The sequence below is a fragment of the Podarcis gaigeae genome (genome assembly GCF_964106915.1).
Source record: "Podarcis gaigeae genome assembly, chromosome: 1".
Taxonomy (NCBI): domain Eukaryota; kingdom Metazoa; phylum Chordata; class Lepidosauria; order Squamata; family Lacertidae; genus Podarcis; species Podarcis gaigeae.
In genome coordinates this window covers 14,580,066-14,689,927 of record NC_139678.1, presented here as the reverse complement: position 1 = coordinate 14,689,927, position 109,862 = coordinate 14,580,066, and the positions used below count along the sequence as shown (strand labels likewise).

General features: G+C 45.7%; 2 protein-coding genes across 4 annotated transcripts; one reads left to right on the top strand and one right to left on the bottom strand.

Annotated features, from left to right (window-relative positions):
* Positions 1-10,940: 10,940 nt before the first annotated feature.
* CKB (creatine kinase B) lies at positions 10,941-30,128 on the bottom strand. 3 transcript variants are annotated; one of them, XM_083737303.1, is made up of 8 exons: positions 29,973-30,128; positions 28,006-28,215; positions 25,389-25,543; positions 22,005-22,137; positions 20,378-20,549; positions 17,925-18,048; positions 16,461-16,650; positions 10,941-11,346 (listed from the first exon to the last, which is right to left on the bottom strand). In XM_083737303.1, exons 2-8 carry the CDS (start codon positions 28,196-28,198, stop codon positions 11,168-11,170), a joined length of 1,146 nt encoding a protein of 381 aa, XP_083593429.1. In that variant the 5' UTR covers positions 28,199-28,215; positions 29,973-30,128; the 3' UTR covers positions 10,941-11,167. The 3 variants fall into 3 exon arrangements, with proteins under 3 accessions (XP_083593429.1, XP_083593431.1, XP_083593430.1); XM_083737305.1 differs by lacking the exon at positions 28,006-28,215 and adding an exon at positions 27,323-27,510 and having other exon boundaries at positions 29,973-30,119; XM_083737304.1 differs by having other exon boundaries at positions 28,006-28,211; positions 29,973-30,094.
* A 13,566-nt stretch (positions 30,129-43,694) lies between these two features.
* TRMT61A (tRNA methyltransferase 61A) lies at positions 43,695-109,430 on the top strand. Its single transcript, XM_083737648.1, has 6 exons — positions 43,695-43,869; positions 48,706-49,070; positions 68,525-68,791; positions 99,628-101,885; positions 102,238-102,961; positions 104,537-109,430. The coding sequence occupies exons 2-4, from the start codon at positions 48,740-48,742 to the stop codon at positions 99,954-99,956; spliced, it is 927 nt and encodes a 308-aa protein (XP_083593774.1). The 5' UTR covers positions 43,695-43,869; positions 48,706-48,739; the 3' UTR covers positions 99,957-101,885; positions 102,238-102,961; positions 104,537-109,430.
* Positions 109,431-109,862: the final 432 nt, after the last annotated feature.

The following is a 109,862-nucleotide window of genomic DNA, read 5'->3' as shown; positions in this document are numbered from 1 at the left end:
GACCCCTGTTTAGTTCACAGAATTGTACAGCTGAAACAGACTCCAAGGATCATCTAGTCCAACTCCTTGCAATTCAGAGAACACAGCTAAATAATTACCGATAGATGGCCATCCAATCTCTGTTTAAAAACCTCCAATGCAGGGGAGTCCGCCATATGCAATTCTTTTCACCAGTGAAACCCTTAAAGCAGATCTAGGTAAAGCAACATCTCCCCCTGCTGGCAGTAAAGGGGGAAACTACTGTCAAATGCTCTCCATTTACGTAAACAGACATGTGTGAAGCTGCAGAGATCGCAGAGCAATGTAGTTGCTTTGCCTCTGTGTTTTCCAGTGGTGTGAATCACTGTGGGTTTCGATGTTCATCGCAAGTGGGGGGAAGTCACTGCGCCCAAGAGGCCTCCTGCATTATTGGTGCCCCCATTAGTTTTAATTTAGTCCTGATTAATTTCATATGTGAACTCAAGCATTATTATTTTTCCCTCAGTGGGTTAGAAAGACAAGAAGGAACATGTTGAGAATTAGCAAAGGAGGGATTATGAGCCAAGATCAAAGCACAGCTGCAGCCACCTAGCAAGGAAAGCTCTCAGTTGTGCCAAATGTCCCATAGCTGGGAATCAAGAGGCAATAAAGATTTCTGAGTATGTTTTGAAAGCTAGATAAGCTGGGCAAAAATAGTACTTTCATTCCAGAGTGGAGCATGCCTTATCTATTCCAAGTCATCGTTTGTTTCATGTAGTCAACACGTATCCTTTACTTTCTTGTGGTGGGAAACCCGGACAGTGTCCTTCAGAGTACAGCCATACCTTGGTTTTCAAACAGCTTAGTTCTCAAACGTTTTGGCTCCCGAACGCCGCAAACCCAGAAGTGACTGTTCCGGTTTGTGAACTATTTTTGTTTTTTTTTTTAAACTTTTTTTATTGCTTTTTAGAGATACAGAAATACAGAAAAAAGAATAAAGAGTGGTTATAAGAAAAAGGATATAAATAGCAAATTTCCATATTCTTTTTCCATCTAATCTATAGGACTTCCCCACATCCTCCGAACCCTGCGTTCTCTGTCTTATAAAACATCAGCAATTTGTTAACTTATTTCAAAACTTATTGTAACTTCCATTTTATCATGTTCCCTATTTTCCATTTTACTATAACCCAATTCTTGTATGCTTTGTATTAAACACAATAAAGTTATTTCATTATTTTACCTCTGAATTCTTGTGTCTTAATTTTCATTTCATTAACTTACATTTGCTGAAGCTAGGATTTCCTGAAAGGTGCATTTTTTAACATTCATACAGCTTATAATGTTTTTTCAAATAATCCTTAAACTTTTCCCAGTCCTCCTCAGTTGTTTCTTCTCCCACGTCTCGGATTCTGCCAGTCATTTCAGCCAGTTCCATGTAGTCCATCAACTGCGATTGCCATTCCTCCAGTGTGGGTAAATCTTGTGTCTTCCAATATTTTGCAATCAGGATCCTTGCTGCTGTGGTAGCATACATGAAAAAGGTTCTGTCCTTCTTAAGCACTCTCTGGTCCACCATACCCAGAAGGAAGGCCTCTGGTTTTTTAGGTAAGGTAAATCTCAGTACCTTTTTTATTTCATTATGGATCATTTCCCAGAAGGCCTTCACTTTCGGGCAGGTCCACCAGAGATGAAAGAATGTCCCTTCCGCCTCTCCACATTTCCAACATTTGTTGTCAGACAGATGATATATCTTGGCTAACTTGACTGGGGTCATGTACCACCGGTATACCATTTTCATAATATTTTCCTTCAAGGCAGTACATGCCGTGAATTTCAAACCGGTGTTCCATAACCTTTCCCAGTCTGCAAACATAATGTTATGCCCCACATCCTGAGCCCATTTTATCATAGCGGATTTGACTGTCTCATCCTGTGTATTCCACTTAAGCAGCAAGTTATACATTCTCGAAAGTAGCTTACTTTTTGGCTCTAACAGTTCAGTCTCTAGTTTCGATTTTTCCACCTGGAATCCAACTTTTTTATCTATTTTAAATACCTCTTGAATTTGCGCATAGTGCAGCCAATCTCGTACCTTAGTTTTCAATTTCTCCAAGCTTAGCAGCCTCCAATTGTCTCCAATTTTTTCAATTATTTCCCAATATTTAGGCCAATGGGCCTCCATGTTGGGTCTCTTACGTGCCTTGGCCTCCACCGGTGAGAGCCACCTCGGAGTTTTACTCTCCAATAAGTCTTTGTATTTTGTCCAGACCCTCCAAATTGCTCTTCTGACAATATGGTTTTTAAACAATTTGTGCACTTTAGCCTTGTCATACCACAAATATGCATGCCACCCAAACGCATTGTCAAACCCTTCCAGATCCAGGACGTCAGTGTTCTCCAATAAAATCCAATCTTTCAACCAGCAGAAGGCTGCAGATTCATAATATAACCTCAAGTCTGGCAGAGCAAATCCCCCTCTTTCTTTCGCATCAGTTAATATTTTAAACTTTATTCGGGGCTTTTTGCCCTGCCAAACAAACTTAGAAATATCCTTCTGCCACTTTCCAAAACATTCCACCTTGTCCACGATCTGTAGGGCCTGAAACAAAAATAACATTTTCGGCAATACATTCATCTTTACAGCAGCTATTCGGCCTAACAAGGAAAGTTTCAATCTTGACCATATTTCCAAGTCTCTTTTGATTTCTGACCAACATTTCTCATAGTTATCTTTAAACAAATTCAAATTTTTGGAGGTCAAGTACACTCCTAGGTATTTTACTTTTTTAACCACATTCAGCTCCGTTTCTTTGGTGAACTCATCTGTTTCTGTAACTGTCAAATTTTTTGCTAAAACCTTGGTTTTTTGCTTATTTAACTTAAACCCCGCCACCCGACCAAAATCAGAAATTAATTCTAACACTCTTTTAGTACTGGAGACTGGTTCCTGAAGTGTTAATACCAAGTCATCTGCAAATGCTTTCAATTTGTATTGTTTCACTCCGACCTCGATTCCCTGAACCAACCGGTCCTTTCTAATCATATTTAGCAACACCTCCAGAACTGAAATGAACAATAGGGGGGATAGAGGGCACCCCTGGCGTGTCCCTTTTTCAATTTTAAACTCCTCTGTCACCACATTGTTTACTATCAATTTAGCTTTTTGTTCTGTATAGATTGCTTCTATACCATTTTCGAACCCCCGCCCCACTCCCATCCCTTCCAAATTTTTCTTCATGAACATCCAAGAAATATTATCAAAGGCCTTCTCTGCGTCAACAAAAATCAAAACCGCTCTGGTGTTCAGATTTGTTTGTAAAAGTTCCAAAATGTCAATAATGTTTCTTGTGTTGTCAAACAAATGCCTACCAGGGAGAAAGCCAGCCTGGTCCTTGTGAATCACTTCATTTAGTACTTTTTTAAGTCTATTTGCCAAAATATCAGCAAAAATTTTATAATCCACATTTAGGAGTGAAATGGGGCGGTAGTTCTTAAGTTGGGTCTTTTCAGTCTCTGATTTAGGTATCAATGTGATGAAAGCTTCTTTCCATGTTTCCGGTGCCTTCCTTCCCTCCATTATCTGGTTACAAACCTCCATCAAAGGTTGTATCAAATAGTCCTTTAAAACTTTATAGTATTTGGAGGTTAGGCCGTCCGGGCCTGGGGACTTGCCAAGTTGAAGATTTTGAATGGCACTTTCAATTTCTTGCTGTGTAATGTTACAGTTCAGGTTTGTTCTCATTTCCAGGGGTATTTTTTGTAATCCATTAGTTTTAAGAAATTGATCCACCTCTGAGGCTTTTTGCGGCCCTTGTGTATAAAGTTCTTTGAAGTACCTCTGGAAGCACTTTCTGATTTCCTCGGGTTTCTGAACCATTCTCCCTTCGATCTCTAGATTTGTAACCGTATTAAGCTTTTGTCTCTTTTTCAACTGCCAAGCTAGCAGTTTCCCACACTTATTCGCCGATTCGAAGGATCTTTGTTTCATTTGTTTAATTTTCCATTCCACCTCTTGGTTTATCAGTTTTAAATATTGCGCCTGGAAAAATTTCACTTCTCTTAACACATCCTTCGACTTAGGCCTAGATCTTAATTTTTTCTCTCCTTCTCTTATTCTCTCCAATATCTTCTCCTTCTTTTCATTCCAGAGCCTTTTCTTAATCGTGTTTTGTTGTATTAGAAACCCTCTCATGACTGCCTTACTTGCGTCCCAGATTGTTCTTTTTTCCACAGTAGTATTCAAATTTATCTCAAAATAGTCCTTTAAAGTTTTTTGGGCCTTCTTCACAATCTCCTGATCTCTTAATAAAGTGTCATTCATTTTCCATCTCGGTTTGTGAACTATTTTTGGAAGCTGAACGTCCGACGGGGCATCCACAGCTTCCGATTGGCTACAGGAGCTTCCTGCAGCCAATCAGAAGTCACGCTTTGGTTTCCGAACATTTTGGAAGTCGAACGGACTTCCAGAATGGATTCCATTTGACTTCAAAGGTACAACTATAAGTTGTGGGTTTTTTCAGGGAGTAGGAACAGGAGAATCTGTCAATTTTCGTTTCTCTCTATTTTTAATTTCCCAGTCTTAAGTTCAGGTCTTCACATTTCCACACTGGTTTGTGATCCACCACCCCCACCCCCCGCATAAAGGTCCTCATGAAAATTAATCAGTATTTTAGTGCAAAATTCTCCTAATGCACACAATTTTCTATTTTGCCAGATATACACATTTTGGTGAAACTTCTCCTTACTGAATGCATTGTGTATGTTGTTATAATATATAACATAATGCGCAAGTATGTTATTTTCACTAATGTATTCATTTTTGTGCACATTAACCTACCCGGTGAACTGCATTTCAAGAAGTGCACATTTTGAAGATTGGCGTATTTCAATTCTCGTATTGTTCCTGAAAGGGGTGGATTAAGTAAATTCCCCTTGAAATGGCAACTGAATCGAATCTCTCTCCCCAACCCTAGCAGGCAGTCAATGCACATTATTTATTCCACTAAAAAAAAAACCCATGATTGCCATACCCAGAGCCAAGTAAGTGTGTGTGTGTACACACCCCCAATAATTATATGATTACATCTGGCTTTGGCTACTGCACATCAGATTTCTAATTTAAAGCACAGCTCTCATAAGCCTGAAGTCTGCCGACCCTGGCTTAATGCATTCAGCAACAAATTGCACTCCCTGACATCTATGTACGTCATTTATAAGACCTTCCTCCACACACACACTGTGACAAAGATTTTGCTAGCATCGCAATAATACAGAGTAAGAATAATTGCTCGTGTCAGAACACCTCGATTTATTCTTAGCGGCCTCCATGTTCTGTTCTGTTCTGCACTTTCATAATTCCATATATATATATATATATATATATATATATATATATGATCTAAATCAATTTAGGGTATGTATCTACTTTGTAGTAGGGAACACTCATCACTCCTATTTAGTATACACCCGTTTGATATTTCTCCTTCGTGGAAGCAAGGTAAGGTTGAATCATGTTTGCCAAAGCCACTCACCGAAGCAAGAGGATTTCTTGTCTTAACAAGCTGCCTAGACTTCATTCTCTGGGCAATTGTTGCATCTGCGGGGTCCTTACAAAATGTACAACCTAAAACTGATAAGCCAGGAATAGAAAAGCAAATGCAGCAGGAATTTGGGGGGCATCAGACACATCATTCGTCCCAAGACCCTTAGGTGGTCCTAAGTTGTTCAGAATGCTGCACTAACTTCAGCATCACAAGGAAAGCCTCAGGTAGAGAGTATTAGAGTGGTCCTGTTGTGAGGTCACCAGCCTATGAAGCATCAATGTCCAGGAAAGGGCACAGTTTGTCCCATTATCAACCCAAGCTGATAATAGGTGTTCCTTTCCACAGAGGTCACCTGAGCCTCTGGTGACAAAGGTGGCTCTGACAGCATCCCCCAAACTACAGTGGTACCTCGGGTTAAGTACTTAATTTGTTCTGGAGGTCTGTTCTTAACCTGAAACTGTTCTTAAACTGAAGCACCACTTTAGCTAATGGTGCCTCCCGTTGTTGCTGCGCCGCCGGAGCACGATTTCTGTTCTCATCCTGAAGCAAAGTTCTTAACCTGAGGTAATATTTCTGGGTTAGCGGAGTCTGTAACCTGAAGTGTGTGTAACCTGAAGCGTATGTAACTCGAGGTACCACTGTACAAGCTTGTTCCTGCAGAGGGAGTGTGACGCTGCCCAGAACCGTTGAACTCCCTGACTTCCAGACCTGGGAACCACTCACCTACAGAATCTCCACTTTACCAGGATTCAGTTTGTTGGCCTTCATCCATAAGAACACAAGAAGAGCTTGCTGGATGAGGCCAATGGCCCACCTACTGGGAGCCAGTGTGGTGTAGTGGTTAGGAGCGGTAGTCTCGTAATCTGGGGAACCAGGTTCGCGTCTCCGCTCCTCCACATGCAGCTGCTGGGTGACCTTGGGCCAGTCACACTTCTCTGAAGTCTCTCAGCCTCACTCACCTCACAGAGTGTTTGTTGTGGGGGAGGAAGGGAAAGGAGAATGTTACCCGCTTTGAGACTCCTGAAGGGGAGTGAAAGGTGGGATATCAAATCCAAACTCTTCTTCTTCTACTTCAGCCTCCTTTTCTCACGGTGGCCAGCCAGATGCCTGTGGCAAACTCACAAGCAGGATTCAAGCACAAGAGCACGATCCACTCCTATAGTTTCTGGCAGCCGGTGTCTAGAAGCATCGCTTGCCTCCACCACTACGTCCAGGTAAAGGCTTAAGCCAGTCTCACAGTCTCTCCTGATTCAGACATAACTGAGAAATAGAGCTGGGTGTCAACAGCAGGAGTGCCAACTTGGCCCTGGGTACCTGAGGCCGTGGGTGCCCCGCAGCGTGCATGGCCCTGACACTGAAATTTGTGGGGGATTTTGTGGGTGCTCAGGCACCCAGTGCCCCAGGAAGTTGGCACCTATGGCCCCAAATCTCCTTTTGAAATGTGGAACAGGTCTCGATTCTCCTGGTTTACCTGCAAAGCACATATCACACTGAGGGGAAGAAAAATATTCTCTGCTTTCGAATTGATAGAGATAAGCATCAACGGTATGTTTGCAGTCTCAACGAGCCGTGTGTAGAATCAGTCCCCAGACCCCCATTAGACTTCTGAATATAATTCTCAAGGTGTGCGGTGTTTGTAAATGAAAGAACATCCAGCTCTCTCTCAGGCGCAAGTATAGTTATGGGCGAATAGCTTACTTACTGAGGCCACACCTGCAGCATACATTTAAAGCACTTTTGTCCTACTTTAACAGTCATGGCTTCCCACAAAGAATCCTGGGCAGTGCGGTTCATTAAGGGTGCTGAGGAGGTCTCCTGTAAACTCTTGACAAACTACAGTTCCCAGAATTCTTTGCAGGGAAGCCATGACAGTCATGAAATGTATGATGCAGATGTGGTCCAAGTGAAAACAGCATGGTGGTTGTGAAATCACTCAGCAAGGCGGTTGTTTGAGTGCTCAGTGTAGGCTAGCCATCTGTGCCATCCTCCTGACAAGTGGGCAACAGGGTCAGTGTTGTGCAGTGGTTAGAGCAGAAGCATTTCAGCCTTCTTGGTAGTGGCACCTGCCCTGTGGAACGCCCTCCCAGCAGATGTCATGGCAATAAACAACTATTTTACTTTTAAAAGATAACTGAAGACAACTTCCCTGTTTAGGGAAGTTTTTTATGTCTGATGCTATATTGTTTTTAATATACGGTTGGAAGCCACACAGAGTGGCTGGGGAAACCCAGCCAGATGGGCGGGATATAAATACTATTATTATTATTATTATTATTATTATTATTATTATTATTATGTGCAACAGCAAGGTCAGCCCTTTCTAGATTTTGAAACTTTACCTTCATATTATAGTCTTTGGGAACAATAAACCCTTTCTTACCGCACGGAGTTGTTGCAGAAGAAGTGTACCAGATGACCTAGCACAATTTTGTCGAAAGAGAAGTTATAAATGGAGTTATAAATGGAGTCTACAGCTGTGAAAAATTCTCCCTTTCATTCTGATGAAGCATCAGTTGGGATGCAGCCCAGGAGATCTTGATATAATAATTTGAAGTGCTTGGAGAATTTGTTGTAACTGTTACACTCATATATATATATATATATATATATATATATATAATCTGTATGTTCATTTGACACTCAATCTTGTTTTGTATACCTGAAGGTCACTTGCAGGATTGTAGAGTTAAAAGAAGATCTTATAGTCTAACCCTCCTGCTGAATGTAGGATGCAACTTTAGCATATGCCCAACTTCTACCTAAATGCCTGTTTAGGTAGGAGAGCATGGCCCAAGGCAATCTGTTCCACTGTTTAAAAAGCTTCTCCAATGTCCTTGCAATTTCCACCCATTAGTTTTAGACCTCTGGAACCACAGGAGAACAAGCCTGACAGGCCCTTCAGGTATTTCAAGACACATGAACCCTCAAAGCCACTGTAGTCCACTCCTTACAGCATTGGGACCAACACGGTAGAAACACAATGCTGAAATATCTATGTAGCCATAGATTTGGGTGGTTTGCAGCCTGTTGCTACCCCTCAACTCAATCTACCTCAAAGGGCTGTTGTATGAATAAAATGGCATGATGAAGACCCTGCATGAAGGCAGAAGAAGAGACCATGAAAACCCTGGGCTTTTGGTCTCTGTCTGCATTTCTTAGCCATACCACACTGCCTTTGTGAAAGAGGAGATCGCAAAATGTGGTTTGAAGCTCAACATCAAAAAAGCGAAGATCATGGCCACTGGTCCCATCACCTCCTGGCAAATAGAAGGGGAAGAAATGGAGGCAGTGAGAGTTTTTACTTTCTTGGGCTCCATGATCACTGCAGATGGTGACAGCAGCCATGAAATTAAAAGACGCCTGCTTCTTGGGAGAAAAGCAAGGACAAACCTAGATAGCATCTTAAAAAGCAGAGACATCACCTTGCCAACAAAGGTCCGTATAGTTAGAGCTATGGTTTTCCCAGTAGTGATGTATGGAAGTGAGATCTGGAAAATAAAGAAGGCTGGTCGCCAAAGAATTGATGCTTTTGAATTATGGTGCTGGAGGAGACTCTTGAGAGTCCCATGGACTGCAAGAAGATCAAACCTCTCCATTCTGAAGGAAATCAGCCCTGAGTGCTCACTGGAAGGACAAATCCTGAAGCTGAGGCTCCAGTACTTTGGCCACCTCATGAGAAGAGAAGACTCCCTGGAAAAGACCCTGATGTTGGGAAAGATGGAGGGCACAAGGAGAAGGGGGTGACAGAGGACGAGATGGCTGGACAGTGTTCTCGAAGCTACCAGCATGAGTTTGACCAAACTGTGGGAGGCAGTGAAAGACAGGAGTGCCTGGCGTGCTCTGGTCCATGGGATCACGAAGAGTCGGACACGACTAAACGACTAAACAACAAAAACAAAGAAAGGCCACTGGACTTTGCAGCCATGAAATGCAGCGGCTGTTTTGATCCAGAGGAGGGATGTCCAGAGCTGTGACTTGGAACTCCTACAAAGCAGGAGCAGCAGTGCAGAAAGATGCTGCCACACATCTGGCACCACTGTTGCACACCTGTGCAATGCAGGGACAGGGCAAAGGTCCAGGGTTGTAAAGACTGCAGAGAGAATAATTGGGTGCACTCTTCCAGCCTTGGATCAAATCTATGCTTCCAGGTGTCATAAGAAAGCTGCAAGGATAGTGCGCACCCCGGAAATAATCTCTTTCAGCTTCTGCCTTCCGGAAGAAGGTACAGGGTTATAAAGACTGGGACTAGCTGCCTGAGAAACAGTTTCTATCCAAATGAGATTTTTGTTTTAAACGCAGTGTAAGGTAGTCTCTATGGGAGTACAGTGGTACCTCGGGTTAAGAACTTAATTCGTTCTGGAGGTCCATTCTTAACCTGAGGTACCACTTTAGCTAATGGGGCCTCCCGCTGCCGCCGCGACACAATTTCTATTCTCATCCTGAAGCAAAGTTCTTAACCTGAGGTAATATTTCTGGGTTAGCGGAGTCTGTAACCTGAAGCGTCTGTAACCTGAAGCATCTGTAACCCGAGGTACCACTGTATAGCTCATCTGGGGCTGCCTGCCATTCCTCATGCTGCAGTCTGTCTCCTTGACCATAGGGAACCAACTCCTAGGGGCTGTGGTGCTTTGACCCCCCCACAATAAAATATTTGAGGGGACTGGGGCCCCACAAAGTTGATGGGCATTCCCATTCAAATGGTGTGTGCACTTCATCATGTGATCGATTATGCAGGGTGGGGCTTACATAGGCCCCCACAATATTTTATTCAAGTTGGCACCCCTTCCCTTGACATCTGATGGCAGGGTGTTCAACTGGGAGGCATGCAAATCTTACATGTTTCTTTATATAGGAAGATACATAAATATAGAGGGGGGGGGGAGAGTGTTCTGGGTACCGTAGTTTTCGCTCTATAACATGCACTAGACCATAACACGCACATAGTTTTTAGAGGAGGAAAACAAGAAAAAAAATATTCTAAACGAAATAGTGGATATATGATTTTTGTGGTTCATGCTGTGGCCACAGACATGTGATCTGACTGTGAGTTTGGAGTAGCCCAATGCAAAAATCCTGAGGATCCATGTGGAGCCATGCTTTGTAACCACAGAGGAAGGAAGGAAGGGGAACCATGGATCCTCTGCTCACGACTGCAGCAGATGCACCACCCGCAGGCATTCGCTCCATAACATGCACAGACATTTCCCCTTAGTTTCTAGGAGGAAAAAAGTGAGTGTTATGGTGCAAAAAATACGGTATATATCAATTCAGGATTTCATAATGGCCCTAGAATGATGTTGGTGAAGTAAGCTAGAGTCAAAGGATAAATTATCTTGTAATCTTAGTTCATCCCCAATTCCTAGTACCCCCTGAGGAGCCAGAAGCCTTGCTTAGCCACTAAATGCCCTTGAAAAACAGAAGGCAACAAATCAATCATTTGTCAGGCCAAACAATGGTTTTTATTATTTCATTTTCTCCGTGACATTTCAGCCATCAAAAAAATAAATTCTAACACATATGGATGGAAGACTTTCTACAAGTGTTACTAAGTGGGAATTTCTCTTTCGACTCCAGGATTTTGATTGGAGCATCATTTTTTTTTAATTCATTATCCAATAAGTTAGGAAGAAGCATGGGGGAGAGCTGGGGTGTTAAAGTGCTTTTCATTTCTGAGCTGGGATGAGGTCGTCAATACACTGGCCTTTCTCAAGGCGCTTCTCCATTTCGATCAGGAGCTTCACTCCATCCACCACCATCTGTACGAGCTCCACCTCAGAGAACCCAAGGCGGTCGGCGTTGGAGACATCAAACACGCCTCCCACCGCAGCCGTGTCAACTCCACCTGAGGAAAACCAAACAGGAAAAGGGGATCAAATTGAGGATCATCTACTTGACCATAGGGAGCCAACAACTCTGCATAAAACCCAAGTTGGCCTTGCAGATAATAATAATAATTTATTATTTGTACTCCGTGCCCATCTGACCGGCTTGTCCCAGCCACTCTGGGTGGCTTCCAACATACCGTATCTTTCTATGTATAAGATGACCCCTATTTTTTGAGCCCAAAATTAATAATTGCAACATTCCTTGCATAAGACAACCCCCAATTCTAAACTTTAAAAAATGGGGGGAAATATAGTCTTATACAGGCGTCCCCAAACAAAGGCCTGCAGGCTGGATAAGGCCCGAGGGACTCATTTATCTGGCCCACAGTGACTCCCGCCGCCCGCTCTTACCGGCGCAGCTGCCCACTTCTGGGTTGGAGGAGCACCGGAAAAAAGCTTGTGTGCACAATAACACAAGCTATTTCCGGTGCTCATCCGACCCGGAGGTGTGCTGGAAATAGCGTGTGCACACGCGTATGGGCATGCGCTCCCCTGCCCTCCAGCCTGCCGCACGATCGGTGCTGGAGACACCGGGCCGAGGCACAGTAAGTTTGCTGACCCCTGGTCTTATACATGGGAAAATACAGTGTATAAAAAGATAACCTGAGGTACAACTGTACAGGGCTGCCTTCAAATGTCTTCTAGAGGTTATCTAGTTCCTCATCTCCTTGACCATAGGAAGCCAACTCCTAGGGGCTGTGGGAGCTCTGGCACCCACAATAAAATATTTGAGGGGGGTTGGGCCCCCACAAAGTTGATGGGCATTCCCATTCAAATGGTGTGTGTGCACTTCATCATGTGATCAATTATGCAGGGCGGGGCTTACATAGGCCACCACAATATTTTATTCAAGTTGGCACCCCTGCCCTTGACATCTGATGGGAGGTTGCTCAACGGGGCAGGTGCCGCTACCGAGAAGACCCTGTTGCCTGGTTCCCCGTAGCTTCGCTTCCCACAATGAGGGGGCTGCTAGAAGGCGCACAGAGCTGGACCCACCACTCTCTAGGCTCTGGTTCCTTCAACCTTTTCTCGCAGAATTTCTTTCCCATATGGCTGGCAGCCATCTTTGTTTCCCTCCTTTGCTACTGATCCAGCAAGGAGGAGTGAAGTCAATGAAGCATCAAAGTCCTTGTATTGATTTATAAAGCCCTGAACAACTTGGGTCCAGGGTAGCTCATGGAGCACCTGAACCCTAATATCCAGCTCGGTCTCCCGAAACAGTCGGCAGGAGCCTTGCTGCCCATCTCCTGAGTTGGCGAGGGCCCTCTGACAGCAACAAGAAACTGGGCCTTTAGTGTCACTGCTTCGCCCCTGTGGAGTTTTCCCAAAAGAGATTCAGCAGGTGCCTTCTAATTGCACCTTCAAACACCTTCTGAAAATGTTTACATGCTGCCAAAATTATGCCAACAATTAAGAAAATATCCTTCTGTAACTGCCGAACTCTGATTTAAATATTTTATATTGTTTCTACTGTATGGGTTTTTTATGTACGATTGTTGTCAGCTGCTCTGATATTTATGAATTGTGGGATATATATATACACACACACACACACACACACACACACACACACACACACACACACAGTGGTACCTCGGGTTACAGACACTTCAGGTTACATACGCTTCAGGTTACAGACTCCGCTAACTCAGAAATAGTACCTCGGGTTAAGAACTTTGCTTCAGGATGAGAACAGAAACTGTGCGGCGGTGGCGCAGCGGCAGCAGGAGGCCCCATTAGCTAAAGTGGTGCTTCAGGTTAAGAACAGTTTCAGGTTAAGAACGGACCTCCGGAATGAATTAAGTACTTAACCTGAGGTACCAGTGTGTGTGTGTGTGTGTGTGTGTGTGTGTGTGTGTATTCCTAAATAAGCATGGTCTCCCTTCTCCCAACAGTCTCTCCAGAAAGAAACCATCATCTATGGTGATGAATGACAGGGAGACGCTAATGAGAATCGATAGATGATCTCTAGCCTCTTTCTCCTAATAAAAGTCAAGCGCCTCAGTAATGGTTGTTTTAGTACCATAACCAGGCCTGAAGCTAGACAGAAATGGGTCTGTTTTTAACTATTTAATATTTTTTTGTTATATGTTTTTATGTGTTGTTGTAAACCACTTTGATATTTTAATATATTAGCAGCACATAAAGGTTAGCCTGAAGGGATGAAAGACGTTCCCCACAGCCAGGCTAGTACAATAAAGCGAACAATGGGATCCAAATTTATGACTTATTTTATTGCACCAGAGGTTGTATTGCTGTGTTATTTCTAATTATTTTGACTTATGAGGCTGGCTTTGGGGTGGTCCTTCAAATAAGGAGATATAAATTCTGAAACATGAGTAGCATGCTGCAGCTCTAAGAAATTTAGGAATACAGAGTCCATCTATGCCAGGCATGGCCAAACTTAGCCCTCCAGATGTTTTGGGACTACAATTCCCATCATCCCTGACCACCGATCCTGTTAGCTAGGGGTGATGGGAGTTGTAGTCCCAAAACATCTGGAGGGCCAGGTTTGGCCATGCCTGATCTATGCCTTCCTGCACCGAATCCTAAAACAGATTTTTCTCCACTACCTTGGTCTTTAGAAATCAGCCTCTTAGGTTTACAGGATGCCATTTGCAAATGGCTAACTAACATCACACGTTTATCTCAACTTAATAACTGTTTTCTAGCGTTGCCATGCGTCCGAGAATACCAGGACATGACCTCTTTTTGGGAGCCAACATGCTCATCCAGGCAGATTTTTTACATTTTAAAGGAAATGTCTGGATTTGGGGGGGTTCCTTAAATATTGGGGGGAGGCTGGGGGTCATGCACATGCTTTGGAGGGCGCTGTGCCCTGGAAGTGGAAGCACCACCACAGAGTGAGGCCGTCATAGCAAATATCAGGTAGGAGCTGGGATCCTGCGTATGCTCAGGCTGGCAGCAGCTCAGGCTTGCTCTGCACAACATGGCCACTGCCAACCCAAGCTGGGGAAAGAGGTGCATGAGTGTGGCTACGACCCCATGCACCTCTTTCTCGGGCTGGCAGCAACTCAAGCTCTCCTATTTTTTGCCCTTCAAGATATGGCAACCCTAGTGTTGTCCTGAGGAATTTCAAAGGGTGCCCCACCTTGGCTTCACTGCCTAATAGGCACCACTGCCTGACTATATACTTTTTTTTAGCACTATCAAGAGCAGAGGTGGGGAAGGCCAGATGCAGCCTCCCTTCCACTGACTTGTCTGTCAACCAATGTTGCATTGCACCAGGTACTTTCAACTTCAAAGGTGCATGCCTGAATTCTTCCTTTCCATCGTTCTGCCCTGACACTGAGGTCCAGCGCCGAGGGCCTTCTGGCGGTTCCTTCACTGTGAGAAGCTAAGCTACAGGGAACCAGGCAGAGGGCCTTTTCAGTAGTGGCGCCTGCCCTGTGGAACGCCCTCCCAGCAGATGTCAAGGAAGTAAACAACTACCTGACATTTAGAAGACATCTGAAGGCAGCCCTGTTCAGGGAAGTTTTTAATGTGTGACATTTTAATGTATTTTTAATCTTTGTTGGAAGCCACCCAGAGCGGCTGGGGAAACCCAGCCAGATGGGCAGGCTACAAATAATAAATTATTATTATTATTATTATTATTAAAACCATGGCTGGAAAGATTCCTGCGGAAAGCAAGAAGAGTGATGAACAGCAGGAATTGGCTACACTCAAGAGCTCCTGAGTAACACCAATCACAGCAGGGCTCGCTTTTGGTGCTGAAGGCAAAGCCCTGCTTGCAAAGGAATCAGGAATGGACTCCAAGGTCCCTTTGCAGCCACAGCTTTGCCATATGTTGAGGGTTTACAGGCCGATTCAGCACCCCAGCAAGCATAATTTGCCTGAAAGTTCCCTGTGCCTGATCTAGAGCCTAACAGCTTGACCTGCAGGCTGGGCATAAACCTAAAGCAGCAAGAAGCTGCGTCATTATTATTTTTTCCAAATACGGGACTACATCCAAGGGAACAGCAGTACATGGAGCACTCGGTTTGTAAGCAGAAGGTTCCAGGTTTGATCCCGGGCATCTCCAGGTAGCTCAGGAAAAGAGTGCTGCCTGAAATCCTAGAGAGCAGCTGCCAGCCAGTGCATGTAATATGAAGCCAAATGAATCAGTTTTCTGACTTGATATAGAGCCACTTCCAATGTTTCGCTGCACCTGCGGTTTTCGCTGTAGGGTAAAGCTTTTGCCTGGTTTTTACCGATTCGTACTGAGTGTTATAATTGGGCTATTATTGGGAAATAGTGGAAACCTAATAAAATTTATTTGTGGGAGGAAACTAATAGAAAGCTTTGTCTTGTCCCAATGTTTGTGCTGAAGAACACCGCTCCTTTTGGGCACCTGGTGAAAAAGTGTCCGCTGCCCTGACCTGCCCTTATTGGTTTCTCTTATGGTTGTTAACACTGGATCACAGACTGAATTGAGGCGACCCAGTCCAGGGCTGTTGGTGGGGGGGCACCAACAGTGGGGTGCCTGCATGCATCTGAGAGGGAAGAGCTGAGGGCCTTCTTGGTAGTGGCACCCACCCTGTGGAATGCCCTCCTATTAGATCTCAAGGAAATAAACACCTATCTGATTTTCAGAAGACACCAGTACAGGGAGGTTAGAAATGTTTGAGGGTTTTTTGTGTTTTAATATTTTGTTGGAAGCCACCCAGAGTGGCTGAAGCAACATGGTCAGATGGGTGGCATATAAATAAAGTTATTATCGTCACCTTATCTTCCCCCTTTATGCTTAATCAGGGCTCTCCCCCCTCAAAAAAAACCCCTGCGCATGGTTCCCCAGCTCCAACTGCATGAAGTGGGTTCAGTGCTTTGTCTGGCTGCCCTCAGGGTTATATAAGGGCCATTCCAAAGTGCTGGATCCGGCCACTAAATCAAGAGAATAGCCATGCACAGCCCTAATTTTCAATGTTCATTTTTTAAAATGCCTGCTGTAATCATTTCGCATATTTTTACGGCTTGGTCTGCGGGACAGCCGGAGTACCACTTGCTCTTGCCAAAAGAGCAAGGAGTAAATTTGATATAAAGCCCCAAATCCAGGCTTTGGGTTCCTCACCTGTGCCCCGTTTCTGCAGCCTCAGCTTCTTGAGGATGTCGCCAAATTTCTCGTGCTTGCCAAGGTGGGGTAGCTTAATGTGCACTCCGGCACGGAGCCCTGTCCCGAGGTTGGATGGACAGGTCAGGATGTAGCCCAGGTGAGGGTTCCACATGAATTCGTAGTTTTTGGATTTGAAGAGGTTTTCAATCTAGGTGGGAAAATAGACAGGCCGTTATGAAGTAACGCCTTCCTCTCTCAAGATTAAGGAGCTACAAGGCCTCTTCATGACTATAATTGCAGTGTGGTAGAAGTCAGTCGGCTGCAGCAGTTAAGAGTATTGGGCTAGGGACCTGTGAGATCAGGGTTCAAATCCTCACTCAGCCAGGAAGCCAGCCACAGTCTCTCAACCTGACCTAATGGTCTGTGTAGTTGGTGATGATAAAAGGGAGATGAAACCAGGAGCTTATGCAGTGGGCTGGGCCCAAAGCTCACCCAGTGAGCTTCATGGCTAAGTGGGGTTTTGAACCCTGGTCTCCTAGCACTCTAATCACTACACCACATGGCCTCACAGCCTTGAGGCTTAATGCAGCCCTTCGAGAATACAGTATGTCCTCAAAAGGCAAAAAAATGCCTCTTGCCTGCCAGGATGAAGAGATGGAAGAGCATGAAAACTTCTGCCTTTGATACTGCAAACTGCACCTGTTTCCCTGCCAACTTTTGCAGCTGGCTCCATTCACCACAAGCGTGTGGCCCCTGGTAGGTTGATTGTGAAGGAAAGTGGCCCTCAGGCTGAGACAGGTTCCCCATTCAATATGTAGCTACTGCCTCACACTTGACTAACTCTTTTCTTAGAGGCAGGGCCCAAATACCCAGATGATTAATGCAAGATTTGGAAACACAGAAGAGAAGCCTGCCCTCTTACCCCTTTCAGAGGGGTACATATAGGGAACAGATTACAAAAGCCTTCCACTATGGATGTGCCTTAGAGCATCTATTCAAGCCTACCAGGTTGCTGCGTACATGCAGGCAACCTCTAAGAGCACTGTGTTTCCATCTATAGAGGACGACAGCTTTAAGCATGCAATGTTGCCTGCGTTCCAGCGCTCTCCAGAAATTTCAGAGACAGGCCTTCCCCCTGGGAGCACATGGCCAAGGTCAATTGCCTGAGACCTCTTATTCCTCCGGATACGAAGGTAAGAAGCACTCCAGCACAGGCACAGGGGCTCTGTTGCCAGGACGCAGCTGCATTCTCTTCTCACTGCGCCACCACCTCTGCCTGAACTGGGAATTCGCAAAGCCACACTCTGCTGCATTGAGTTTAGAGCAGACACTTAGGTCAGCACTTTTGAGCTCTGCAGAGAAGATTGCACCACATCAAAACACAAATACACACACACACAGGGAGGGAGGGAGGGAGGGAGGGAGGGAGGGAGGGAGGGAGGAAGGGGACTTCCACTTGCTTCTACACACACTTATATTTACCTGCGTTAGCCCAGTACAGAAGCGGGTGAAAACTTCCTTCATATTTCCACCTTTCTGCATAGAAATAACTCTAAGGTGATCTTCCTCATTGATCCACACAAGGAATGTCTTGTTGTCATTGTGCCTGAAGGACACAAAGCAGGGACGGCGTTGAGAGTTGTTCCTTTAACCTTTCCTCAAGCCATAGATCTAAGTTAAGCTAGCCACATTTTTAAACCTTGCTCCATCAGTAGTTGTAGCTTTTGAGATATCTTCCACAGACGCTTTCTTTGCCCACGGTGACTTTGCAGAAGCCCACCCCCCTCTTAGATGGCCATCAAAACTACCCCAGAGCGTTTTGAGCTTTCTGCCTTCAACCAAATGTTATGCAGACCGCAGATTGACTGTTTTAGCTTTCAGCTGAACAAGAAAACCTTGGAAATGTAGGGATCCATCTGGTAAAGACTTTTGGGTTTCTAAAACAGCAACAACTCAGGGTCGTGCAGTGGGTAACACAATGCACTCAAAACCTGGAGATCTGCATTCGGATCCCAAGTAGGGAGCCCTGGCAAATTGCCATTTCTCACCCTATTCTACTTCGGTTTGTTGGAAAGATAAAATGGGATTGGACCGAGATCCTGAGTTTGATCCCATTGGCAGGTGGATCCCACAACTGGAATTCTGCTAAGTTATCATTCCCACCAGTAGAAGACTGTGGGGGGAAGCAACTATCAAGATCTCCCCTTGTCCCTAGAGTTTATTGTGTGTCCCACCCCCCAAAAAACCCTGCTCTAGAGATTTGGGGGCACAGCATGAGCTGCAGTGCAGTGAGGTAAATTAGTGGAAATTCTGCCAGTAGGAACATTTACTGGATTTATCTTTTTTCTTAATTCATTTCTTTTTTTACTACTTTAATATTTTTATCTCTAATTCCCCCCCCCCTTTGTTTTTGCTGCTACTTTACTCTGTTTCTTTGTGTTGTTGTTTTGTTATTGTCTCCTCAGTGTTTAAGGGACGTGGGTGGCGCTGTGGGTTAAACAACAGAGCCTAGGACTTGCCAATCAGAAGGTCAGCAGTTCGAATCCCCGCCACAGTGTGAGCTCCCATTGCTCGGTCCCTGCTCCTGCCAACCTAGCAGTTCGAAAGCATGTCAAAGTGCAAGTAGATAAATAGGTGCCACTCCCGCGGGAAGGTAAACGGCGTTTCCATAAGCTGCTCTGATACGCCAGAAGCGGCTTAGTCATGCTGGCCACATGACCCGGAAGCTGTACACCGGCTCCCTTGGCCAATAAAGCGAGATGAGCGCTGCAACCCCAGAGTCAGTCACAACTGGACCTAATGGTCAGGGGTCCCTTTACCTTTACTCAGTATTTATGAGAAGTTTTGCATACAGATGAAGGTGAGGGACGCTTGGAGAAGGACCCTGTGTGAGAGGCAGGTGAAAGGGAAGCTCACAGGTGAGAGCTGGGAGGGTTCACCATATTCAGTGTGGGACAAGTTAAGATATACCTGTGAGACTTTGCATACTTCTCCGTCTCTCGTTTAGATCAGTTGGTTTTTTACTGTATTGTATTATGAAAGGTTGTAATAAAATCTTACTGAAAGATTTTCAGTACCTGCAATAGTCACTGGCATTCTGCTTTTAAAATCCTCAATTCCTAGCTCTGATCTTCACTTTGGGACAAGTTCAGACTACCATATATTCTTGCCAAGACATGGCTGTGCCATTTAAAGCTCTCATCCTCTTATGTATAGCAACCCTAAATCATACTGGAGGGGGATGCCCACGTCTATAATCCAGGCTACTTGGAGAAGTGAGCAATGCTGGATTTATTTGCATAGAAGGGATTCATTCCCATCCCAGAACCGGCACTCCCTGGCGCATGACTTGGCTTGCTCCCAAGACAAAATTCACACACTACAACTGAATATCAGAGCAATCTAGGGAACGCTTCACATTGCCTTTATTCTTTGAGGCCAAGCTAAGATCCTGGAAGAGGATATCATTGCTTTGGGAACAGCTGCGCGATCATAGGTCGTGAAACTGTTTTATCAGAAGAGCAGTCGATATCAACACCTCCCTTGGAATCAGCCTCATGGCTCCAGGTGAGTTTAGTTAGAGCAGGATGGTGGCTAACCTGTGGCCCTCTAGAAGTTGCTAAAATTCCCATCAGCCCTGGTCAGCATACCAAGTGGTCAGAGTTGTTGTCCAAAACATCTGGAGGAACCAGATTGACAAAGGCTGCCCCCTAAGGCCATTTTACACTGGAAGCAATTGCTTTTTAATCATGGCTCAAAAGGTCTTAATTCTCCTATTTACTGACCAGGGCTTGTTCTTCCTGTCTGTTGAAGACATGCAAGACCAGAATCTACCGACACATATTAGGTGCTGCCAGCCAAGTCAATATTGGCATCCCCCATTTCCTTCCTTCCGTCGTTTTTTTAAAGGGTTGCCTCTACTGGGCGTTACTCACCAGATGCCCCGGCCATCAGGCCAGTCGCGTGCCATTCCGGAGGCTAAGAGCAGAGGAGAGACCGGCTTATCAAAGAGGAAGTGGTCATCAATGAGCTGCTGCTGTTCCGCATCCGTCATGTTTTTCAGAGCATAGTACCTCCCGTTCAGGTCCCCTTCCAGGCTAGCCAAAGCTGGAAAAAGCAAGAGAGGCTTGCAGAATTACTACTGGTGTTTTTTTGTGTGTTTTTTTAAAAAATGAGTTAACACATTGTTAAGTTGTGGGTGAACATATCAGACAATATAGCGATTCTTCAAACAGCTCTTGTTTCTTCACAGGCCAGAACAGAACTGAACTGAAGGGTTCAGTCAGCCTGCTTATATAGAGCTCCACTACAACGCAACAGTAACAACTTTCTGTAACTATCCAATCACTGAACGTCACTTTCGATCCCTTATTTGCACATGTGGACCTGAACTATCTACAGTATCCCCCTGCTGGCCCAGGGTGAGAACTTCAGTACATAACACACGTCACAATCTCTAAGGGAATTCAAACAACGTTCTTATTTCGATTATACAAGTGCGCATCATAAAGGAAGCTAGGACTCAAGTCAATGGCTTCAATTTACAAAAAAAGAGATCCCAAATAAACATCAGGAAGAACTTTCTGATAGTAGGAGCTGTTCGATAGCGGAACAGTCTCCCTTGGGAGGTTGCAGACTCTCCTTCCTTGGAGGTTTTAAAGCAGAGGTTGGATGGCCATCTGTTGTGAATGCTTTAGCCAAGATTCTTGCATTGCAGGGGGTTGGTCTAGATGACCCTTGGGTCCCAAAGCTAAGATTCGATTCGTGTGGCTCCCCTCCCCCATCCTGCAAACTGCTGTTTGTCGAAGGTGCTGATCATTGTAGCTCCGCTAAACTGCAATTCCGAGGATTCTTTGAGTGAAGTCATGTGCTTCAAATGCATGCCGCAGACATGACCTCAGCATACCAAGATGGCAGCAAATCCAAGCTTAGCATGGCAACTCAGGTGTGCTTATATATAATTTTTTAATTCTCCACCGGCTTAGCTGGCAATTTCCCCAGGTAGTCGGGGATGGGGGAACAGAAAAAGAGGAATCCGAGCCCACTATTCTTCACCCTTTTGTTGCGCTATTAAGTTGTCAGACACCAAGAAGCAACGCTTGCTTATCTGCGCTCAGGTATGCTGTTCCATACCTGGGAGGAGCTAAGGCTTATTATGCAAGCATGGGAAAGAACACAGAACTCCTCCAGCTTCCTACCGCAGGTGTGGCTTGTCTGGCTGTGTGCCTTTATTGCACAATAAACTTCCTCTTCCACATTTCACCTTTTGGAGACAACAATGCAGTCCTTTTTGTCTTTTAAAGAGGTGCTATGGAACAGAGGTGTCAGCTTCCTAAATGTTGCCAAGAACCTAAACTGGGGGGGGGGGGGCGCACCCAGAGAGGATTCAGTCCCAAGCGCCTTGTTTAACTGGAACTCGCATGTCATCGTATACAAGGCTTGAATGATTCATGCGTTTTGCATTCTTCCTCGGCCCACGTGATCAGGTTACGTTCAGGGCTATGGGTTAGAGTCTCCGCTCGCTGCTTCTTTTTGCAGCATGCAAATGCCAGAACCTTTTACCTTCCACGGACAGCTTCTCGATAGCACGCCTCTCTCCTCGGCTGCAATGAGGCGGCAGGCAGAAGCCACGGATGCTCCTACCAGTTCGGACACGTGAGCTCAGGACGTAGTTGGGATCCAGGTCGTCACCACCCTGCAAGATACAGGAAGGAACGTCTTAGAACCAACCCCGGCGCAACCGCAGATGATCTATCAGGCTGTCCTGCCCAGCATTTAATGAGTGCAACAACCCGGGAATTAAAACACTAGTCATTCGGCGAAGCTTCTGCACTGAAACTTTAATGGCCTGCCTCACAGCCATGCATTATAGATGGTGCAGATGCATTTCCCAGCCAGCAGATCACAAGTTCTCAGCTGCCACAATATATATATATATATATTGTAGAGTTGGAAGGGACGCTGAGGATCATTCTAGTCTAACCCCCTGCAATGCAGGAACAAAGACGCAATTGTCCCATGTGGGGATCAAACCTGCAACCTTGGCATTATCAGCACCATGCTCTAGCCCAGTGTTTCCCAACCTTGTGCCTCCAGATGTTTTTGGCCTACAACTCCCATCATCCCTAGCTAGCAAGACCAGTGGTCAGGGATGATGGGAGTTGTAGGCCAAAAACATCTGGAGGCACAAGGTTGGGAAACACTGCTCTAGCCAACTGAGCTATCCAGACGATGGTGCAGCCAATTTATGATAAGGTCCTATTTCTCCTGTTAAGCTTTCCCTTCAGACATTTCAAGCACAGACAGCGTCTAGATCAGGGTTTCCCAAACTTGAGTCTCCAGCTGTTTTGGGACTACACTTCCCATCATCCCCCACCACTGGGTCCTGCTAGCTAGGGATGATGGGAGTTGTAGTCCCACAACAGCTAGAAACCCAAGTTTGGGAAACCCTGATCTAAATTAAAAGCGCTGGTCCTAGAGTTCTGCAGAAAGCAGCATTTTGTCATCCACACGCAGAGAAGTGCAACGTAATCCCTGAAGGGGAGAAGTCATAGTTACATGGCTCGTGTCCATATTAAGAGACAGGACTTTGGCCATAAATGGCAGACTTGCTAAAGAGAATGCTCTTGGGGTTACTATATTAATAAGGCAGTTTGCTGCTATGATGATGATGATGATGATGATGATGATACACAAGATCACAGGGTGGTTCACATGATAATATACAGTTTCAGTTCCATCGTTGGTATTGTTGACACACCTGACAGAAATTCCAGGTTTTGAGATCTCTCCCAGCCCTACCTAGAGGTGCTGGGGATTCCACCTGGGGCCTTCTGCATTCCAGGCAGGTGTCCTGTCCCTGCTCCACAGCCCTCCCGATTGTTGGATGCGGTCAAGGAGGAAAAGCGGCAAGATTCAGTTTGTCCGTGAGACCAGACCACCTAGCAATCCTGGGTTAAACTAAACAAGCTCCGGCAACATCGACACCATCCCTTCCAAGCAAATTCATCCCACTTCAACAGCCATGGTTTCCCCTCTTCAACCTCAAGAACCCTTGGAATTGCCATTTATTACTCACAGAGTAACAATTCTCAGCACCTTTAACAAACCCAGTTCCCTGGATTCGTTGGGGGAAAGCCCTGACTGTTGAAGTGGTATAAATGTGTTTTTTATATATATGGTGTGGACAGGACCATAGATTTAGTGTGCAGGTGTTTATGTGCGCACACAGAACATTAAACAGGAAAGAAGTTACCTTCCAAACACACAGAAAGACTGCTTGCTGGTCAAATCCAGCCAGTAGCTCACTCAGGTTAGGACTTGGGGGCTGAGATCCCAGGCCCCACACAGCAGAATGAGACCCCCAGCACAGCAAGTCAAGCCTACCGCATTCGGAAGTAACACAGCTTACCAGAGGGGGGCCCCATAAGCTCATTACATCTAAAAGTCCAAGATTACCTAATGGCACCACTAAAACCAACAGCCATCAACGTGATCTAGGGCTCATTCAATCCCAGTATCTCTGGCTGTGTGAATGGATCAGTGCTACTCAACATGTGTGGGGGAGGAAGATCCAAGGACAATCTATTATATTTTGGGAATGATTCCTAATCATACATAGCCGCATTGTTTTATACTTCCTGGATGTCCTGTAACCATGTTATAAAATAGTTGTGTTCCGTGCCATAAATCAAGCACTGCTAAGAGTTGTTCCTTTTCGTTTTCCAACAAAAATAATAATGGTGTGGCATGAGCAAATTTTTCTTCTGAAAGTGTGGCCCAGAGAAAAAAGTCTGAGAACCACAGGTATAGACAGATCGGTTTTCTCAGCCACATGTAGCAATATCAGTTTTATGCAGACGATCAAAATATTGCTGACTACTCTATTCCTTTCTTAGGGATTGTTCTTCCTTCCAAACTTCACACTGGGGTGAGTGGGGCACAGAGGGAGGAGGGGTTAACTTTGCAGAAGCAGCAGAGAAGCAAAGGGGAGAGAGTAATCCTGCACCAACCTCATTCAGAGGCACCATAGGCCTCCTTTAAGAGGAACATGTCTCACCAGAATTGCTCCAAGAAGCACTAGCCACCAGGCACTCACAATAAGTACCAATCTACAAATGGCGTTTGCCCCCCTACACACAACCAAGCCTAATAAATTCTCATTATCTATGTCTGCATATATGCCTAGACAGCCATTATTAGGGCTTTTTAAATGGAAAGAATCACCTCTTTTACGAAATACGGGTTTGGATCCGTCTCAGAGGCTGTGCTAACAAGCTCTTTGGGGGAGTTTATTACTTTCTCCCACCAGCCTTATGAGGAAGGGTTGAGGGAGTTGAGCATGTTGAGCCTAGAAAAGAGGGGATATAATTGCCATCTTCAAATATCTCAAGGGTTGTCATGTGGAAGAGGGAGCAAGCTTGTTTCCTCCTGCTCTAAGAAGGTAGGATTCGACCAGTGGCTTCAAGTTTCAAGGAGATTCCAACTAAGCATCAGGAAGAATTTTCTGGTGGAAAGAGCTCTTTGACATTGGAACTGTCTCCCTTGGGAGGTGATGGACTCTCCTTCCTTGGGGGTTTGTAAGCAGAGGTTGGATGGACATCTGTCATGGATGCTTTCGTTAAAATCCCTCCATTGCAGGAGGTTGGCCCCCGGTGTCCCTTCCCCAACTCTACAAGTCTGAGTCTACTATTCTTCCAGCAGGAGCAGTTGTCCTAGTCAACCCATGGAAATATCAAGGTCAAACTAAAGATGCCTTCAAGGAAGCCTGTTTCGCTTTTGCAAGAGGCGGCACCTAGGCAGGGTGTAACATTTGTCAAGTACCTATGATATTGTCCCAGGCCAAGGGAGCTTTTGCCTCTCCCCTCCAGATGTACTGAAGTCCTGTCAGCCCTGTAAGGTCAATTTAAAATGCATTTCCAACAAACCTAAAGAGGTTTTTCCTACCTGCAAGTTATCGGCATTCAGGTCCGTCTTGTGCTGGTCTGTAGGCTTGTAGCCTCCATGTCGGTCTTCAATAATGGGGTCAAAGAGTTCCTTATACACGTCGTAGCAATCCTCATCACCGGCTACACATCCTACTGTCATAATGTAGGGGTGCCCTACAGAGGTCAAGAAGCCAGAAAAGCCAATGTTTGGGTGGTGCTCGAGTCTAGTTCCAAGATACCAACAGCTTCATGCACTCAAGTCATCAGGAAGAACAAAAACAGATTTTGCATGCCATTCACTTTATAAGGTAAAAGTAATGCATGTTTCACTGTGGTGTAAAAGCCGAAGCCCAATTCAATCAATTTTGCAGTTTGCAGACAAATGCATATGACCATCCGGAACACCAGCTTACAACAACAACAAAAACGCAATATTTTTAGAAAGCTAGTTTAAGCAAAGGTGCCTGGATCACTGTCCCCATTCAACATTATGAAATACCGAAACTAGACTTGGACGGTCACAATTAACTGGTTTTTGTTCACTGATATTACAAAGGGTTTCTAGCTTTGGGGCACTGCCTAGTATGGAGAAAGAGCCTGGCAGATTACTGACAATGGGCAATTATCCATCGTCATTCATATTCTGAGTAGACCCATTGAAACTAAAGGGCTAAAGTTGATTGATTTCAATTGCATCTATTCCACCTACGAATATAATCACCCAGTGGAAGGTTACAGCTTGGCAAGCCCCATACTGGCCTCTTCAAAGAGTCTGGCCACCATTTCTCATTTACAGGGCTTTGTATTTTCAGCATCAACATTAAAATTCTGACCCAGTTAATCAAGATTCTGAAGCTAGTACGCATGATGCAATTTGAGGGGGAGGGAGAACCGTCTTCCTGCATAACTCTAGTTATTTTTTCATTTCCTTTTTGCACCATTTAATATTGCAGGAACAAGGAGTTATGAAGAAGCTTCACACTCAAACCTCTGGAATTTTATCAAGAGAATCCTTTGGCTTCTGAAGTTTCAGCAGTTAAGGACTGCAAACATTTTCTCTCCATCAGCCAGCCAAGTTTCCCAGGAAACCAAGTTCTGCACCCAGTGCTAAATCCTGTGATTCACATAATCATGACATACATTCTAGCTTCATGCTGTGTGTGTTTATGCTGTCTGGGGGTGTGCCATCCTTTAAGGAACTAGTTTCCAATGGAGCTAACCAAAGTATGTATTGCCTGGAACCAATATAGGACCATGAAGGCCAAAAAAACCTTGTTCGGAAATGTCATACTGCTTAGATGATGCAATCGCTATTATACAAAGCTGCACACAGTTCAGGAGCCTGTCCAGTTGTTAACACAGATCCCCCCCCCCCAAAAAATGGCAAAGCTAGAGGCCACCTAGTCTAGCATCCTGTCTCCAACCTAGGTGCCCAGACATCCGAGAAACTTACAAGCAGGACGTCAAGAGAGACGGCAGCCCTCGGACAAATGTCTGGTACTCCAAGGTATACCTTGGGCGGGGAGGGTGAGTTTTTAAGGGAAACCCAAAAGCACGAGAGCAACATTGCTCTCCTGCTGCCATTCCCCAGCAACCAATATTCAGAGAACTCCAGCTCTGATCCTGTACATATAGATATCGTGACTAGTAACCACGTTCCTGTCTTTTCCTAATCTCCTTTTAAAGCCATTAAGGTTAATGGCACAGGGCACTGTTTCCAAATTAGGAAGTGGGGGGTGGGGGGAAAAGCAAGCCTTAAGAAACTCCATCACAAATTATGAGCTCGGCTCAGTTGCGTAACTTGTTTCATTGGAACCACACTTCTCGTAAAATTGCTGGAACGTTTCCGCAATCACAGCTATGGCTTCAGACACAAACACACACACAGGGGTCAATGCCAGCCTAAGCAAAAAGCCACCGGTCCAGAGAAGAATCTCAATCAAGGCTTTTTACCAGGATTATCAACCCCAGTCTGAATGACATCATCCACGGTGCAGCCGCTAGAGGTTACTTTTTCTCTCAGTTTCTGGTACAATTCCGGGGTTAGGACCTTGGCCATATGATTGTTGTGGACGCTCAGGTCTGGGTATTCCTCATCCGCAGGCAGCTTCTGGTTATTAAAGAGGGCCATTTTATCCTTGCTAGAGAGAGAATGTGTGACAAAAACAAAACAAAACGCAAACACGGCAGCATTAAGACAGACAGCAAAAAAGGTCACCAAGATCTGCTCCCCTTTTATTTGCCAAAGAAGTGCCACGGAAGACAACCAAGGAAGGGAATTTTTTAATATATATATATAACACAGCCTCAGTTTTAAGAACTTGGGTTAAAAAGAAAAATTCTTCTTGTGCAGCAGTTTGCATATTTAGCAGGGTATTTACATAGGGATTTGCTGGGAGACCGTGGAGGCCATTGCATGTAATGACTGGATTTATATTCCTTGAATAAAGCCACCTTCAAGGTTTTGGGTGGTCAAGGGCTTTTGCACCAATACGCAAGGCTTTTTAAAGTAGCCAGGCCTTTTGGAGGCTTCAAGGTTGAATCCCCTTCCAGATGCCATTTCAAAGCAGCACTTCCTCGATAACGGAGGGAGAACAGATCCGGATCAAAGCAGGTGTCCATTATTATTTTTTTACCTGGGTTGTCCACCCCAGTTTGAATCACATCATCCACGGTGCAGCCGCTAGCAGTCTTTTTGTCCCTCAGCTTGGCATACAATTCCAAGGTCAACACTTTAGCCATATGGTTGTTGTGGACACTCAGATCGGGATATTCATCCTCCGCAGAGTACTTGCACTTCAGGAGGTTGTGGCTGTTTGAGAATGGCATGGCTGGCACCTGACTGGCTAGGGGAGAAGAAGAAGAGAGCGTGTTGCCGTCACCTCGCCTCTTCCCGCAGGCCACTGGCTTAGCAGTCGCTCTCCGGAAGGAGGCTGGGCCACGGAGCAAGGTCACCTTGCCGCCTGCCCTACCTGCCCATTCAAACACCCTGCCTGCCTGGCACCTGCCCTCCTGGAGGAATGCCAGGGACTTGGCAAACATGGCTCAGTCCGTCCCCCCGTCCCCGGCTCCCTCTCCTACTGGCACAGGGCGCCTCCGGGGCCAGCGCAAGAGAGGGGAAGCCGTCGCTAAGAGATTTGCCCAAGGTCAAGGCGCTGCATCGGTGGCAGCGCCAGGAATAGAAAACAAGCCGCCCAAGCGCTTCCTCCAGGAGCTTTTAAAGAGCTTGGCTACCGAGCGCCTCCCTTCCTTTCCTCGGTCCCAAGGGGTGACCTTCAAGGCCCGGGAGGAGGAGATTTCTTTTGCAGCGAGGCAGAAGAGGCAAGCTCCACGCCAGCAAAATTACGCGCGCACTAATAAAGGGTGCCTAGTTTTGCTTGCAGAGAGAGAGGGAGAGACTTGCAAAGCGAGTGAGAGCAGCCCAGCCTCTCCGTGCGCCCCAGGCCCCGGCTCGCCTCTCTTTTGCAAGAGTAGAAAAGCCGGTCCGGGATGCGCAGCGTTTGGCGCACGGCAAGCCAGCAAGGCGGGAAAGGGGGCGAGGAAGCTGGAAATCCGGCCGACGCTTCTCGGCCGCGCGCTAGGAAGCGCTTTGGCGAGGAGCAGGTGGCACGGACTGCCTGCGGCTGGTGCATCTCGGAGGGCGCAGGGAAGCCGAGCAGGCAGGGCGCGGGCTCGAGGCGCCCAGAGCGCACGGCCGCGCTCTCGCCGCCCCGCCCCGCCCCGCCCGCCGCGATGCACCCGGCTCCTTCTGCCTTGCTCGAAGCTCGAGGGCAGCCCGGAGAACCGCGGACCCAAGGCGAGCCGAGACCCGCGTTTTGGAGAGGGGCGGCTGGCTGGCTGCAGCTCGTAAGTCGGCAGCGCCACGGCTCGCGGGAGGAAGACGCGGCCAGCGCGCCCAGATTCCCTGGGGCTTCTCCGCAGCGCCTCTTTCTCTCTCTCCACTCTCAAGGGGGGGCAGTTCTGCTCCGCAGGACCGATCCGGATATTTTCTAATATCCCCCTTTAAAAAAAAAGTCCTCATTCGCTACAAGGGCTCTTTTTCTTCTCCTCTCGATCGCTTAACTCGGGAGGAAAATAAAGGAAAATGAAACAGTCCCCATTATATAACGCATTCCTCTGCCTGCTTTGGAGACCTCGGCGAGGGATGAATGGATGCGAACACCCTGCTAAATATCAGCTGAGCCGGACTGAGGCGTCCTAGCAATAGACCTGCAGCAGAAGAATTTTTATTTTAAGCGAGGCATCCAATGTTTGAAGCATCTCTCTGTTTCTTGGTTATGGTGGACGCATTCCTAGCTCTGAACTGCGTCCTCTCCCCCACCCCGCGCCTTGGAATAAAATCTAGCATCTTCGTTCCCTTCCAAGCCCAAGAAGCGTACAAACGCGCATCTTTTGGCAACCCCACCCCCCGCCAAAAAAAGGGGGGAAAGCTCTCTTTATCCCTATGCAATTTCTTGGCTGCTTTTCCCTAAAAAGGAAAACAGCCGCCGCCGCCACCACCCGATCTCCTTTTCCTCCCAGCCTGCATCTCTAATCGGAGTCTCATTCCATTGGTAAAGAGGACCGCAGCTGCTGCTGCTCCGCCTGGTCTCCAAAAACTTACCGAGGGCTTCAAAGACGAGAAAAGGCAAAGCGCTTGTTCCCTTTGCCTCTTACAACCCTACAGCTCTCCCAGAAAGACCTGCCGGGAATGGAACCTGGCCCCCACCTTCCCATCACTTTTATAGATACCCAGAGCACGCTGCCTATTGGCTAGTATTTATATTCCATTCATTCCATTGGATCCCGGCTCTCGAGGAGGGGTGAGCTCACTCCGTCTTTTCTTGCCTATTATCGCTCCCCAGTTTGCTGTCCAGCCTCCCCAGTCAGATTGGGGAGGCGGGGGGGGGGAGGGGCGGAGGTTGAAAGAGAAAGTGATGGAGCCCCGGACTTTAAAACTCTCTGACAGGCTAAAGCAAAAGACCTTCAGAGCAAAGGAAAGTTCCTCGGGGACATGGGCTGAGGATATGGGATTCAGGCTGCAGTCCTATATGCCCTTGACTTTGGAGGACGCCGTCCCCGTCCCCACCCGAAAAGCAGGGCGGAAAAAAAAGATGTAAATAAAGTTTAATGCATCATTGAGAGTAAGCCCAGCTGAATGCAATGGGACTTGCATCTGAGTAAACTTGCAGCATCATTGGACGTCACAAATGTATTTTCTTAATACTGCTTAATATTCTGTTGCCAGGTACATTCGCTACAAGGGCTCTCTTTCTGTGCCAAGGTTTTCAAATTCCCAGCTCTTTGGGGGAACGTGACGACATATATATTTTTAATGCACTGAAATACAAACAAGATCTGTCAGGTATCTGTTGCGGGCCAGACCTGAGAGTCATGTGAGCAATTTGCTGCCTTTCTCTGTAAACTTCTCAGAAGTTACCGAGAATGCTCTGGGCTGCAAACCCGACTGCATTGTGCCTCTGCCTGGCATTTGCAGGCTAAGCCTGCATAAGTCTACTTAGGAGTAAGTGCCACACCAATTTCCATAGGGATTATGACCAGGACAGTCCTTATGCACAGGACTGCAGCTTTTAAATATACCAAAGAAAGAAGTTTTTTTTAATTTACTTTTTTTTACAATATGATTCAAAAGCTGGTTTAATTTTTTATTTGTTGCTGCTCATCACAGAATTGCGTGAGAAATGCAGAAATGCATCTTTTTTTGTGTTCTCTTTCGGTTCTGGTGTGGTGTGTGAGCCGATGAGACATTTCCTGTGTCTTTAAGGGTTTGGACAGAAAGTGAAATTCCCCCAGATGCAGCAAGATGTGGTTGAGGACTCCGATCTTGAAGGGCAGAAAGAATTTCAGCAGGTGCAGCTGAGGCCTGGTCAGCAAATAATCTTTAACAGGAGCCTTATTGGGAAAGGACTCATTAAGACAAAGGATTTTTTTAACCCCTTCCATTCTGTGTGAAAAGCAACCTTCAGTAGGAATCTTCCTTTCTCTACATCAACTGACAATATTTCTTTTGCAGCTTCTCCAATGGGAGAAGAGTTGGCAGTCCCTTTTCCCATAACTCTGAGGCCTGGTCATAAGATGAGCCCTCCTGGACAATGTTCCATATATATTGAGAGACAGTAAGGTGTAGTGGTTAGAGTGTTGGACTAGGACTTGGGAAACCAGGGTTCTAAATCCCCATTCAGCCATAACGTTTGCTGGGTGACCTTGGGCCAGTCACAGTCTCTCTGCTTGTCTTACCTCACAGGGTCGTTGTGAGGATAAAATGGAGAGAGGGAGAACTATGTAGGTCACCTTGAGCTCCTTGGAGAAAAAGATGGGATATAAATGTAAGATAATTATTATTATTATTATTTTAATCTATCCCAGGATCCTGTTCCAGCCAGCTGCCTATAGGACATGAGTGTTTCAGCACACCCAGCTCCACATCCCTTGTGTTGCCAGTCAACACATATAAGTGAAATGGAGGTATAAAAATGGGCTCAGGGGCCGGTCCTAACATTGGGTAGAGTGAGGTGGGGCAAGGAGTTTTGGAAGCAAAGTTTTGGAAGGCAAACCTTTGTGTGCCTTGCGGCAGTCCTTGTGTACGCAACCCCTCCCCAAGCTAGCCTGCTGCTCTGGACTCAGTCAATGAAAATGTCCCGCTGCCAGTGTTGCAGTAAGATTCAATTTGACTTCTCCATGGCATGAGAAACAGTGCCGCCTAGTCCCCCTCCACAAGCAACAAAATACTGCATCTCAGGCCAGCCCTGGGTACCTCTTCAAATTGCAAGTAGCAGGTCACATTTTTAAATTTCTTTTGCGTGTGGGGAGGGAGCAGAGCAGGTAGAAATCTAGCACAACAGGAAGCAAGCTAGACTAGACCCAGTTTCTCACTGACGTTGTACGTTTTTTACTGCAGGGAGATGTGTTATTGTTTAATAGGGGAAGGTGGTGTGTGTGTGTGTGTGTCTTTAAATGCCATCCCCACCTACAATCTTAAATTGACCACTCCGCTTCAGCCACCTTGCGATTCTACCACCTCACTCAGTTACATGGGTAGACCCGCTCTCCCAGTGAGAATATTATAATGCTTTTGCGCAGGGGAAAGAAGCTGAGCTGCATACAAGCTAGGCTTTATTTAATAGCCACACGGTCTGTGGGACCTTGGAAGAGAGCAGCTTTATTTCTGCACTGTGAAAAGCTCTACCTGCTAATTGCTCCAGATTAAGGCACAGCTACATGAGACGGTTGAAAAGTTGGCAAGCCTATTTTCGCAGGCTGCATTGAGCTCTGAGCAAGCTGCTCCCTTTTTCTAAGCTAGGGTCATAGAAGGGACCCTGGGAATCATCTAGTCCAACCCCCTGCAATGCAGGAATATGCAGCTGTCCATTATGAGGATCGAACCTGCAACCTTGGCTCACTCTAACCAGATGTAAAGGATAGTAAAGAGCCTGGTTAGCCTAGTCAACAGAATGCTTCACCCTGGACTAGTGGCAATCAAATCCCTGTTCAGCCATGGAAGTCAGTGGGTAATCTTGGGCCAGGTGCTTTTTCATGACTTAACCCACCTCACAGGGCCGTTGTGGCTAGTGCTTTTTCCTGAAGGTACTCAAAGGGTAGCCAGTGCCTGCAGCTTTCCCCACCCGCAGTGTTAAAAGTGTGGCAATTACTATATCAACTTCATGGTGCATATTAGCACCTTATTTTATTATTATTAACAACAACAACATTAGTTGTGGGGATAAAAGTTAGGGGGAAGAACTGTGTGTACCAACCGGAACTCCTTGGGGAAAATGTGAGATTTGGAATGTCTTCAAGGAACAGAAGCAATTGTGTAAAGATGACATTTTTGCTTGTGTAATACATTTTCTGCCAAAATTTCCTCTACGACTGTTAAAGGCACAGCATCCCAGTCACCCTAAAATGCATCTTCTTTAAGCGTGATGGGAAACCACACCTGACAACATTCTCACTTCTGCACAAATGTCAGGGCACTTCCAGACTGTGGCTACCGAGCAAGTGAGATGTGCATTCTGCAAACTCAGGTTGTGTAGTTTGCAGAGGATACGGTGCTGTTCCACAACAAACCCGTTTCTAAAACCGCCCAGACTTTTTGTGGTCAGAAAGATGCTCTGCGAAGTGTGGAGATAACAGTTGCTTGACGCTGTGTCATGCAACTTCCCTGCAAATAGCTCAGAATGAGTGCTCAGTAAAACAGGTCAGCTGGGAGTGACCTTGAAAAGTGCAGAAGTTCTGTTGATGTTCCTTCATAGCTCTCTCTCTCTCCAGTCTTGAGCTGTGATTTCTATCAGAGTTTCGGGAAAGGTGATACCAATTTGTATGAGAAAGCTAGTGATGGATCTATGTATATGTTGCCTGCTGTAGGAGTGCCAATTTACTTCCAGTATGATCTGCTTGTATATTTGCAAATAAAACAAATATTATGACAATGCTGTAAGTTCCACTGTGATATATGTTCCTGGAACTTCCCATAATTTTGAGGAAGCGGGGAACATGTGCACAGGGTATTTTCTTTCTTTTTTTCAGATTTTTTTTTATTGGTTTTCACACTATTATAAACAAACAAACACATAAGACAAGCAAACATAAATCATAGCCTTATTAAAAATTACACTTACGTATTAACATTGTTAAGTGACTTCCTCGCATCCCCTTGGTTGAATTTCATTGCATATCCTTTTAAAGGTTTTCCAAATCACGGTTCTTATAAAATTTAACTTAAACATTAACATCCTTAAATCTTCAGATTATGAAATTTAACATATTAATTCATCACTTAACATAAATAAAATCCTAAGCCAATTTAGTATCTGCAAGTTGTTTTCAGTTAATTTAACTTTGGGTATTTTCTTTCCTGATAAGAAATACGCCTCTTTAATAGTGGTGGAAGTTAGTTAGTTGCAGTTATATTCCACCTTTTTTTCTCCAAGGAGCTCAAGGTCTTGCCATGATTCTTCATTTAAACCCCCACGACAACCCTGTGAGGTAGGTTAGGCTGACAGGCAGTATGACTGGCCCAAGGTCACCCAGTGAGTTTTATGATTCAGTGGGGATTTGGATGCTGGCCTGCCAAGTCCTAGCCTAACACTGTAACCACTACACCATGCTGCTGTTGTGTTTTCAACAGGTGTCGCTTTCCACAGAACTGCAGCTCATCTTGGTGATTTTTTGCCTGTTGTGCAATCATTTGGGACAGAGGTCCCCGGCCAGTGTATTTAATCTGATCCTGGATCTAGTCTCCTAGGTGAACTCCAACAGAAATTGTTTGTGCTCTGCCCGTCTGGAGAACTTCATGTTTGAGAACCCTGCAAAGCTCCATTAACTTATATACGGCTATAAAGTGCTGAATGTTTGTGGAACTGGTTCCTTGGCCAAGATTTACACAGGGATATAACAATATGCTTTGTCAACAGTACCAATTAATCATTTCCTACCAGTTGCGTCTAATGTTACACGGAAACACAAGCCTAAGTCGGGTGAGATTGCAGATAAGTACGGCTTCAAGACTTCAGCAGAATCAGGCCCAACAGCTTCATGTTACTCCAGACCTGGTTTTCAGAAGTGAAATCAAATTGCACACAGTGTTTCTAGTCTGGTTACTTTATATTTCAAAGAGAATCTGGACTTTCAGGTCTGTAGAGGCTCCTGTTTTCACTCTTTAAAAGTGTTTTGGTTTTTTTTAAAGCACTGATAGTTTTGCTTGGTAGTAAAGGTAAAAGGTAAAGGGACGTCTGAAAATTAGGTCCAGTTGTGACCGACTCTGGGGTTGTGGTGCTCATCTTGCTTTATTGGCCAAGGGAGCCGGCGTACAGCTTCCGGGTCATGTGGCCAGCATGACTAGAACCAGAGCAGCGCACAGAAATGCCGTTTACCTTCCCGCTGGTGTGGTACCTATTTATCTACTTGCACTTTGATGTGCTGTTGAACTGCTAGGTTGGCAGGAGCAGGGACCAAGCAACGGGAGCTCACCCTGTCGCGGGGATTCGAACCGCCGACCTTCTGATTGGCAAGTCCTATGCTCTGTGGTTTAGACCACAGCACCACCCATGTCCCTTTTGCCTGGTAGTGAATCCATGAACAAATCAATTAATGGGATTAGTGAGGCTGTATGGAGCTATAATGTTGATACTGCTATCATAAGACACACAGCTCTTCTTTACCACCACCCCATTCTGAGGAGCTAGGAGAAAGCCATATACTTTGGAATTGATTTGTGGAATATTCGCCAACAAAGGTTGTCAGCTGCTGCTAACCGTATATCTGGAGGCATTAGCAAGAGATAAGGCTTATCTTGAGGACTGGAGAGAGCCAGGATCAAATCCCTCCTCAGCCACAGAGAGCTCCCCAGATGACTCTGGGCTGCTGCATATCGCCACACTGAGAAGCATAGAGGAAGGAGAATATGGGAAAAAAGTGATTTTTAAGACATTGTTGTCTGAAAATAATAATTGTGCTCACTGCTAAGGTATATTGGTTCTAAACCTAAGTACTAGCAGCCTATTCAAACCATGGAAGCTATCTTAATGCATACCACTGGAATCAGCCCTACCACACAGCTAATAAAAGGTATAAGAGACCCATCTTGTTTTCAACCTGGCCACCCTAATTAAAGCCAAAACGAAATAATAACAGCTGAATGCTTAAACGCACACCCTTTATATACCACTCGAAGTCTTGAAGCCTCATAGCCAGTGTTGCTCAGTGCCATTTTGAAAGGTTCAGTCGGCCATTTTTATTCAAAACAGCCTCCGACTTAGACAAAAACATCATGCAAAATCGACTTACGATATCTCAAGGGGTTTCCAAACAGACAAAACAACTTTCCAACTATATATGGTAGATAGATAAAACAACAGAAGTCCAACGCTAGGACAAAATGGCAGAGGCAGGACCATATGTGTTTGAATACAAATTGCCGCCCCCTCCCTCCCCCATGAGGGTTGTAACCCTATTCTGTGGACAGGCGGAAATGTCAGAACTTTACAGTCTTCCTTTGCACAGCCTTCCCCAACTGAGTGCCCTCTAGATGTCTTAGACAACAACTCCCAACAGCCCCAACCAGCTCAGCAATTTGGGGAAGGTTGCCTTAGTGCAGGGGTCAGCACTGGGCCGTGGGCCGGTCCACCGTCCTTCAGACCATGTGGTGGGCCAGACTATATTTTGGGAGAAAAAATGAACGAATTCCTATGCCCCACAAATAACCCAGAGATGCGTTTTAAATAAAAGCACACATTCTACTCGTGTAAAAACACGCTGATTTCCGGACCGTCTGCGGGCCGGATTGAGAAGGCGATTGGGCCGCATTTGGCCCACGGGCCTTAGGTTGCCTACCCCTTCCTTAGTGCATTTTTATGCTGATGGGAAAAGTTGCCATTCAGCCCCTTATACAGCAGTCAAAGGGAGGTTGGAGAAGCTTTGTTCCCTCAAGAGGTTGCTAGACTCCACTTTTCATCATCTGGGGTGGGGGCACAGGTTCCCCACCCCCAAACTAAAGAAGCCTTTCCACTGAAATGTTTTTAAAGGTGTTAATCCCTCATCCAAATAACTGTGTACAAGAATTGCAATGTTTTTTAATGACTTCAGAGCAGGTTCCGATTTCTTCCCTCAATTCTTAGGCCGTAAAGGGGAAGCCAAGCATCCCTGCTGTCTTCTTAGCACAGCTCCAGCTGAGATAATTCCTCTTAATGCCAGACTTAGAGTTCCCAGTGGGTTATCTTAGGTTACATTTGGCTTATTCTAGAATAAAGCATCGCAAGCAAGACACCACCGTTGTCGTCGGGTGACCTCTCCATTTCTTGCTTTCATTTTGCCAGCCTTCATCCCCCACCCCAGCCAATGAGCTCACTTTGGTCTCTGATTCTAGATTGTTAACTTTTGTCCTGCAAATGCCTTTTCATGACTACTCAAAGCTATCTCTCCACTTTCCTTGCTTCGGTGTCCTTAGCACAAAATAATATTTTTGTGTTTTTATCCCGTAATCCATCCTGTGATCCTTGGATGAAGGATGGTATATAAATTTAATAAATAAATAATAATAATATTAAATTATTGCCAGCACTTATATCCATGCAGGTTAAAAGTTCATCACCTGCTCAATTTCTGGATTTGAGGTTGCTGTTAAACTTACAGTTTATTTAATATAAATAACTTATTTATTATTTAGGGAAGCTTTTAATATCTGAAGGACTGTTGTATTTTAATATTTTGTTGGAAGCCGCCCAGAGTGGCTGGGGAAACCCAGCCAGATGGGCAGGGTATAAATAATAAGTTATTGTTATTGTTATTACAGAGTCAGTGTGCAGAAAATCACAAGGATATACCGTATTTTTCACTCTATAAGACACACTTTTCCCCTCCTAAAAAGTAAAGGGAAATGTGTGTGCGTCTTATGGAGCGAATGCAGGCTGCGCAGCTATCCCAGAAGCCAGAACAGCAAGAGGGATCACTGCTTTCACTGCGCAGTGATTCCTCTTGCTGTTCTGGCTTCTGGGATTCAGAATATTTTTTTTCTTGTTTTCCTCCTCCAAAAACTAGGTGCGTCTTATGGTCTGGTGCATCTTATAGAGCGAAAAATACGGTACTTGTTCCAAGCAGTAGTAATGTTATGTTTTACAGTGACACGTGAAACAAGCAGCCACAGAGAGCTACAATAATCCAAGGCCTACCCTCAAAACTCCACTTGCCAGGACTGCTGCTGAGCCCAAGCCACACCAGGGACTAGCACCTTGCAAAATAAACACAAATAGTTCATATTTGCTTATTTGTTTGCTTGTTTACATACCACTCTTCAAGGATCACAGTTAAAGCTGCCTGGCATGTAGGGGCTGCTGTGGTTTTCTTACTGGATTATCTGTGGGTTGGGGGAAATCCAAATGAGGGGGGGGAGGGTGCAAGCTGTCATTTTACAGATTCATAGAATTGTACATTTGGAAGGGACCACAAGGGCCATCTAGTCCAGCCCCCTGCAATGCAGGAATCCTTTTGGCTTGAGCCCATGACTCAATGAGATTAAGAGTCTCACGCTCTCCTGTCAACAACATTGTGTGGATCCTGCAAAAGAGTGAGAGAAGCAGTTTCAAATCCGCATTAAACATCAGTGTGGACAGGCCCTTAGCTTAATTTCTGACTTACAGCTGTTAGGCAGAGTGTCCTACTAGCTAGTAGGGACGCGGGTGGTGCTGTGGGTAAACCTCAGCGTCTAGGACTTGCCGATCGCATGGTCGGCGGTTCGAATCCCCGCGGCGGGGTGCGCTCCCGTCGTTCGGTCCCAGCGCCTGCCAACCTAGCAGTTCGAAAGCACCTCTGGGTGCAAGTAGATAAATAGGGACCGCTTACCAGCGGGAAGGTAAACGGCGTTTCCGTGTGCTGCACTGGCTCGCCAGATGCAGCTTGTCACGCTGGCCACGTGACCCGGAAGTGTTTGCGGACAGCGCTGGCTCCCGGCCTCTAGAGTGAGATGAGCGCACAACCCTAGAGTCTGGCAAGACTGGCCCGTACGGGCAGGGGTACCTTTACCCTACTAGCTAATGGCCTATAGATATAGCAGCTGGCAGAGTTTTCCTGCCCTAGTATCTTAAAAGATGCTAAAGGTCCACCTGTAACAAAAACCAGCCACCATGCAGCATCTTCAAGGAACCTGTAGCTAGAGAATACCTGCCTGCTTTCTCTTTCATCAGCCTTTCCCAGCTTCCCCTGCGGGTTAATTATCATTGTTGTGCATTAGAGTTCTGTGTTTCAAAAAACAAATAGATTTGGGGGGTTGGGCCTGAAAGCCTTGCTGAATTGGGACATTGTTTCCCCCCCACAAAAAAAACTTCCCAGTGTGTTGATAACCGCTCCGGGATAGAAGGTGGCATTAGATATTTCCTCGACTGACCGTATAAGTATCTTGTTGAATTATACAGCAGATGGGTCTGAATTATAGAGCAGGAAGCATGTTTGCAATCAAATACGGAGCCCTCAGATAATTGCTCCAAAGATTTCTAATACGTAGATGGGGGAGAAGCAGAGAAGTTTCTTGGGGGCTGTGCTATTCATTTCCCCCAGAGGCTTAATTATAAATGTTATGCAGCGTGTGCTGTAGGGAAACTGCTTACGTCTCTGAAATGGTGCAGGAGAAACTAAGCACCCTATATCTCAGTGCAGTCCTCGATATGTCTACTCAGGAGTAAATTCCACCAGGGCTTTCTACCTAGCTTAAGTGTGCACAAAATTGCAATTTACCTAACGCCACTTTAGTTACAAAGAAGTGAGGTTTGCTACATACGTTGCGGTTTATTTCTTTTGCATTTTTTGGGAAGGTTTGTAATTTTCACGTTGCAGCTATCTGAAGTAGGGCAGTTGTTCTTTACACTCCCCGCCCTCCCAAAAAAGGGGGAGAGAGAGGAATTGCACCCCATTGGGCGGAAGAGTCCTGCATTGCAGGAGGCTGGACTAAATGGCCCTTGTGGTCCCCATTAGCTGTATAATTCTATGGTCTTTATAATCACCCGATGCAATATTTAGATCCCGGAATCCGTGAACAAGCCCTCAGATGTCTAAACTAATCCTCCCCTCTGATACTGTGTCCTTTTGGTGACCTTACAGTCAAATTCTTTCAGACAAATTATTGCCTTGCACTCACATGTGAAAGAACAGACGCTGTTTTCCTGAATGTGGAGATTAGTATTTTTGAAAACCTCTAGGATTAGAAAATAGCGTAATTAGAAGCAACTTTGTTCCCCGTGTTTCCTGGGGACTGTTAAAGCCCAAGGATGGGAGATGTTTCTCTCTGAACTTAAAGGGCAGTTTTCACTGGATTAACCCGTATTAGTGTATGAAATATTTGGCCCAATAAATATTAAGAGGTTGCCTGCCCACAAAATGATGAAATCGTTTGCATCTGAGCATTTTCTGTGTTCTTCTAAAATTGCAAATACTTCTAAAATTACCTTTGAGTGCTGTCAGAAAGGTGAATTGCTCCTTTGTAGGCCTAACTAGTATATGGCTGCTTCCTTTAAATAAATTTTTAAAAATCTGGCTCTGCTCTTATGCCTTTAACAGCAGTCTGACATACAGAAATTCAACAGGTGATGCTTTTCCTGGCTCGGAGAGAACATAATGGTAAAAGCTCCACCTGGTTAATTCCTGCATATCTGGTAACTGTTAAAGTCCCAGAGCATACCCTCCGTAATAATAATAATAAAATAATAATAATAATAATAATATTTATACCCGGCCCATCTGACTGGGTTGCCCCAGCCTCTCTGGGTGGCTTCCAACACATATAAAAACACAATAAAACATTAAACATTTTAAAAAAGCTTCCCTATACAGGGCTGCCTTCAAATGTCTTCCAAAGGCTGTACAGCTACTTATTTCCTTGGCTCAGGGGTTGCACAACTCCATACCTTCCAATATTTCTCTGATGAAAATAGAGATGTCGTAAGGAAAAGCAGGACATCCCAGGATCAAATCAGAAACCAAGATATCTTCTGTAAATCCGGGACTGTCCCTGGAAATTAGAGACACTTGGGGGGGGGGGAGAGCAATGTTTGCCAACAGCAGCACCCAAGGGCTCAAGTATGTCAGCCAGTACCTTCTATGGCACCCATGAAAGTTGTCAATAAATATCCCCTCAAAAATCCTCAAGCTATGAGAATCTGTTTGCTCTTCCTGCTCAGTTCCTGTTTGCACTGATTCAGCCTTTCCTGCACTGAGAACCCACCTCCTTTAGTAGTAGTAGTGGTAGTAATGGGATTTTTATTAGGAGTGCATTTGTTCCTCCTTTCCCACCTCCTGTATCCACAAGGGTGATGGGATGCTATGATTCTACATATGACTGTGGCCTGATGGGAAGTCTTGCACATGACTATGGCCTGATGGGAAGTCTTGCACATGACTGTGGCCTGATGGGAAGTCTTGCTCCTAAGCTTCGCTTCTGTACATAATGCTGCACAAACCATTCTAATACTAAGACATTCACTCACCACCTTAGAATGTTCAGTTCACATTGAGTTCAGGAAAACATTGTACCTGGCCCGTTCTTAATGCATAGTTGACCACTTCTACGGATGAATGCTATATCAATCACTAGTAAAAGTTTAATAAGGAGGTTTTCACGCCTGTTCAATTCTGTGTTCCCTTTCCAACCCTTTAATCTATTGGTGATTAATGCTTATATGCAACCCTTGTATTGTATTTGTGTTAACCAATCAGCAACAAGCACATACGCGGCAATGCTGTAATATTCAATAAAAGGGACTCCCCGAGACATGCTCGAGAGGTGCCTCCCAGATGACGCTCACTACCTGTCTGTCGTTATTTCAACCCAACACAAGGGCAATTTTTATTTTTAATGCAGCTGTTTTGTGCAATTGCAGATCAGCTCAAAAGAGCTTTTAAAAAAACTCAAAAACCTTCAGAAATAACCAGTGGGAAAAGGGCCGGCTGCATGCTTTCCTTTGGGCTGATGTCGGAAACAAAATGGAAGTAGGGTGTGTGTGACAATAGATGCCACCCAGGGACGTGTCACCACAGATATCAAAGAAAAAGCCACACACACAATGCATTTCAGAGCATCCAGTATTGGGTAACAGGCAATTTTATACTGGGTTTTCTTCCACTGTCAGATCAGTAAAATCTGAATTTATTTGCAGGGGACGGGTGGGAGACAGCGTAGATTGCCGTATGGATAAGGATATGTGGGCACCCTGAAAACAAACAAATACAGTTCACACCAGCAGCATTATGCTCCAAGCCCTGAGGGTTTGAGGTCTCTACCCACATGTGAGATTTAGCCTCTGGCAGCCAGTTGCCTAATTGTTTATAAGCTAAATCCCATCTAAGTAGTAAAAGCCAAGTGACACATTTAGATAGGAGTGCTGTGCCTGGGGGTGCAAGGCTTCAGTTCAAAGCTCGCTCTGAAACTTTGGCCAGGATGCTTTCTGGGAAGCAACCATGTGAGAAAAATGTATGTTGCAACATGTCCTACAGTCCCTGGGATTTTTATTTTTATATTATTTTTTGTCTTCTTCAAATGGACTCATTCTCAGCCTGACTCAGTAGCTTCAAGAATTCTATCGGTATAATGGAATGATTGTGAAACAGGAAGTGAGATTCCTGCCGGCCCGCCCCCCCCTGCCATAGAGTGTGAGTGATTAAGCAAAGGGGAAGAAGAGTCAACTTGCATATTTCACTGTAGGCAGTATGGAGTAGTGGTTAGACTTAGGACCAGTTTACCAACAAGATCTGTATAGTTCAAGCTATGGTTTTCCCAGCAGTGATGTATGGAAGTGAGAGCTGGACCACAAAGAAGGCTTGTTGATTGGAAGGCCGGTGGTTCGAATCCCTGCAATGGGGTGAGCTCCTGTTGCTCTATCCCAGCTCCTGCCAACCTAGCAGTTCAAAAGTACACCAATGCGAGTAGATAAATAGGTACCGCTGCAGCGGGAAGGTAAATGGCATTTTAATGCGCTTTGGCACTCGTCACGGTCCTCTGTGTGCCAGAAGTGGCTTAGTCATGCTGGCCACATGTCCCGGAAAAACTGTCTGCGGACAAACGCTGGCTCCCTTGGCCTGTAAAGCGAGATGAGCAACCCCAGAGTTGTCTGCCTAATAGGTATCTAAAGCCATTTGCACATAACAAAATATAATAATAATAATAATAATAATAATAATAATAATAATAATACCCTGGGCTCAGGGTGGCTAACACCAGTAAAACTACAATAAAAACATAATGGGGGACAGAGAAAAAAACCAATTTAAAATACAGGTTAAAATACAATTTAAAATGTATTTTATCATAGTAATTGTTGAACTGAAATACAGTTAAGAAGCATATTAACAGTGAAATACAATTAAGAAGAAGTATATTAATCGTGAAATAATTATTAAGCTCCAACTTAAAATGGTTTCTTTATTCATAACAAACATTTTGGAAATGTACATCCAGGCGTCCCCCCCCTTAATTTTTTTGGGGGGCCCCAAGAGTGCGGGGCCCTAAGCTATAGCTTTGTTTAGTTTATACGTAAATCCGGCACTGTGTGTATGATCATAGCTGTCAACTTTTCCCTTTTCTTGCGAGGAATCCTATTCAGAACAAGAAAATTTCCCTTAAAAAAAGGGAAAAAGTTGACAGATATATGTATGCTTTAAAGCCTTGCGCGCGGGCGCCTTCGCTTCCTCTCATTCTCCTTTAGACAAAGTGCAATGAAAATTTAAAAAAAGCAAAAATGCTGAGGAGGAAGCGAAGCCGCTCGCCGCCTTCAAACCGGGAACTAGGCAAGCTTTTCCCTGGCAGGGAGCCATCGAGGGCGGGGAAGCCGAGGAGCGTCAGCAGCCTGCGACAGCCCGAGAGAAGGGAGAAGAAAGCGGAAAGAGCGACAATAAAAGAAAGGAGGGAGAGAGAGAAAAAACCACCCCACGTGCGCGCATGAGTGAGGTTGTTTATCTGCTCTGATCCTATGCACCCTCCCCGCCTCCTTCTTCCTGTGCGCCCACGTGGGAAGCCGGCAAAGGTAAGGATCTATAAATACTCCTGCTGAGATCCTAAAAGGAGCTGGTCGCTGGAAGACTCCGAGCAACAGGAAAAGCGCTTTTTCCACCCCCGTCCACTTCTTGGTTGACTTTCAAAGGGGACCGGGCACATTTTCATGGAGGATGAACTTAGTGGCAGGATGGCCATTCTGCCCTGCGCCTCTGCAGTTGGAGGAAGCAATACTCCAGAACACCAGTTGCTGGAAACCAGAGAGGGTTGCTCCTGTCCTGGGGTCCTGCTCGCTGGGGTTTTCCCCTCACACGCAGCGGTTCTCAACCTGTGGGTCCCCAGATGTTGTTGGACCACAACTCCCATCATCCCTGAGCTCTGGCCTTGCTAGCTAGGGGTGATGGGAGTTGTAGTTCAGCAACATCTGGGGACCAACAGGTTGAGAAAGGCACGTGGTCGGTCTTTTGAGAACAGGATGCGAAGCCAGATGGGCTACTACAAGCCTGTTTTCTTGTGGTGTTCGTGGAGGGGAAACAAACAAGAGCTCTGAGTTAAGGGATTGCAAGCCCTTTGCACCCTTCGCCTGGGAGGTGATCCCCATTTGAAGGAAATGAGGGCTGGCGGAGGCTTCCTCCTGTGCTCAGAGTTGGCTGTTTGCACAGTACATTTAAAGCGTGATGATAGCGCTCTAAACAGGCCGGCCGGCCCCCCAAAGAATTATGGGAGCTGTAGTTTGCATACCCTCCCACCATTTGTCCGATAAAAACAGGGACGTCCTGTTCCATCTTCATCATCAGTTTCATATTTATACCCCACCCATCTGACTGGGATTCCCCGCTAAAGTATAACTCCATACCCTCCAACATTTTTCCAATGAAATTTGGGACGTCCTAAGGAAAAGTGGGACATTCCAGGATCAGATCAGAAACCGGGCTGGCTTCTGTAAGTCCGGGACTGTCCCTGGAAAATAGGGACACTTGGAGGGTCTGAGTTTGTTGTAGGCCAATAATAATAATAATAATAATAAATTTTTACTTATACCCCGCTCTCCCCAGCCAAGGCGGCTAACAACCAATAATAAAAACAAGTTGATTAAAATACAAATTAAAAAGATTAAAATACCACATTAAAACATTAGGATGCAGCCTCTTCACAGGAGGAGAAAGGAAAAAGAAAGAGGTGGAGGGAATCAAACTGATTCTATGCCAAATGCCAGATGGAACAACTCTGTCTTACAGGCCCCGCGGAAATAAATCAGATCCTGCAGGGCCCTGGTCTTATGAGGCAGAGCGTTCCACCAGGCTGGAGCCAGTGTTGAAAAGGCCCTGGCTCTGGTTGAGGCTAATCTGACTTCCTTAGGGCCCGGGACCACTAGGGTGTTGCTATTTATGGACCTTAAGGTCCTCCATGGGGCATACCAGGAGGAGGAGGGAACAGCCTGGTGCAATTGCCCTGGGCCTCAGAGGCCTAAGCCAGTCAAGGACCGTTGCCAGACTTGTGCACCTTAAAGATTTTTGCTTTTCCACCCTCTTTACTGCAGTGCAGAGCTGTTACCTTTGGAAGGAAAGAAATGGAAAAAAACCTCAGCCCTGCACCCATTTCTTTTACAGCAGTCCCCAAAATCTAGTAGGCAAAGTGTTTTCTGCCACCTGTTTCCATGCATGAAAAAGCTTCACCTATATCTCTCTGATTCTGCTTCTCTTAATCATACAGGAGCAAAGCTGTTTTTAAAAACTGTATTTATGCAATTAACAATTCCAGCCCAAAGGTTTCTTCTTGCCACCTGCTTGTCATTTTGTCCTCTCTTTTTTGCATTTTTTCTTTTCCTCTCTTTAAAATCCCATTAGCTTGTAAATTGCAAATGGAAGTTAATCAAATCAGAAGGCAGGATCGCAGCACTTAATTAGCGTTTTGGAATTAACTGCACTTGCCTCTCAATTGCTTTCTAATAGCACAGTGTGTTGGGAGCACAGGATGGGGGGAAAGGATGATGTGTCCCTCCTTATAATGCAAAGATCAAATTTGCATTGAATGTAATCTTATTAATTATTAGGCAGAGAACTGGATGCAGAGTGATATTTTGAGTGTTAAGTTCTCAGAATGCTTTTCTGAGCCTGTTCCTCAGAGTTTAAGGTGGTCTTGAGAGTATCCTGTCTACTAATAATAAGCACATTCTCTAAACACCTATCCTTTGGTTTGCTAAAACTATACCATCCATGCATGAGAGGGAGGAATTAGCAGAGCTGGGTGAACTCCCGTGTTTTCAGGTCATGGAACAGGGCTTTGGGGAGGCAGAAAACCAAGGAGGGATGGGGAAATGGAATGGAAAAGGGCCTGGCCAGCCAGCTGGCTAAAACCTTGGAACAGCATTCCACATCACAGAAACCTGTTGCAGATTCCATCTGTACAGGATCTAATGATGATGATACCGAGAGTGCAAAGGGATTTTCCTGAACACTTAATTGACAGCAGCTTTCATTGCATCTTGGAGTAGGTGTCATGTTTTCTGGGTCATGCAAGCAAGAACTGAGTTGGGGCTTTCCAGTCTTGGGTCTCCAGCTGTTTTTTGGACTACAACTCCCATCATCCCTAGCTAGCAGGGCCAGAGGTCAGGGATGATGGGAACTGTAGTCCAAAAACAGCTGGAGACCCAAGTTTGAAAAAGCCCTGAACTAAATGATGCATAAAGGACGCGGGTGGCACTGTGGGTTAAACCACAGAGCCTAGGACTTGCTGATCAGAAGGTCAGCAGTTTGAATCCCTGCGAATGGGTGAGCTCCCGTTGCTCGGTCCCTGCTCCTGCCAACCTAGCAGTTCAAAAGCACGTCAAAGTGCAAGTAGATAAATAGGTACCGCTCCAGCAGTAAGTTAAACGGTGTTTCCGTGCGCTGCTCTGGTTTGCCAGAAGTGGCTTGGTCATACTGGCCACATGACCTGGAAGCTGTACACCGACTCCCTCGGCCAATAAAGTGAGATGAGCGCCGCAACCCCAGAGTTGTCCGCAACTGGACCTAATGGTCAAGGTTCCGTTTACCTTTAGGTGATGCATATTGGGGCAAAAATAAATAAATCTTAACTTTACAGTTGACTACTGTGAGAACAGGTTGCTGGGCTCAACAAGCTTATGGCCTGATCCAACAGCGCTCCTCTTACAGGGTAGGCAGGTTCAATATACATTGTTGTTGTTACTGTTATTGGGAAATGGTAGACTCTCCCTCCTTGAAGGTTTTTAAGCAGGGCCCGGATGGCCATCTTTCATGGATGCTTTAGCTGAGATTCCTGCATTGCAGGGGGCCAGAGGATGACCCTTGGGTCCCTTCCAATTCTAAGATCCTATTATTATTATTATTATTATTATTATTATTATTATTATTATTATTATTATTCTATACCATCCTTCACCTTGTGATCACAAGGTGGCTTATAGGATAAATCTAAATGCATACGTAATAAGTTTTTTTTATAAAAAAATAAGCACTGTCATTTGGATCAAGACATGCTGCAGGTCTGAAAGCTTGTGATATGCTTTGCAATGAGGTATTTTGTTAAGCCTGTGTTATAAATCCGTTAGTACTTGGAATGCTTACCTGTCCAGTGTGTGTGTGTGTGTGTGTGTGTGTGTGTGTGTGTGTGTGTTGAGAAGGAGCTTCTCAGCCCTTCTAATCCATGAGGGATGTGCATTGTGGTTTATTTATATTCTGCCCACTTAGAACTCATATCCCTGTCGGATGAGAGTTGCTATGTTCCCTGTCCTTTCGAGATCTGTGCTCCTCTGGGATACATTCAAAGTTGCCCACTTAACTGTGAGCCTAGGAATCGGTTAACTCCTATTTCCTAGAGTGATAAATGGGGGGGGGGGACTGTGCTTTGAGCAGAACTGGTTGCCCAAGATTGCTGCTTGTGAGAACCATGCCCATTCCTCATATTTGGAATCACAGCTGCGATGAAGGGAGACTGGGATTTAATTAGGGTGGCGCTGTGGGTTAAACCACAGAGCCTAGGCCTTGCTGATCAGAAGGTCGGTGGTTTGAATCCCTGCGACGGGGTTTGCTCCCATTGCTCGGTCCCTGCTCCTGCCAACTTAACAGTTTGAAAGCACGGCAAAGTGCAAGTAGATAAATAGATACTGCACCAGCGGGAAGGTAAACGGCGTTTCCGTGCGCTGCTCTGGTTTGCCAGAAGCGGCTTAGTCATGCTGGCCACATGACCCGGAAGCTGTACGCCGGCTCCCTTGGCCAATAAAGCGAGATGAGCGCCGCAACCCCAGAGTCGGCCACGACTGGACCTAATGGTCAGGGGTCCCTTTACCTTTTAGGATGGTATTTATAGGGTGGTACTGTTGGAAACCGCCCCCCCCCCCACCCTGGGAAGGCTGCCAACTTCCCAGTTCAAACCTCTGGTTACCTTTCTTCCATGGTACTAGAGCTTTTGCTCTACCTTGGTGTTGACTCTTGCAACCTTCAGGTGTGGGTTTGTCTCTCCTGTGGACAAACCATGTACTTCACTCAAGACCTCAGTGTCTGATACCTGGTTTGAGCTGCTAGCCACAGCTATATATGCAACAGCTGTGTTAGCAAACTCCCGAGAGTACCTCTTGGGTGGCAGTCCCTTTGTGACTCTCTCAAATCTACGTATCCAGGGAAGCAAAAGGCATTATCTGATTTCAGGGACACGTTCCAGCCAGGCAAAACCAATCAGGGTGCAAAACAGGAACAGAGAGCGGATGTGGCCCGGGGGCCGGGTTCCCAGTCCTGGAAGGACGCATTTGCCCCCTGATCCTTGCCACCCCCCGAAGTATAGATCTTGGAGGAAGGAATGGGCACAGAGGGGGGGAAATAAACAATCTGTGTGTTCCCTTCTTCTTTAGCTCCAGCTAACCTGCCGGCCACAAGAGTATCGCGATGAGTTTTATTGACTACAGAGAGACGATAAAGGAAGGGGACACGGCGATTGTCTTCTTGGGCCACGAGTCCATGTTTCCGGTGAAGGTGCAGCATGGTGGTAAGACCCAGACGAAGTATGGCGTCATCAGGCATTCCAGCGACCTGATAGGCAAGCAGTATGGCTCCAAGGTGACCTGCAGCAAAGGAGGCTGGGTGTATATTCTTCATCCGACTCCTGAGCTGTGGACTCTGAACCTCCCCCACCGGACGCAGATCCTGTATTCGACAGACATCTCTCTCATCACAATGATGCTCGAGCTGAAGCCGGGGTCCATTGTCTGTGAATCAGGTAAAGGTTCTTGTTGCATGGCATTTGGGAATACTTTCTCGGGGGTATTGTTATTGCTATTTCCATTGCATGGCCTTAAAATTACTCATTTTATCACTGCTGTTTTCACTGGGGAAATTCCTCTTACACCTATTGTTATTCCCGGTACTTCTACTGTGTCTGTAGCACGGTTGTTAAAAAAAGCTTCTCATTCAGAAGGAATCGTAGAGTTGGAGGAGACCCCGAGGGACATGCCAGCCTGGTTTTTGAAAGGGACTTTTCATTTTTGGGTGCGGGGGACGACCTCACACACTTTGACAGGTGCATTTCTTCCTGTCCGGCTTGGAATCTAGCATGTTGCTATCCTGATCTTCATGGTTTGAGGGACACTCAAAGGAGCAGGACACCCAAATCCTTCTCCTCCGCCCAAGCACCCTCTCTTTGCTGCAGTGGTGTGCAGTGCAGCTGTGGGAAGATTGGGAAGACTGAACTAGCCGAGGAAGATAGCTGCCCTCCATCTCAGTGTGCCAAAGGGTCCACTGAGCTGAGCTATCTCTGCATGTGTGCATTGCGGCGATCAGATGCCCTGTGCTGAAATAACGTCATAATAGGCGCCATGGTATGGAATGAATGAATACAGTGGTACCTCTGGATGCGAATGGGATCCGTTCCAGAGCAACGTCCTGAAGCAAACACAACCTGTGTCCGCACGTCTGCGCGTGTGCAGGTCGCGATTCACCACTTCCGCACATGGACGTGATGTCATTTTGAGCGTCTGCGCATGCGCGAGCGGTGATACCCAGAAGTAACGCGCTCCGTTACTTCCAGGTCACCACGGAGCGCAGCCCGAACATATTCATCCCAAAGCATATTTAAGCCGAGGTAGGACTGTAAATGGGACGCAGGTGGCGCTGTGGGTTAAAGCCTCAGTGCCTAGGACTTGCCGATCGAAAGGTCGGCGGTTCGAATCCCTGTGGCGGGGTGCGCTCCCGCTGCTCGGTCCCAGCGCCTGCCAACCTAGCAGTTCGAAAGCACCGTCGGGTGCAAGTAGATAAATAGGGACCGCTTACCAGCGGGAAGGTAAACGGCGTTTCCGTGTGCGGCTCTGGCTCGCCAGAGCAGCGATGTCACGCTGGCCACGTGACCCGGAAGTGTCTCCGGACAGCGCTGGCCCCTGGCCTCTTGAGTGAGATGGGCGCACAACCCCAGAGTCTGGCAAGACTGGCCCGTACGGGCAGGGGTACCTTTACCTTTACCTTAGGACTGTAAATAAATAGCTTAAGTCGATGTGGGTATGCATTTAATAGCATGTCTGGTCTTCAAGACTCAGGACAATGGATTCTAAGAATAAGCACTAGAATAGCATTCAAATCAAATTCGTTGAAATTTTGCTGTTCTTTTGCAACTTGGCTTTTCAGCCCCCAAAGGCTTACAAGTGTATCTTGCAGGTGCTCAGGGTTGGTCTTTGGCAGGCCCTCTGTGGGAGAGAATTCCACCCAGGGGAGGGCGGCCCCTGAGAACACCCCTCCCCACACTCTCGCTGCCCAATGTGCTCACGTCCCATGCACCATGATGTCAGAAAACAAGCCCATGACTCTTGAGTGAAAGCAGTATTGTTGTGATTGCACAAGCTTTTGGCAGGCGTCTGGGCATGACAGTATCTTTCTTGGACGGCCGAAATGCCATCTGTCATCCTGTTTCCTTATTCAGCAGGATGTTTCTCCCCGCTTCCATGTGGGAAACTTGCACTGCCGGTAAACAGCTCCAAGGACTGAGTTGATGCTTTGAACTTTGCACTAGAAATTGCTAGGATTCTTTCAGTCATGCTTCAGTCTTATTAGCCTCTCCAGGTAAGGTCCCACCTGCAATCTGTGTTTAAAGCAGCATGGTGCCACATTAAATAGTCATGGCATCCCTCCAAAAATCTTGGCAACTTTAGTTTAAGGGTGGTGGAAGTGGTTGGGAGGTCTACTGTTCCCCTCACAGAGCTGCATTTCCCAGCATTCCCTGGGAAGAGGAAATGACTGCTCAACCATTTTGAGAATTTTAGAGAGGAATAGGGGTGCCCTAGCAACTCTCAGCACCCTTAACAAACTGCAGCCCCCAGAATTCTTTGGGGAAAACCATGGAAGAAACCTAAGATGGCAGGATACTGCTTTCAGTGTATACTGCAGATGGAGCTTAAGTTTATGGATGGGAAATCCAAGATGGCAGCTTCAGTAGCACAGAGAGCCAGGCTAGACTGTACATTTGGGATTGTAAATAGGCGCTCTATTGGTAGGCCTGTGGCGATGAAGAATCCTCCTGCACAGTACATTTAAAGCAGAATTATACCACGTTAAACTATCATTAGCTTTATTAGAACAACAAAAATGATGTTGGTTGGGCTTGGCGATACCTGGTTTTCAACACCACGATATATCACCAGCTAAACATTGTGATGTACCGTTATATCGCGATGTCTGAAATAAGGATGGAACTCTGTAGAGGCGAACACATGGTGGCTTTCCTCAGCTCTCCAAAATGTGGCACTTGCAGGGTGTACCTCAAAATTATTACTCCAGCAGTTAGTGCCTTCATCTCTTTCAACAGCTGCTGGATTTTTGCCTGATCCCGAACACTAGCTTTAAAGAGTGGATAGCCAGATCCCATGGGTACTCGCTAGTTCCTGCAGGAAGCAAGATGGAGCCACGGGTGGTCCGAGGAGGCGGTGAACCTTGGCAACCAATTCTTGTTGTATTATCCTTGCTTTGAAGATAGGGAAGCTGCCTTATACCAAGTTGAATCATTTGTCCCATCTGTTTTAGTGTTGTCTACACTGATTCTGATTGGCCGGACGCGGGTGGCACTGTGGGTTAAACCACAGAGCCTAGGGCTTGCCGATCAGAAGGTCAGCGGTTCGAATCCCCGCAACGGGATGAGCTCCCATTGCTCAGTCCCAGCTCCTGCCAACCTAGCAGTTCGAAAGCACATCAAAGTGCAAGTAGATAGATAGGTACCGCTCTGGCGGGAAGGTAAATGGCGTTTCCGTGTGCTGCTCTGGTTCACCAGAAGTGGCTTAGTCATGCTGGCCACATGACCCGGAAGCTGTACGCCGGCTCCCTCGGCCAGTAAAGTGAGATGAGCGCCACAACCCCAGAGTTGGCCACAACTGGACCTAGAATCATAGAATCATAGAGTTGGAAGAGACCACAAGGGCCATCGAGTCCAACCCCCTGCCAAGCAGGGGTCCCTTTACCTTTACCTTACACAGGTTGGCAGCAGTTCTCCAGGGTTTCTGGCAGGGGACATTACCAGCCTCGCCCGGGAGTTGAATCCGAGGCCTTCTGCATTCAAAGCAGATGATCTCTTTGCCTGGGATTGTGGTTACAGCAGAGAGCACATGGGAGAAGCTTTGCTGTGTTTGCTCCTGACTACTGCGGGCCTAGAGGGCAAGTGGCCTTCATTTCAACCTCTGCTAATGAATTGTGCCATAACGAAATAAAGAAAAAGGTCAGCCATCACTTACGCAGTATCCTCCTTGGTTTCATGGAATGTTAGCTGGCATGCATGTGCATGCTAGGGGAAGGGGCTACAGCTTTTGCTTTGCATGCATAAAGTCTTGAGTTCAATTCCGAGCAACTCCAGCTAAGGCTGGGAGTAGACGCTTGTCCGAACCCTAGAGAGCCACTGCTAGTTAGTGTACCCCTTACTGACCAATGGTCTGACCTGTAACTTCCAGTGTTGCATGGAACATACTACCTTATAAGGCAGGGGACTCTCCTCCATTAGAGGTTTCTAAGCAGAGGCTGAATGGCTGCTTAGTTGGGGCAGTGAGAGCAGAGGATTTCCTGCATCAAAGCAGCGTTGACTTTTCCAACTCCTTTGAGATTCTGCAAGAAAGCAATGCACTTGCCATTGGAGAGCGACATGCCTGTGGAGAGATTTTCATGCTCACACCTGTTTCCATATCATTCAGTAGAACTTTGTGTGTGAGTCAGGGCTCTACCCTTGCTGGGGGGCACCAGTTACGTGTGGGAAAATCTTATGTCTTCGGTTCATATGGCAATTCGTACTGAATGAGGAAACCCATCATGTGTGTGGCAATTCTCACCGTCTTAATTAACTGTGACCTTGTTTTCTGGATTCTTTAGGTTGCTTTAGGTAGGCTGGTGTTTGGAAGATGGGTCTGTCCTTTTGGGCAAGGGGTTATTCTGTGTTATCCTTCACCAGCCTGGACTTTAATTCCCATCAGCCCCAGCTAGCATGGCCAGTGGTAAAAGATGATGGGAGTTGTAGTCTCAACAACATCTGAGGCTGGTCCAGTGTGCCTCTTGGTTGCTTCAACTCAGTCTTCCTGTAATACATCCCAAAACATTAGGCTGGGGATTGGCACCTTGAAGCTAGCATGGAGTTAGCTCAGTGCGTAGAGCATGAGACTCTTAATCTCAGAGTCGTGGGTTTGTGTCCCACATTGGGTGAGATTCTTGCATTGCAGGAAATCTCAGCTAAAGCATCCATGACAGATGGCCATTCAACCTCTGCTTGAAAACCTCCAAGGAAGGAGAGTTCACAGCCTCCCGAGGGAGATCGTTCCACTGTTGAACAGCTGTTACTGCCAGAAAATTGTTTCTGATGTTGAGTCGGAATCTCCTTTCTTGTAATTTGAAGCCATTGGTTCAAGTCCTACCCTCAAGAGCAGGAGAAAACAAGCTTTCTCCATCTTCCATGTGACAGCCCTTCAGATATTTGAAGATGGCCATCATATCTCCTCTCAGTCGCCTCTTCTCCAGGCTAAACATACCAGCTCCTTCAACCGTTCCTCATAAGGTTTGGTTTCCAGACCCTTGATCATCTTGGTCTCCCTCCTCTGCACATGTTCTAGCTTGTCAATATCCTTCTTAAATAGTGGTGCCCAGAACTGGACACAGTATTCCAGGTGTGGTCTGACCAAGGCAGAATAGAGCAATACAATTACTTCCCTTGATGTGGTTGCTATACTTCTGTTGATGCAACCTAGAATTGCACTAGCTTTTTTCAGCTCTACAATTCTATGATTCTGTGTATAGTCTACGTCTACAGTAGCACTGAGAATTGCTGGTGGTTTGCCATTTTGGGAATGAGGATGAGACTTTGGTCATCTACCTCCATAGCCTTCTTGCAAAATTATTTACTGACCATGTGCTTGCTTGTTGTGAAATCTGTGGCTGTTCAGATGTTGTTGGACTTCCAGCTCCCATCAGGCCTAGCCAGCACAGCCGATGCTTAGGGATGTGTGTGCTGGGCCATATTTCCCCCATCTTTCTGCTAGGCCAAAGGTGAAGGAGAGATGTTTCGCGTTCCTGCTGTCGTTGAATGAAGCGATACTGCAAACGAGTTCCTGTGTGGTTGTGCAAGGAACTTGGGGCGTTGGAGTTGGCTTAATGCTGAAATTAATTGCCAACTTGATGGGCAGGATTTTTAATCTTATGCCGTCGAGTCTTGCATACATCATGTTGGGTTTTTCTTTTTTTAAGTGGGTTACTGGCAGATGAGGTGAACGTATTGCTCCGACTTGTTTTGCATTCCTGCTTTTATGTTTCAAATCGTTTGACAGCACATATTGTCAAGTAGAGGTAGGCAATTTGCCCTGTGAAAAGGACCACATTGAAATACAGACACAAACACACACACGAGCCCTGTGGGAAATAACTCATTTACACATTTTCAGTAGGATGTAATATAATCCTCATAACATTTTGCATATGTGGAGGATGCCAAGTTACAACTGAAGGACGTGTTGCTGTCATCTTGTGCTGGCAAATTATCGGACTGGTATTTTGTACCGGCCAGGCTTTTAAGTTAAGCCCTTTGCAAATCTTGAGAGGGTGATAAATGTCATGGGAAGGATCCAGAAATGTAGGGAGAGGAGCTTCTGGCGGTGGCACTGTTCCTGATGAGCTGTTATACAAGGGCTAGTGGGAGATGTGTGTGACATTGTACAAGAATTTGTGCGAAACCTCGTGCTGGCTTCCATCTTGAGATCTTGCACAAGAGGCTGTGTGTCACCTTGGACAGGGGGGTCAGATCCTGATGGGAGCAGCTCAGAAAGTTGGAGCTGTGCAACCCTGGGGAGGTTCATAGTAGGATGGGAGAAAGGGCTGGAGGAACCCAATAGATGTCTGAGCCTGGAGAGAGGACCAGAGGTTTGTGGGATGGAGAACTCTGTCCAGGGGAGGGATGAAGTGGGTGGACAAAGAGTGTTCTGCCCCCATGACACCAGACACTCCATGTCAGATACCTCCTGATGAGGAACTGCCTGCAGCACCACCTACTATCGGTGTAGAGCCTCCTACAAAGGAACGTAACTTGGGATGAGCCTTGACTTGAGTCTTGGCTTGAGTCTACTGCAAGCAGCCTGGTTGATGAGTCTTGACACCAGCATTGGCACGAAGAAACTTCACAGGCTCAGCCCACTCGAAGGAATGCTTGTTTACTCACCCCGTCCTAGAACTCCAGCTGCTATTAAGCGTTGTGCATGCCTCACTCTTCAAAGGGAAGGTGCATAGCCAATGATCAGAGATGATGGGAGCTGGAACATCAGGAGGGCCAGAGGTTCCCCACACCTGAATTTTAGGCTAAATCATGGTGTTTGAGCTACTTGTGGCTCCCAAGCAATTGACCTGTAGATCTTAAGCAGCTGGAAAATTATAAAATTTTATTAAAATGGAGGACGGTAGATTAGTGAATGTGCGCTTTGTCTGGTAATTGCAGCATGAATAATCATTGCAAATTGCTTGAATTGGCAGACAGAACCATTGAAAGCCAGTAGCTGTTTAAGATATGAGATAACGATTTAGTTAAATTCCCTGAGATTAAAAATTCTTATAATAAGGCACTGTTTAATAAGAGAAACATGGCTTTAGTTGTTAGATATTCTGCAGTGGAACATCCAGTTGAATGCAAAATGAAGTTTGTTTTTTTAAAGTATTGTGCTTCCTTGAATACATGGCAAATATTTATGCTTCCCCCCCCCTTCTTTTTCTTTTTCTATCCCACTATAATTTTTTTTAAAGCGTCAGTATGAATTTATAAGTATATGTACACCCAGAATACTGAAATCTCCTTACCTGCAGCATACACACGTAATATCTGCAACAAAACAGGAATACTGTATGAGAAGAGCCCTGCAGGATCAGGCCCGCAGCAAGGGGCCAACCAGACGCCTATGAGAAGCCCACGAGCAGATCATGAGTGCGACAGCCACCTCCCTGCTTGAGTGCCATGGACTGGTTGGAGGAATGGTGGGAGAAACCAGCAGGGGAACCCCCAAGGGAAGAAAACTCAGAGCCCGGGGATTGGTGGTGGGATGACAATGAGCGGTCAGAGGGAGAAGATGAGGAGGAGAAGCCATTGGCAGCCCTTTCCTCTGTGAAAAGAGTTGCAGCATGGCATGCTTTTGCTCAGAATGTAAGCCCTGCCTCCTCCAGCAGTGGCTACGCTTCTCAGAGTGGCTTAACAACCAACCCCTCTTCAAAGAGAACCCTGGAAATTCTAGCTCTGGGCGGGGAAGAGGGGTCTTTCATCAGCCAGGTGTCCTGGCCAAAGCTTTCTTTACTTTTAGGCATGGGTAGGCAAACTAAGGCTCGGGGGCCAGATCTGGCCCAATTGCCTTCTAAATCTGGCCAGCGGACAGTCCGGGAATCAGCATGTTTTTACATGAGTAGAATGTGTGCTTTTATTTAAAATGCATCTCTGGGTTATTTGTGGGGCATAGGAATTCATTCATTCCCCCCCCCCCTTCAGAATATAGTCCAGCCTCCCACAAGGTCTGAGGGACAGTGGACCGGTCCCCTGCTGAAAAAGTTTGCTGATCCCTGCTTTTAGGGTTGGAGGCAAGTGGCCAAACCCTGCAACTTTCATGCGATGTTTTACTTCAGAGGTTATTTGCAGCCTTCTCCTGTTGCAGGTTCTGCTTTCCGATTGGATTCTCTTAGCCGCTTTTGTCTGTCGGTGGACCCTGGCTGACCTCCTTCCTTGCTTTTTCCTGCAACTGGCCTTCCCTCTGAATTTGCCCTAATCCAGGCACCCCCAAACTCGGCCCTCCAGATGTTTTAGGACTACAGTTCCCATCATCCCTGACCACTTGTCCTGTTAGCTAGGGATGATGGGAGTTGTAGTCCCAAAACATATGGAGGGCTGAGTTTGGGGATACCTACCCTTTGGGGGCGCAGGTGGCGCTGCGGGTTAAAGCCTCAGCGCCTAGGACTTGCCGATCGAAAGGTCGGCGGTTCGAATCCCTGCGGCGGGGTGCGCTCCCGCTGCTCGGTCCCAGCGCCTGCCAACCTAGCAGTTCGAAAGCACCTCCGGGTGCAAGTAGATAAATAGGGACCGCTTACTAGCGGGAAGGTAAACGGCGTTTCCGTGTGCGGCTCTGGCTCACCAGAGCAGCGATGTCACGCTGGCCACGTGACCCGGAAGTGTCTTCGGACAGCGCTGGCCCCTGGCCTCTTGAGTGAGATGGGCGCACAACCCCAGAGTCTGTCAAGACTGGCCCGTACGGGCAGGGGTACCTTTACCTTTACCTTTACCCTAATCCATGTTTCCTGAGGCCTGCTAATGGGCTCGTTCTGTTTGGATCCACAAGGTCACAAAGGGTGATGCTTCATTCCCCCCCGCTAGAATCTGCAAAAATAATCACACCCCTTCCACCCTTCTCTATCCTCTCTGCTCTCCTGAAAACCAATACTGCTTCAATTTAGTAGATATCTGGAATGCTTGGGTGTGTGTGTGCTTGTGAGTGTGTTTCTTGCTGAGCAGGTGGACATGGTAGGTGATGAGTCACCCTTTGCCGTTCCTGGAAACCAAGCCACAGCTCTGGATTCGGGCCTTGAGAGTGCACAAGGCATTTATTTGTGAGCAGGTGGAATCCCCCCAGCTCCCGGTGCAAGTCGAACCATGAAGCCGAGCTATGGTAATGCAGTTTTGCTTGTGTGCAAGGCTGTGGAATTATGATCAAATATTTGATCTGCTTTGCTGCAGCAAGAGCCCTGGCGGTGGGTCTAGGCGGCCTGCGGACGGCATTTGTATGCATGGCTGATTCCCGAAGCAGCAACTGAGGCAGCTGAGGGCAGCTCTGAAGAGCGGCGGTGTGAAGTAACCTAGATTCTGCTCTCATTTGTACACCGAGCACATGCATGATTAATGCGCTCCAGTTGAGTGCAAGAGCAAACGACCTTTTTTAAAAAAAGAGACTTTCAGCAGGGCAGCCTTGCAAGGGGCTGGGTCTTCTTCCTGTCTCTTAGGAGCCTGGCATTCCAACGGCAGAGTGAAGGGAGATGGCTCTGGGATTTGGGGACACGCTTTTCATTCCATCACTTTTATTTGGGAGTTGGCAGGATATGGGGCAGAGAGTCGATGACTGGCGTGTGCATAGAATAACGCCCTGGGTATAGTTGGGAGCACCAGGCAGTGGCAGAACTCAAGGAAGGGAATTCTTTCCACGGAAGCAAATTTATTTACCTTATTATGAAATTTCAGAGCAGCGTGCAGAAAGCCCAACCGTAAATTATGCACTGAAAACAGCACAGCTAAAATTCACGGTGCCGTCACAAAAGATGATTGGTAGACTAGAGCTGAAAATCTCATTCAGGAAACGCTTGGATAAATAAAACGGTCTTAAGCACATCTCTGAAATAGGGGGGGGGGGGGGACAGACAGTGCCTGACCTCAGGGAGCTTTGTGGATGAGGTTCACCTTTGGCAACTTTCTACTAACCCAGGCCTTTTAAACAACTTGCCTTTCGTAGCCTGGGCTTCTCAGAATTCTAATTGTGTTTTCATTGGTTAAGAGCCTGGTGTTGATACAGCCAAGATTGAGGGTTCGATTCCTGTAAGTGTCAGCTGCATATTCCTGCTTTGCCGGGTTAGGGTTTCCCAAACGTGGCTCTGCAATTGCTTTGGGACTATGATTCCCATCATCCCTGACCACTGGTCCTACTAGCTAGGGATGATGGGAGTTGTAGTCCAAAAACAGCTAAAGCCCCAAGTTTGGGAAACCCTGGGCTAGATGATTATTCCAACTCTGTGTTCTTTTTCAAGCGGGTTGCTGTTTTGCCTTCTGAGCCTGCTACAGAACTTTTCCTGTGGAGCTGCAATGTAAATGCAGGACATTAAATAATGAATAAGGCGTTTGAGTATCATTACCTCTTCGTTGCAGAGGGCAGACCTGAGAGTGACTTGACTCTTCTCAGGCCCTCAAATGAGTTTATGGGAGAGGTGAGCTTTGAACCCAGGAGTTTCTGTTTCATGTTCTATTCTTCCTCTGTCTCTACCAGGCAGGATGTTGTGCAAGGAGGATTGGCTCATGGCGACCTCTAGCCAGTCTAACTGGCTCAGAGTAGACCCATTAAACTCATTAATCGTGCCTGATTGCGGTTCCCTGATTTCAGTATGTCTGCTCTGAGTGGGACTAAGTTGGATTAAGACTTGTGGCTCCCAAGACTGTTGAGACAAAAAAAATTCCTTCCAGTAGCACCTTAAAGACCAACTAAGTTAGTTCTTGGTATGAGCTTTCGTGTGCATGCACACTTCTTCAGATTCTTCAGTGTGTATCTGAAGAAGGGTGCATGCACACGAAAGCTCATACCAAGAACTAACTTAGTTGGTCTTTAAGGTGCTACTGGAAGGAATTTTTTTTGTTTTGGCTATGGCAGACCAACACGGCTACCTATCTGTAACTAAGACTGTTGAGGTTAGTTTGACACCTCGGACCAAATGAAAGTCCCACAAGCACCTCCCTGGTGATGGCACCACCACCACCACCAACAAATACATAAATGTTAAAAGTTTGTCATTTGCTGTCTTTTCCGCAACACTCAAAATCACCTGTCTGAGGTAGCCACCCCACTGCCTAATGGTAGGCCTAGCTCTGGTCTCTCCCAGGAATCTCATAACTGCTGCTCATGAGCTTGTAAGGATGTGAATCTTAAAATCACAGAATTGTAGAGTTGAAAGGGACCACGAGTGTCATCTAATCCAACCCTGTGCAATGTTGAAATATTTTGCCGAACGTGGGGATTGAACCCAAAACCCTGAGATTAAGAGTCTCATGCTCTACCCACTGAACTGTTCCACCTCTTAAGGAGGCAAAAGCCTAGGGCACCTGGTATTTCCAGGTGGTCTCCCATCCAAGTACTAGCCAGACCTGACCCTGCTTAGCTTCTGAGATCAGGCAGGTTCAGGGTAGTATGGTCTCTCTCTTTAGAGCTGGAAGCAGGTTGCAACTGTGAGACCTCCTAGCCCGATGGCATATTCAGGACAGTATTATTCTGCTAGCTGGTGTGAGACTGGCTGGCTTTGTGTAGCCCTCACACCAAGCCTCGTTATCTCTGGTGCCTTTCAGGAATACTAATTTATACACGGTTGTGCACTTCAGATATTTTGTTCTCATAACAACGGGAACATTGGCAGGAACAATGGCAGATCTTGGGAGGCAGAGCTGTCTGAAAACGCCTGCCAGAAAAGAGCATTAGTGGCCTAAGTAGAGGAACTATGGGGTTGCATTCTGCATTCTCCGCATAGCAATTAGCAGCTAAGAACAATGTGGGCGTGAAGCCCACACGCGGCCTCAAGTGCTTTCATGTGGCTTCCAGACTTTTCCCATGCTCTCCATGAGCCTTGAGAATTTTGCTCCGTTGTTGCTGCTGCTCTTTTTCTCTTCGGGGCAAGTTCCTAGTCCTCATGAGGACAAAGAACCGAAAGGAGCAGCGAAATTCAAATGTGTTGTTCTTGAACATCCCACAGTAGCAAAGGCCATCTCATGCGTTCTCTCTCTCTGTCTCTCTTTCTCTTGGGATTAACTGTGCAAGGGGACATTTTTGCTCCAGCAGGTATATCTGGGCCAAGGAGATGAGAAACCATTTCTGCAGCATGCCTTTTCTAGGCTGGTTTTAACATGTCACGGATTGTGTTATTTTTATTATTTATTTTGTCTTGTTATATTGTGATTTTATGTTGTAACCACCCTCAGACCTTCAGGTATAGGGTGGTACAAATTGAATGAATGAATTATGGTAATTTGTTAATGGGCAGTTTTGTTGTTGGTTGTACTTGGTTGCTGTATTTTTGTTGTTGTTGTCCGTTGCCCCAAACCTGCAGTTTTACCTCAGGACTTCTTATTTTTCTGTTAGGGAGTTTCTCTGAGGCCATTGTTTTCCCCGCAAATATGGCAGGCTACCTGATTCGTATCTCTGCCTTCCCTGACAGATCATTTTAAAAAATGGACATTGACTTTACAAATACATGCAAGGCTTGGTTAACCATCTGCCCTGAGGCAGCTGGGCTGTTCAGACTGACATGTGCCCCCCATCATCACCACCTGCCACCCCCCCCACCCCCATGTTGAGGGGATGAGGAGACATTCACCTGCCAGCTTTTTGCACACAAACACACACACACACACGGCCTTGCATTTGGCAGAAGTGTGAGAGGGGTCTCCTAGGCACCTCGCCCCCTCAATATGGGAGAGTGTCAATTTGAGCATCCTTAATATTCGGCACCATAAACTTCCCTAACAGATATCCACTCATCTTGTCTAAAGAACCTCCAGTGATTGAGGAGGCCAGAAGGGTTCATATCCATCTTAACTGGCTTATAGTACCCATCCAATGGTTTATTAAGATGAACTGCGTTGAACTGCTTGTCTAGCCATTGCCTGCTTGAAATGGATCAAAACTGGTTGGGGGGGGGGGGACGACATCAAATTATGCCTCAATAAATGGCAAGATAGAAACAGGGCAGCTACTGTATGGACTGTGGCCAATGTCACGTGTACGCAGCTTCCGAAACCAGTGATGGGAGTGCACAGAATGTGGAGTAAATGCAGAGTGTGTACATAGAAAATTTACCTCACAGATTGCCTTACCTTGTATGTCCCAACCAATTACAGTACCAATATCATTTGGGGGAAGCACTATTAGTGGTCCCCCTTGGACCAGAAGCACAACTCAGGCCAGCAAGGAGTTGTGCCTCCAGTTTCAGTGGGCCTGTGGAACTCCCTTCCACAAGAAATCAGTCAGGCACAGTTCCTCCTAAGTATCAGATGCCAGGTTAAAACGGTTTTATTCCAGGAGGCTTTTTGTGCCGTTACGGAAATCCTGATGCTTTAACCTTTGATGTTGAAATTACGCTCTGAATTTTACACATTGTGTGTGTGTGTGTGTGTGTGTGTGTGTGTTTAATTGTAAGTCGCTTCGGGGCCCTGATGGTGACTTGTGGGGTATACATTTTAAAAACATGAATAAATGACGCTTTGCAGAGGAGCTACGTCTATCAGTGGTTATTAGCTTTCGTAGGTAAATGAAGTATCCATAGTCTGAATCAGTTTATCTCTGAGTGCAAGATACAGGGGACAGGCAGCAGGGCAGAGCTATTGTGAGCTCCCCAGATGCTTCCAGCTGGTTGCAGAACTAGCCAGACCCTTGAGTCGAATCAGTGGGGCTCCTACAACAGTCCTTTCCTCCCCAAGCGAAATATATTTCCAAGTACATTTGGGTGTCGATTGAGCAAATTTCCTCCCTCTCTACCGCAGGGGGTGTTGCCTTGTTGGTAAGATCCACCATTCTTCCTGCCATTAAACAGCAACCACCACCCAATAGCATCAGATTCCAGGCTTGGCATAAACGGGCTTGCGATGAATCCCAAGAGCCCAGGAGCTGAGCCAAGACCAACTTTAATTGGGGGGGGGGGGGGAGTTTCCTAGAAAGGGAAGGAGAACAGTCCTCTTCCCTGGTGGTTCAGGAGCAGGTTTTTAAAAGCCAGATAATTAAAAATGTAGAAGCAGAATATCAAGTGGGAAACCGAGAGCGAGAGACATTTGCCAAGCTGCCTCCTGTGCTTCTCCCTACCACTGCTGTGTTGACATCCCTTCTGTTTGCTTCCGGAGATGAATGGGGAGGAACCTGGGGTGAGGGCAATGGTTAACCCTCTAGGGGGGCAGAAATCATTACACTCCCTGGGTTGCCCCAAATTCCCCACCCAGTCGTGCAAGCGTGCCTTCTGGCAAGAGGCTTCACGCGGCTGTTGTCACGCAAAGCAATCGATGGGCAGGCCTGTTTGCCTGCGAAATTTAGCATGGGGCTTGCGGTTCCCCCAGAAGTAAATAAAGATGCTTTGAGGGTGGGGCATTGTGCTGTGGAGCACAGCAAGGCTCTCTTAAGAGCTCTTGGCATGGGAGGAAGGTGGGCTTGAGAGATAGGGTCGTGGAAAAGAGAGAATTGGACCAGACCCCCGAGGGTCATGGAGTCCAACCCTACAATTCAAGAACCTCAGCAGGTGGCCATCCAACCTCTGTTAAAAAAACCTCCAAGGAAAGAGAGTCCGCAACCTCCTGAGGGAGACTGTTCTTATTGTCAGAAAGTTGTTGTAATCTCCTTTTATTGTAACTTGAAGCCATGGTTCAGGTAGGTAGCCGTGTTGGTCTGACACAGTCGAAATAAATAAATAAAAATGTCCAGTAGCACCTTAGAGACCAACTATGTTAGTTCTGGGTATAAGCTTTCGTGTGCATTCATACTTCTTCAGATACACTGAAACAGAAGTCACCAGACCCTTATATATAGTGGGGATGGGGTTTTCTCAGGAGGGCAGTAGGAGATGGGTGATTGACTCAATGGGTGTGGTATACCTGTTAACGAAAGCTTATACCCAGAACTAACTTAGTTGGTCTCTAAGTTGCTACTGGACATTTTTATTTATTTATTTGAAGCCATGGGTTTGGGTTGTAATAAACAAAATCTGCCCTTATTCCCTTATGGGGGACACAAGAGTCCTTAGAGAGTCCAGAGAATATTGAGAAGCAAAGCAGCTAGTAAGCCTGATCTTTATTGAACTGTTGTGTGGCAACAGGGTGCTCCCCTCACACGCAGGAGAGCAGAGGGGGAGCCAGAACCCAGGTGTGCCCACCCTTATATAGACATCTTAAATTCCCTGCCCTGGAGCTCAACACCACCCCTCCATACATCATACATACATCACATAAGGGGTGTAACCCAAGACCACCCCCCACAAACATCATACCTACACCACAGAAGAGATGGTTTACAACAGAAATTTGAATATTTTTTTCTTCCTGTCTGCCCGGTTATCTGATAATGCCTTATCTGATTGCCTCTCCTGGTAGTCTGCCCATTCCTTTGAGATGGTGATTACCCAATTCCTGAGACAATGGGAAGGTTCCCTCACCCCCTCCCTCCTTGCAGAGAAAACATTTGGTCAGTTTGGGAGTCAAAATGGGTTTCAGGGCGGTCTTCCTGCGCTGCTCCAGACATGTGGTCCACATACCTATGTACGTGCTTGGTTGGTACATTTATGAACATTTAATATATATATATATATAAGCCCTTAAATTTTATATTTCAGGGGCCTACCCTCCATAGCGGGGGGGGGGGACAAGCACGCTATAATTCCAATAGACTTGCAGCCAACTAGAAACCCATGTTTGGAATACAAAATTTAAGTGCGGAAGACGCTGCATAATGACTCCGCATTTGCACCTTGCATTTAAAGCACTATGATACCACTTTGAACAGTCATGGCTTCCCTCAAAGAATCATGGGAAGATAGTTTGTAGAGGGTGCTGAAAATTGTTAGGCGACCCTCTTCTTCCCCTCCCAGAGCTACAGTTTCCAGGTTTCCCTGTGAAGAGGGACTGATTGATAACTTACTCTGGGAACTGTAGGTGCTACCAAGAGGAGGTATGGGTATTTGGACCAAGAGCATGCCCTGCTCCACAAGATATAGGACATAACATACAATCTGAGGACTGGGAAAAGTTGTGGAAGGTAGATTTGAAATTTACAGATTGTTCCCTTTTGAAAGGAAATTATATGAAAATGATGTACAGATGGTATATCACACCAGTAAAAATGGCAAAAATGTATAAAACCAGGTCGAATACATGTTGGAAATGTAAAGAAAAAGAAGGTACTTTGTATCATATGTGGTGGGAATGTAGAGAAGTTAAAAAAAATAATGGGAGATGATATATAATGAATTGGAAAAAATGTTCAAAATGACATTTGTAAAAAAAAAACAGAAGCATTTTTGTTAGGGATTTTAGGACAAGACCTGCCAAGGAAAACAAAGAACTTATTTGTGTATGCTACAACAGCGCCAAAAGTCTTTTTAGCACAAGGATGGAAGAATGAGGAAACCCCAACGAAAGAACAATGGCAAGAAAAACTGATGGGTTATGTGGAGTTGGCAAAGTTAACACATACATTGTGTGAGAATGACAATCATGACTTTAAGGAAGAATGGGAATTATTTACAAACTATTTAAAAAGACAACAAAAGGATTTGGATCCTTAGCAGGTTTTGAATAAACATCCACAAATTTATTGGTAAAACATATGACAGATAAGGGGACGCGGATGGCGCTGTGGGTTAAACCACAGACCCCAGGACTTGCCGATCAGAAGGTCGGCGGTTCGAATCCCCGCGACGGGGTGAGCTCCCGTTGCTCGTTCCTTGCTCCTGCCCACCAAGCAGTTCGAAAGCAAATCAAAGTGCAAGTAGCAGTGCAAAGTGCCGCTCCGGCGGGAAGGTAAATGGTGTTTCCATGCGCTGCTCTGGTTCGCCAGAAGTGGCTTAGTCATGCTGGCCATATGACCCGGAAGCTGTACACCGGCTCCCTCGGCCAATAAAGCGAGATGAGCGCCACAACCCCAGAGTCATCTGTGACTGGACCTAATGGTCAGGGGTCCCTTTACCTTTACCTATGGCAGATAAGGCAATAATATGTACAACTTTACAACATCCAGAGAATAATATGTATAAACAAATCAGAAAGGGGAGCTGAGGGAAGTGGGTAAGAGAGGGAGGGAAGGGGGGGAATGTAAGTGGTTATATTGATTTATAATTTGATTTGTTAAATTTGCTCAATTTAAAAAAAAGAGCATGCCCTGCTGCAACATTTTCACAGAATGGAGGGCTATCAATGGCTACTAGCCATGTTCCTGCCTCCTCTGTCGCAGGCAGTATGCCTCTGAATGCAAGTATCTATTGCACTCATGTTTGTAGGCTTCCCATAGGCTTTTGGTTGGCCTCTGTGAGAACAGGATGCTGGGCTGATCCTTCAGATCACTTCTTACATTCCTATTTTGTTGCGGGTTTTCCTTGTATATGCTGCAAGTAGGAAGATTTCAGTATTCACGGCATATAGCGAGTTAGGCATAGACATAAACGTATAAATTCATACTGACGCATAAAAAAACAAATAGTGGGGAAGTGAAAAAGAGAGCATAAATATTTTGCCCTGTATTCAAATAGCATGCTTTTTTTTTTTAAGAAAACATCATTTTGCATTCAACTGGCTGTTCTGCTGCAGGACACCTAACAACTAATGCGGTGTTTCTTTTTATTAACGGTGCCTAATTATAAGAAATTTTAATCTCAGGGAATTTAACTAAATCGTATCCCATATCTTAAACAACTACCCGCTTTCAACTGTTCTGTCTGCCACTTCCAGCCATTTGCAAAGATTATTCATGCTGCAATTAACAGACAAAGTGCACATTCTTTAATCTACCATCCGTACAATTTTTCATTTACTTAAGATCTAAAACATCTGTTGCTTGGGAGCCACAAGTAGCTCAAACCCCATGATTTAGCCCACAATCCAGGTGTGGGAAACCTCTGGCCCTTCTGATTTTACCACTTCCATCTTCCCTGATCGTTGGCTATGTACCTTCCTTTGACAAGTGGGGCTGGCACAGCTAATTATAGCACTGTGCAGAGAACCAGAGTCTCTGAACAACTCTCAGCTCCTTGAACAATCTGCAACACCCAGGATTCCTAGGAGAAAGCCCCATGGCTAGGATAGCTCAGTTGGTAGAGCACCGGACTCTTAATCTCAGGGTTGTGGGTTCCAGCCCCATGTTGGGCAAAACATTCATGCATTGCTGGCAGTTGGATGAGATGAGCTTCGTGGTCCTTTCCAATTCTACAAGTCTATGATTCAAGTGGGTCACTAACTCTTCTGCCACAGCCTTTTCAGATCGCTTCCTTTTGCTATGTCTGACCCTGCAGCGAACGTTGTTTCTGGAACTGTTGATTCCCATAGCTATTGCATCTATTAGAAGTGAACCTGGATATTGCCCAATAGATATTGGTCATAATATAGACATGGAAGCATGCAAGCGATTGTGGAATCTGGATATAAAATTTACAGCATGTTATGGTTTAGAAGAAAATTATATGAAAATGATATATCAATGGTATCTTACACCAAGTAAATTGGCAAAAATGTATGAATCTAAATCAAGTAAGTGTTGGAAATGTAAAGGGAAAGAAGGTTCTTTTAATCATATGTGGTGGTCTTGTACAATGAGGGGGGAAAGTATTTGGTCCCCTGCTAAATTTGCCCGTTTGCCCTCTGATGAAGAAATGACCAGTCCATAATTTTAATGGTAGGTTTATTGTAGCTGTGAGAGACAGAATAACAACAAGAAGGTTAAAGCTTACTGGGAAATGATATATAATGAATTGAAAAGGATGTTTAAAATAACCTTTGTAAAAACAACAACCCAGAAGCTTTTCTTTTTGGAATTTTAGGGACAGAACTACCTAAAATGTATAGAAGCTTATTCATGTATGTGACTACAGCAGCAAGAATGTTACTTGCCCCAAAATGGAAAGAAGCAGAAGTCCCAGCAAAGGAAGAATGGATACAAAAACTTATGGAATATTTAGAAATGGCAAAACTTACAAGAAGAATAAGAAATCAAGATAACAAACTTTTTATAAAAGAATGGAGATCGTTTATTGAATATTTACAGATAAACTGTAAACAGATAAGAACACTGGCAGGATTCTTGTAATAACCTGCAGTTTCATAAGGGTTTATACTTAAATAAATGAGCATATTATGTTAATTTGGATGTGCAGAAGATATTAAAAACAAATTTAAGGAACCGCAGAAAGAGGGGGGGGAGGAAGTCAGGTTTTGAAATGTCAAAATGATTGCGAAATTAGTGAAGAAGCGAATCTGGATATGGTGCACAGTACACGACTAGGTGGCCGTGATCTGACTTCTTCAAGATCTTGTTGCAAATTCTTCTTCCATCTCTGTTCCCTTATGTTCCCTTATGTATATTCCAAACATACAAATTCCCTACAAGCAAAAGTCTTGTTAGCTACTGTGTAGCAGAAGGCAACCTCCCACTAGGCAGATGGGACAGAGACAGCCTCTCAGCTCTGTGCTTTTCTCCCCATTAGCAAAGTAGGTGATCAGAATCCTCTACCGTGGATGATATTAAATTGGTCAGATCTCTAGTTGTGGGGCAGTGTCGAATAGTGGTTAGAGGGTGGGGTTTAGGAGCAGGGAGACCCGGTTTTGAATGCCTGTTTGACCTTGAACCCTTGCTAGATCCTCTTAACACAAGGGCATAAAGAGGGAATCCTTCTCTTGTAAGAAATGCTTTCTCAAAGGCTGCAATTCCTTCCCCTTCCTTCTAGGTACTGGAAGTGGCTCCCTGTCTCATGCAATTATCAGGACAATTGCTCCAACAGGGCATCTGTATACAGTGGAGTTCCACCAACAGAGAGCTGAGAAAGCCATTGAGGAGTTTGAAGAGCACAAGGTGGGCCATTTGGTGACGGTGAAGAACCAAGATGTCTGCAAAAACGGCTTTGGCATCACTCACCTTGCAGACGCCGTCTTCCTGGACATTCCGTCGCCGTGGGAAGCCATAGGGCACGCCAAATCCGCCCTAAAGCGTGAAGGTATGTTACCTATTTTGTGGTTTATCCATCTGGGGTCTGAGATGGGCATGGGGGTAGAGAGTGTGTACCAACAGAGGCCTCCAAATTCCTCACTTGAAGACATAATCCTCAAATGATATTATTGGAATACAGTGGTACCTCGGGTTAAGCACTTAATTCGTTTCAGAGGTCCGTTCTTAACCTGAAACTGTTCTTAACCTGAAGCACCACTTTAGCTAATGGGGCCTCCTGCTGCCATGCGATTTCTGTTCTCATCCTGAAGCAAAGTTCTTAACCCGAGGTACTATTTCTGGGTTAGCGGAGTCTGTAACCTGAAGTATCTGTAACCTGAGGTACCACTGAATAAGATGTTAGCATGTGAAATACAGATTTTATTTTGCGGTCACGGACCAGCTATGCACTGTGAATGGGTTCACTTAAAAAAACAAGAAACCCAAAAAAGGTGGGTACCTTGAAAGGTGATGCAAAATCTCTTTGGGAAGTTTTGGAACTCTGAGGGAAATGCGGGTGACTCAGAGTAGGCAGCGGCTAGGGAAGCGCCTGGGATTGTGGCCACCGCCTCTCTTTGGACAAGAAAAGGAAAGGTCGTGACTAGGGCTGGGTGGTATCTGGTTTTCAATATCATGATATACCAGCCGAACATCTCAGTATAACAATATATCACGATGTCTGAAATAAGAATGGAACTATGTAGAGGCGAACAGTAGGGCTGGCCAATACAGTGGTACCTTGGTTTAAGAACAGCTTAGTTTATGAACAACTTGGATTAAGAACGCTGCAAACCCGGAAGTAGGTGTTTTGGTTTGTGAACTTTGCCTTGGAAGCAGAACATGTTCCGCTTCCTGTTGAGTGTGTTCCATTTGTAAATTGAGTCCCCCGCTGCTATGAGAAAGTACGCCTTGGTTTATGAACGCTTTGGTTTAAGAGTGGACTTCTGGAATGGATTAAGTTCGTAAACCAAGGTATCTGGTTTTCAACACTAACTAAACTTTGCAATATACTGATATATCACAATGCCCGAAATATGGATGGAGCTATGTAGAGGCATTGGTTTCACGGTTTTTCCTGCATTGTGATTTCTGCATCACGCACGCACACACTATGATTCTCAATATATTGCCAGGTCAAAAATTATGAATCTGATACCACAATATGGACTTCAAACTGCTTTTGGGTGATATATCAATACATCACCCAGCCCTAGTAGTGACCTGTGAGTTGTAGCATTTTTATCCTTGTGTTCCTGCCAAGGAATTGCAGATGTGTTCCTTTTCCTGCCACAATAACTGAGGTAGGTGGAAGTGAGAGAGAGAGAGCGACGGGCAGTGTTTGAAACTCCCATTGTTCTAGGCGCATTTTGCGAGAGGGAATTTCATTAGCGTGAGCAGTTTTTGAACTCTGGGCGCAAATTTCAGATGGGGGGGGTAGACAGGGGAAAGATAATAAGACCAAAAATACACTAATATGTCATACACTAAAAACTTCCCTGTGGGCTGCCTTCAGATGTCTTCTGAATGTCAGGTAGTTGTTTATCGCTTTGATATCTGCTGGAAGGGCGTTCCACAGGGCGGGCGCCACTACAGAGAAGGCCCTCTGCCTGGTTCCCTGTAATAATAATAATAATAATTTATTATTTATACCCCACCCATCTGGCTGGGCCTACCCAGCCACTCTGGGCGGCTTCCTGTAGCTTTGCTTCTCACAATGAGGGAACCACCAGAAGGCCCTTGGCACTGGACCTCAGCGTCTGGGATGAACAATGAGGGTAGAGACGCTCCTTCAAGTATATAATGCATGCAAAGCTCTGTGAACACTTGAAAGTGATATATACTTGCTCAGTCTTTTATTTTATGCTATTGCCGGGCTGTGCATGGAGCAAAAATGGCAAAATTATTATTATTATTATTATTATTATTATTATTATTATTATTATTATTATTTCTTCCTACTTCTGTCTGTGTTTCTGCAAGGAATAATGTTGCTGTGTGGACTGGATCCTGACCTTTAAGCTCTGCAGCCCTTGTCTTGAAACGCTCGGCTTGTTGCTAAGATCCATTTAGATCTTTTTACTTAAAAGCAATTAAAAATAAGAGCTTCAGGTTTTTGCAGCAAGAGGCAGAGATCTGAAAGGAGAAAAACAACTTTTCTCCCACTGTTCTCCCCCCCCCCCACTTTGATTGCACAGTAATTGGCATGTGAATAATATAAGAAGCTCTTGAACTTCTAGCTGAGCTGCGAGTGAGTGGGAAGGCATAGTAACAAAGCTTGATGAAAGCAAATTCTCTGCAACATGTTGATGAGTGTGTGTGATATAGATTTTTATTTTTATTTTAAATCCTGCTAATGACCAGGGTGGTTGAATGAAAGATTGGGAAAGCCATCTCTTAGGGCTTTGAGTCAAGAACAGTACACATTTCATACGCTTGGGGGCTGGGTCACTCGTGTGCAGTTATCCCTTGATGACAGCAGCATCGAGTGATGGAGGGGGGCTTTCTTGGACTTGAGAAAGCTTAGGGCCCCAGTGTCATGGTCCAGTCTATGGGCAATCAAAGTCCCATCTGAGGACGTTGGGACCAGGGGCAAGATGGCAGGGTGGGAGCAGGAACGAGAGTCCAGAAGCCAGGGGTCCGGGGGTCAGGAAGCAGGGAGTCACGAAGTCAAGGGTCCGAGGGTCGAGGAGAAAGGAGTCACGAAGTCAAGGGTCCGAGGGTCAAGGAGAAAGGAGTCAAGAAGCTGAGGTCTGAGGATCAGGAAGCAAGAAGCCAAACGCAGCAAGGAAGGAAACAAGTTGCTGTGGCAAAGAGCCGAAAGGAAATGCTGACCTTATATGCCTTCCCGACTCTTGCCACCAGGTGCATTGAGTTACCAAGTGGTCTCACCTGTGCGGCTGTGCCTTGCCTCTCCAGAACAAACTTAGGAAGGGCCCAGTCCTGCAAAGTCCTATCTGTCACAGGGCCTGACTCCTGCACACACTTCTGACACCCAGGTATCTGAAGAAGTGTGCATGCACACGAAAGCTCATACCAAGAACTAACTTAGTTGGTCTTTAAGGTGCTACTGGAAGGAATTTTTTTTGTTTTGACTATGGCAGACCAACACGGCTACCTATCTGTATCAGGTATATCAGTTAGGGGCCCAATGGCTCCTTAAACTAGGGTAAGAGTCGCTGTAACGAAATGTCTAGTTGCCGTTTCGGGGCCAGACGGCTCAAAAGTCGTGTTTTTCAGTATGACTTTTTGGTTCCTGAAGTTCATTCTGATTGGGCAGATAAAACGGATAGAATTCTACAGGATGTGTTGTTAGTGTGTGAAAACGAGCAAGAGCCAAGGATACCCAGGCATGCACCTCTCGATGGTGGAGACATCAGACGCTGTCCTGGCCCCCCAGGCATCTTCACTATGTTGCCAGTGGTTGATAGCTACTGGCAAATTTTGAACGCGGAGTTCGAGAAGGGTGGGAGATGTAAGCTCGAAAGCATTTCAAGGGAGACCTGGAGCTCCCATCCCTGCTGTAAGAAGGAGGTCCTATAGAAATCATTCTGCTTATGTTTCTGCATATTTTTCTGATGCCTCCTAGCACGAAGTCTAAAATTGCCCTGCAGTTTGCCGAAGATTCCTTTTGTATGCTGAAGGACAGAGCATGTCTGGATCCAAACCAGGACTTCTCAGTGTGGTTGGATTCCAACTTCAGCTACCTGGATCAAGTGCAGAGGCAACAGGTTATGGACATCAGTGGTGAACTGGGGCTTCGTTTCCCAGAGGAGAATTGATTGCCCCGTGCCAAATTGGAAACAGGGATTAAGCACTTTGTTGTTGTTTAGTCGTTTAGTTGTGTCCAACTCTTCGTGACCCCATGGATCAGAGCACACCAGGCACTCCTGTCTTCCACTGCCTCCTGCGGTTTGGTCAAACTCATGCTGGTAGCTTCGAGAACACTGTCCAACCATCTCGTCCTCTGTCGTCCCCTTCTCCTTGTGCCCTCCATCTTTCCCAACATCAGGGCCTTTTCCAGGGAGTCTTCTTTTCTCATGAGGTGGCCAAAGTATTGGAGTCTCAGCTTCAGGATCTGTCCTTCCAGTGAGCACTCAGGGCTGATTTCCTTCAGAATGGAGAGGTTTGATCTTCTTGCAGTCCATGGGACTCTCAAGAGTCTCCTCCAGCACCATAATTCAAAAGCATCAATTCTTCGGCGACCAGCCTTCTTTATGGTCCAGCTCTCGCTATCCGCCACCAAAGGCTTCAGATTCAATCCATGTTATACATGATTAAAGCATTGCTTCAAACTCAGCCGGCTCCTAAGCTGCAGTCCCGTCCTTGCTTACCTAGGAGCAAGCCCCATTGAACTCAACAAGGCTTACTTTTGAATAGACACGCACAGGACTGCACTTCCGGAGTCCATCTTTGGGCGTTCTCAACTCGCAATCACTTCTGTTCCCACGGCACAGCATCGCCTCTGCTCATAAACTGGAGACTAGTAAATTGCATTGACCTTATATCTGGAATAAATTTAGGCGAAAAATGCAGCGTGACAAGATGCCAGAAGAACATTCCCATAGTCCCATGGGTGTTGCTGTTAAAGCTCAGTTAGGGTTCCAGTTCAGGTCAAATGCCAACATTTTCAGTTATGCATGCACAAAATACTTGCAGAATCATGGCTGTTGTGCTCCACTGTATAAACAACTCAAACCACCAACAGTTTGGGGTGATGCTATTTCCCCCTCCAGCTTTGTCCTTGAAAAGATGATGGTGTCACGATTTGTGTCTGTCGCCATCAAGACCCAAAAATTCCATTGGAAGAGTTTCAGGCACTTACAAGAGTGCAGGAAGCTAACTTGCATTGGGCCAGGCCATTTGCCTACCTATCTCAGTATTGCCTGTCTCAAGCACCTAGCTCAGTGTTGGAAATTAATCATAGAATTGTAGATTTGGGAAGGACCCCAAGGATAATCTAGTCAGGGGTCAGCAAACTTTTTCGGCAGGGGGCCAGTCGACTGTCCCTCAGACCTTGTGGGGGGCCGGACTATATTTTGAAAACAAAACACAAACAAATTCCTATGTCCCACAAATAACCCAGAGATGCATTTTAAATGCATTTTAAATACCCCAGAGATGCTGTCACCATCTGCAATGATCATGGAGCCCAAGAAAGTAAAATCTCTCACCTTCTCCATTTCTTCCCCTTCTATTTGCCAATAAAACTGCAGGTTATTACAATAATCCTGCCAATGTTCTTATCTGTTTACAATTTGTCTGTAAATATTCAATAAACCATTTCCACTCTTTTATAAAAAGTTTGTTGTTTTAATTTCTTATTCCTCCACCATTTCTGCATACAGTATTCCACAAGTTTTTGTATCCATTCTTCCTTTGCTGGGGCTTCTGCTTCTTTCCATTTTGGGGCGAGTAGCATTCTTGCCTCCTTAGTACATGAATAAGTTTCTATACAGTTTAGTTCCCGAAAGAAAAGCATCTGGTTGGTTTGCTTTACAAACATTATTTTAAACATCCTTTTCAATTCATAATCGTTTCCCAGGGAGCTTTTGCCAGCTACGAAAATGTCTTGAAGTGACCTACAATTATGAAAGCATGCAGAATACAAAAATTTTAACTGGCATCAAAATTACCGTATTTTTTGCTCTATAAGACTCACTTTTACCCTCCTAAAAAGTAAAGGGAAATGTGTGTGTGTCTTATGGAGCGAATGCATGCTGCGCAGCTATCCCAGAAGCCAGAACAACAAGAACAGCTTTCACTGCGCAGTGATCCCTCTTGCTGTTCTGGCTTCTGAGATTCAGAATTTTTTTTCTCCTTGTTTTCCTCCTCCAAAAACTAGGTGCGTCTTGTGGTCTGGTGGGTCTTATAGGGCAAAAAATACGGTAATTAAAAAAGCATAAAAATCCAAAAGTGCTCATCTTGCAATAACGGAAAAAGGAAAGACCCTACCCCACCCTCTTGAAGACGGACACCAGTACAGGCTTTGGGTATAGTCATACCCTATGATCCAGTTATGACCTAAATGCTTGGGTGAACAGAAGCATCTTTATCTGGCACCTAAAGGTTGGCAGTAACGGGGCCTGACATAAGTCTCTGGGAGAGCATTCCGCAGTCAGGGAGCCACTACTAAAAAGGCCCGTTCTCTTGTTGCCACCTTCCACATCTCCTTCAGATGGGGGCCACACAACGAAGGGCCTCAGGGGATGAATGCAAGGTCTTGGTAGGTGAGATGTGGTCCCCAGATGCACCTGGCCCCCAAGTCGTGCAGGGCTTAATATTAGCATCCTGAGTTGGCCTCAGTAATATTTGAAGCTGGGCATGTTGTTCCTTTCCTATTGCCAAGTGGGCAAACAATCAATTCACGCACCCTTGCCTTAGCCTGACGTTCCACTCTACCGGCCGTATAGCTTATCTGATTTCTCAGATGAGCAAACCGCACTGTACTTAATTATTTTAGGGTGAATAATTCAGTAGCATTTCCAAGGCTAGCTGCTTTCTGCTGGTTCTCTGGTAATTCCCTGCTGTGTGTCTGGGAACTTGGGCATCCTAGCAATGTGTTCAGCAGTGATGACTGGAGTGAAAATACATCACGGGCGAAAATGAAAGTTGCATTTCGCATCTGCATGCCATCTGCATAACTCTTATTTTGAAATTAACATGAAAAACGCCAAAGTATGGTTGGTGGGCATTTTGTGCGTATTTCACAATGCCCCTGAGGCCAAATTGGATGAGGCACTGTGACTTTTAACATCACTGCCAGGTATAATAGGGCCCCTGATAGCAAGAATCAAATAGGATATGTTTACATTTTAGTATTAACTTTACAGGGGGGCACTTCACTTTTTGTGCTTGCCCCCCCCTTTTTGAAGGGGTTACCATACTAAAATTGGGAAGTAGGGGGTTGTGGATTTCATAGATGGCCCCAACCCACCCACCCACCTCTTTGCCCATAATTCAAGCCTAGGGTACTTTCCCATCTATTTAAACCATCACATGCAGGCAAGGAGCGTGCAGTCTAGCTTACCAACTCTTAATATGACAGGCAGCCTGTCATCCTCCTTTTAGCCTTTCTGCCTCCTCCCCCCTCCCCCCCTCGATCACATAACATTTTATTTGAAAAGTGGGTGTTAATTTTTAATGTTAAACATCCCATAAATCCCCTTAACAAGAGGAGAGGGAGCCTTTTCTGCCCTTGCGACTCACTCCCTGATCTCTGAATAGTTGCAGTTCATTATTTTAATAGCCTTGAGGGTTAATGGTCTGTTAAGCATCCCTCCATAGCTGCTGCTCCTTCCCCAGATTGCATTGACCTGCCTCTTTAATGACCTGGGAGATTTCCTTTTTCTTTCCCCCCCAAAGATAGATGCTTTGGGTTTGTGGCTTTCGAAGGTCCTTATTCGTTGGTGAGCTGTAGCATGCTGGGACCAGCCTTGTGGCTGTGTACCTTTTGGCCAGGGCTTCCTGCTACTGTCACTGTGGGCTTCCTGACAGCAGCGGTTCTCGCTTTCGAAAGCTGCTGCACTGCAGAGCTCCCTTCATCTTCTAAACCTGCGCTGCCTCTCGCCTCTCCCCACCCAACCCTTGACTTTGCAGCATCTGCTGACAAAACGATTTTCAATGTGATAGTTGCTGTGCCCGATGCCTCTGACCTTGAATGCGTTAGAAATTCCTGCATTATTATTATTATTATTAATAGTAGTAGTAGTAGTATTCAGACTCCCTCAGAAGGAGCAGGTATGCATTTCGGGAGCATCCCTGGATCCACTGCTGTCGCCTGGAGATGGTTCAGAAACTTCAGCCGGTGCAGAATTCAGTGGCCAGGTTGCTCACTGGGGCAAGACGGTAGACACCAACCCTGGCCTGATTGCACTGGCTGCCAATTAGTTTCTGGGCTGGTTTTGACCTGTTGTTGTTGTTTAGTCGTTTAGTCGTGTCCGACTCTTCGTGACCCCATGGACCAGAGCACGCCAGGCACTCCTGTCTTCCACTGCCTCCCGCAGTTTGGTCAGACTCATGGTTGTAGCTTTGAGGTTTTGACCTATAAACCCTTAATAATAAAATAATAATAATAATAATAATAATAATAATAATAATAATAATAATAATAATATATTTTATTTATATCCCACCCTCCCCAGCCAAAGCCGGGCTCAGAGCGGCTAACAACAGTAAAAGTAACACAGCATTCTAAAATCAATACATTCTAAAATCAATTCAGAGTCAAATTGATGGCAACCATTGGGCTAGAGTTCTGTGAGGATTACCAAAGGAGGGGGTCAGACTGTGCCTTGGCCAAAGGCCTGGTGGAACAGCTCTGTCTTGCAGGCCCTGCGGAAAGATGTCAAGTCCCGCAGGCCCTAGTCTCTTGTGACAGAGCGTTCCACCAGATCGGGGCCATGGCCGAAAAAGCCCTGGCTCTGGTTGAGGCCAGCCTAACCTCCCTGTGGCCCGGGACCTCCAAAATGTTTTTGTTTGAAGACCGTAAGGTCCTCTGTGGGACATAGTAGGAGAGGCAGTCCCGTAGGTACGAGGGTCCTAGGCCGTATATGGCTTTAGAGGTTAAAACCAGCACCTTAAACCTGACCCTGTACTCTACCGGGAGCCAGTGCAGCTGGTATAGCACTCAGGTGCCGCAATACCTCAAGGACCACCTCTCTCCATATGAACCAACCCAGACCCTGTGGTCATCATCCGAGGCCTTTCCTTGTGTGCCTCCTCCACGTGAGGCCCAGAGGGTGGTAACACAAGAACAAGACTTTTCTGTGGTGGCTCCCTGTTTGTGGAATGCTCTCTCCAGGGAGACTCGCCTTGCACCTTCATTGCATATCTTTAGGCACCCGGCAAAAACCTTCCTCTCCTCTCAGGCCTTTGGCGAATTAAACCATCTTTGGCCTTTTAGACTGGGGGATTATTATTTTTGTTTGTTGCTATTTTCTCTTGTGTTTTTATATTGTCAACAGCCCTCGGATGTATAGAAATTTAATAAATAAAAAATTAAAGAGGAGGCTCGCTCCAGTTCAGCTGTGTCGATGAAGATGCACAAACACTTTCCCCCCATTAATTCTGATGTGCTTCGCTGTTGGACATGTTCAAATGCTCAGTCAGTAACAGCTCCTGATTTCTAATGCACTCATACTCCCACAAACTAAATGGGATATTGAATTGGAAGATTGTTGGTGATCCCAGGGCAGGGCCTCTTTCATCCCCAGGAAGACAATAGTGGGATTGTCTAGTGAACGATGTTTACAGATCTGAAGTTCCTGGGTGGTGGGAATTTGCCCGTTCCCCTTCCCGGAACTGACAATTCCATTAATAGTACTTCGGGTTTTGTTGTTGAAAAGTATTTCCCATTATCTCAATAAGCCTTGCAAGATACCCTGTTGGTCTTTGCAAACTGTTTGTTTGTTATGGAGTTTTAAAAGTTTTTATCACATCTTCTAAATTCTTTCTAACATAAAATATATGTTTTGGATTGTCCCGAGGAAAGAAAACTCCCCCCCCAAAAAAACCCCCCACAAATCGAGCTTTTTCCAAAACACATTGTTGGACATTTACTACAGTAACCCTTTTGCAAGTGGAGCATCTGTTTTGCATGCAGAAGCTCGCATGTTGACTCCCCAGCATATCCAGGTAGAACTGGAAGAGACCGCAGTCTGAAACCTGGGGAGCTGTTGCCCATCAATGTAGGCCATGCTCAGAGGTGAATTTTGGGCAGTGTGGCTGGTTCTGCTGCACTGGGTGCTTAGCCTGGGGGGGGGGGGCTGCAGGATGCTGCAATGATGACATAGTGAATTGGGCAGAACGCAAGGTGAGAGGCTGGGGGCACTGAATTCTAACCTCGCACAGGGCGCCGCTATAGTTGGAAAGACCAAAGTCTACCCCTGCCATACTGACAGCGGTCTGACTCCAGCTTCCTGTGTTCCACTTGGAGATCATAGAATTGTAGAGTTGGGAGGGACCCCCAAGGGCCATCTAGACCAACCCCCTGCAATGCAGAAATCCTGCCCGCAGCCGTACCTGGGTGGGCTCGAACCACCAACTTTCTGGTTAACAGCCAAATGCACTGAACCGTTGTGCCACACCATTTTGGTTTCTTTTATCTTGTGCCTCCCGTTGTTGTTGTTGTTGTTGTTGTTGTTGTTGTTGTTGTTGTTAAGGCTGATGTGAAACCATCTAGAAAGCTGCATGGCCTGATCCAGAAACTCTTATGTTTCCGTCTGTCTTAGAGGCAAGCTGCAGTGACCGCAATATGTCTGTTTCTCACCTGTTAGGGCTTCCTCCAGCTACTGCTGCAGATGACTGTTTCTTATAGTTCCCTTTCTCTGTCTCTTCCTAAATAATCCTCCTCCCCACCCCAAAATGTTTGGGGAACCTTTTTAAAAAAAGAGGCACAGAACATCAGGCTTCCAAGAGAAACCCCTCCTTAATCCTGTGCTGGATGATGTGCTTAGAATAAGCTGTGCAGAACTTCATCTGCATAACATTCTGACTGCAGCATTTAAACTCCTGAATAATTAGGAAGAGCTTGGCACAGATGAGGAAGCGGAGGGAGGGGGGATAAATAAATAAATAAATAAATGGCCAAGGATGGAGAGCTCTAGAAAAAACGAGAGACCAGCGTACAGCACTTCTGTAGCTTTGCCGCAGATTTAAACAAAATCTAATTTTCATATCTTTCCCTCTCCCCGTTGGAAGCGGTCATTCTGTAAGGGGGAGAGGGCTATAGATCTCCAATAAAGAATTATCAGGGCCCTCATCCACAGTTCGCTGGATTCCTTTTCCGTTTTGGGGGTTAAAGGGCAGACATGGCTTTTAAACTGACATAGAACATGCATGAGTTTGTAATGTAGATAATACTTCCTTTGGAACCCCTCCCTGCCTTCACCCAGATGCTGCCCCCGTAAGAATCTGCCCTTACATGGAGTCAGACAATTGGTCATACAATCATAGGATCTTAGAGTTGGAAGGGACCCCGAGGGTCATCTAGTCCAACCCCCTGCAATGCAGGAATCTCAACTACAGCATCCACGACAGATGGCCATCCAATCTCTGCTTAAAAACCTCCAAGGAAGGAGGGTCTACCACCTCTTGTGGGAGTCTGTTCCACTGCTGAACAGCTCTTACAGTCAGAAAGTTTTTCTGAATGTTTAGTCGGAATCTCCTTTCTTGTAACCTATCCTCCAGAGCAGGAGAAAACAAGCTTGCTCCATCTTCCATGTGACAGCCCTTCAGATATTTGAAGATGGCCATCATATCTCCTCTCAGTCTCCTTTTCTCCAGGCTATACATATCCAGCTCCTTCGACCATTCCTCATAAGGCTTGTTTTCCAGACCCTTGATCATCTTGGTTGCCCTCCTCTGCACATGTCATCCTCCTTAAACTGTGGTGCCCAGAATTGGACACATTATTCCAGGTGTGGTCTGACCAAAGCAGAATAGAGTGGTCCTATGATTTATACTGACTTGCAACAGCTTCCCAGTATTTCAGACAGGGTTCTCTCCAAGACTTACCTGGAGATGAAAGGGATTGAGCCTGGGGCAACCATCTGCTTGAACATAAGAACATCAGAACATGCTGGATCCGGCAAGGGGGCCCTTTAGTTCAGCATTGTGTTCTTGCAGTGGTCAGCTAGCTGCCTCTGCATACAAACCAGATGCTCTATTCCATAGATATTCCACATCCCACCCAAGAAACCCCCAACGAACACTAGTTGTTGTTGTTTAGTCGTTTAGTCGTGTATGACTCTTCGTGGCTCCATGGACCAGAGCACGCCAGGCACTCCTGTCTTCCACTGCCTCCCGCAGTTTGGTCAAACTCATGCTGGTAGCTTCGAGAACACTGTCCAACCATCTCGTCCTCTGTCGTCCCCTTCTCCTTGTGCCCTCCATCTTTCCCAACTTCAGGGTCTTTTCCAGGGAGTCTTCTCTTCTCATGAGGTGGCCAAAGTATTGGAGCCTCAGCTTCACAATCTGTCCTTCCAGTGAGCACTCAGGGCTGATTTCCTTAAGAATGGATAGGTTTGTTCTTCTTGCAGTTCATGGGACTCTCCAGAGTCTCCTCCAGACCATAATTCATAAGCATCAATTCTTCGGCGATCAGCCTTCTTTATGGTCCAGCTCTCACTTCCACACATCACTACTGGGAAAACCATAGCTTTAACTATACGGACCTTTGTTGGCAAGGTGATGTCTCTGCTTTTTAAGATGCTGTCTAGGTTTGTCATTGCTTTTCTCCCAGGAAGCAGGCGTCTTTTAATTTCGTGACTGCTGTCACCATCTGCAGTGATATTATTATTATTTTACTTCATTTAAGTTGAGATGATTAGAAGAGCAAATGTGGTGCTAGTCAGGCTTGAGACCTGACATGCACAAAATCTTGTATGCTTTCCTTCCAGCCAAACCTTGTTTCATGGGTGATGCTGTGATTTGTCAGTCCCCGTCCCCCCCTTGTAATGAATTCAGTGCATGCTCCCATCTTTCTTTGGTGAGCTGAACCCTCTGATTTCCCTTGTCAGTGAAACATCCGTTTGCCCACGTGCCTGCTCTCTTGAAGGACGTTCTGTCCCCCTGTTTGCAAAGGCAATGTTTTTAGTGCACTAGTAAGCATTGAGCAAATGCCAAAAAAGGGATGCTGCTATCTGATGTTGCTGCGCACCCCCTCAAACCATCACTGCCTCCCACTACCATCTACTGCCACCAAGATAATGGCAATTTTCTGCTGTTGTTGTGACGCAGCCGTGGCATCGCAGCACCACGGCGAATGCGTTTCTAAAAATACATAAGTTTAAATGGCGGGGCGTTGCTTCTACGGTTTCTTTTTGGTGCCTTAAATTGTTAGGAAGACTTTTATTTCCCAGGAAGGGTGGTGAGGACCGTTTCTGATGTTCAAGAAAGCTAGATTGTTAGCACCTGTCTTTCTCGAGAGGCAATGGAGTGCTCTTCCAAGGGCGAAGTCAGAACTGCTGAATTAGCAGCACCAAAGCGACCTCCTTGGGGCACAGGCCTGCCTGGGCAGTGTGTATGGAGGTCCTGGGCTGCCCAGACAACAAGACCTTTATCTCAGCCTCGCTGGTGTGGTCCTAAGGAAACCAGAACTGTACGTTTGGCACCAGCTTGGCTTACAGGAGTTGCTGGAAGGAGGTGTACAAGGCGCCATCCAACTGCCTTAGAGACTCTACTCCAGGTTTGTGTAGGGTTTACTCCTTAACCTTTTCTCCTGAAGATGTCCTGTAAGGAATCATAGGTTTAAAGGTAAAGGTAAAGGGACCCCTGACCATTAGGACCAGTCGTGACTGACTCTGGGGTTGCGGAGCTCATCTCGCTTTATTGGCCGAGGGAGCTTCCAGGTCATGTGGCCAGCATGACTAAGCCGCTTCAGGTGAACCAGAGCAGCACACAGAAACGCCATTTACCTTCCCGCCAGAGTGGTACCTATTTATCTACTTGCACTTTGACATGCTTTCAAGCTGCTATGTTGGCAGGAGCAGGGACCGAGCAATTGGAGCTCACCCCGTCGCGGGGATTCGAACCGCCGACCTTCTGATCGGCAAGCCCTAGGCTCTGTGGTTTAACCCACAGCGCCACCCACGTCCCTAATCATAGGTTTAATTAAGAAATAAAGCACTGGAATGTGGATGTTACCTTAGGGCAATTCAGAACAAATCAGTGTCCTCCAGATGTTTTTGGAACATCCATTATCCCTGACGATGGTCCATGCTGGCTGGGTCTGGTGGCTACCCCTGGTCTACACCTGACTGGCAGTGTCTCTCCAGAGCTTCAGACATGAGTCATTCCTGGTCCTAGCTGGAGGTGCCAGGGACTGAAGCTGGGGCCTTCTGCCTGGAAAGCAAAAGCTCTGTCCCTGAGCTTATGGCCCTTCTTGGGAGGTCTACTTAGGGATGGGAGGTTACACCTGCCCACACAAGGGCAACACTCAGTTAGGCATCTGCTTAGGATACTGCCGCTTCTCAACATGAAGTCCTTAGCAGTAGGTCTTGCCCTTGTCTGGAACCCCTACACACCTTTCACTCTATTGGAAGCTGATGATCCCTCACTTGTGACATTGGTAGAAGCAGCAGCCCCACCCTTAGGAGAAGAAGGTGTCCTTCTCGTGGTAGCACTGGATGCTGGTTGGAAACCACAGAGCAGGGCCAAGGTATGTTTGCCAAGATGATGGCCAGCTGCTTTTGGAGATAGGATGGTGGGTGAAAGATGGACTGTGATTTGGTGCAACATGGTATATCTTGTGGCACTTGAGTTCTTGATGCAGGGGTCTCATCGCAAGGACATCAATCCCAGACTGGTTCTAGGTGTTGGTTCACTGTTCCAGCTTGACGGCTTGGTGCAGCTTCTAGAAACAGGACCCATACACCTTGATTGCAGGTGTTCCTTTTTCTTTTGTTCCTCCTAGCTCTCATGAGCCAGTCATGGGTCTGGATTTGTCGGGAAGCCAAAGAGGGCCAGAAACTGAAATGCAAGTATTGCAAATGGCTAAATTATTGGCTTCTTTGAGTCTTGTGATTCCTATGTCTGCAGTGGCAAGGATGTTCAAAGACCCTGCACAGGGTGATTGATATGGACCCTTTTGATGAGAATATGCAGGTGTCGAATGAAGATCTAGGGTTCAAAAATGAGTTGAAAAGACATTTGCAAGTTATAGTGCAAAATAATAATAATAAAGAACTATGAACCTCGGAAATAAAGGGCATGGGGCATGTACAGAGTGCAGCTCCCTTGCGAGAGAGGAAACACTGCATTAAATAAGGTGATTCCACGATATAACATCATTTATTTATCTTCACGTTAATTGTCAGCAATACGATTGTCAGCAATAGAAAACTGCTAGAACATTTGCAAAGCCAAACAGGGCCCGGTATGGTTTCAAATTGGATGGGGGACCACATGTTGAGATTCCTGCATTGCACCAAATGACCCTTGGGGTGCCACCCAACCCTACAGTTCTGTGACTAATAAATGTTGATTATCTATTGATATATCTTGACATTATTTTCAGAGGATTTGGTTTGCGGGTCAATGCCCATTTTATAAGCTCATCAAGGGGTCACGGGACTCAGAGGTTTGGGCAACCCCGCTTTACATAGCTGTGGGCTGCAGTTCTGGCACGAGACTGTTTATAGTACAGCAAGGCCCAGCGCTTCTGCACCGGCTGCAAAACAGTATTCTTTGTGTTTTGTGAAGGCAGTTATTCAGATTATGGGAATGCATGAATTATCCATGGCCCTTTTGTCTCCCGAGGGATTGCTGACATAGCCTCCCTTGTAAAGCAGGTGACTGAAGGCACACCCTTCATGCTTCAACACTGAGAAAGTGGATGGGAAAATCCTGTACTGTGTGCACCCCTCGTTTCCAATCTCTCCAGCCCGAGCTGTGCTTTGACCTGTGCAAACTCCGAATCCTCATCTACTTATCGCGTCTGCCGGCCTTCCGTCTAAGCTCTTTCCCCCAGCCTACGAGAAACAGGGAGGATTGACCTCTCCGCAAAAGTGGCTCCGCAGAGCTCTTTCGCCCCCTGCGTCGAATGGATGTGGGCTGGAAGGGTTTCGACAGGCCCCCTCATTGTTCCCTCCACCTCCACGCCAGCGGTTTCAGATGCATTATACATGAATGCATTCATTTTTTAAGACAGCTCCCCGGATCAAAAGGCTCACGCAGCTTCCCAATGTGAGCGAGACTAATCTGGGATAATTACTGTATCAACTCGGGCTAACACACAGATCTCATTAAACAAATTGAGTGGGGGGTAGCTGTTTCGAAAGTTGGGGGGCGGGGGCAGGGGAGTTCTTGAAGGAGGCACCTTGGGGTTGGTTGCAGTGGGGAGTGTTCACACAACATATCTTTCTCGTTAGGGGTTTGTTCCTGTGCTGGAATTCCCTTGGGAAGCTGTGTTGTGGAAACTGCAGCTACAGATGAACTGCGCAGCGATATTCACCAAATATAAATAAATCCTGTGTTAGTTTTGTTGGAAGCTGCCCAGAGTGGCTGGGGCAACTCAGTCAGATGGGCAGAGTATAAGAAATACCGTATTTTTTGCTCTATAAGACTCACTTTTTCCCTCCTAAAAAGTAAGGGGAAATGTGTGTGCGTCTTATGGAGCGAATGCAGGCTGTGCAGCTATCCCAGAAGCCAGAACAGCAAGAGGGATTGCTGCTTCACTGCGCAGCGATCCCTCTTGCTGTTCTGGCTTCAGAGATTCTGAATATTTTTTTTCTTGTTTTCCTCCTCCAAAAACTAGGTGCGTCTTGTGGTCTGGTGCGTCTTATAGAGCGAAAAATACGGTATATTATTATTATCACTATCATCATCATTGGTCTCTATTCTGACACACACACACACACACACACACACACACACACACACCAGGAACCCTGGGAACTAGTTCTGACAGTTCTGCTGGAGATCTCTTTTGATTACCCAACTGCAGCTCCCAAGATCCTTTGCAGGAAGCCATGACAGCAAAGTGACATAAGATGTCTTGTAATGCAGATGCGCCCAAGAGTTAACACATAGAGACACGCTCACACCCCCCATGGATTTAAGAATGCATTGCTTCTGCAGCCTGGCTTAGAACGCATGTCTCAAAAACCCAACTGTGGGTCTTCTCTGGTTTGCTTTTGTTGGAAATGTTTACAATTGGGCCATCTTTTTCATTTCCCTGGAGCTCTGCTGATGTAACTGTCAGTCAGTCATAACACTTCCATGACATCCCAGGGCGAACCACTACGGAGAAACTCTCGAGAAGCCTGACAGGAACAATAGTAAGCTGCTCCCATGTCCCCTCGGCGCCTTCTCTTGAGCACAAAGCATTTATTGTGAGATGACATTTCACGGAGATCCCATGCTCCCCCCTCCCCTTGCAGCCATTTCCCTAAACGCTGAGAATACCCAGCACCCTGGTTAACATCCTCTGTTTTTTTTTTTTGGGGGGGGGGGGTTGTTGTTTTTGAATGCTTAGCTTGGTGGCCAAAAGCCAGAATGTATTGTCTGTTAGAGCTGTGATTTATTAATTAGACTCCCCTCTGGGTTTCCCTTCTGTGCTGTTTTCTTAAAATGAACTTGGCACTGCAGAAATGCAAACAAGCTTGAGCTGGGAAGGAACCTCTGCTCCAGATGTTCAGCGATATGGAGGGTGATGCTGAGTGACACAGGCGCACCCGCGCGCACACACTCGCCTCTTGCGTTCCGGATGCTCCAACATAAACAAATGGGCCGTATTGGAGCACACGGGGGCAGGTGGTGGGGGGTTTCTCACCTGCTCCATCACGCTTGGCACAGGGAGCAGAGAAGCACCTTTGCCTTCCAAGGCGCATGGTAAACTTGCCCATCGTCAGCAAGGCCTTTGCGAGTTGTGTGGGTGTGTTTCCCCCGCTTTTAATTCTCAGAGTCCCTCCTGCAGAACCATTTGTAGCAGGATTAGCAGCCATGGGATTAGTTGTTCAGTGACGATTTACTTTGAGTGCATCTGTGCAGGGCTGAACTCAGAATCTCCCTGTGATGTCCCCCCCCCCCCCCGTGATACAAACGGAACCTGTTTCTCAGGGACCACCTCCTTACTGGCTTCCTGTGGCTTCTCCTGGTCAAAATCACTGGGCTTCTTCGGTCTTTTGAGGGCGACATATTAAAAATCATGTACTATGCTCCATGAGGTCACGAAGAGTCGGACACGACTAAATGACTAAACAACAAGAACAACAAGGTTTTAGACCCCTCCTGTAGAACTTTGAAGCAGGAGTTTGCATGTGCATGAACATTAAGGTGCAGTGCATTGTCTGATTGCTGCAACTGGTGATTTTAAACTGTGAATATATTACAAGACAATTATTTTTTTCCTAATACATTTTAAAAAACGCTTTTAGATACAATGCAATGAAGTGGTTAGGCTAGGACCTTGGAGACATGGGCTGTGTACACACCAGACATTTAAAGCACACTGAAAGCACACACACAACCCGCTCACAAAGGACTGCAGTTTCCCTTTCCAGAACTGCAGTTCACAGCAGCCCTGTGGGATAGGTTAGCCTGAGATATACTGGTTTGGCCCAAGGTCAGCCAGTTAATCCATTACAATATCTTACAGGATGGCCCCTCTGAAATTTCTCTCTCTCTCTCTCTCTCTCTCTCTCTCTCTCTCTCTCTCTCACACACACACACACACACACACACACTTGTAAACCTGTCTGTGCTTTGCTACTTAAATACGTGACCTTTCACACACCCTTTCACAAACACATGCATTTGGAGTGGGTCTCTAACTTGGCAGAGAGAGAGAGAGAGAGAGAGAGAGAGAGAGAGAGAGAGAAGTCCTGAAATACAGGACAAAACTATCAATACCGGACATAGCATTTTACATCGAAATATGGGGCAATCCTGTATTATTCAGGGATGGGTGGCAACCCTAAGTCCACACTGGCTCCATAAATCCAGGTCGGTTTTTTGTTTGCTTTCACATGGAAGATCCTTTGCAAAATGTTCTCACCTGCCAAGTTGTGTGGTCCCAAATTGGACCTCCTTTTCCTGCTTAACTTGTGACTTTCCTCTTTTAAGTGATCGTTGGATATAAACAGGGCGCTCTGGTGTCCCCATTACCCTCTATTTTTATCAGACAGGTTGCCTTGTTATCATTTGCATAGATTGCATAACAGGCTTTTTCTTCTTCTTGTGGGGCGTCTGCAAAGGAGGGCGCCTTCGTTAGAGGACCCAGCAGCCGGCTGGGGAGATGGGAAGACAATGCAGAGCAGCCGAACAACAATTAGCGCCACCCCAGCCATTCTTTTCCCCTCCCCCTTCCCCAACTCATTAAAACCTACTTCGTGCCAGGAAGCCTGCCTTATGAGGACATTACATCATGAGCGAGACCACATGATCCCTGGATTTCTGGCAGACCACGTCCTTTTTTAATTCCTTGAGCTGATTTGGCCGGGTGGCTTTTCAGAGCCAAGACCGAAGCCTTCTATTCCCAGCTGCAGAGGTGACATTGCGACTGAACGGGAGATGCAATCTCTCCCCCGTAAAGGGAGGAAAGGTGCGTCTTAAAAGCTCTGGACTGGAGGCGGCTTCAGATACTATCTAGGAACAGAGCCTCTCTTCAAACAGGACCGGCTGAAAGATGTTGGTTTCTGTCTACCCTTCGCAATGTTCTGTTTGACTGATCTGTTCGCCTTGGGGGGATTTTGTCGTCTCTTGTCGCCTTGCGTTGATGCATTCAGGAGATGCGAAGCCTCTTGGATGGAAAGCTAACAGTCTCCAGAGCACTCCATCTAAGGACTGGGGATTATTCTGTTTACACATACCATCCCCCTTAAATAAACACAACCCTGTTCCACTCGATCTGCATGTAATATCGCTGGCAGTGCGGTGTAGGCCCCAAAGCACATCTCAAGAAAAAATTGGTGGGCGAATTGGACTAAAACGTGTGAATATTGTTTCATCGAAGAATCCTCGGAACTCTTAATTTGCTGAGAAATCTCTTCTGGGGATTCCTAGCTCACTGTTTGCAGAGATACAACATTCCTCCAGGAAAAGGGCAAATAGAGACTGGCAAAATCTGGAAAATTAGAAATCAGTTAGCTTAACATCTGGTGGAAAGTGCTATTAAAGAATTACTAAGCACATAAAAGAACAAGTCTCGTAGAAACAGAACCAATGTGGCGAGGTTCTAGGACTTATTGACAAATTAAAAACAGACAAACTCTCAGCTCCAGATGGTGTATTTCCAAACTCAAATGTGAAAATGCTGATTTTCAAACAAAAATATGCAACTTGTCCCTAAGATCAGCCTCCATATGTTGGGACTGGAAAGTGACCAATGCAATACCAATTTTTAAACGGGAATCTAGGAAATTACAGGCCGCTTAGCTTAACTGGAAAACTGGTGGGAAACGTGATTAACAATAGAATAATCTTATATATAGAAGAACAAGTCTTTTTGAGACAGAATCAGCATGGCTTCCTGGAGAGCAACTCCTGTCTCACTAATTTTTCAGAGCATCAACGAGCATATGGATATAAGTGATCAAGTTAACATTGTGTACTTGGACTCTCAGAAAGCTTTCAATAAAATCCCTGCCCAAAAACTCCAGAGGAACCTTAGCAGTGATGGGATAAGAGGAGATCTCCTTTTACGGTTCAGTAGCTGGTTTAAAAAATGGGAAGCAGCGAGTAGGAATAATGGACAGTTTCCACAACTGAGGACTTCCACGACTTTTTAACTTGTTCATAAATAACCTGAAGATAGGGGGTAGCAGTGAGGTGGCCAGGTTTATAGATGACACTAAATTGTCCAGGGTGGAAAAAAAACAAGATGGGATTGCAAGGAGCTCCAAAAGGATATCTCCAGACTGGATGAATGCAAGTGCAAAATAATGTGCAAAACACCCTAACTGCACACATGTGCACTCATGAGGTCTAAACTGGTCATGACTGACCAGGGTCATAGCGGATAGCGCAGTGACGATATCAGCCCAGCATGTGAGAGCTTTGAAAAAGGCTAATTCCGTGCTAGGAAAGGGGTTGAAAGTAAAACTGCCAGTATCATAATGCCATTATGCAATCGATGATGCCATCGTACTTGGAATACTGTCTGCAGATTTGGTCACCATGCATCAAAAAGGATGTTGTGGAGCTGGGGAAGGTTCAGGAAAGGGCAGCCAACATTATCAGAGAGCTAAAGCAACAGAAAAGCCAGCATTGGGGGCTTTTTAGCTCGGGGGGGGGAGGTGAGTATGAAAAAGGTATATAAAATTATTCATGGGGTGGAGAAAGTCGATAGAGATAAGAAAAACAGGGAGCTTATATCGAATGGTTTAACTATCAAGCCTTCTTCCCAGGGAACTCTGGGAATTGTAGTTCTGTGGGGGAGATAGAGGTCTCCTAACAACTCTCAGCACCTGTACCAAACTACAGTTCCCAGGATTCTTTGGGGGAAGCCATGACTGTTACAGTGGTGTCCTAATGATTTGAATCAGGGTCTCCCAAACTTGGGTGGGTTTCCAGTTGTTTTTGGACTACAACTCTCACCATCCCTAGCTAGCAGGACAAGTGGTCAGGGATGATGGGAATTGTAGTCCAAAAAAACAGCCAAAGACCCAAGTTTGGGAAACCCTGCTTTAAATATATATGGTTGGTGTGGCCTAATTCTACTTTACTAGAGAACCGTCATCATCGCTTTCCTTTAAAAAAAAAATATATCCCCTTTTTAGTCCAAAGCAGCAAACAGCTATTCCACGCAGACTGAACGTGGCAGATTTCAGAACTGCCTGAGAAGTGTCCTGGCCAAACTGGGCATCCTAAAAATAATTTGGCAGAAAAATCTGAGCTTGTAAAGGAAGAGGCTGCAGCTAGCAAACTCATCAACGCTCCTTTGCTGACAGTTTCCAGAAGGGGTAGCTGTGTGAGCCTGTCACAACAAGAGCCTTGTGGCATCTTAAAGACTAACACATTTCATTCTGGCATAAACATTTGTGGACGAGGCATGGTGCAGCAAATCTCAGTCCGCACAAGCTTATGCCATAATAAATGTGCTTGTCTTTAAGGTGCAACAAAAATCTTTCGCAGTCCTTTTTGTGATGGCACTTACTCGCAAGGTATAGCACTCATAGCCATAGCTGTCAACTTTTCCCTTTACTTGCGAGGAATCCTATTCGAAATAAGGGAATTTCCCTTTAAAAAAGAGAAACATTGACAGCTGTGCTTATAGCACCAATATTTTTTAAAAAGCAAGCTAAGGGAATTCTGAAGACGAAAATAGATTATTCTTTCAACCATTTCCTATAAATTTGCTTCAATCTGCCTGGTCTTTTCTATATTGTATTTTAGCCTCTTTTTTCAGCAGTTTTTTTTTAAAGTAATTTGGCTATTACAGTGGTACCTCAGGTTACAAACACCTCGGGTTACCAACACTTCAGGTTCTAGACTCCGCCAACCCAGAAGTAGTACCTCAGGTTAAGAACTTTACTTCAGGATGAGAACGGAAATTGTGCACCGGTGGCGTGGCGGCAGCGGGAGGCCCCATTAGCTAAAGTGGTACCTCAGATTAAGAATGGTTTCAGGTTAAGAACGGACCTCCAGAACGAATTAAGTTTGTAACCAGAGGTACCATTGTTATAGCTGGGGGTGTGGATATGGGTTTAGTGGAGGGCAAATTAAGGGTAAGAGGAAAAAGCCATAGAGAAAAGGAGTATGGGATGGGGAGCAAAGTTGCTCCATCAACAGCCTCCATCTACTACCTCTTGAAGATGTAGCAAGTTTCCTTGCTCCTATTGGAGGCTGGGAGGATGAAGATGCTGGGATGAAGATTCCAGAAAGATTTACTATCTTAAATAACCTGCCAAGGCAATGCCGTGGCAGGACCAAAGTGTGGTTTGCAAAGACTGCTTTGGGACAAGCATCAAGAAGGATTGCATTGACTTATATGGGAAGCTAAGGAAGTCGAACCATATTTGCTTTCCCTTTCCCCCAAGAGAACTGTGTTGTGTTCCTTTTGAACGGATTATAATGGAACAAAAAGGCCCGGTGCGTGTCTTTCCCTGAGTAACTGGTTGAGAAAAGAGTGTGCTTCTCATCAACAATTCCCAGTGGAATGTAAATGGAGGCCTGAAAAATGTTGGGTTGGGATTGCCTTGTAGTTAACCTTTGCCTATATTAGTGGGGGCAAGTGGTTCTTCCAAAAATTAAAATTGAGGTCATTGGTAGTCCGTACAACTCATGCTGATTCTAGCGAGTTTGGGGTGCAAGGAAGGCAGGGTCAGGGTGCAGTTCACCCTAGATTTTATTTCCATTCTGGAAAGCCATTGCTGTCATAGTCAAAGGGACAACCCTCGCTTTGAATGGGTTATTCAGATAGTAAGTCAGAGCAGTACCTCGGAGCAGGGCTTTTTTGGTGGCTGCCCCTGTCCTGCAGAATAACATTCCTGTCGAGGAAGATAGGCACCCAATATCTGCACTTTCTGGAAACAGCTGAAGACATTTTTGTTTCTGCAGGCTTTTAAATAGGTCTTTACCATGACTGCACACTTGTTAGAGTTTCAGTCTTGTTTTAAATGTGTGTGTTTTTAACTGTTTTTCATGTCTAAATTGCCTTCAGACTAGTTTAGAAGGCAGTTGATGAATCAAGGATAATAATAACACCCACACATAAGGAGGAGTCCTTGTGTGTCCTTGTTTCTCAATTTGACCCTTTTACATGGGTTTGTATGTTTGGTGGTATTTTATGTATGTATTCCAGTTCAAAGGCCTGGAAACGATGCCTTATGAGGAACGGCTAAGGGAGCTGGGCATGTTTAGCCTGGAGAAGAGGAGGTTAAGGGGTGATATGATAGCCATGTTCAAATATATAAAAGGATGTCACATAGAGGAGGGAGAAAGATTGTTTTCTGCTGCTCCAGAGAAGCGGACACGGAGCAATGGATCCAAACTACAAGAAAGAAGATTCCACCTAAACATTAGGAAGAACTTCCTGACAGTAAGAGCTGTTCGACAGTGGAATTTGCTGCCAAGGAGTGTGGTGGAGTCTCCTTCTTTGGAGGTCTTTAGTAGAGGCTTAACAACCATATGTCAGGAGTGCTCTGATGGTGTTTCCTGCTTGGCAGGGGGTTGGACTCGATGGCCCTTGTGGTCTCTTCCAACTCTATGATTCTATGATTCTATGTATTGTCTTTTGCTGTTATTTTTATTGTTTATAGATAAGTAATTCTTTATTGTAACTGATAAGTGCAAATTATTGTTTCATTATTATTTGCTTAGTGTTGGATTCTAACAGATTATTGAATATTGCTTTATTTGATATACGTTGTTTATTCTAAAGTTATTGTGACTTTTTATAGTGGATCAGATTGTTACTATTAATGTTTTATGTTTTATTATTAATTCTATATGTGTTGGAAGCTGCCCAGAGTGGCTGGGGCAACCCAGCCAGGTGGGTGGGGTATAAATAAAAACATTATTATTATTATTATTATTATTATTATTATTATTATTATTATTATTTATTAGAGCTGCCTCCACCCTCCTCCCACAGCTGGAGAGGATCTGAGCTGGCCACAAGACCATCTGCCAGAGGGAAAAAGCCATCTGTGTGCCAGCTGTGCTGCACCTGTTCACCAGCTGGTCAACCCACCTGGTCATTTGTTCACCTGGTCACTAACTCACTTGCCCAGCTGACTGTTCACTCAACCTGGGGAGTCTTAAGGCTCCCCCGCAACACACACACAACATGTTGCTGCTTAGAACCTCTTGTTTCTTAGAATCTGTGGTGGTTGTGCAATTGGCTTTGGGTTCTTGCAACAGTATATTGTTCACAGTCGTAAGATACGGAAAGTGTGCTGACATTTTTTTGGTCGACCTCTATTCTTCGTGAGAGGGAAACTACTTTGTGAACTTGTAGAATTTTTTAAATAAAATTAATTTAGGGTCCTTGCAACAATTCTTACTTGAAGATTATAATTTGGCAGTGGGTTCTTAACCTTGGCTGATCTTAATGTGAAAATGTGTTACTAATTTGTATGTTCAGAGGACGTTGTGTAAATAATTTGGGGTTTTTAGCAATAACTCTACATAATCGTTCACGTTGATTCCAGGAAGCAGGAAAAATGCACTTGTTGTATCTCTCTGTTTTGAGAACTCTGTGTAGGATTTATTTGGGGTTTTTGCATTATTTCAAGACTGAGCACATGCTAGGAAATAGACACTTAATTAACAATATCATAATTGTGGGTACTGTGTATTTATTAAGGCTTTCCAAACAGTTCATTGCAGGTATTTAAGGGGGAAATGCAATACCTGGGTGATGGTTATCGTATCCTTACGCTGCAATCCTGCACCCACTTAACCTGGGAGTAAGTCCTATCAAACTCTATAGTGCTGACGTCTGAGTAGTTGTGTATAGGGTCGCACTGTTAAGGGTCAGTTGAATAGGAACTTGGTGCAATCCACAAAAGGATAAAATCTAAGTAAAGTTGATGTGTGATACCATTTTAAAAATTGTGTTCTTATTAAGATTTTCCATAAGCAACAAGAGTTCATTCATTGTCTCTACTTTCAAATCATAGTCTTTCATACAGGTCATTACAGTCAAATTGAGGCCTTTTTGTGGTCATCAATGTGGTTGTGGAGGAAAGAGAAGTGGAAAAAGGGGTGAGACAGACAGTAAATATGAGGAAAGCAGAATGTTCCCTAGAGAAGGATCTGAAATTCTGAACCCTTGAATTTCTTTTACTCTAGATCAGTGGTTCCCAACCTTTTTTTTTTTTGGCCATGCCCCACCTAAACATCTCTAAAATCCCAATGTGCTCCCCCCATGGCATATAATTCTTATTATTCAAAAAGTGAACTCCTATTCACATAGAGGAAGCCTAATTCACTGTTAATAACTCATTCTCGAATTGCGCCCCTCAAAAATCAAATTGCCCCCCCCTTTGGGACGTGTGCCCCACATTGGGAACCACGGCTCTAGACTGTTTCGTTTGATGTTTTAATGTGTTGTAAACTGGTTTGAGATTTTTTCTTTAAAATATAAAGCGGTATGGAAATGAATAATAATAATCATAATAAATTTCATTGGGGAGAAAAAAGGCACCTAGACATTTGGTTGTAGCAACTGTAACCTGTATATCTGAAGGAGCATCTCCACCCCCATCGTTCAGCCCGGACACTGAGATCCAGCACCGAGGCTCTTCTGGCAGTTCCCTCATTGCGAGAAGTGAGGTTACAGGGAACCAGACAGAGGGCCTTCTCAGTAGTGGCACCCGCCCTGTGGAACACCCTCCCTTCAGATGTGAAGGAAATAAGCAGCTATCTTCTTTTTTAAAGACATCTGAAGGCAGCCCTGTTTAGGGAAGTTTTTAATATTTAATGCTGTATTGTTTTTAACACTTGATTGGAAGCCGCCCAGAGTGCCTGGGGAAACTCAGCCAGATGGGTGGGGTATAAATAATAAAATATTATTATTATTATTATTAACCTAGGCTTAAGGTGCCATTTGGCAGGTAGCTTATACAGTGGTACCTCGGGTTACAGACGCTTCAGGTTACGTGATTTCGGGTTGTGCACCGCGACGAACCCAGAAGTACCGGAACGGGTTTTGGCGCTCATGCATGCACAGAAGCACTAAATCACGCTTTGCGTATTGCGATCTGCACATGCGCAGACGCGGCACTGTGGGTTGCGAACGTGCCTCCCGCACAGATCAGGTTTGCAACCCAAGGTTCCACTGTATATCTAAGTTTCAAACATTGGCTCCCAGATAAAAATGTAACCTGCCAAGATTTGGGTGTTTCTCTCACTCAGGAGTTACGGTGAAATTTGTGGTGGGCAGCAGATTGTGTGTGTGTGTGTTGTAGGCTTTCTGTGGTTGCCTTCTGGTGACCTCCGATTGCCCTCTAGTTTGGAGATCGTAAGAAGCAAGCATCCTGCCCATTTGACCTGGTTCCTCTCTTGTGGTCAACCTTTTGACCTCTTCCCTCAAGCGATTTGTGGCGCAGACACCCCACTGCAGATGGGCAAACAAGCATCTGCTCTGCTAGAGGATTTGAATTTTAGAAGATGGGACAGAAGCTGCAAAAAAAAGTCCTGCTTGTGGGTACCGCAGTCTTGGGGAATTAATAAAAACTGAACTTTGGGTTGAAGACTCAGCTCTAAGCAAAAACCCATGGAAGGAAGTGGATGACATCTAGCTAGAACCACGCTCAGTTGTGTGGATGTCCTTATTTCAATTTTACAGCCTGCTTCGGCAAATGCTCATAAGGTCTTTGTAGTAGTACTTAGACCAGGGATTGCCAACCTTTTGTGGGTCAGGGAAGAGACAATGGAGTGCACATCTGGGCATGAAGGCAAACTGCTGCATTTGCAGCACCAAAGTGACCGAAGTTGAGGCTGGTGGATTTCCACTTCATTGGATGAAGTGGGATCTCGTCCACGGAAGGTTATGCCACCATAAATCTATCGCGTCTTGCGGCACCTCTAAAGACTGGTCTTTTATCTCCACAAGGCACAACGTCATCTGCCAACAACCCCTTTGCTTCCTTCTCCCACTTCGGTCTCTCCTCAAAAGCCACTTCTTCCACAATTATATTTTATGTACAGTGGTACCTCGGATTAAGAACTTAATTCGTTCTGGAGGTCCGTTCTTAACCTGAAACTATTCTTAAGCCGAGGTACCACTTTAGCTAATGGGGCTTCCCACTGCCGCCATGCCACTGCCACACAATTTTTGTTCTCATTCTGAAGCAAAGTTCTTAACCCGAGATACTATTTCTGGGTTAATGGGGTCTGTAACCTGAAGCATCTGTAACCCAAGGTAAAGGGACCCCTGACCATTAGGCCCAGTCATGCTTCGTACAGCTTCCGGGTCATGTGGCCAGCATGACTAAGCCGCTTCTGTCGAACCAGAGCAACGCACGGAAACGCCATTTACCTTCCCGCCGGAGCGGTACCTATTTATCTACTTGCACTTTGACATGCTTTCGAACTGCTAGGTTGGCAGGAGCAGGGACCGAGCAACGGGAGCTCACCCCGTCGTGGGGATTCGAACTGCCGACCTTCTGATCAGCAAGCCCTAGGCTCTGTGGTTTAACCCACAGCGCCACTCGCGTCCCTAGGTACCAAGGTACCACTGTATTAAATTTACATCCTGCCCTTCTTACCGGAGAAGCTGAGGGCAACTGACACAAAAAAGTTGCAGTGACACAATTAAGAATATATATTGTTTAACAAAAACTACTTTAAACATTTAAAAGCACCTAAAAGCAACCACGTTCCTCTCACCGCTAAGAAGTTCATGGTTGCCATGGCCAGTATCTTTGAGCCAACAAACGGCTGGGTGAGCAGGAATGCTTTTAAATGAGGGAGGCAGAGACGTCTCACCAGGGAGGACATTCCACAAGCAGGGATTATTTTTCCACCTACTGTAAAATCCCAGGCTTTTTAAATACCTTCACCCTGCCCCAGCCTAATGTATAGTGACAGCCGTTTGTTTAGAATTGTGTTTTTTTTAATATTGAATTTTAAGTTGCTGTGACCTGACCTGAAACCTTCTGGCAAATGGGCAAGTAAGAAATCAAAATAATGATGATGATGATGATGATGATGATGATGATAATAATAATAATAATAATAATAATAATAATAATAATGTTAATGTAAGACTTTTTATCGCCTGTAATGGTGTGCAGGACATCTTTTAGAGCAGGAGCAATGATGTCATCTGGCAGAATGGTGGGGGGTAAAGGAGGTGATAAGGAGGCTTTCAAGTTTTACTATTGTTTGTGATAGGTTAGCTGCTAGGGAGGCAGAGAGAAAGAAAAAGAAAGTAATTCAGGGTTCGTTGGCACTTTTTTCTTTGTCCTTGATTCACCTTAGCAGTTTAAAAGGTGACATTTCTTTGCAGGAGTGTTTGCATTTCTAATTAAACACCAAGTTTAAATTTCAGCTGACTGGAGGTATTTTGTAAAAGCTCAATGTGGGGGGTGGGGGGTTGATTTGTTTTTTAAAAAACAAGCTGGGATTTATTCTGTAAACAGGGAGGATGTATTCAGCTAAGTGTTACTCAAAGTAGATCCATTGAAATGAATGGACGTGGCTATGTTAGGTCCATTAATTCCAGTGGGTTTACTCTGAGTGAAACAGCTGAATAACCCATATACAGTGGTACCTCGGGTTAAGTACTTAATTCGTTCCAGAGGTCCGTTCTTAACCTGAAACTGTTCTTAACCTGAAGCACAACTTTAGCTAATGGGGCCTCCTGCTGCTGCCGCGCTGCCGGAGCCTGATTTCTGTTCTCATCCTGAAGCAAAGTTCTTGACCTGAAGCACTATTTCTGGGTTAGCGGAGTCTGTAACCTGAAGCATATGTAACCTGAAGCGTATGTAACCCGAGGTACCACTGTATCTTGTTAGCTGATCCTTTTAAAAAAAGAGTATCATATTGTTAGTGGGAATAGAAGGATATGGGCAGCTGGCTGGATTTTCTTAAGAGGTGTGCTTTTGGAACCCCTCACGAAGAACTCTTGCACTTCAAAGTTTACAATTTTGCTGCTGATTGCCTATTGATGTTTTTGCATAGGGCTTAAAGCACCATTCCTTCTTAAACAGGTAGATAAGTAGTCATAATAGGAAGAGAAATGATAAAATATTCAGTTTAAGCCTAGCCATGTAAGGTCTGTGGATCCACAGTCCTTATGTGGTCCAATGCTGGCATTCATATGAATGCATATATATATATATATATATATATATATATATATATATATATATATATATTAACAGAAGCAATTCTATCTCTCTAAACCATGTGGATTGTCTGCTCCTTGTAGCCCCAGAAATTATATTTGTGTGTTTCCTGTGCAAGTGTGCTTCCTTCTGCTGGGATGGTGGGCTGCTGTTTGAGTCTGATTAACTTCTGTTTTCAAGCGCTGGATATCTGGGCCACAAGGAAGGGCTACATGTAGCTCAGCAACAGAACATCTGCTTTCCTTGCAGAAGGTCCTGGGTTCAGTCCCTGGCATCTCCAGGTAGGGCTGGGAGAGGCCTCAAATTTTGGAAAGCTGCTGCCAGACATTAAGGTGGGCACGTATTCAGCTAAATCAGGGTTTCAGCTAAACTTGGGTCCCCAGCTGGTTTTGGACTACAACTCCCATCATCCCTGACCACTGGTCCTGCTAGCTAGGGATGATGGGAGTTGTAGTCTAGCAACAGTTGCAGACCCAGGTTTGAGACAACCTGAGCTTGATGCATCTAGGTTGGGCTCTGTATAAAAGACTGCTGTGTTCTTCAGTGTGCTGGCAAGCAGAAAAGGCAACTCGTGAGATATCCCTGAGATATATCCCCAAGGCGTAGTGAAGTAGCCAGCATTGTGTAAGTCTGGAAGAGGTTGTGCAATGCCTTCCTTCCTGCAAAGGGAGGCAAAGAAACAGGATTACCGGTTACATTTGCATACGTCTACTGTTTATAATGTTGGGTGGTGTCCAACTAGACAGTTCCACTAGTCTGTCCAAGGACCTTTCATGCTGTGCAACCCCTAAAGATGTTCTTCCCACAACAAAGACGAAGGCAGGGAAGTTCCATTGCACAGTTGAAAGTCCTTGGTGCTGGTGGAACTGTTTAATTGGATGCCACCCTTTTGGGGGGGAGTGCGAGTCGAGGAGATGCCAGGGGAGATTAGCTGCGTGCCTTTGCTGCCTGCCTGTCCCAATCACAAACCTTAAAATCTTTCCTCCGTCCCGAGACAACTTGTACAGCAGCGGAGGAAAAGAGAGACCGTCACTGTTTACACAACTCTGACATTAACGAAGCGCATTGTGCGAAAGTCAGTATCTCTTTACCGAGGTGCTATAGCATCTGTGTGAAGGGTCTAGGAAGTGACATGCTAACAACCCAGGGACCAGGCACAAGGATAAGGCACAGACTGTTCGTGTTGCCTGTCTGCATGCACGCCGATGAAATACAGAAAAGGTGCAGAAATACTCTCTGTGCTGAAAGTCCTGCCCTTTCTAAACCCTTTACAGAATTTTGCTTGCACTGAATTGCAGGAGGCAGATCCTCATCCCTGCACTCACCCACCTCTCTCTAAATCTCCAGTGTGTAGGAGTCAGCAGCCTTCCCCCACTTTGTATAAAACCAGGAAATCGAAAAACTGTGCCTGTCATAGAATTTACATCAGGGGGGCTGCCCCAGCGACTTCAGCAAAGCTGCTATGGAAATAAGTGATTCACAGAATCTGAGCTCGGGTAGCACTGCTAGGGAACGGGGTTTGGAGGAGATTAGCCAGGCTGCCGCTTCTCATTCATTCATTCATTCATTCATTCATCCTCTTTTCCCCCTCCCTCTTTTTCTGTAGGTGGACGCATCTGTTCCTTTTCCCCTTGCATCGAACAAGTGCAAAGGACCTGCCTGGCCCTGGAGGAACACGGCTTTGCCGAATGTAACACTCTGGAGATCCTGCTGAGAGTGTACAACGTTCGGACAATCAGCTTGCCAGTCCCTGACCTTGGAAAAGGAATCGGGGGTAACGCCAGAGCGGAGTCTGACCAAGGCAGCCCATCCGATCAGGGTGCCTCCTCTGCTGGTCTCCAGCAGGGAAACACACAGTTTAAAAGCGGTGTGCCGCCAAGGGAGATGGTGGGTCACACTGGGTATTTGACCTTCGCTACCAAAAGCCTATTTTAGTTACTCGCGAAGCTAGCAGCCTCCTTGCTGCCCTCCCTCCCTCCTTCCCTCCCTCCCAATCAAGCATCCTGAGCTTTTTTTGCTCGTCGGGCAATTCCATATATAGTCAGACTGAGTAAGATTATGCTTTTGTTTAAATAGCACGCAGAAGCGCTAACCAGATCAGCCTTGCAGTACACTGTCCTTCTGGAACAGTGCTTGGCTGCCTGTCAGGTAGGAAGATGGATTAGCAGTTAATAGCTGTGGGATGGACTTTGCAAAGCAAAAGCCACTTACTGAGGTTGTTTGGGGCAGGGAGGCGGGGGGGGGGTGTCAACAAGGTTTCCTTTATATTTCTGGAACCCCTGCATTGATTCTTCTCTCTAAGAGGGTGTGCAATGGGGAGAATTTTTGCTTTTGGTTTTGTATTTGCTGTTGGGAATCTATTTAATATTTGGATTTTAAAAAAATAAAAAAGATTTTTGCCGTAGGCCCAGAATTGGCTAACAGCCCCTGCAAAGAGAGTCTAAAAAGGCAGGCGGGTGTGTGGATCCATATATTCGCATACATGCATACATAGGTGAAGCACCCTGGAAAGAGCATCAAACCCAATTTATTGTGGTTGCATGATGTGAGTGAGTCTCCCTTGTTACAAACATTCAAAGCACAGGGCTAGCTTTTGAGGGGAGAAAGTTAGGCTGCAAGTCTTCACCCTGACATCTAATGCTGAATGGAGCTGGAGGTTTCCTATAGGAAGTATCATTTAGTCTCATCCCTGCTTGCATCCTGAAATAATTCTGTTCAGGGACAGCTCTTCTACCTCTTCTGTGTGAGCAAAATCCTCAGCACAATCGCACATTCACTTGGTCCTGAATAAATGGCTAGATTTGCATCCTGCTTCCTCGCTGCCAAACAACAAGCAGCAAAAAACCCTCCTTTATTCAGTCAGTCCTGTATTGTAAGACAGTACTTGTATTTACAGATGTCCATTGCTGTAAACAGAACAAACCCTTCCCTGGTGTTCTTAACCAGCGTATAAGCACGTCACAATCTTATCTTCCTAGGACCTGGGTGAAATGCGAGCCACGAGGCAAATCTTTTTATCCATTCCATGCGCCGGCTGATTAATAGATATGCCTGAAAGTGCGAATCCGGTTTTGCCCTTTTCTTGACCAAAAATAAACATGGCTGAGCTTTCGATGGGTTACAGCCCCGGTGCTAATCTGTAGCAGTTTAACAAAAGTTCCGCCAACCACGGCGAGCAAAGATAGAACAGCTGAGCAGATTAAAAACCAGGAAAGCAAATCATTTGAGCTCGAAGCTGTTACGTAAGTGTTCCAGGGCTGCAGCTTTCCGCCTCCTCCTCCTCCTCCTCCTCTTTGGAAGGATGTTAAAAGTCTTCTGTTATGCAGTGCTCGAAAGTACTTTTGAGGGAAAGCAGGATAGAAGGTTCTACTGCTGCTGCATCATTAATGGGGTAGCTACAACCGCCTGCCTGCAAGCAAAGAGAGAACAGCAGGCATATGTAAACATCAGATCAACTGGGGAAGAGGAGGGGGAGCTGCTTAAACCTACAAAAGTAGAGGAAACAGAACCAAGTGAATGCCTCTGTCCTGAAGGTGCTTGCACTCAAATCGACACTGTATGTCCTTGGTACAATATGCTTCTAGTGCAAAGCCGGGAAAGGGGGAGGGGACTTTTTCCAGACTCTCATTTGAGCAACCTTATAGGGGGTCACATGCAGGTGATGGGCGTGGCCACAGGCAAAATGGGCGGAGCAACGGATGTAAATTCTCCCTTTGTGCAGTAGGTTAGATGGGATGTTTTCCGAGGTTGATGAGCCGACGGCTGGGCGATATCTCGTTTTCAACATCGCAATATATCACCAGCTAAACATCCTGATACACTGATTTATCACAACATCTGATATAAGGATAGAGCTACATAGGGGCGACGCGGGTGGCACTGTGGGTTAAACCACAGAGCCTAGGACTTGCCGATCAGAAGATCAGCGGTTCAAATCCCCGCAACGGGGTGAGCTCCCGTTGCTTGGTCCCTGCTCCTGCCAACCTAGCAGTTCGAAAGCACGTCAAAGTAGATAAATAGGTACCGCTCCGGCGGGAAGGTAAATGGCGTTTCCGTGCGCTGCTCTGGTTTGCCAGAAGCGGCTTAGTCATGCTGGCCACATGAACCGGAAGCTGTACGCCGGCTCCCTCAGCCAATAAAGCGAGATGAGCGCCACAACCCCAGAATCGGCCACGACTGGACCTAATGGTCAGGGGTCCCTTTACCTTTTACATAGGGGCACTGGCTGGATTCACGGTTTTCCCCGCATTGTGATTTTTGCATAGCACACACACACACACACCCTGCATCATGATTCACAATATTTTTGCCAGATCAAAAAATATGAAACCAATAACAATAGGGGCTTCAAACCATTTTTGGATGCTATTTTGATATATTGCCCAGACCTAGGCGAGGCTCGTCTACCCCTCACTTCCTTCTACAGCACACACAGAAAACTCCTCCTTGACCATTGGACCCACTATTGGTCTTGTCTGCTCAAGTTGCTGGAGCCTGTTTTCACATGCAAGGGAAGTCCCTAACTCACCGAGGGGTTGAGAACCATTGGCCGCCCTCACCTGGTTTAGCTGGCTAGTTGAAACTGTTTGCCAGGGTGTAGCTGCTGTCGCATGCTGACAGCTTCTAGGAGCCACAGGTGAGGAAGAGGCTTGAATGATGTCTTGAATGCCTCCTTCTGGCAACTCCTGCAGCCAAGCTGGTGCCAAACGCCTTGCTCTGCTTTCCTTTGGACCACATCTGCCAGCCAGGCCAAATGCAGGGGGGGGGTGTCTCATCATCTGGGGTGTCTCGTCATCTGGACAGCCCAGGACCTCCAGACACACTGCCTAGGCTTGTGCCCTGGGGAAATCCCTTGGGTGCTGTTAACACAATAGTTTGACTCCACCCCCAAGAGGCACACACCATTGTCTCTCAATACTCATGGATGCCAACAAGAGTAGGCTAAATTCTTTTTTTTTTTCCAAATACATTTTTATTAAGGTTATACACATAACAAACATACAACCAAATACAAAAGAAAAAATTGTAACAAAAAAGAGAGTCAAGATATACAAGCCAACTTTTTCCTCTCTCTAACTATACAAAGATAGATTAATCTGGCTATTTCACAAAACAGTAAAAGATAATAAAAAAAAACACACCCACAGAAACCGCCTCCTGGACTTCCTTCCATCCTTTTGGTAGGTATCGAATATCTGCTTCCAATTACGTATTTGATTTTTAATCTATAGGCCTAAATTCACACGTTGGTAGTATTTGTTCTGACCCCGCCCATCACATTAAGCATTTATTCCAATATAGTTCCAGTATTTACTCCAATTTTTCAGAGATTTCTGTTCATCGTGGTCTCTTAATTTACCTGTTAATTTATCAAGCTCAGCATATTTTATCATTTTAATTTGCCAATCATTTATATTGGGGATAATTTCCACTTTCCAATATTGTGCCAATAAAATTCTCGCTGCTGTGGTGGCATAGAGGAATATCGTTCTATCTTCTTTCTTAATATCTTTACCCGTCATTCCCAGCAAAAAGGCTTCGGGTCTTTTGGGAAAGGTGTATTTAAATATTCTTTTAAGCTCATTGTAAACCGATTCCCAAAAGCCTTTCACCTTTTTGCATGTCCACCATAGATGATATAGGTCACCCTCCACCTCCCCACCTTTCCAGCATTTCTTATCTTTTAGTCTATACATTTTGGCCAACTTCACAGGGGTGTGGTACCACCTATATAGCATCTTCCAAACATTTTCTCTCAGAGACATACATGCTGTAAACTTTATGTTACAATTCCACACTTCCAGCCACCTTTCAAAATCGATGTTATAACCAAAGTCAATTGCCCATTTAATCATTGCCTCCTTCACCTCCTCGTCCTTTGTATACCACTCTAAAAGTATGTCATAGATTCTAGATAGGGTTTTGTTTTTACCTTCTATTACTTCTACATTGAATTTTGATTTTTTGTCATCAAAACCCAACTTCTTCTTGTCCTCTTTTAGCAAATCATTCACCTGGTGGTATTGCAACCACCCAGTGAATAGATTTTTTATCTCTTCATAAGGTCTAAGTCTTGGCCCTTGGTCTGTTTTTCTTAACATTTCTTCATAGGTGGCGTTTTTTTCCTCCATGTTTGTTTTCTTCACCGTTAAAGCCTCAATTGGTGAGATCCACCATGGGGTCTTTCTTTCAAGGAGATTTTTATTCCTTTCCTATGATTGGTATAAAGGTCCTCTAAAAATATGATTTAGAAAGCTCTTGTGGACCTTCACTTTCCCATACCAAAGGTACGAATGCCATCCGTACCAATTATTAAAGCCTTCGAAATCCAGTAGATCTCTATTCTCTAGTTTTATCCAATCTTTTAACCAAAGTATGCAGGCCGCTTCATAGTATAGACTTACATCCGGGAGAGAAAAGCCCCCTCTTTCTTTTTTATCTATCAAAATTTTCATTTTTATCCGTGGCCTTTTCCCCTGCCAGATATACTTTGCCAAGACTCTCTGCCAGAGTAGGCTAAATTCTACACAGAGTCGGACCCTGCTCTCAACCCTCCATCCGGGCAAGCAAGAGAGATTATGTGAGTACAAGGACTCAAAACACAAAAACGCTCAAGGAAGGTGCAGATCAGGGCTGGGGAGGGGATGTGGCCATTGGGGAATCCCAAGGGCTGAACAGAGAAACCCAAAGGCTGCATCAGGCTCCCAGGCAAACTGAAATGAAATGTTGCAATCAGCAGTGCGGATGTGATTTAATTTGGGCTTATTTCATGTGGCGTTGGCCCGTTCATTCAGACGTAAGTGGCCTTCAGTGGTGCTTGTCCTGAGAAAATGTTTGCAGCCTTAGCCAGCCTCATGAAGCCTCCCCCCTGTTGCTCCAGCGTTCGCTGCATTGCAGCGAGTTGGAAAGTGCTGTAACAGAGGGCTGTATTTTCTTCCAATTTTGCCGCAGGACAGGACATCAAACATACAATGCTATAAAAATGCCAAGCACTTTTCTTCTCTGGTATTAAAAAGGAAGAGGAAGCAATAAAGGGACAGAGCAGGGATAGGTTTCTAAAAGTTAGAAACCCTAAATGCACAGCACTTTTTGCAGCTGGGTGGGTTAAGTTGCCTGTGCATAGCTTGTGGCAGCCTTTGGCAACCTGGCGCCCCCAGACGTTTTGGATTACAGCTGCCCCTGTTGGAAATTGTGGTCCAAAGTATCTGTGGGCACCGGGTTGGTGAAGAGAGGCTTATAGTGTCAATGCCTCTTAGGTTGTCCCTTGCTCCCGGTTAAAATGCTGCAGTCAAACTAAGGATTCACATCTCTGCCGTTATTCATTGCTGGTGCCCCATTCCTGGATTTCACAGGAGAGCGATGGAGGGTACAGCCTGTTCTCTTTGGTAGCTGCCTTCTTCCTTGACTCGCTCGCCTAGGCAGGTGTGGGAGGGATGTCATTCCCTGCAGACAACTCTCCGCGTGCCTGATTGAATTGCAAAGTGTCCTCCAGCATCCCTGGCGGAAAGGGAGAGCGCTGCTCCAAAGCCGCCGCTGGCAGTCTTGATGAAGACAATCTCTGCAGCTTGAGTCAAGCAAGACATGCAGACAGAGAGATGGGAGATAGAGAGGGCTGCATGCATAAATTTTAAGCGCCCTGTGGATCAGACCAAAGGCTTCACTAGTCCAGCACCCTCTTCCCACAGATGCCTGTGGGAAGCCCACAAACAGAGCCTGAAGTACAACACTCCATGTGTGAATCTCCATGTTAGGAGATTCAGGACCAATAAAAATCATTACTTTTTCAGCCAGTGCATAGCTAAAAGATATGAAACTCGCTCCCATAGGTGGCAGTAATGGAACTGAGTTGGATGGTTTTAAAAGGGGATTGGACAACTGCATGGGGGAGAGGGCTATCGATGAATAGCCATAGTTTAGAGGTACCTAAGGAAGTCAGACTATCCTCCACCAGGGCCAGGGCCTTCTCAGTGATGGCTCCAACCTGGTGGAATGCTCTGTCCCATGAGACTAGGGCCCTTCAAGATTTAACCTCCTTCCGTCGGGCCTGTAAGACAGAGCTATTCCACCTGGCCTTTAATTTGAATTCAGCCTGATCTTTTATTTCCCTTCTCTTCCCTCCCCCTCCCCTTTTATGAAGATTACCCGCTCTGAGACCCCACAGCTAATTCTCCCCTGGCCTCCTCGCTGGCCCAAGTAGAACTAATTCAGCCAGCTAGCCCTGGGGATTATCTAATGCTTATTAGATGGATTTCCCCTAAATTGATTTCTCAACTTTGAATTTTATTGTTATTCATGTTTTTATACTGTATTGTATGCTGCTTTTATAATTGTTTTAAATTTGTTGTTAGCCGCCCTGAGCCCGGTTTTTGAACCGGGAAGGGCGGGGTATAAATAAAAATTTATTATTATTATTTATTATCGATGGCTGCTAGCCACGATGACTGTTCTCTGCCTCCACAGTTGGAGGCAGTGATGATTCTGGGTACCACTTGCTGGAAACCACACAAGTGGGGCATCCTCTTGCCCTCAAGTCCTGTTTGCAGGTTTCCCACAGGTATCAGTTTTGACCACTGTGAGAACAGGAGGCTGGACTAGATGGGCCACTGGCCTGATCCAGAGGCTCTTGCGCTCTTAAGATACATGCTTTTCATTCGTTCAAGCCCAGCACATGTTTTCTACACCAAGGCATTCTGAGGTGTCCTTTAGATCTTCAGAGCTGGCAGATATGCCCGGCTCTTCTGACGTGATTTGGGGACGTGGAGCAGCACACCCACCTCTGCAGCTGCTCCAACAGCCTGGCTTCGAAGATGTCAATGTGTGGGAAGCACTGACCTCACTCTCGTTTCTGTAGTTCTTTTGCATGCACAAAGGTCTTACATTTCTTACCTTATAAGAACATGCGGTTTTAAGAACTGGCTTGCTGGATCTCTGACCGAGGGACCATCAGGTTCTACATTTGGGTTCCAGGTTCCAGCCTGGTGCTCCTTATCTCCATAGAGAGCCCTCTTCACTCTGCAAAATAAAGTTCAGGAAAAGCTATCCTATGGTCTATTAACGAGGCTGGTTAATAATGTAAGAATCTGCACACATTGACATAGCATTGCTTTTGAGGAAGGGCCCACACAGCTCTGTCTCTTGACTGCTGGAAAAGCCACACAAAGATTTCAGCACATACTTACATACTTTCAAGCCTATCTTTACAGTCTTAAGGACCAGAAACTTGTGTTTCTAAAACGGGGGCGGGGGAGAGAGAACCCTTTAACGGCACTACAGAAGTCTCATGTATTTCTAGAACACAGATATGATTTAAAAGCTCTTCAGAGAATAAGTCTATGGACTGTGGCTCATATACAATTGCAGGCGGTGTCTATCACATCAGTATATTCTAAAATATCTCAACAATGGTGCACAGAAAAATGTATTCTGAAATACCTAGCTGTGCCGACTCAAATTCCCACTGCACCACACTGTGTGTCTTCATTTCCGTGTTGTGAAGCACATAGGATTGCTTGGTTGTTATTGTACAGTCTATTGGTCAGGGGCCATAGGACTTACTTTTTGTAACGTTGCTGAAACATTTTCACACCTGTTACAGAAATGCATGCAGTTTATTTGGTACCTTGACTCCATCTATCCTTTTGCATCTATTCATTGGTCATGGACTATATTATTTAGGTTTCATTTCATTGCCTAAACCGTGAGGTTCCCATCTTAGTGGAGGACCACCACACGGTGGTAGAAAACATGCTTTGCTTGCAGAAAGTCTCAGGTTCCGTGCTTGTCATCTCCGGTTAAAAGAAATTGAGGTAGCAAGTGGTGGGAAAAGGCCTTTGTCTGCCTGAGATTTTGAAGATCTGTTGCCTTTCGGAATATACAATAACAGACTTGATGGACAGATAGCCTGACTGGGTAAGGCAGCTTCCTGCAATTATAGCTAAAAGCCATGACTAGCATTGTCCTTTATTCATTTATCTTCCTATTTTTTTAAAAAAGCCATCAGCTAGCGACCGGCACTGTAGAGAGCCATATCTAAACTTCTGCTGTGGCATCAGTTTCAGATGATGTGAGTCCTGATGCATCTGACCACATGCTCGGTGGGTCTGCCCTGGACCCAGTTGCTGGCATTTATCCGTCTTGGGAGACAACGGAGGAGTGCTCCTTTGGGGGTGAAGTCAAACTGTGGGATGGTTGCAGGGCTTGCCATGACCGCAGAGACCGATATGGGAGAGACATGTTTTGTTGCAGCTGGGGCAGATGAAGGCATCCGGTTGAGCTGCTGCAGATGCACCAGGACGTTTCTTCTCTCTGTGCTCCTCCCAGCAGTCATTCCTCCTCAGGTCACTGCTGGAGATACATGGCCTGTCTCCAGGCACTGCGGTTGTCTGCAAAGGATTCCCACATGACAGGGTTGATGTTGCCAGACTTCATGTCATGTTTGGAGACATCTCTAGGGCAGAGATGGTCTGCCAGTGGGCCTCGTGCCAGCTCCCCATAGGACATGTCCTCGGGGAGCCTGCCATCTTCCTTTCTGTAGACATAACCAAGCCAGTGTAGATGTTTCTGAGATAGGAGTGCAAACATGCTGGGAACATAATGAATCAAGCCATTGGTCCATCATCCACAATATTGTCTACACTGACTGGCAGTAGCTCTCCAGAGTTTTAGGCAGGGGAGGAGGAGCTGGGGGTTGAACATGAGACATTATGCATCCAAAGCACACACTGAGCTACAACACTTCTGCAGCTTTCGATGCCACTGGCCATGGCAATCTGGAGCAATTCTGTGATAGGAGTATTGGAAACACTATGATAATTCTGATCATATCTACATTGGGTGAGTGTTCATCAGCCCCTTGATGTCTACACTATGGTGTACTATAGGGTACCATTTTATCTCCAGTACTTTTTATCTTCTTATCTGGGGGTGGGATGCCATCAACATGACACCAATGTTTATGGATACATAAATTGTTCAGACTCTGGTGGGAGTCCCACCCATGGGAAAATGTGGCACGATCTAAAGTGATCAAATGAAACTTTTATTACAGGGGTGGCCAACTCCCAAGAGACTACGATCTACTCATAGAGTTAAAAACTGGCAGTGATCTATCCCCTTTTTTGGGGGGTTGGGTCAAAGTTGCTGAGTTTTTTCAGGGGGGAGGTAAAATTTTGAGCTTTTTCTAGGGGAGCCACAGTTGTTCAGCTTCTTTGGAGGGAGCCAATGATCTACCAGTGATCTACTGTGGACATCCAGTGATCACGATCTACCTGTTGGACATGCCTGTATTGCACAGCATGACAAAAAACTGTAATTTTATTAGGACAGGGTATTTGTTGTTTACTGTTGCAACAATTATGTTCTCAAAACATATCATCTGTACCATCAAAAATAAAAACATTATGCTGGTGACACTCGGCTCTTCCTCTCTGTTTCTTATGAATCAGGATCAATTTGGGACTTCACATGCCCAAACTGGAGAGGCAGGTGAGTGGAAAGACATGCCTTCCCAGCACAGATTCCCTCCCCATTTTCATTTTAAAGCAATGCTTCCACTTATAAATTTATTCCATATATATATATTGATTGTTTTTCAGGCCTGCCATGGCTTACCTAGGACGAAAAGAGTAGTCTTTTAATTTTGCAAGCTGATGAACAGCAAAGAGCTGGCAACCTGTGATTAATCACCTCTAGGACCTGGATGTGAAGCAATTTGTCGTATGCTGTGAATGATTTATACAAGGAGACAAGCAATTCCTCCCAGCTGCAGAGGAAGACTGGCACTGCCAAATTAGAAAGAGCTTCACAGGTACGAGACATAAACGCCTGTGGATGTTACAGAGT

Coding starts and splice junctions, on each gene's coding strand:
- TRMT61A (XM_083737648.1), top strand. CDS start 48,740: ATGAGTTTTATTGACTACAGAGAGACGATAAAGGAAGGGGACACGGCG. Junction 49,071..68,524: donor GTCCATTGTCTGTGAATCAG/GTAAAGGTTCTT, acceptor CCTTCCTTCTAG/GTACTGGAAGTGGCTCCCTG. Junction 68,792..99,627: donor ATCCGCCCTAAAGCGTGAAG/GTATGTTACCTA, acceptor CTTTTTCTGTAG/GTGGACGCATCTGTTCCTTT.
- CKB (XM_083737303.1), bottom strand. CDS start 28,198: ATGCCATTCTCAAACAGCCACAACCTCCTGAAGTGCAAGTACTCTGCG. Junction 20,550..22,004: donor CGAGAAGCTGTCCGTGGAAG/GTAAAAGGTTCT, acceptor TGCTTTTTCCAG/CTTTGGCTAGCCTGGAAGGG. Junction 11,347..16,460: donor GCTGCAGAAACGGGGCACAG/GTGAGGAACCCA, acceptor GGTTTTCCTCAG/GTGGAGTTGACACGGCTGCG.